This window comes from Erythrolamprus reginae, chromosome 3 (assembly GCF_031021105.1).
Source record: "Erythrolamprus reginae isolate rEryReg1 chromosome 3, rEryReg1.hap1, whole genome shotgun sequence".
NCBI lineage: Eukaryota > Metazoa > Chordata > Lepidosauria > Squamata > Dipsadidae > Erythrolamprus > Erythrolamprus reginae.
Genome location: NC_091952.1, coordinates 67,636,809 through 67,780,987, shown reverse-complemented (window position 1 = coordinate 67,780,987; position 144,179 = coordinate 67,636,809). Strand labels below are relative to the sequence as shown.

Here is a 144,179-nt window from a genome sequence, read left to right as displayed (position 1 = left end):
CCCAGTGCCCTTACATGCAAAAGTAAGAATATAGTAGAGGCCTTTACAGGAGCAGCTCTGGCACAGCTGGTTAAGACACCAACTAGAGGGGAGAATATTCTAGATTTAGTTTTTACGAATGGGAATTGGGTTTCAGATGTCAAGGTGGGAGAGAATTTAGGTTGCAGTGACCATCTATGTTTGTGGTTTGATGTAAAAACTCATTGTGAGCAATCCTATAATGCATCCAAAGTATTGGATTTCAGAAAAACAAATTTTAATGCAATGGGGGAATATTTAGATAATGAATTAAAGGGGAGGGATAAAATGGCAGGAGCGAGCACCCAGTGGACTGTATTAAAAAAGGCCATCTTAAAAGCCACTGGACTGTATGTAAGACAAATAACTAAAGGTAAAAGGAAGAAGAAACCGCTATGGTTTAGCAATGATGTAAGGGCTATAGTCAATGAAAAAAAGGCTGCCTATAGGAGGTATAAAGAGTCTGGAAGTATAGCTGATAGGGAGGTGTATAAAATGAGACAGAAGGAGGCGAAACAGATAATATATGCTGCTAAAGCCTCAAAAGAGGAAGAAATTGCCAAATCTGTAAAGAAGGGGGATAAAACCTTCTTCAGATATATTAATGATAAGAAGAAGAAAAACTGCGGCATCACGAAGCTTAGTACCGGGAATAATACATGCATTAATGGGAATAAGGAGATTGCTGACCATTTTAATAGCTACTTCTGTTCAGTTTTCTCAAAAGACACCTTACAAAATAATACTATAGAGGGATATAGCATTGCTTCCAGCTGTACGGATTCAGCTCCAGTGATCCTAGAAGCCGATGTCTTAGAAGAACTTGAACGATTAAAGATAAATAAGGCAATGGGTCCAGATGGCATCCACCCCAGAGTTCTTAAAGAACTCAGATCTGTCATTACTACCCCCCTGACTGATTTGTTTAACTAATCCTTGTTAACAGGAGAAGTTCCTGAGGATTGGAGAATGGCCAGTGTTGTGCCTATTCACAAGAAGGGCAGTAGAGAAGAAGCTGGTAACTACAGGCCAGTTAGCTTGACATCAGTTGTAGTTAAAATGATGGAGACTCTACTCAAAAAGAGGATAAATCAGCACCTAAAAAACAATAACTTATTGGACCCAAATCAGCATGGCTTTACTGAAGGCAAATCATGTCAGACTAATCTCATTGATTTCTTTGACTATGTCACAAAGGTGTTGGATGAAGGTGGTGCCATGGATATTGCCTACCTGGACTTCAGCAAAGCCTTTGATACGGTTCCACATAAAGAGCTGATAGATAAATTAGTGAAGATTGGACTTAATCCCTGGATAGTTCAATGGATTTGCAGCTGGCTGAAGCGTAGACATCAGAGAGTTATTGTTAATGGCGAGTATTCTGAGCAGAGTCAGGTTACAAGCGGTGTGCCACAAGGGTCTGTTCTGGGTCCTATTCTTTTTAATATATTTGTGAGTGACATAGGGGAAGGTTTGGTAGGGAAGGTTTGCCTATTTGCCGATGACTCTAAAGTGTGCAATAGGGTTAATATTCCTGGAGGCATCTGTAATATGGTAAATGATTTAGCTTTACTAGATAAATGGTCTAAGCAATGGAAACTGCAGTTTAATGTTTCCAAATGTAAAATAATGCACTTGGGGAAAAGGAATCCTCAATCTGAGTATTGTATTGGCAGTTCAGTGTTGGCAAATACTTCAAAAGAAAAGGATTTAGGGGTAGTGATTTCTGACAGTCTCAAAATGGGTGAACAGTGCAGTCAGGCGGTAGGGAAAGCAAGTAGGATGCTTGGCTGCATAGCTAGAGGTATAACAAGCAGGAAGAGGGAGATTATGATCCCACTATATAGAATGCTGGTGAGACCACATTTGGAATACTGTGTTCAGTTCTGGAGACCTCACCTACAAAAAGATATTGACAAAATTGAACGGGTCCAAAGACGGGCTACAAGAATGGTGGAAGGTCTTAAGCATAAAACGTATCAGGAAAGACTTAATGAACTCAATCTGTATAGTCTGGAGGACAGAAGGAAAAGGGGGGACATGATCGAAACATTTAAATATATTAAAGGGTTAAATAAGGTCCAAGAGGGAAGTGTTTTTAATAGGAAAGTGAACACAAGAACAAGGGGACACAATCTGAAGTTAGTTGGGGGAAAGATCAAAAGCAACATGAGAAAATATTATTTTACTGAAAGAGTAGTAGATCCTTGGAACAAACTTCCAGCAGACGTGGTAGATAAATCCACAGTAACTGAATTTAAACATGCCTGGGATAAACATATATCCATCCTAAGATAAAATACAGAAAATAGTATAAGGGCAGACTAGATGGACCATGAGGTCTTTTTCTGCCGTCAGACTTCTATGTTTCTATGTTTCTAAAAAGTCTAAAAAACAAGAAACCCCAATATATGAAAACATACAGTCATATCATACACAAAAAACTACATAGACAGGGGGAGATGTTTCAGTTCCCCCACACTTGACGACAGAGATGGGTTTTAAGGAGTTTACGAAAGGCAAGGAGGGTGGGGGCAGTTCTAATCTCTGGAGGGAGCTGATTCCAGAGGGTCGGAGCTGCCACAGAGAAGGCCCTTCCCCTGGGTCCCGCCAAATGACATTGTTTAGTTGACGGGACCCGGAGGAGACCAACTCTGTGGGACCTAACCGGTCGCTGGGATTCGTGCGGCAGAAGGCAGTCTCGTAGATGGGAAGCATCATTCTTCTTTTTAGCTTGTGTACACTTTCATCTTCAGGTATACGATTCAGGCATTTAGCAATTGTTATCTTATTATCATTCATTTCATTTCCTTTAATGCCAATGGATTCTGGAACTCCAATCAGACATGCCAAAATGATGATATATCTTCCTCTTTTTGAATAAATATGCTCTTTATCTGTGCTACTACTTAGATTTAGTAATTTTACTTTAGACTGATAACTTTGGTGGATAAATTATCTTCTCATTTTAAAGCTAAGAAAACTTAAAATCACTCCTTATCTTTAAACTGCACTGGGGTAACTTAGACAACTTACTATCGTTAAACCCAATAGTACTTAGACTTATATACCACTTCATAGTGTTCTTTAGTCCTCTCTAAGTGATTTATAGAGCCAGCATATTTCCCCAACAATCTGGGTCTTCATTTCAACAATCTTGGAAAGATGGATACCAATATCAAACATATTGTTTCCTGAGTCCCTAAAGTAAAGGGGAAGATATAAAATATAATAACAATAGAAATTTAATAAACCTTTATAGTATAAAATATGAAAATAAAAGGCACTGTAGAATAAATTTCTAGAGGCATTTAATGTATTAGAACAAATTGGTCTGGATAGATTATTTATAAATGTAGAGATAATGCCAGCCTTACGGCAGATGGATTTTGTCTTAAGACTGCTTTTAAAGGAAACAACAGCTCTTGTCTAGAAGTTAAAATGATTAATGATTTTAGACATAATTCTCAGTATATATTAAGACTCAGATAATGTAGTGCATTTTTCATAAGTGCCTCTTTTAAATATTTTAAAATACTGAGATATTGTCAAGAGTTGTTGGCAGGAATTTGGTTTCAGAGTCCACAGAACAGTCAAAAGATATTAAGCAGTAGCTCCCATTTTAGAAATATTCTTGGTTTCCAGAAATTTCAGCTATTTATATATGTCAATGTTCATTTTTTTTCTAATATGATTATATTAAATGCTTGGATTGAGTTTAAAGAAAATTTATCAGAGAAACTTTCTTTAAAAATGTCTTTTTCATTGCTAACTTTCCCTTGATGAGCAGTATATAAATGGAGAAATGCCCAACAAGTTCTAAAAACTTGTATTTTTGAATATACTTATAAATGTACACTATGTTTGCAAAATAGAGTTATAATCCCAACAAACTAATATTTGTTATAAGAATAAATCACATCATAATTTATAAGATTAATGTTTTATCTCACCTCAAGCATTCATATACATAAATGCTTTGTTGATGATTGAATTACACCTCGTACACAGACTTATCTATCTTGGCAATTGCCATGAGCCGGGGTGGCGCAGCAGGTAGAGTGCTGTACTGCAGGCCACTAAAGCTGACTGTAGATCTGTAGGTCAGCGGTTCAAATCTCATCACCAGCTCAAGGTTGACCCATTCTTCGGAGGTGGGTAAAATGAGGACCTGAATTGTAGGGGCAATATGCTGGCTCTGTTAAAAAGTGCTATTGCTAACATGTTGTAAGCTGCCCTGAATCTGAGGAGAAGGACGACATAAAAATTGAATGAATGAATGAATGAATGAATGAATGAATGAATAAATAAATAAATAAATATTTATTTTGCAGGCTATAACTTGTTTGCTGGAAATTATTGGAATCATACTCCAATATATCTTCAGAACTTCAGAATGAAGAAGACGATATAAAACAGTTAGTTAGGCATCCTGCAAAAACCATTATAATGTCTTGTGAAACATTATGTCTTCCTGCAAATGATGAGCTATCCAAATGGCATAATTTATGTCCTTTTTTCAATTATGGTACACAGCACATGTCCTCTGCCCCTCTACAAATGTCCATAGTAATATATGAAGAGATCTATAGACTGTTGTCAGGAAAATATTTTGGAAAGATGTGAGATTAGAAACAATATACTTGTGCAAAAGTTTATGTAACAATATCTTGGGCCAGTTCAAAAAAGTACAACTATATAGTCTGCACATGGGGAAGTACAGTGGTACCTCATCTTACGAACGCCTCTTCTAACGAACTTTTCAAGATACGAACCCAGTGTTTAAGATTTTTTTGCCTCTTCTTCTGAACTATTTTCACCTTACGAACCCAAGCAGCTGCTGCTGGGATGAAGAGGTTTCTTTTTTCCCCTTTTTTGAAGAAAGAAAAGGGAGGGGCAGCTTGGAGGAGTAAAGATTTTGCCTGCTTGCAAAAGCACTGAAACGGTGTCTTTTTAAGAAAGAAAAGGGAGGGGCAGCTTGGAGGAGTAAAGATTTTGCATGCTTGCAAAGGCACTGAAACTGTGTCTTTTGAAGAAAGAAAAGGGAGGGGCGCCCCCTTGCCTTCCTTCCTTCCCACTCACCCTTTAGCCTAGCCTTGCTTCTTCCACCCGCCCCCTTTAGCTGCTCCTCCCTGCCCTCTGTTCGCTTCCCTTCTAATGTTTGGGATTTTCCTGAAGGATTTGCATGCATTATTTGCTTTTACATTGATTCCTATGGGAAACATTTTTTCACCTTACGAACTTTTCACCTTACGAACCTCCTCCTGGAACCAATTATGTTCGTATGATGAGGTACCACTGTATTTCATAAAAAAATTCCCTTTTTACTATAATACAGCCAAATCTTTAGATGGAAGAAGTTTACTGGGAAAAGGGAAAAACTATGTTTTCTTGCTCCAGCACTATTCTTTTTAAGCCTTAACACGGCAATATTGTTTTTAGAGGGTTGGAAACCAGTCTATTATTTTTAAAAAGCAATTATTTATATTACATTTCTCTATCTCAAAATATATCATACTTTGTGTTCATTGAATGTGCATCCCCCTCAATCATTTTGAACATCTTGAACTTCATCTTGCAATATGATTGGGGGTGGTGTGGTAGATATCATTTCTGAAACTCTGCAACAGTAAATGACTGCTCTGTCTGCATACAAGACAAAAGGAATATTTTTCCAGTCGCTTGAGGCTGATACACTCTGCCATCACTTCCAAAGATCTTCACTACTTTGAAGAAGGAAATTGTGTCCATGGGATTTTTTGTTTGTTTTTTAATGTATTTTCTACTTTAATAGCACTGAGTGTTATCATATAATCAAAGATCTAGTTCACAGTCCTCTGTAGTATTAGACTTTTCAAGAATTTAGATGAAAAGGAAGTAAATAACAAACTGGTACAATTTATGAATGTCTGTATCTGGGGAATTAGCTGAACAAAATTTGTTTTTTAGTGGGAAACCAAAATAAGCAGTCCTGTGTTTATTATGAAAAGCTTAGAAAGAACTTTCTTAAACAAATACTGCCCTGTGATGATTTTATTCATTTTTCTGCCCAGCAAAACTAATTCCTAGACAGCATTGCAATGTTTAAGTTTCCCGATATATTCAAAGCACTGCCTCTTAAAGTCAAGGCACACTTCAAAAATGATTCCAAAAAAGTGCATTAGCTTTAATGACTGGATTCTCTATACCAATGTGATTTCTTTTCACTGTTACTACCCTATCATAGTCAAATGCTCTGCTGAGATGTGATATTCACTGAGTTTGCCAGAATGACCTGCAAATGAATTCTACTGTATTGCATGATGGAAAGAAAAAATTTGCGGCATTGGAATGCATTTGGCAATATTTTAACAATTGTTATAATTCTTAGAAAAAGTGAAAAATTGCCAGGCAAATCCAAATTCAGGAATATGTGTTGTTCTAATGTTTTCCCTTTGTTTAGAAAAAATGAAAATGTGTTTATTGTGAATAATGTACTCAGTCAATGGCCAGTTTGAAACAACACTGCACACTAATCAATTGGCATTTTCAGTGTTCAGCTATTGCGCCAGATGCAGAATAAGAACACGGACACCAAGAACTGGGTTTAAATGGGTCACTTTATTAAAGTTAAATGAACTTTAACTGATTTTCAATCAAATAACCAGAACCTGCAGAGGCCACTAGAAAATTTGGGGTGGAAATAATTCACGAATAACCTTCCTGGGGAATCATGGGCGTAGATCCTTGCTGAACAAGGATCTAAACCTTCACCTAGTTCCTGGCCACGCCCTTAAAGCATGTGGGAGGAGCTCACCATCCAATCCTCTTCAGGTTACTGGATTAGGTGAATCCCAAGGGCACCCCGTCTCCAATCACCCAGGTTATGCGGGCCTATAGCTCCTGGCGAGAGGCAGCCCACCATCTTTCAAAAGACGCCCTAAAGGAGAACACGCAGTTGTTACTGCTACTGCTTCTTCGGCGGCCAGGGACAAAAGGAAGAATGCCTCAGGCGCAGCCCTATTTATAGGGCTTGCCTAGGCATGCCCCTGACTGCAAAATGCTGCATGCAGAGGTGCACAGCTGGCAACGGTGATCTCGCGATACCCCGCAAGATCGCCAAGGCTCCAGTGGGTGAAAGCGCCACGGCCGTGTTCTTCCTGGCCCCAGCACAATTTTGGCCAGCCATTAAATTTGGCCAACCGTGCATGTAGTTAAATACTGATAAAGCACAAGCAATGATTAGCAGAAAGTTTTCTCTGCAAATTGCACATACACAGGTATAAGAAAGCCAAATATTCTGATTGTGACCATATGATAGCAGGATGTTGTGACATCATAATTGTGTGCCAAGCAACCAGATTGCAATCATGTGGCTATGATGATCCGGTGATAGTACTGGTCATAATACCAGTTGTTCACCACCAGTATAAGTTTAAACAATCACTGAAAAGATGGTCATTAAGCAAGAACTAATTGTATTAATCTCTCTTATCTTGTAATTTCACAATTTACATTCTACTCTATGAGCATGTGGTGACATGTAAGATATTGGCTGTGTTTATACAATGAGCAAAATTTTTAGGTATCAAAGCATACATTCGGCAAAGTATTTCAAAGAGCTAACAGGTGCTCACCCACTTCTTTATAAATGGATGAATACTCCCAGGGTTAAATACAGAGACACTAACATCATATTGTTCCATGGATAACAAATTTGAAAAATGTCATCTGTCAACAACTCTCAGCTAACTCCCCAGCTTGTTTTCTGCCATTCTTTGTCTGCTTCTGACCACAGTTTTTTTCTCCTAATGTATCAGTGGTGGTTCTCCATGGATCATTTTTAAAGGTTGTTGAGCCTAGTTCTCCCCACCTCCTAGTCTTCAGGCAAAAAAAATCACTTGACATCTTTAAAGTGCTCACTAATAAGAAAATGTTGGGATTTTTTTTAAAAATCATTTAAATAAGACCTCATTTAATTAATTGATTAATTAATTAATTAAATACATATAACACAATAAAATCTTCGATGGAGAATTTAATATATTTATTTGATTTCCCATTTACCATATTTTTCGGAGTATAAGACACACCTTTTTTCTCCCTAAAAGGGGCTGATAATTTGGGTGTGTCTTATACTCTGAATGTAGCTTCTCCCCCCCCCAGCTCCTAACAATCTTTCCAGCTCTTATCTTGCAGGCTCTTTCATTGTTTCTCTCTGTGAAGAATGTTTTCCAAGCCCTAAATCTTTGCAGGTTTTGTTTCATTGCTCTAACTTGCTCCAAATATTTCTTTCCAGGCCTAACCAGGTGCTAACAATGTTCCCTGCTCTTACCAGCTTGCAAGCTCTTTCATTGTTACTCTCTGCCAAAAAATTTTTTCCAAGGCCTAAGTCTTCACAAGATTTCCCCCCCCCCCATTGCTCTAACTTGCTCCGAATAAGTTTCTTTCCAGCCCTAACCAGGTGCTAACTATGTTCCCAGCTCTTACCGGCTTGCTAGCTCTTTCATTGTTTGTTTGTTTGTTTCTTTCTTTCTTTCTTTCTTTCTTTCTGATTTGATTTGATTTGATTTGATTTGATTTGATTTGATTTGATTTGATTTGATTTGATTTGATTTGATTTGATTTGATTTGATTTGATTTGATTTGATTTGATTTGATTTGATTTGATTTGATTTGATTTGATTTGATTTGATTTGATTTGATTTGATTTGATTTGATTTGATTTGATTTGATTTGATTTGATTTGATTTGATTTGATTTGATCTGTATGCCGCCCCTCTCCGTAGACTTGGGGCGTTACTATCTGCAAAGAATGTTTCACAAGCCCTAAGTCTTTGCAGGGGGTTTTTCATTGCTCTACTTGTTCCAAATGTTTCTTTCTAGCCCTAACTAGGTGCTAACTATGTTCCCAGCTCTTACCGGCTTGCTAGCTCTTTCATTGTTTGTTTGTTTGTTTGTTTGTTTGTTTGTTTGTTTGTTTCTTTCTTTCTTTCTTTCTGATTTGATTTGATTTGATTTGATTTGATTTGATTTGATTTGATTTGATTTGATTTGATTTGATTTGATTTGATTTGATTTGATTTGATTTGATTTGATTTGATTTGTATGCCGCCCCTCTCCGTAGACTTGGGGCGTTACTATCTGCAAAGAATGTTTCACAAGCCCTAAGTCTTTGCAGGGGGTTTTTCATTGCTCTACTTGTTCCAAATGTTTCTTTCTAGCCCTAACTAGGTGCTAATGATTTTCCCAGCTCTTACTGACTTGCAAGTTCTTTCATTGTTACTCTCTGTGAATAAAGTTTTTTTAAAGCCCTAATCAGGGGATAAAATAATGTGCTGAAGCTAACCAGATTAAGGACGCTGTCCAGATGAATACCTGGTAAGCAGATTCTTTTCCCTATTTTCCTCCCCCAAAACTAAGGTGCATCTTATACTCCAGTGCGTCTTATAGTCCGAAAAAATATGGTATGTGGATAAGAGGATTTTTACTGCAGGACCTGAGGTAATTTGGGAAAAAGTAGAAAAGAAAATTCTGAGGCCAGAACTAAAGGGTTGAAAAGTGGAAGTTGTATCTGTGTCTTCATACTAACAGGCAATAATTTCAATCCAGAATGTAATTTGCTCTTCCTTCCACAATTCTTTTGGTGCTTCTGATATTTCTTTAGAATGATGTCCTAATCTAGTGCTGCACTTTTAAGATTACAATACAAAGTCACAGGTTGAAACATTTTTGTTTGTTTATGGGCAGTTGAGTGAAGATTTGAGGAGTATTGTATCCTTTGGGGGAACAGCAGAAATACTTGGGGACTTTGAAGCCACGTAAAAATAGGGATTTTTAATCATGTTAAAAGAGTTTCCTGTGCTACTCAGAGCTATTTGCCACAGGATGCTTGAATAGAGAGGAGATTTCCTACTACGGCTTGACTTCCTGGCTCCAATCCTTCCCCGCAGGGAGGCGGAACCAATTAAGATGTTCCGCCCCAGACGCCTGATGGACCCAGAGGGCTTTCAGACGGCGCTTGGGGTTATTCCAGAGGCACTCATCCACAATTCGGCGGAGTCTCTTGCGGAGGCCTGGAATACGGCTGCTGCGGAGGCTCTTGACCGGATTGCGCCTTTGCGACCTCTCCGCGGCGCTAGACCCCGTAGAGCCCCATGGTTCAACGAGGAGCTCCGGGAGTTGAAACGCCAAAAGAGACGTCTAGAGAAGCGATGGAGGAAGAGTAGATCTGAATCCGATCGAACACTTGTAAGAGCTTTTATTAAGACTTACAAAGTGGCGCTCAAGGCGGCAAGATGCGCGTACCATGCTGCCTTGATTGCATCAGCGGAATCCCGCCCGGCCGCTCTGTTTAGGGTGACCCGCTCCCTTCTTAACCAGGGGGGAGTTGGGGAGCCCTTGCAGAGTAGTGCCGAGGATTTTAACACGTTTTTCGCTGATAAAGTCGCTCAGATCAGGGCCAACCTCGACTCCAATTGTAAGACAGAGTCGACTGACAATGAGTCAGTCGAGGTGACTGGGGCACGTACTTGTCCAACTGTCTGGGAAGAGTTTGATCTGGTGACACCTGATGAAGTGGACAAGGCCATTGGAGCTGTGAGTTCCGCCACCTGTTTACTGGATCCGTGTCCCTCCTGGTTGGTTTCGGCCGGCAGGGAGGTGACACGGAGCTGGGCCCAGGAGATTACCAACGCTTCCTTGGGGAGGGGAGTTTTTCCATCACTCTATAAAGAAGCGCTCGTGCGCCCCCTCCTCAAGAAGCCCTCCCTGGACCCAGCCGTACTTAATAACTATCGTCCAGTCTCCAACCTTCCCTTTATGGGGAAGGTTGTTGAGAAGGTGGTGGCACTCCAGCTCCAGCGGTCCTTGGAAGAAGCCGATTATCTAGGTCCCCAACAGTCGGGTTTCAGGCCCGGTTACAGCATGGAAACCGCTTTGGTCGTGTTGATGGATGATCTCTGGCGGGCCCGGGACAGGGGTTTATCCTCTGTCCTGGTGCTCCTTGACCTCTCAGCAGCTTTCGATACCATCGACCATGGTATCCTTCTGCACCGGCTGGAGGGGTTGGGGGTGGGAGGCACTGTTCTCCAGTGGTTCTCCTCCTACCTCTCTGGCCGGTCGCAGTCGGTGTTAGTGGGGGGTCAGAGGTCGGTTCCTAGGTTTCTCCCTTGTGGGGTGCCTCAGGGGTCGGTCCTCTCCCCCCTGCTATTCAACATCTACATGAAACCGCTGGGCGAGATCATCCAAGGACATGGGGTGAGGTATCATCAATATGCGGATGATACCCAGCTTTACATCTCCACCCCATGCCCAGTCAACGAAGTGGTGGAAGTGATGTGCCGGTGCCTGGAGGCTGTTGGGGCCTGGATGGGTGTCAACAGACTCAAGCTCAACCCGGATAAGACGGAGTGGCTGTGGGTTTTGCCTCCCAAGGACAATCCCATCTGTCCGTCCATTACCCTGGGGGAGGAATTATTGACCCCCTCAGAGAGGGTCCGCAACTTGGGCGTCCTCCTCGATCCACAGCTCACACTAGAAAACCATCTCTCAGCGAGGGGGGCGTTTGCCCAGGTTCGCCTGGTGCACCAGTTGCGGCCCTATCTGGACCGGGACTCATTGCTCACAGTCACTCATGCCCTCATCACCTCAAGGTTCGACTACTGTAATGCTCTCTACATGGGGCTACCTTTGAAAAGTGTTCGGAAACTTCAGATCGTGCAGAATGCAGCTGCGAGAGCAGTCATGGGCTTACCCAGGTATGCCCATGTTTCACCATCACTCCGCAGTCTGCATTGGCTGCCGATCAGTTTCCGGTCACAATTCAAAGTGTTGGTTATGACCTTTAAAACCCTTCATGGCATCGGACCAGAATATCTCTGAGACCGCCTTCTGCCGCACAAATCCCAGCGACCGATTAGGTCCCACAGAGTTGGTCTCCTCCGGGTCCCGTCAACTAAACAATGTCGGTTGGCAGGCCCCAGGGGGAGAGCCTTCTCTGTGGCGGCACTGACTCTCTGGAACCAACTCCCCCCGGAGATCAGAACTGCCCCTACTCTTCCTGCCTTCCGTAAACTTCTCAAAACCCACCTTTGCCGTCAGGCATGGGGAAACTAAACATCTCCCCCTGGGCCCGCTGAATTTATACATGGTATGCTTGTGTGTGTGTATGTTAGTATAGGTTTTTTTTTAAACTTTTAATATTTTAATTAATTGGATTATGTATTGGATTGTTTTTCACTTGTTGTGAGCCGCCCCGAGTCTTCGGAGAGGGGCGGCATACAAATCCAAATAATAAATAATAATAAATAAATAATAATAAGATCATCATAAAGGCACTTTCTTGCCTATTCCAATTACTTTGGATTGTACTTCATGTTGCTTTGCTAGGTAAACGATACATCAACACCATGAAAATAAGTTCACAATTTTTATGAATTTATTTATTTATTTATTAGACTTGTATGCCGCCCCTTTCCGTAGACTCGGGGCGGCTCACAACAACAATAGAAAACAGTTTATAACAAATCTAATAATTTAACGATTAAAAAAGAAAACATTAAAATCCCCGTTATTAAAGCAGACATACACACAAACAAACATACCATACGTAAATTGTATAGGCCTGGGGGAGATGTCTCAATTCCCCCATGCCTGACAGCAAAGGTGGGTTTTAAGGAGTTTACGAAGGCAGGGAGGGTGGGGGCAGTTCTAATCTCCGGGGGGAGCTGGTTCCAGAGAGTCGGGGCCGCCATAGAGAAGGCTCTTCCCCTGGGGCCCGCCAAACGACATTGTTTAGTCGACGGGGCCTGGAGAAGGCCAACTCTGTGGGACCTAATCGGTCGCTGGGATTCGTGCGGCAGAAGGCAGGTCCCAGAGGTATTCTGGTCCGATGCCATGAAAGGCTTTATAGGTCATAACCAACACTTTGAATTGTGACCGGAAATTGATCGGCAACCAATGCAGACTGCGGAGTGTTGGTGTAACATGGGCATACCTAGGGCAGCCCATGATTGCTCTCGCAGCTGCATTCTGCACAATCTGAAGTTTCCGAACACTTTTCAAAGGTAGCCCCATGTAGAGAGCATTACAATAGTCGAATCTCGAGGTGATGAGGGCATAAGTGACTGTGAGCAGTGAGTCCTGGTCTAGGTAGGGCCGCAACTCGTGCACCAGGCGAACCTGGGCAAACATCCTCTCACCACAGCTGAAAGATGGTTGTCTAATGTGAGCTGTGGATCGAGGAGGATGCCCAAGTTCAATTATGTTCAAGTAGATTCTCGTTGTCTAAAAACAAAAGCAGGAAGTTCAATGAATGTATTCTCATTCTGCATAGGCTCTGAGTTGATCCATGTTTTGCCTCATTTTGAGATTAGCTTTGGCTTGCTTTATATTATTTCATTGGTTTTAAATTGCTGAGTCAACTTATTTCTGATTCTGTTTTGATTCATTGAAACTGCAGCACCTAGTGGTTTTTACTGAAATCTGATGAAGTTTTCTGTTTTAACAGAAACTCTGTCAGGACGTTTTAGGGGAAACATTTAACTCTTACTCTTAAGCCAGCATTCTCTGTCACTTTCATAGAATTTCTGCTTATTGTTCCTGATACTTGCCTCTGCTTGTAGGCATTCCACCTCCCTCAATTCAAAGGCTGTAGCAACATGCAACCATCAGGATAGGTTTAGAAAGCTTAGAACTATGTTGCCTTAAACACGATCTAAGCATAGCCCATAAAATCATATGCTACAACGTTATTCCTATCAACGACTACTTCAACCAACCACAACAACCAGGGCCACCGATAGACCGGTATTACTGGGAGTGGCGTCCCGGGCCCGGGGAAATTGAATAATGGGGGGGGGGAGGCGCTTTTCCTGCTGAGCCCAGTCCTCTCCCGGTGGCTTTCGGCTCCTCCCGCCGAGGAGCTGCAAGGCTGGCCTCGGAGCCCCGCGTGGCCAGCGTTCCCTCGTGCCCGGCGGGCTCCCCTTTCCTAAACCCCCGCCAACCCCCTCCTTCCCTTCCCGCCCTGCCCTCCTTCCCCGAGGCGTCCCTTGCCCATCATCCCCTGCCGGGCAATGGGGCAGCGGGACTGCTAGATGGGCAGCTCTTCCGGCGAGGGTGAGCAAGGCGCGCCCTTCTCAGCTCTCAACCTCCGCCCGCGCAGAAAGCATCCTTCCTCGCATCCAGCGCCGGCCATGGGGTCTTCCGCCGCCTTCCGCAAGGCCCCCCGAGGAGCCGCGTGGGTCTCCAGCCTTCTCCTGGTGAGTCACCACGGCAAGGATGCGGGCGAGGGAGAAAGGGAAGAACCCGGTGCCTTGGGCGCTTCCCTCTTGTGGTAGAGGGGTAGGTGGTTTGTGGGGAGCGGGGGAGGGAATGAGCCGGCATAGTCAAAATCACAATTTCTTTCGTTTCTTTTTCTTTCTTTCTCTATTTCTCTCTTGCTCTTTCATTCTTTTTTCTTTATCTTGCTTTCTTTCTTTCTCTTGCTTTCTCTCCTTCCTTCCCTCTTTCCATTTCTTTCATTCCCCCTCTCTTTTTATTTCTCTTTCATTCTCTTTCTTTCCTCTTTCTTTCTTTCTTTCGTTTCTTTTTCTTTCTTTCTCCCTTTCTCTCTTTCTCTTTCATTCTTTTTTCTTTCTCTTTCTTTCTTTCTTCCTCTCCTTCCTTCCCTCCTTCCATTTCTTTCATTCCCCCTTTCTCTTTTTATTTCTCTTTCATTCTCTTTCTTTCTTTCTCTTTCTTGCTCTTTTTCTTTATCTCTTTTACCTTCCCTTCCTCTATTTCTTCTTTTCTTTCTCCTTCCTACCTTCTTCCCTCCCTCCCTCCCTTCAGTCCTTCCTCTCTATTATTCTCCCCTTTCATAAGTTTCCTTCCTTCCTTCCTCTGTTCCTGTCCCTTCCTCCTTTCTTTCTTTCTTTCTTTCTTTCTTTCTTTCTCCCTTTCTTTCCTTCCTTTCCTCCCTCCATTTCTTGCTTTCCTTCTCCTTCCTCCCTTCTTTCCTCCCTCACTCCCTTCTTTCACTCCTTCCTCTCTTACTCTCCCCTTTCACACCTTTCCTTGCTTCCTTTGCACCCTTCCTCTGTTCCTGTCCCTTCCCTCTTTCCTTCCTTCCTTCCCACCCTCCGTTCATTCATTCACCCATTCCTCTCTTGATCGCCCCTTTTGCCATTCCTTCCTTCCTTCCTTCCTTCATAGCTTGCCCTCGCCTTTCTTCCCTTCCTTCCAGATGGGAGTGCCCCCTCAAGACACCCGCCTGACTGCTGGTACCCTGCTTTTTCTCTCCCCTCATCCTTTCCAGCTCCTCTCCTTCCCCGCTGGCTGGGGAATTCTGGGAGTTAAAGTCCAGATATCTTCAGGTTGCCAAGGTTGGGAAACACTGGCCTATGGGACCGCCTCGCTTGGCGTGAAGCGGGAAATGATCCCCGGGGGATGGAGTGGCTTGGCGACTTAAAATAGTTTTAAAATGGCGGGGGGTGGCCTGGACACTTAGGCTGTATGGGGCCCCAAAATTCCTGATGGTGGCCCTGACAACAACACACGAGCACATAACAGATACAAACTTAATGTAAACCACTCCAAACTTGACTGCAGGAAATACGATTTTAGTAACTAGTAGTTGATGCATGGAACTCACTACCTGACTCTGTAGTATCATCACCTAACCCCCAAAGCTTTACCCTTAAATTATCCACTGCTGCAGACCGTCTTGGTCCCTCCAGTGCCACTTTTTTGCTTTTTTTTTCTTCAGGGATTTTGCACCGGTGAGGTTTGCTCGCATTTGGGCACTTTTGGCATTGGGGGGGGGGGCTCTGCTGCAGAGAGGGAGAGAGAGAAAGGGAGTGAGTAAGAGAGAGAGAGAGAGAGAGAGAAATAAAGCAAGAAAGAGAGGGAGAGAGAGAGAGAGAGAGAGGGAGAGATAGAAAGGGAGTGAGTGAGAAATAAAGCAAGAAAGAGAGGGAGAGAGAGAGTGGGAGAGTGCCGCTTTTTTGCTTCTTCGCCGCCCCACGTGGAGGGCACTGGCCTCTGCCCTCAGCCTGGAAGCCCTGCAAGAGCGGCTGGAGGTGCTGAAGGCGCTGCAGGGACAGTACCTCCAGGGCAGTAAGCAAGCCATCAGGACCCACCCCCCCCACGCACTAACTTGTTGACGGCCACACTGTCTCGGATCGCAGGGAGGGGAGTTGCAGGGTAGGGAAAAAAAGAAGAGATAAAAAAGAGAGGAAGGAAGAGAGAAGAAAAGGAGAGAGAGGGAGAGAAAAAAGAAGTGAGAGGGGAAGGGAATGTGAGAGAGAGAAAGAGAAAAATGAGAAAATGATGGAGAGAAAGAACGAGGGAGAGGGAAATGAAACAAATGAGAGAGAAGGGAAAAAAGGAAGAGGGAAGAGGAAAGTGGAAAGGAGGAAAGGAGGGAGGGAGGGAAGAAAGGAGAAATGGAGGGAAAAGGAAGGAAGGAAAGAAGAAAGGAAGAAGAAATGGAGGGAACAAGGAAGGAAGGAAGAATGAAATGAATGGAGGGGCGGAGGAAGGAAGGACTTTTGGGGGGGGGGGTGTAAATTTTTTTTAATTTTTCTCTCAACATACATTCAAACAATACAATGTACCATCTAATTTTCCCTGAATAAAATGCGGTATTTTGTCAGTAACTAACATCAATCATCAAAAAAGTTGCAAAAGTTTTTTTTCTAATGTTGTCATCCAGGTACATACTTTTCTTTTAATTAAATTCCCTCCTTAATGTTCCTTCAAAAAGTACAATACCAATTATATTTCTAACTTATTAACCATTATGCCAAAGTGCTTCCTTCTTTCTTTATATATTTTTCTATAAACATTTTTATACATTTTTCTATAAACCAAGAAAACCTTGTATAGCCAATCAGATGTTAACAAAAAGAAAATTAAAAACAAAACATAAACATATATGAATTTCAGACTTCTTCCCCCTCTCAAAATAGTACATTCCCGTTTTGTTTTTTACTTTAAAATAAGGTATGTGCAGTGTGCATAAGGATTTGTTCATAGTTTTTTTTTATAGTCCGGCCCTCCAACAGTCTGAGGGACAGTGAACTGGCCCCCTGTGTAAAAAGTTTGGGGTCTCCTGCTGTGGAGGAAGAGGAATGAATCAATTTTCCCAATATTACACAATCAGTAATAATAATCTCTCAGTTTTGGGGGTGTGGAGGGACCATTTGTAATGTGGTCCTAAGAGTTAAGCTTTAGTCAAATCATGAGACATAGCAGGAATCTGGAGTTATTTCATTTTTTAAAAAACAAAAGGGAATTTTGAGAGTCCTAACTCCTAATTCATTTTTCACACACACCCAAATACACTTACCTAGCTAAGGGACATATAGAGATTTGTATAATTTTCCAGATGGCTCTGATAATAGGCTTTCTTAGACTATCTGAAACCACATATTCATTGAGAAGGAAAGCCTACCTCCCATCTTTCTTCTTTAGGGAACATCTAATTGATAAAGTTGACAATTGCCTCAGGTGTCAAAACAAATGTAATCAGAACAGATGCAATTTTTCATAGGATATATTAACTAATAATTCATACTGATTTCTTTTACTTGCAACTACTGTTATGAGATCTGTGTGAAATAGTTGGTCTGAATATGACAAATCTGTTATGCCATTTGCAAAATTAGGCAGATTCTAACTGCCCATTGATAATCTACCACCAATCGCAATATATTATTCTGCTGTCTTTTATTTTAATTTTTTAACTATTATTGTTTTAATGCTTTTATTTGTAATGTTAATCTGTGACCATAATAAAAGCTGATTGATTGAATTATACAACATTATTTTTTTTAAAAGACTGAAAATCACAAATATTCAAAAGAAAGGACAACGGCTCCAAATATTTAATTTCAAAAAGTCAAGTTGAGCATTTTCCAAAACCATATTAAAAAGCATGTAAGTGTGTAAAACAACAACAAATAAAAAATTGTTCAGATTTACTTCAAAATATGTTTCAACATTTGGTGGAATTGTAATTGGAAGAATGAATAACTCACAATATTATGGGAATAGGATTATGTGGTTACATATATTTTCAAATCTGAAAGCTCCCAGCAGACTTTTATTTGGCTGTTGTTGTTGTTGTTTTTATTTTATTATTAGAGTTGAAAGGGACCTTACAGGTCTTCAAGTTCAACCCCCTGCTTGAGCAGGAAATCCTACAGCACCCTAGCCAAATGGCAGTCCAATCTCCTCTTGAAAATGTCCAAAGTTGGGGAGTTCACAACCTCAGCTGGCAGGCCGTTCCACTGGTTGATCGCTCTCACTGTCAGGAAATTCTTCCTTATCTCCAGATTGAATCTTTCCTTCGTCAGCTTCCAACCGTTGAATAGCTTTACCTGCTGCTGAGTTTCAGAGCTGCTCATTTTTAAGTAAGATGTATAGAATGAAAATATAAAATTATTCAATGAAAATATAAAATATACAGTATAACCATTAAGAATATTTTGCCTGAAGGGAATAATTTTGCAGACTTGCTTGCTTAGATATCATACTAACTTATTTTGCCATTATAAAACAGGATATTCATTATAACTGGTATGTGAAGTTCCCACATCTGGCACTAAAATAACTTGTCACTGATGTTTATGCAAATCTCTTTAATTGTCAGAAGATAGTTTAGCAGGAGGAATATGGCAAGCATTCATATTCATGGGTGTGTTTGTATGAATATGCTTTGAAATGATAGATCAATGTCTAAATCTCTTCCTTTAGGCTATGACTATTTTTAAAAAGAATGCAACATATTTTTGTGATTTCATTCCCTTTTTTGTTTTTTGTTTTTTTCATACAACATGTAAGGTAAAAACCAGTATAGTCAAGATGGCTCTATCCAGGCTAGAAATAAAGGGCAAACAAATAGATATGTGAGATCTATAGCTGACATATGTTTACAGCCAACTGGACATTGGTTCTGGCTACTGATCTGACTGATACTCTCATAAGAAAAGCCATGCTGAATCGGCCAAAGCCCATCGAGTCCAGTATTCTGTGTCACACAGTGACCCACCAATTGTACATGGGGATCTTGAGCAGAAAGAGAAGGCAAAACTCTCCCTTTCCCTTGACCTCCAACAAATGGTACCCAAGAGAATCCTGCCTGCCTCAACCAATATAGAGGCGGCCCTTGGACATCCATTTCAATAACCACTGATACACCTGGAATCCATGAATCTGTCTAATCCTGCCTTGAAGCTATCCAGGATGACAGCTGTCAAGTCCTCTTCAGGAAGTGAATTCCATAAACCAATGATCCTCTGGGTGAAGAAATATTTCCCTTTATTTGTCCTCACTTTCTTACCTATGAGCTTTAGGGAGTGCCCCCTCGTCCTATTATTGTGTGATAGAGAAAAGAATTTTTCTCTATCCGCCTTTTCTATCCCATGCATGATTTTATACACTTCAATCAAGTCAACTCTTAAATGTCGTCTTTCAAGGCTGAAGAGACCAAGGTATTGCAACTTGGTTTCATAAGGGAGCTGCTCTTGTCCAATATAGAAGGAGAAGGAAGTGGCACCTTTAGATGCCAAAACAGAGGAACCTAAGGCCAAGGTAGAAGAAACCTAAAAGGCACAAAACCTGATACTTTTCAGCAACTAGAGATTTACCTGGTGAGAGACCATGGGACAGCTGCTCTACCAAGAAGAGTTACATTTATTGTTTCCTTATTGGATGCTTGTTTGTTTCTGTATCTTTTGCCCTAACCCTCCCTATTGATGAGAGCACCAGAGATTCTGCTAGGAAATAGAAAAAACGGCAAAGGCAACTACAGAGGGGGGCCCCAAAGGGAAAATATCTAAAGCCCCACTGTCTTATTTTTCTCTTGCTGAGCGTGAAATGTAGTTCAGATCATTCTCCAGGATACATTGCATTAGTCGTGTTTTCTTCTATGCGCATTGCCACAAGACTTAAATAAACGAAAAGCACCTCACTTCTGTTCATATACAACTAAGCCAGCATTTCTCTCTATGATTATAATTGTCCACTTGAGCTTTGGAGGAAGGACACAGCTATGATAGACATGCCCAGTGAAGGACCACCAAAATTTTTACTACCGCACAGTGGGCGTGGCTTATGCAGGATGCCCTGCATTTTCTTTCAACATCTTTCAGTGCAAATTAGGTGCTCTGGGGTGGAGCACCATTTTCACTACCCCACTGTGTTCCCCTCCGTCCGGGCAGTAGCCCACCCTGGATATGCCCAAACTCACAACAGGAAAAAATGTGTGGCACACATTTTAATTTTGCAATGGAAAACAATGAAGTTTCAATTCATCTGTTGGGCTAATGCTGCTAGGAAAGAATTATTGTCACCAGGAAATCTTTATAGAGATGACATAGGCTAAGCAATCAAAAGAGTGAACTGTTAAGGGAGAAACCATTCCGTCCATTTACAACAAGGAAGGCATTCATTCCAGGAGATTTGTTATGGAGTGAATGGCTGACTATGAAGTATGCTATACATGATTATTATTCACACATAATAATTGGGGGGGGGGGGAATCAAATAGCACAACAAACAGCACCTGCTCCACAGAGGGTGAATATCATTGAGCGATTATCAATAAAGCAATGTAGTTAATGACACACAGAATGCAACATTTCTTCATGCTGAAAAAATTGAAGTATGACTAGTGAGCAGGATACATTTGCACAAATGTTATTTTACAAATCATGGGCAGTTTTTCCAATTATTGTGACATGTTAGATCCTGTAATATTCATCCTACATGGGCTTTTGGAACCTGAACCCTAAATGATCTGACTATAACCATTGCTATCAAAATTGCAACGAAAGTTGGCCATGGGCATTGGGAACAGCCTGACTCTGAGAATATCTCAGGGAAGCTTTTCCTGTTGCTGATCATCCATCACAAGATTCTATTTATTTATTTATTTATTTATTCTATTTTTATGCCGCCCTTCTCCTTAGACTCAGGGCGGCTTACAGCATGTTAGCAATAGCACTTTTTTAACAGAGCTAGGCTATCGCCCCCACAATCTGGGTCCTCATTTTACTCACCTCGGAAGCATGGATGGCTGAGTCAACCTTGAGCCGGTGATGAGATTTGAACCGCTATTCCTGTTATGTTGTTTTTGGAAGCCAAGTATAAAGCAAATTTCATAGTTAGATGATAAGATGATCACTTCTGCCAGAACGGAACAGAATTATAGAAGAGTTCAAATCCTATGTGTGAACAAAAGTCCATATATTTGGATAGGAATATTGGACATTATATTCAATATTGTCTCAATATTGGTGTTGTGATTCAGTCTGAGGCTCCTCAGGGACCGGCTGGATCTCTGCCGGATCCATGCCCAGAGGAGGAGGACAGTGAACAGGAGGGGGAGGACCAGGCAGACGGGGGAGAGGAACGTCAGGAAGAGGAGGGAGAGCAGCCTGAGACCCCCGGGGGGGGGGCTCTCCCCAGCTAGTAGCCTGGATTCATTGGATGAAGACGCACAGGCTATAATAGACATGACGCAGCGACATGCAGCTCAAAGACGGGGCCAATTAGAAAGGTATTTCCATCCCTGAATTGGCAACAGCTGGGTTTGGGTGTGGTTCTCCTCAGCAGGGTTGAAAAGGCAGGCCCGCCCTTACAGTCTTGTGGAGAGTTATCAACTAGGAGTCCTGTGACCTTGCTTCGATTCTCGGCGTCTCTGATCTTGGCTAGTGGCCTAGAAGTCTGGAAGACTTGGGGGAGGCGTGGGTTTTATTATCTCCAGCGTTGTTTTTGCCAGCAAGAATCCTGTTTTATTGCCTGGCCTTCGTGAAACCTCTGTGAAGCTTCATAGTGTTCCTGTCTGTAAGAACAGTTTTTGTTACCTGTGTTTGCTTTGAATTATATAAACTGCCTTTGCTTTTTACCAGTGTGTCTGGCTACTCTTTTTGGTTGGTGTTGGCGTCTGGGGGGACCCAGACAGAACAATTGGGAATGAACATTGATCCAATTCTTTTAAGATCATTATTAGAAGGAAACCAAATTGGGAAATTCACAGTATTTTCATTCACATTTTAGAAGTAATTGTTTTAAATTATTGTACCAGTCAGTTGTAATGAATTTTGAACTGGGATGAGCAACATACTTGACTGATGCGAAGCTTTTCTGAAACCATAAATGATAGAATTTCAAGCTGAGACTTTTGCTTTAACAGTTCAGAAAAGAAATCTAACATCTTTGGAGTGCTGAAGCTTGAATGTGCATCCGTTTCTAATTCTTCTGAGAGACATGGCTTGACTTCTCAATAAGGAAAATGATGTAAGCAAATAATTTGCTGACTATTTAGACATCAAAAAAAGAGGAAACCTATTAACTAAGGATGAATGGCATTTTTTACATTCATAGCTTTGCAGGTCAACTTGTTGAGAATTTCAGTCTGACACAGTCAATTAGTCACAGTACCGTAAGTACAAAAGAATTCTTTATGGTTTTATATAATAGTATTTTGTATTTGGTGTGTGTGAGAGAGATAGAAAGAGTGTGTAGAAGAGGCTGTGATTGTATAAAGTTTAAGCAGAGGGGGTAATCCTATCTCTAGTCAATAATGGGATGTAAAATTAATTCTAATGAAGCTCTGAAGGGAAATAGATATTAGGATGAGTTGAGAAATGGAGTAGTTTGAAGGATTTATGTATGAATCTGAAAGATCCCAAACTGTCCCACTTCTCCATAGGGGAAGATTTAGGATTGTTCTCCACTATACCTTTAAGTTATTCCTGTTCCATCTTGATGATTATCTGGATTCCAAACTAGTTTAAGAAAATTGTCTGGTTTCGGACATGTCAGTAATTGTTTCCCAGATGTTTAGCCTAGATTGCCAGCACCAGATATTGCAAAATATAACTTTTCATCCACCCATCTCCTGGACAATTTCTAGGCTGCTGTCCTAATGTTCCACATCAGAAAAACAATTACTTTTCTTACTGTAAGCAGATGTGTGTATGCATATGCTAGCATACACACACACATATCCTCTCACATATACATACACATATCAGCATATATACACACATACATACATACACACACACACGCATATATACATACATACAGGGGCAGGCAGGACAGGGTGGAACACAGTTCCACCGGCGGAAATGAAGATGTGTGCGCAGCTCCAGTTGATCAGGGGCAGTCACTATCTGGATTACCAATCTCAGCTTGGCTCCCCTTTTTTTCCTCTGCTGCTGCTGCTGTGTATGCGCTCCTTGCTTTTTTCCTCTTTCCTCCTTCCTGGCCTTGGACGAGCTTCCCTCTCTCCTGCTCGGCTCCCTTCCAGCCTCACACAGCCACCTCCCGCCTGAGGTGCAAGCAGAAGGCGTGGATGGAAGCAGCGCTGGCAGCATTTATGATTCTGGCAGCACCCGTTTGCCTAACTACCCAGCCTGAGGCAGGGGGGCAACCCAGGAAGGAGAGCGTGGGAAATGCAAAGCAAATTGTCACCCCAGCGAGCGACACTGGTAAGGTTGTAAGTCGAGGACTTAACAGTTCACTTGAACGATGATGATCGTTCATGCCACTCCCACTGGGTCACAGAGCTGGCAAGCCACTCCTACCCATTCACATGACTATTAAGCCACACCCACAAAATAAGCCACACCCACAGTGTAGCAGTAAAAATTTTGGCTGCCCATTACTGCATGCATACATGCTTGCATACATACATAGAAACATAGAAGTCTGACGGCAGAAAAAGACCTCATGGTCCATCTAGTCTGCCCTTATACATACATACATGCAAACATACATACATACATATATACATGCATACACACACATGGATACATACATATACCTGTACATATAATCATCTTTAAAATCTCCTTCCCTGATTGCTGCTGCAGTAACACTCAGACTACTTTGTCTCTGGTTTTATGTTGCATGTTTCCCTGAAAACTACAGGATCAGTTTGCTGAAATCCAGCATAATTTTTTAAATCATTATTTCTCTTTCCACTTCACTACTTTCCAATTTTTAATGTTCACTGTTGCTGTATTTTATTGCTATTACTTGAATTGGAACATTTATCATAGCTCCCAAATAACTTTACTTGCAGTGCTTATTTGTTTGAGCCATCGGAGTGCTTATAAAAAGAAAAAAAAATTGAAGCTCTAGCATTTCATCACTATATTAATAAACTGTTTTTATGGGTTTTTTAAAAAAAATAAGCACAAGAGACTTGCAGTTGGAAAAAAACCTCGTGGTTACGAAAATATATTGTTCTAATAGGTCCAAACCTATGAACATGAGGCACATGGAGTAATGAGTATATTACTTAGAGATTAATAGTAGTTGCAAGCAGAGTTTATGGAGCCAAACCTAGGAAAACACAAGGAAGTACTGTTCATTAATGGAGCAGCAACCACTGATCTGGGCAAGAACATCTTGGACATCAACACCCTTGAAAACGTCCAAAAATATTTCACCAGAAGAGCCCTTCACTCCTCCACTTGAAACAGAATACCCTACGAAAATAGACTAACAATCCTGGGTCTAGAAAGCTTAGAACTACGACGCCTAAAACACGATTTAAGTATTGCCCGAAAGATCATATGCTGCAACGTCCTACCTGTCAATGACTACTTCAGCTTCAACCGCAACAACACAAGAGCACGCAACAGGTTCAAACTTAATATTAACCGCTACAAACTTGACTGTAAAAAATATGACTTTAACAATCGAGTTGTTGAAGTATGGAACTCATTATCAGGCTCAGTAGTGTCAACCCCTAACCCCCAACATTTCTCCCTTAGACTATCCACAATTGACCTCTCCAGGTTCCTAAGAGGTCAGTAAGGGGCGTACATAAGTGCTCTAGTGTGCCTTTCGTCCCCTGTCCAATGGTCTTTCCTTTATCCCATATATCATATATATTTTCTTCCTTTCATATATCTTCTCCTCTATTTTATATTTTTCTTTATATATATTATCTCATGTCTATTTTCCTCTATATGTATTGTGTATTGGACAAAATAAACAAATAAATAAAAATAAATAAATATTCCTGCCGCTGCATCCAATAGCCAATCAAAGCACAGAGATTTACTCCAAAGAAAGTAAAGTATGTTAGGCAAACTATATTACAATACTTTAGTTACTAGAATCTCACTTGAGCGGCAGAGTATGGAGTCACAGTCTTAGTGCGCTTAGGATAGGTAAAGTATGGTAAAATATGGTCAGTTTCTGCCCTCCAGGATTATTTATTTATTTATTTATTCATTCATTCATTCATTCATTCATTTATTTATTTATATTGCCCCCTATTCACCCATGGCAACTCAAGACGGCTTGCAGACTATAAAAACACATTTAAAACAATAAAAACTAACAAAAAGAATCGAATAAATTAATATAGTACAATATAACAAAATCACCCCACACTTTCCACCCCCTGTCCCAGCCACAGTACATCACATGAGCCATTTAATGGGCACTTTCAGCACTTGCGGAAGAGTATTAGACTTGAGGCCATTCTAATCTCTGGGGGAATGATGTTCCAGAGAGAGGGAGTTACCACAGAGAAGGTCCTTCTTCTGGGTCCCAACACATGTATCTCCTTCAGGGATGGGACCCACAACATTCTCTGCCTCCCTGCTCTGATGGGTTGGGTGGATGCAGGGGTGGGCTGCTAGCTGGTATGCTAAATTGGGCTCACTGCTGCGGCTCGTGAGTGCTGGCAGGGCCAGCACAATTTTGCTTCTGCACCTGTGTAGGTAGCAAAATCGCTCATGGAGCCACAGGTGCGCCCATTTTTCAGCATGCGTGCAAGCAAAAATACTCGTTGAAACACGGGTGCACCTGTGGCCCCATGCACAATTTTTCTACCTCCACAGGTGCAGAAGCAAAATCACGCTGACCCCGCTAGCACTCACGAGCCACGATGGCGAGCCCAATTTAGTGTTCTGGCTAGCAGCCCACCCCTGGGTAGTTGTGACAGGCAAGAGACGGTCCCTCAGAAAACAGCACAATCTGGCAGTGTACATATACCTATGATTAATTCTGCTCTTAAAGGGAGAGGAAAAAACACTCTAATAACCCTAGAAAGAGCATCAAACTTTGTTCTTCCCCAAGTTCTATCCTATCAGCATGAAATTAAAGGATCTCTCTAAAATCAATGAATAATAGGGTGTCCCATTTGCACGTTTATGAATTTTGAATATACTGTATGAATCTTACGACATATTCATCTGCAATACTGTCAGATCTATTTATTTATTTATTTATTTATTTATTTTATTTATTGTTAGAGTTGAAAGGGACCATGAAGGCCATCAAGTTCAACCCCCTGCCCAAGCAGGAACCCTATAGCACACCAGTCAAGTGGCAGTTCAATCTTCTCATAAAAATGTCCAGAGTGTTGGAGTTCACAATGTCCGCTGGTAGGTTGTTCCATTGGTTGATCGCTCTGACCGTCAGGAAGTTCCTCCTTATCTCCATGTTGAATCTCTCCTTGGTCAGCTTCCAGCCGTTGTTCCTCGTCCGGCCCTCTAGTGCCCTGGAGAATAAAGTGATCCCCTCCTCTCTGTGACATCCCCTCGTATACTTGTAGACAGCTATCATGTCCGCTCTGGCCCTCCTTTTCTCTAGGCTATCCATGCCCAGTTCCCTCAGTCTCTCTTATCCGTGGCATCTGCAAATCGTGCCCAAAGAAACTCAGCAAAGTTTCATATAAGATATTATTGCTATCAGAAGATGTGCCATTTATAGGGTTTTCACAAGAGGAAACCATTAACAGAATCTAATTTTAAAAATTGAGTTTAAAAATATTTGGCAGGTGATTTTTCCAGTATCAATAATTGCTTGTATGGGATATTAATATATAATCAGTGTTTTTCCAGAATGAATTTCTGTACTTTCAGTGAAGGAATTGTCCACTGCTGTCTGCTGGCTACATGCTTTCCAGAATGTTGTTTATGATTCACCTAGGAGGAATTGTACACATCAAAGCTTTTGGCTGAGTATCTTCCCTAAGAATTTTTATTCAGACCTGGAAAACTACAATATGACATAGGGAATCTGTTTCTTTTTGTGATTGTTTCCCCCCCCCCCCCTTGTGGATCTGTGCCTGAGTAGTTCTGGGAAACTAGCAACCTCATAGTACTTTAATTAGAAGATTTAATTTTTCCCTAGCAACTTGTTTTGATGTAAAATAACAAAGACATCAGAAGCTGTCAAATCAAGCAATTCTGTGGGAAAAACCTGCTTAAAATGTCTGAGTAAGACTATTATTATAAAACTCAGCTTCGCAAAGAAGCAAATAAATATGGCAGAATGCCATGTTTTTAAGGCAGCAGCAGACGAAACATTGTGGTGGGTTGCTCCCGGTTCAGCCCAGTTCTGTGAACTGGTAGCGGTGGGAGGCTCCGCCCACCCGCCTGGGAAGTTTCTGTGCAGGCGCAGAAGCTTCTGCACATGCACGCATGAAACAGTGTCAATGGGTTTTAGAACCCACTAATAATTCCTTATTCATTCATTTTCAAAGACACCTCCAAAGAAAATAGAGGTCAGCTCCAGTTGACTGCCTTTCTAGTCCGCTATCTGAAGCAGCTGCTTCATTCTATTTAATGTTAAGGTTGAATCTTGTTCCATTTTCAGAGTTCCTCAATGGACACTATAACTTAGCATGATTTGAACTGCTGGCATCGTCCCAACACTGCAACAACAAAGCTGTCTGGAGGAGCTGCTAAACCATCCTTTCAGTCCAACAAGGCATGCTTTTATTGGACGTAGTTCTTTCCCTTCGGAATGAACGTTTCTATCAGCAAAGCATATGAGCCAATAGATTGGCAGAATCCAATATAAACATATCACAATTGTTCGTTAAAAAATCCACAACAGCCTACATCCAAACTAAGGAAAAGAAATCTTAAAGTGGCTGGAAAGCAGAGCACTCAAAAAGAAAGAGATGGATATGTGAAGACTGGAAAGAGATTATGAAGAAATTGAACAGATTTCATATGACATTTGAGGGGGCATTTTTCACTCTATTTTATAAGAGAATAACAGAGTTGGAAGGGACTTTGGAGGTCTTCTAATCCAACCCCCCCTGCTCAGGTAAGAAACCCTATGTCAGTGGTGGTGAACCTATGGCACGTGTACCACAGGTGACACGCAGAACCATATCTGCTGGCACTCAAGCTGTTGCCCTAGCCTAGTGCGCACCGACCAGTTGATTTTCAGCTTGTTTGTAGGTTCTGGGAGGGCATTTTTGGCCTCCAAAGGGCCTCTGGGATAGCGAAGGAGGCTGTTTTTGCCCTCCCTAGGCTCCAAGAAAACCTCTGGAGCCTTGGGAGAGCAAAAAAAGGAGCCTACCAGGCCCACCAGAAGTTGGGAAATATGGGAGTGGGGGCTGTCCATGCATGCTCAGGGAGGCAGAGGGCATTGAATTACGGGTGTGGGCAGTCGAGCGCATGCAATAGCGCATGCACACATGCCTTTGGTATCCAAGGGGGAAAAAGTTTGCCATCACTGTCTTATACTATTTTAGACAAATGATTGTTCATTTGTCTTTCTTTTCAAGAAAGTTCAGTCCATCACTCATCAGTTCTATCATCTCTGAATCTTTTGTATTCATGTCCCTTTCAGCTTTCTCCACCAAGCCTGCAAATTTCAAACCATCCTTCTTTTCCTTCACGTCTGCCACATCTGTTACCCTTCTCTTCCTGTTTCTCTAATTGCAATTGTATGGACATAACACCAAACAAGAGAGTAGCTCTCCTTATTTCTTCTCCCCCCCCCCCATGCTTTAGGGGTGCTGTCCTGCTTTTCATTTTTAAAAGGATAGTATTATCAATGCTTTATTAGTGGATAAATACAATACAATTTTATAGTACATGCACAGTGCTCTAGGCATTGGAATATTTTTTTTGGTTGTTGGAGAGGATATGGTGCCATTGATAGCTGGTTTCTGATATAGAATAACAAACAACTATTCCTGCCCATTTCTTCCAAATGAAATCCCTTAAATGGAAGCTACATTAGATTTGAACGTTATTTAAATATATAAAAAGTATTTCAAAGCAGAACCATTACTTTAGAGTGTTCGCCATTCATCAACTGGTTTTTTTAAAAAAGATTCATTTTTCTGTTTCTGTTCTATAGTCTGATTTGCATGCTTGACAGAAAACTGCATCTGATTTGGAGGGAGGAAGATCAAGCATATTGAGGCTCAAGAAAATCATCAGAGAATTGGTAAATATTGCAACAAACATGCAGTAACTTGGAATTGAAATTCCTGCCAAAGCTATGGGCATTAGAAAGACATTTTAAACCTTTCTGCTTATAGGAAAGGCATTAGAATAGAATAGAATAGAATAGAATAGAATAGAATAGAATTTTTATTGGCCAAGTGTGATTGGACACACAAGGAATTTGTCTTGGTGCATATGCTCTCAGTGTACATAAAAGAAAATATAGATTTGTCAAGAATCATGAGGCACAACACTTAATGATTGTCATAGGGGTCAAAGAAGCAATGAAGAAACAATCAATATTAATAAAAATCTTAGGATATAAACAAAAAGTTACACTCATACAGTTCTGAGTGGGAGGAAATGGGTGATAGGAATGATGAGGAAAAAGCTAGTAGAAATAGAAGTGCAGACTTAGTAAAGTTTGACAGTGTTGAGGGAATTATTAGTAAAGTTTGACAGTGTTGAGGGAATTATTTGTTTAGTAGAGTGTTTGGGGAAAAACCTGTTCTTGTGTGTAGTTGTCTTGGTGTGCAGTGCTCTGTAGCGATGTTTTGAGGGTAGGAGTTGAAACAGTTTAGGTCCAGGATGCAAGGGATCAGTAAATATTTTCACAACCCTCTTTTTGACTCATGCAGTATACAGATCCTCAATGGAAGGCAGGTTGGCAGCAATTGGTTTTTCCACAGTTTGTGAACAGAACTTGTGAATAGAACATTACTCATGAGGTGAGTAATGAGAACTTGTGAGAGAAGCTTCTTAAAAAGTGAAGCATTTTCTTTATTAATTTTGGTTATGCTTTCTGTCAGTTATATTGTCTAGAAACTTGTTCCACTTCTGAATTTCCAGATGTAATTTGCTAGTGTCACAGAAAGAATGTGCCCCAAAGGTTTTTGCTTTTTTTCAAAAGGCAACTTGTTTTTCCTTTGAAGATGTTTTGCGTCTCATCTAAGAAGCTACACGTCTTCAAGAAAAAAAGCAAATATGAAAAAGTACCTTTGGGACAACCATGACCTGGATGACTGAGAATCTCCACAAACATCACAAAAAGAGTTTCAGTTCTCTTTCTAAAAGAAGGCCTTCAGAGGGACCATGACGTGTTTTAAGATTTAATCTTCAGAACACTATGTTTAGGAGTCCTGAATTGTCTGTGAATGTAATTCCTTACATTGACCAAATGTAAAAAAAACCCCAAAAACTGAAACTTTGTGTTAGGAAAAATAATTTATTCTTGACATGAAACTCTCTTCTACAGCACATGCCATCCAGAGGAATCTCACAGAAGACCTTATCAGAAAACATAACTCAAGGCAGTTGGATGTGCCAGGTGTTTTCACTATGTAACCACTGGTCCCAGTGAAGAGCTACCAAAATTTTTACTAACATACATAAGCGGGATGTGGAATGGTTAGGGGGTGCCAGCAAGGATCATTTCACTAGGACTAGGACAATTGGATTACATCCCTCTGGTCACTGGGGAAGGCGGTATAGGACAGAAAAAATGGGCTAATTGCAACTGCGTGATCTCTTTTGGAGCACCTTTTGGAAGGTGAAGGACTGCTCCTCTCTGGAATCCCAAATGCCAAGCCGGTCATGGTGAAGGAGGGGGGATGCCCTTGGGGCTCACCCATGCAAGCCTAGAGGTGATATGCCAGGTGGAGCCTTCACACATGCCTTGGGTGTGGCTAAGAGCAAGGAAGGTCAAGGCCAAGGCCATGTTCATGGCCAAGTTCACGGCCAGAGTCCAGGTCAAGGTCAATGCTTATTCCTTTGCTCAACAGGGGACTTCACCCATAGTTACCCAAGTATGTTGAACTTAATTTCTGCCCCATTTATTTCACCACTATAGGTCCTGAATTAATAAATAAAGTGATCCATTAAAGTGGCCCAGCTCTGTGGTCCGTATAATTACTTTGTCATCCATCGGAATGGCTTAATCATTGCAGTCTTTTCCATTAGGCCCTTTTAAGGGTGGGATAGTTCTTGAGTCTTTAAGTTTGGTGTTTACAAAGTTATAGAAGGCACGGGTGGAATTTGTGTAGAGAAGATTTTCCTCTTGTTTGCAGTGGTAATTGGTGCATTCTGCTTTTATCTGGTGGCATAAGGTTTTGTAGGGGCTTTTAAAGTTAGTTACATAGCCAGTTTTCCTTTTTTCACCAAAGATTTTTTTAAATTGTAGCTTCCTTATTGTTATGGGTAATTTGTTTTGTCTGGTTTGGGAGGTTACAAATGGTACGTATAGTTTAATGAATATTTTGACTGTGCAAAAAAAGTGTTATAATGGTTTTCAGTAGTATTACAGTCGTTGAACAGAATGTGTCAATCAAGAGATGAGAGGTCAGCAGCTGTGAGATCATAGTTGGCTTTTTTAAAATTATAATTTGGGATTCCATTGTTATGATTCTCTTTGTAAAGATGTAAATTGAGACAAAAGTCAATTATGCTTTGGTCACTGTTGGAAAAGGTTTTGTTCTTTTGTTTGTAGATCATAAATTGAGTTTAAACTGTTGCAGAAGCTGAGATCAAGGCGGTTGTTAAGTCTGGGGTTCTTTGTTACTAATTGATCCAGTCCCAGAGTAGTAATTGCATTGTACAGGGTTGCATGTGTGAGTTCAGATGTTCATTCATTTAGAGTCCAATTAATAAGAGGTAAATTGAGGCCATCAAAAAAGGTAAGAGGGTATAGACAGGAGACTTCCTGCATTAGTAGTGAAGTTAGCTTTTTTGCATGAATGTGGTCATAGTCAGGGGCTTTGTAACATACTAAGAAGCAAAATGTAGTATTTAATGACAATTCGCAGATGATGGTTTCAGAAAGAGTAAGCTCCTTTTATAGGTTGAGAATTTTGAAAGATTAGAAACAGAAACCTGCTATTACTAAGTCACAGAAATCTGGAGTCAATTCTGTGCAGGACCTGTAAGTGCCTTTTACTTATGTCTTCTTCAAAAGTTCTTCCTTCTATCAGGAGACCCCTTACTTCTTTTTCTCAACTTCTTTTTATTTTCTACTTCTATTTTACTGCAGGCCCACCCAGTATCTAGTCCCCAATGCCAGCCGATTCACGTTTTTTGGTTAATATTCTCCACTAGGTCACAGACCTGTTTATGAACTTAACTCTGAACAGTCTGAAAATCATATGGTAACTACTATTTATTGTTTTAGCCTATTATTAGCCTGTTATCTTGATGTCTAACAGATATCATTCACAATTATGCCACATAAGAATATTTGAGTATTGATACCTTATGAAGAACCTGTGACCATGTCATATACCATTTAAAGTTGAGCCACTGATATAGTAGTAATCTATTCTTTGACATTTCTCAGTGTTTCCCATCCAAATTCCACTTGTTTTCACAGCTGTCTGCTTACACTCCCAGCCAACTTTTATAGCTAATGTTGGTTAGCAGATTCCCAACCGCATACTATTTTTACTGTTTATTTCATCATTTTCTTGAAGTTTCTCATATATAAAGTTCACAGAATTTCCATTTTTCCATACATAAGTATATTGAATTAAGAGGGATCAAATAGCATGCAATTCTCAGCATGAAAGTGCCTGTACAACTATATTGATGCACAGTTGAAATGTATCCCAAAATTTCATAGTTTTCTTATTTCCCATGGACTTATTAGTGGCACTTATTTGACAGAGGTCACAGCATACAGATGGAATTCTTGTCATATCTGTTGTTATATTTTGAATCCAAAGTAGAATCAGTAAAAGGATATTTATTTTTCATTTCAGCTGTTCATGATATTCATTTCTGTATAGTTCAATTGGCACTGTTGTCACACTATTAATTTTGTAGCTTTTCATTAATGTAATGTATGAATGAAATCATTCATTCATTTTATATTTTTATTTTGCACATTAAGAAAGCTAGATTAATAGACCATAATTAACCCATCATATCTACGATCAAGAGAATTTTTGAATCAGTCTCATGTTACATAGAAACATAGAAGACTGACGGCAGAAAAAGACCTCATGGTCCATCTAGTCTGCCCTTATACTATTTTTTGTATTTTATTTTAGGATGGATGGATGTTTATCCCAGGCATGTTTATATTCAGTTACTGTGGATTTACCAACTATGTCTGGTGGAAGTTTGTTCCAAGCACCTACTATTCTTTCAGTAAAATAATATTTTCTCACTTTGCTTCTGATCTTTCCCCCAACTAACCTCAGATTATTCCCCCTTGTTATTTTATCTCAGGGCTGCTAATAACATGCAATAGTGTGGAGTCAAAGATTCTCCCAGATGTGCTCTAAAATGGATTGACATTTCAGACATTTCAAGACCTTGCTCTTGAGTCTGGAGGCAGAAGAGATGGCCAATCTGCTAAGGAATGTGAAGAACTAAAATTAGGCTCCCATAAGCACCAGCTCTGAACCTTAGATGGTCACTTCTATTCGCTATCCTGCCTTCTCTGCTCAATGTGTTCCAGGTCTTTTTAAAAGTCTTCATTTTTTGAACAGATGATGATGCTTTGAGAATATCCTACTGTACACCGAAGCAGAAATTTGTTATGTCTTATAGTTCACCTCTAGCCCTCCTTAAAGTAAGTTACGCCCTGGGAGCTATCCACAGTGCTGCAACCACCAGCCTTCTTGGCTTGTGGATGCCAGTTACACACAGAATATAACCAGAGGTGGATGACCATATCTTTGTGTGCATGTGGTATACATTCAAACAGTATACCACATTCAAAGAAACACACATTCAAAGTTTTTCTTCCTGCAAATAGAAATAGTACAGTTAAGATGGCTGGGTAAAGCCTTGGTCCCTGAAGTGCTCCTTTACCATGTCCAGATTCCTTTTATTTCAATATTTATCTACGGCACTTATAATTCTTAAACACATGTTGAGGGGGGGGGAAATACTGCTGAGTGAATTTGCAAGGGACTAAAGGTGTTCTTCAAAAACACTTCAGATGATTCCACTGTGCTTGATTCGTAATGCTTCCCAGACTAAATCCAAATAACTTTATAATTATTTTAATCAATTTTGGGGCCTTAAATCAAATCTCGTATTTGGTCAGTGTGTATTTTATAGTGATAATATTAATCTGTAAAGATCTTTATGGCTTGGCACTAAGAACCTTCAAAACCTGATATGTCTAATACAATTTGACCCATGTACTGTATGTCTAGCCATTTTGATCCTAGCAGCTGGAAGCAGGACAAAGTATGGTGTTGCTGCTTTTACACAGCAACTGAAATGGGTTCCTGCTAGAACTTAAGTTACCTCTTATTGAAGCTGCTCTCTGAAAGTAATTAAACACAGACCTGTTTTAGAGGATGTTTAATTATCTTCAAATTGACAATGGATGCTTTAGAACAGAAGTTTATGCATGCCTATAAAACTGCCAAGAGTCCTATGGGAGCCCAATGGAAACTGCAGTTTAATGTTTCCAAATGTAAAATAATGCACTTGGGGAAAAGGAATCCTCAATCTGAGTATTGTATTGGCAGTTGTGTGTTAGCAAAAACTTCAGAAGAGAAGGATTTAGGGGTAGTGATTTCTGACAGTTTCAAAATGGGTGAGCAGTGTGGTCGGGCAGTAGGAAAAGCAAGTAGGATGCTTGGCTGCATAGCTACAGGTATAACAAGCAGGAAGAGGGAGATTGTGATATAGAGCGCTGGTGAGACCACATTTGGAATACTGTGTTCAATTCTGGAGACCTCACCTACAAAAAGATATTGACAAAATTGAACGGATCCAAAGATGGGCTACAAGAATGGTGGAAGGACTTAAGCATAAAACGTATCGGGAAAGACTTAATGAACTCAATCTGTATAGTCTGGAGGACAGAAGGAAAAGGGGGGACATGATCGAAACATTTAAATATGTCAAAGGATAGAATAGAATAGAATTGAGTTGAATTTTTAATTGGCCAATTGGGACTGGACACACAAGGAATTTGTCTTTAGTGCATATGCTCTCCTCAGTGTATATAAAAGGAAAAAATAAAAAATACATTAATCAAGAATCAAGCAGGATGAAGACTTTGGGTCTGTACTAGGACTCTCTCCCATGCCACCACCCTTTCATCCCATAAATACTGTAACTAATTTTTACTCTTAGATCTTTTTGAAATTTTGCAAGCGAATTATATTTGCAAGTTTCTATTTTAACCATTAAAAAATCTTTATGGTTTTTAAAACATACCTATTGCACTGTCCAAAACCTCCGTGCTTGTTTACTAACCTGCAGGCTTCTTCTTCTCATAAACATGTATTATACTTTTAAATATGACCCAATTAGAGGTCAAACAAGGAAAAGGGTTACAGATGTTGGCAGGCTTCAGTGAGAAGTTTCAGATTTTTGAATCAGATCCTGCTATGAATCAAATTAATCAGCCTCTGACTTGGTTGATTAAAATACGCATGTTTTTCTAAATTGCAAATTGGAATCTGAACTCTTATGATAACTACAAACCCTGGATGTAAGACCTTCTGCACTTCACTTTTGAAACTAGCTGTCTGGTCTGTTTGAAGTTTGCAGAATAAAGTATTAGATTTAGTTTTCTAAAATAATATCACTATTAATATGCTTATCAAGGCCTACAATAGCTCAACATCTTTTGTTTAAAGTAAAAAATAGATATAGCAAAGTAAATGATCTTCAAATGTTCATTCAGTGCAGTGTTCATTATAAATATTAAGAAATTGTGATTGGTATCAGATACTGGCTAAATATTTTCCAAGAAATTGTTTATCGGGTAAAGAAAAGGAAACTGATAATTTAATTAAGTAAACATCAGTGTATTTGATGTACTACTTTGCATTAACCAACTGCATATTTAATTAATTAAAATAAATACTAATGTATCTCATTGGTAGTGATGTTTTGACAGCACTTTGTAAAGACAAATATCTACCATATACTTATGGGACCTATAGATACATATATTCAGTCTACTACAATTTGAATGCAAATCATCAGTTCTTTTAAGAAAGAAATTAGATAAAAATAATAATTAAACATACTTTTATTCTTATTTATTTATTTGTTTGTTTGTTTGTTTATTTATTGGATTTGCATGCCGCCCCTCTCCAGAGACTCGGGGTGGCTAACAGCAACAATAAAGCAGTGTACAATAGTAGTCTGATGTTAGAAATAATTAAAAGCCCATTAATATAAAAAAACCAAGCATACATACATACATACCATGCATAGAATTGTAAAGGCCTAGGGGGAAGAGGGTCTCAATTCCCCCATGCCTGATGGCAGAGGTGGGTTTTAAGCAGCTTACGAAAGGCAAGGAGGGTGGGGGCAATTCTAATCTTTGGAGGGAGTTGGTTCCAGAGGGCCGGGGCCGCCACAGAGAAGGCTCTTCCCCTGGGTCCCGCCAAGTGACATTCTTTAGTTGACGGGACCCAGAGAAGATCCACTCTGTGGGACCTAACTGGTCGCTGGGATTCGTGCAGCAGAAGGCGGTCCCTGAGATAATCTGGCCCAGTGCCATGAAGGGCTTTATAGGTGATAACCAACACTTTGAATTGTGACCGGAAACCGATCGGCAACCAATGCAGACTGCGGAGTGTTGGTGTAACATGGGCATATTTGGGAAAGCCCATGATTGCTCTCGCAGCTGCATATGTCAAATGTTTCAATGTTTCATGAACCAGAAAAATAAAGAAGTGAATGCTGCCCCCAAAATGAAGGTCTCCAGCTAAAGTCTTGTAGTCTGTGCATTATAAAACAGGGGTTATGGGATTGTTGGAATCCAAAAGTTTACAGATTTCAAGGTGGGCTCCCTCCCCCACTCAGCAAAAGAGGCACCTCAGACGTGTGATAAGGCTCTTATTTTAGCCACAGCACCAGCAATTCTGAACATGCTTTGCATAGTTTGGCTTGTTACCACAAGACCTAATGAAGTATCTTTAAATCCTTGTGATAAAATTACCATTCAGAACTGTCAAAACACCTCTATTCGAGCACTGTGCATTTCTTTCATTTTTATTTTTCTTATTTTTTTTTAATGTACTCAGTTATCCCAAAAAAGCACACACGTACAGGGCAAGGAGTTCCTGCTCTTTCTTTCAGGTTGATAGCACACTGGCAAAATACAAGCCGTCCTTCAAACTTGCCAATATTTGCTTCTAATTGAAAGGCTGGTGATGTTCCACTTGAAAACCATCACGGATCCACTGTTCGACCCCCTGTAATTTGCATACTGAGCAAATAGAACAACAGATGATGCTGTTAATATGGCTCTGCACTACATCCTGCAACATCTTGAATCTCCAAAGCCCTACGCAAGGGTCCTCTTTGTAGACTTTAGTTCAGCATTCAAAACCATCATACTGGACATTCTTATAATTTAAGTAAATCAGCTAGCAGTACCTGAACACACTTGTAAGTGGATCACAAACTTCCTAACACAAAGGAAGCAGCAGGTGAAGCTATGCAAAATCACATCAGATTTGGATACCTGTACAATTAACACAACCCACCCACCCCAAAGTCTGTGAGCTCTCACCGCTTCTCTTCTCTCTCTATACCAATAACTGCACCTCAAACAATGCATCTGTTAAACTACCGAAGTTTGCATACGATACAACATGGATTGGTCTCATTTGAGACAATGATGAAACCGCATATAGGTGGGAATGCCTTCAGAAGTTGCCCTATTACTTCTTCTACTTTTAAAGGAAGCCCAAAGCTCTATGTTCTAGGAGGGATATCTTGGGGTAGGGTCAATATAGGTGAGATAGTATCTGCATTGCTGCTTTTGAAAGTGCTGGAGTTTTAGGTGTATAACACACAAAATGCAAAATAAAGTTCCAATCATCCAATTGTAGCCAATACCTTGACTTTCTTGACAGCACCTTATAACTATCTCTGCATCCAATGAAAATAGCATGAGAAGATAAAAAAAAACATTAGAATTCCTTCTTGCTTCCTGGAAATACTTTTTAAAGTTTCTAGACATTTTATTATGATGAGAAGAAAACTGAAGTTCTAAAGAATTATAAAAAATTAGAAATAAGCAATATAATGATGTCACAAAATATTCAATGTATAAAACTTCTTCATTCTGTATAGTTCTCCATTTACTTCCATGCATTGTACTTTCTACGCCCATCCCCAATCCCACCCAAGTGATTCTGAAATATCCTGCTACATACATTTTTGTTACATATCTTGTTGAAATTTCAGAAATGTTTTTACCAAATGTTATTTTATATTCTTCACACATACATCTTATTTCCATTTAAAAGTACCCATAATAATTTACAAACAGAAAAAAAATTGTCCAAAGTGAATTATAAATGAGTAATGACTGAATAATAAACTGGGTTATAAATAATAACTGATTCCTAAAACTAAACATCAACTTCTGTTAATAATAGTTTTCCATTAATATTTCATGTGGGGGAATGACCCCTGCAAAGAATTGCAACTATTTTCTTTTTGCTTTTGTGAGCAGCTATCTAAAATCCTGGAAGGAAATTGCAAAAGTTTGGGTACCATTTACTCTCAAATAATATAACAGAAGCTAGATTTCTAATATGGCCAATGACAGGTCCTCCACTTATTTGCCATTTGTATTTTACAAGTTTCAGAAATGTCTTTCTACACCCTGCAATTGAATAAATTACTCCTCACACTACAAATATGTGACCTCCAAAACTCTTCTAAGATGCATTTTCTGCTCAACTGGAAAATGTATCTGATGTGCCAAAATGTGGGTTATCTGTATTTACATGTATATATCATACTGAGATTCTAACCATTCAGACCTAGCAGATCCTTCCTATCCCTCCAAACCTGATTTGAGACATCTGTCTTTTTGGATGCCTGCACTTGTGCCCATGTGCTCTGCTGGCCTGCTGCCTCTCAGTGGCTTCTGCGATGACTGTTTGGAGGAATTTTTACATTCTACAAAAACAAACTTGTCCCAAGAGAGGGAGATGTGTTTATGACCATTTCTGGATGACTGCCACGGAGAAGACTTAGTCTAAGAAACTCCAAAAATACAGAGTATCAAATGTGTGTGTTTCTGTGTCAAAGCATTCATTTGTTTGTCATTTGCTATAGGAAAACAACAGAAGGGAAAGAATCATGCAAACTCTTGGGATTCAATTCATAGCAGGGTTCTTAAAGAGCTTCCTACCTTGTTGATTCAAGTATAACATATAAGCAGCTCAGTGATCTCCTCTGTATTAAAAATCCTCCATATTCCCCTGTGGCACATGACAACCAGGTGGGTTCCACTTATCTTACCTACCGGTTCACATCACGTCAGATGTATTGTGTTGTGTTGTGGAAATGACCATCTGCACATGCACAGGGAGTTCTTTGCAGGCTGCTTTCAAGGAATGGTGACCAGAGGACCAGTTCGGGGGTGTGGGCAGGCAGCCAGTGAATGGGGGCAAATTTCCACCACCAGTATGGGCAAATCAGCAGCAACCTACCACTGAACCAGGTGCATTTCTATAATGGTCTCTGTGAACATTGGTGAAAGTTAAGAGAATAGTTCAAAAGTTATCATAAAGCAAACTAGATTTTGGGGAATAGCATGAGTAGAAGTAACAACTCTTCAATTCAAAATCTTTATAGGACATATAGAGATTGCAGGTTTCTTTGTAGTAACATTGATGTAGTGCACAGCTGTCAAACTCACATCGTCACAGTAGTGTCACCTGACATATTGGGACTTTTACCTCCTTTGCTAAACCAGATGGGGCCAGCACTGACACGTCCAGCCCACAGGCCATGAGTTTTACACCCCTGATGTAGTAAATCTCAATCTCAAGATTTTATGAAGATTTTTTTTCCTGTCTTGCTCTCTCTACCACCCTCCCTCCCTCTCATTTGAGCTTAAATCCTGTATCAATTTAAGCACTTTGTGTGTTTGATGAAATGAGGTGCAGCCCATAAAAGCTAATACTTTTGTCAAAAAGAAGGTACTACCAGACTTCTTACTTTTTTCTGTAAGCAGACAACTTCCTTCTACAATATGCAACCCTAACCATAAGATAAATTAGAAATATGTTTGATGACTCACTTCTAAAACTCAAATCCTAGGGCTTCTTAGGATCCCTCCATAGTTGGATAACTGCATGCCTATTAAACAGACAACAAGTTGTCAAAATAGAGAGTCCCATATCTAATCCTGTTCCGGTTAAGAGCAGCGTACCTCAAGGCAGCATACTTGGACCAACACTCTTTATACTCTACACAAATGACCTTTGCAATGACGTTACAAGCAAGTTCGAGTCTTCGGAGAGGGGCGGCATAGAAATCTAATAAATTATTATTATTATTATTATTATTATTATTATTATTATTATTATTATTAACTGCTTTCTCTTCGCCAATGATGTAAAACTTTTTCAACACCACCGATAACACTGCTATTCTTCAAAAAGACCTTGACTTTGTGTCTGAATGGTCAAACATCTGGCAACTCCAAATCTCAACCAAAAAATGTTTTGTCCTACACATTGGCAAAAGAATCAGAACATCAAATACAAGATGAATAAACAAGACCTTACAGACAACCCTCACTCTGTAAATGACCTTGGAATACTCCTATAAAATGACCTAAGTGCCAAAGCCCATTGCAACATCACCAAAAAGGCTTCACGTGTTGTTAACCTAATACTATGTAGCTTCTGCTCCAGTAATCTTGCACTACCAACCAGAGCATACAAAACTTTCGCCAGACCAATCTTTTAATACAGCTCATCTGTTTGGAACCCCACAATACATTTTGGACATAAACACTTCAGAAAATGTCCAGGGATACTTTACCACTCCTCCATGTGCAACAGAATTCCCTCCGCAACTAGACTTACAATCCTAGGTTTAAAAAGTTTAGAACTACGTCGCCATAAACATGACCTAAGCATAGCCCATAAAATCATCTGCTACAATGTCCTTCCTGTCAACGATTACTTCAGCTTCAACCACAGCAACACACAAGCACACAACAGATACAAACTTAAAGTAAAGTCGCTCTAAACTAGACTGCAGGAAACATTACTTTAGTAACCGAGTAGTTCATGCATGGAATTCACTAGCAGACTTTGTAGTATCATCACCTAACCCCCAAAACGTTACCCTTAGACTATCCACTGTTGAGCTATCCTGATTCTAAGAGGTCAGAGTGCATAAGTGCACCAGCGTGCCTCCCATCCCCTGTCATAATATTTCTTTTTTTCCTTTTTTCCCTAGTATCATCTATATAAATATTATTATATCTTTGTATAGCACCAATATGTACTTGACAAAACAAACAAATAGAAAACAAAATGTATACTATGAGTAGGATATGTACTACAGCTTATCAACTCTGATGATCTTTCCTTTTCTTTTTTCCTCTCTCCACACATGCACATACATGCTTTAACTGAAGTTGAGGTTCATCTTTGGTTTCTGAATCTGTGCTGTTACAGTACAAAGAAAAAAAAGTTAAAGTAGTGGGAAGGATCAGATTCTTGAGTGGTGTCCAGCTGGAATTGGACAAAAATAGAAAGATTCTCATTGCAATTTTGCCATTGGAATGAAGGCCTTTTTTTCAATTTCTTCACTGAAGCGCTTGATATAAAGAAGGATGCAAAAGTAAACTACTGGGAAAGGGAGATTTTCTTGTTCCCAGAGATGAGGTTAAGACCAACGTTAAGTCGTTGGTATGGAACAGCACATAGCTCACTCTTGATAGAACAACCAAAACTTTGGAGGATAGATCAATTTGCCTTCAACAATATTTTATTCCGGTTGATCAAGTGAGTGCAGCTGGATTCCAACATTCAAAAATATTGCAAAGTATTGTGTGATCTTTCTCTAAGACTAGCTGATATCAGATAATTCACAAGCTATCTATATGCAAATATGTGTAAATATTATTCATGCACAGAATCAACAAATTATACTAGGTTTTTTTAACATCAAAATATTTTAGAATCTCTTACAACATACTCTTTGCTAGAGTTAGGGAAAAACTGGGAAAGAAAGTGGCAATCCCTTTCTGTCACTGGATTGAAAATACAGGAGATTAAACAATTATTTGTTTATTCAACGACCAAAATAATTTTCAGTTTGGTAGTTCTTTAAGAGGTATCAAATAATCAGAATGGGATTATAAATAAATAACACGGTAGCTGGATGAGATTCAGATTGGTAAATAGTGTGCCTCAAATATTCAGGAGAATGAATGCTAAAAACCCTTTCTCAGCTCTCTTCCTCCACAAAAGTGAAGAGTAGCTAAATTATATCCCAATCTGCTAGGATGGACAGAGATATTTTAGCAATAGCTTTTTCTTTATTTCCTAAAACTGTATATCACCAGTTCATCTCAGAATAGCCTAAATTCATCAGATTCCTTCCCTACCTTCAAATATAAAATAAGAATTAAAAATGGTGTGAGATAAATTTCCATTAGTAGCTCTTAACAATGTTTTTAAAGCATTTAACATTATTGATTGTGATCATAATTGATGACTAAATCCCTAATCTATTGATTGAAAACATTATTGTACTTTATAACACTCTTGAATCTGGCAGTATCTTCCATTTTTATATAAACCATGTTCAAATTATTGAGGGATCATCATGATGCACCTTATAAATTGGATCATGAATTCTAGAAATAAACAGATACTAATTCTAGAAATAAACAGACACTAAATAGAATAGAATTCTTTATTGGCCAAGTATGATTGGACACCCAAGAAATTTGTCTTTGGTGCATATGATATCAATGTACATTAAAAAAAGACAAGATACATTCATCAAGAATCATAAGGTAGAACACTTAATGATAGTCATAGGGTACAAATAAGCAATCAGGAAACAATCAATATAAATAATGATACAAGGAGCAAGTTACAATCATACAGTCATAAGTAGGAGAAGATAGGTGATAGGAATGATGAGAAGACTAATACTGTAGTAATAATAATGCACCCTTAGTGAAGAGTTTGACAGTGGTGAGAGAATTATTTGTTTAGTAGAGTGACGTCATTTGGGAAAAACTATTCTTGTGTCAAGTTGTATTGGTGTGCAGTGCTCTATAGCATCGTTTTGAAAGTAGGAGTTCAAGCAGTTTATGTCAAGGATGCAAGGGGTCAGTAAATGTTTTCATGGCCCTCTTTTTGACTGGTGCAGTATACAGATCCTCAATGGAAGACAGATTGGTAGTAATTGTTTTTTCTGAAGTTCTGGATTCTCCTCTGAAGTCTGTCTGTGTCAACCCTCTGAAGTCTGTGTCTGTGTCAACCCTTGTTGGGTTGCAGAACCAAATCAGACAGTTATAGAGGTGCAGATGACAGACTCAATAATTCCTCTGTAGAACTGTATCAGCAGTTACTTGGGCAGTTTGAGCTTCCTGAGTTGGCACAGAAAGAACATTCTTTGTTGCACCTTTTTGATGGCATTTTTGAATGAGACAAATTATTGTTATATAATTGCAAACTTCAGTAGTTTAACAGATGGACCATTTGAAATGCAGTCATTGGTATATGTGATGAGAGCACACAGCCTGGGGGGTGGGGGATGTGCTAATTGTACAGGTATCCAATGTGATTTTGCCTAGCTTCACCTGCTGTTTCTTTTCTGTTAGGAAGTTTGTGATCCACTTACAAGTTTGTTCAGGTACCACTAGCTGATTTAGTTTAATTAAAAGAATATCCAGTATGATGGTATTAAATGCTGAACTGAAGTCTACAAAGAGGACTCTTGCATAAGTCTTTGGAGATAGAAGATGTTGTAGGATGTAGTGCTGAGCCATATTAACAGCATCATCTGTCGATCTATTTGCTCAGTATGCAAATTGCAGGACATCTAACAGTGGATCCGTGATGGTTTTCAAGTGGGACATCACTAGCCTTTCAAAGGTTTTCATAACTACAACTGTTAGAACAATTGGTCTGTAGTCATTCATTCTTTGGCATTGGGGTGATTATAGAGCATTTGAAACAAGAAGGAAAATGGTACATCTCTCATGATTTATTGAAGATTCAAGTGAATCTGGGGGCCAATTGGTCAGCACAGACTTTTAAGCAAGAAGGAGTTATCTTGTCTGGGCCTGATGCTTTTCCTGGCTTTTGTCTGTGAAATAGATCTTGCCCTTTCTTTTCTGTGATCAGCAGAGATTGTGAACCCAATGGGATAGGGTCAGTTGTAGGAGGCTTGGCTGTTGATGGTGTGTCTGGGATAGAGATTGTGGCTGTACTTTCCTTTCAACCTGCAGTAGAACGCGTTCAGGTCATCTGCAGAAAGTAGATCATATTATCCTCTTGTGCAATAATATTATACTATCATCTATCTCATACTGTTTACACTGGGATGTTCAGTATGCAATCTATTCTGGTTTGCATCAGGAATGCACATTTTCCTCATGGTGTGTTTCTCAGAAATCTAAATAATTAAATTTTAGAACTTGTGTTTTGTAAGAAGTAACAAAGTAAATTTGATTTAAATAAAGAGGATAGTTGTCACTTCATTTATAACAGAAGCAAAAGCCTTACAAGTTCTTTACAGGAAGAATTGAAGTGAATTCATAATCTATGCAATTTATACCCTCTGAGATCTTTTCTTATTATAGCATCTATTGTAATTCTCAGGTTAACTGCCAGGCAGGATGGCTACTCATTTGACATTTTAAATGTAGAATCCAGGCTAAATTGTGGAACCATAACTGAAATGTAAATAATATTTATAAACTCTGGTGTGTAAAATAAGAAAGAAAAATAAATGACAGGTCTCTAATTGGGAAAGTAGGATAAATATTTACACACAAGATGTAAGTCAAACAATGAGAAAGTTGAATAATTCAAGAGGTGCCAGTACTAGATTCTCTGGTAATCTCTAGGTTTTAGATCACTGCAATGTGTTCGGATGAGTCTGCTTTCAATATTTTTTGGAATCTAGAACTACTACAATATGTACTTATGTAAGGTTTATTATCATCTGGTTATAATGATCAGGTTATTCTAGTTAAATATTAATTCTAATTATTTATGATTATAATTTTGAAAGTAATATTTTTACCTACAATTGAAGTATTTTTAGAAATAGTGCTATAAATAGATAGTGGCTATCAATGAGAACTGTGCTAAGTATATAAGAATCAATCACAGGGATCTGCTAACATTTATAAGAACAGGATTAGTTACAGCTGGCATGTGGTTAGTGACAAGTAGCATGAATCAAACTATTTGAGAACAAAACATGTAAGAAATCTCCTGCATCTGAGACAGAGTTTAAAAGATTATCAGAAGAAAAAGTTTCAATATGGCAAAGTATATGTGAAAAGTATAAAGAGGGAAAACTATTGCATGGCTTAAACTTGTGTACAGCCCTCAGACAGAAGGAGTCAGATGAAAGGAAAAGTCAGTGAAAAAGAGAGCACAGGAGTGAGATATTATTGATTCAGCAACATAAAAGGTGTCACTGATCAGATAATTCTCTAAATTAATTTTATGACACAAAAATCACAACCAATATTAACAAAGATAGAGAAAGACTTCAAAATATCTAAAATAAGTAAAAGATTTTATTGGATATGTACAGTATATAAATATATTATACATTATTCTATTCTATTTTGCTCAAAAAAATAAAGGGAACACTTAAACAACAGAATATAACTCCAAGTAAATCTAACTTCTGTGAAATCAAACTGTCCACTTAGGAAGCAACACTGATTGACAATCAATTTCATTTTGTTGTCAACCCATTCAACTTTGTACAGAACAAAGTGTTCAATGAGAATATTTCATTCATTCAGAGCTAGGATGTGTTATTTGAGTTATTATTATAAATATACAGTATTATAAACCCCAAAGAGTGAAGAATAGGACCTAATGAATGTCTTGTAAGGATGATATGGAAGATAACTTTCTGTGATTCTGTCCTACATCTATCTATCATCTATCATTTATCTTCTCTCTCTCTCTCTCTCTCTCTCTTTCTGTCTCTCTCTCTCCTATCATCTATCATTTGTGAGATTTGTTTGGTTTGTACAGTTCGTTAAAGTCATAAGTCCTCAAGTCAGACTTGAGACAGAGAACTTACTGTCTCTTATAAATGAGAATACATAAACTAAAGCAAACACAAAGAAACTAAATTAAAGTTTAATATAATGTGTGAACCTACTTGTTTATTTGCTGCTTTCCTTTGCTCCAGTTCATTACAGACAGTTCTGTCAACAAGGTCAGAACTCAGTTTAGTTTAGTGCCCTGAGTACATATACAGCAATCTATCCCTAGCTTTGGTTTTGCTCCCAAAAGGATCAAGAAGAAGTATGTGCTATTTATTCCAGTATTTTAAATAGATTAACTTCTGAAAATGAAAAAAGGACGTGGATGAATTCTTGCAAATTTTCATAAACATGGAATGGAATCCAAAAGCTTCAGCAACATGAAATATTTTGTCTCATGAATCAAATACTTCTGCTAATTTTCCAATTCCTTCCACAACTCAATTTGATATTTCTGGAGATTTCTCTAAAACACTAGAGTGAATATGGAGAAGGAAGTAGAAAGGGGAGGGGGGCTTAAAAATTGCTACACGTACAGGGTTGAGTTCTGTCCTACAGCAGCATAGCTAAGCCTGTAGGAATGAAGGAAAATGACTCCAATCTCCCCTTCTGGAAATCTTCCGATAGTTCATAACATCGGTCTGACTTACTTCCACTGTATAATTTCCAAGATTACCTCCCTTGAGTGTGAGAAATAGAGCTCGTAGAACCTGATGTTGCCTTAAAATGGTGACTAAAAAGTAAAAAGCAAATACAGTGGTACCTCTACTTATGAACTTTATTCGTTCCGTGACCAGGTTCTTAAGTAGAAAAGTTTGTAAGAAGCAATTTTTCCCATAGGAATCAATGTAAAAGCAAATAATGTGTGCGATTGGGGAAACCACAGAGAGGGTGGAGGCCCTGTTTCCTCCCAGGAGATTCCTACAGAGGCCCCATGGAGGCTACTCTCTGCCTTTTCCAACCCTGTTTCCTCCAAGGAGATTCCTACAGAGGCCCCATGGAGGCTTCTCCCCACCTTTTCCAGTTACAGTTTCGGAGGCTCGGGTTTGTAAGTTGAAAATGGTTCTTGAGAAGAGGCAAAAAAATCTTGAACACACGGTTCTTATCTAGAAAAGTTCATAAGTAGAGGCATTCTTAGGTAGAGGTACCACTGTATTTATTTCTAGGCTGTAATAACTTTGGACATATAGAAGTATTTGACTAAAGTTTCCACCATTAACACCTGTGGCTCTCAGTAGCTGTAGCATGTGCAGTGGCCACATCCCAGGCAACAGCTTCAACAGGCTGGCCAAACCACGTTGAGAGTGGCCGTAAGGTTATTGACTTTTGGTGCAATGGGGACTTGTCTGTCCTGAGCATATGAAGACAGATTCCGGCAGACTGAGAGGATGAAATCTACTAGATTAGGATAACAGTCATGAAGGCAGTCTCTACAAGCAATGTGGTACACTAAGAGTATGGCAAGACATGAAAGATGCCCTGGTCAACCATTGTGCCCAGCCCATCTCCAACTGTCTCAACTCTTGTTCTGCAAGGTGGAATCTGGGAAGAGAGTGGAGCAAGAGGGAATCTGGGAAGAGAGTGAGGTTGACTATGAGCACTTCTTGCTCATTTTAATCCAATTCATGAGCAAGTCTTGACATCCCTGGATGTCCATGTCCCCTTCGAATATGATGGATGAACATAATCAAATCTTAAATAATTCTGTTTTTATTTACTACATTACATTAGTCATTTGAATACTCACCAGAATAGAAACATAAGGTACAAACTGAATGAATGAATGAATTGAATTGAATTGAACAGCAGAAAGGCATAATGCAACAATTAACCTATTAAGTAATAGTGCCATAATTGGAAAATTCTTGCCTTGAGTAGGGCTATGTTTCTTTCTGAGCATGTTTAGTTGTCTAGCTGACTGTTTTTAAATGCATTCATTTACTCGTTTATTATTTCATTTTCTGCCCTATTATATCTTTGACAGCTAAAGGTAGTATTCAAAGCACCTCTATTCCACTGTTTCTCAGAGGTAAGTTAGGTTTGGCTCAAAATATTGATTGGTACAATGTCATGTTTTTCAATCAGTGGATCAATGGGAATTTGGAAAGTACAATATCTGTATGTATGAGGATAAAACAGAAGCATTGTCCAGGGCTGCAAGAATGGCATCTAGGAAACCAGAGTATGTTTCAATGCAGCAACAATACATAGAGCAGAAAAGGCTAAAACAAACAGTTCCACTAGAACCCAATTTTCAAGGTCCTTGTAGATCAGGGATCCCCAACCCTGAGCTAAAATTATTCTCTTCTATCAATAAACACTTTTTGGTTGGAGGGACTCAGAGATGGTTCCCAGTAGATGTCATGCTAAATTTTGATATGGTTTCTGTAAATAAGGAATGTAGAATTATAATGGCCGAGTATTTGATCCTTCATTTGATCCATCAAAAAAATACAAAGTTAAGGAATAAACAAATAAAAAACAGATTTGAAAAAAGAAAAGGCTCAGGAAAGAAAAAGAGTGAAAGTGTAAGAAAGAAAGAGGAAAAGAAGGAAAACCAAAAAGAATGACTTCCAAGTTTCTTTGGTACAGATATACCAAAAGTATAAATATATATATCAAACTCTTAATCTAAGATTAACATTTGTCTACATTATTTCCATAATCCCAATGTAGTCATCAAAACCCAGATTTTCTCAGAAAAAGTCCAGTAATGGTTCATATGGCTTTAATTACTATTTGTTAAGGAAATCATAACTGATTTATTTAATTGCACCAAACTGTAAATAAAACAGGAATGGAAAATACTAAACTTATCAACTTTGGCCACTTAAGGTTCATGGACTTTAATTTCCAGAATTCCCAATGCGGCATGAAGTTCGCCCATCTTAAACTTGCTAACGTTGAAAAACATTGATCTACAGATAGGGATTTTTTCATTCTTCTTTTACTGCTTTTTATGGACAATTATAATGAAAAACCCTCTCTTCCACCCCATTCTAGAACAACTGCAATTCCCTCACTAACCTGCACTCCCACTCTGTTGTCCTATGTGCAGGACAACAAAAGAGAACCATGTGACTACCAGTTTTAAAAAAGTTCAGTCAGACCTTCCAATTTCTTGGGGGGGCGGGAAAGATCTCACAAAGTTGGAAGGTTTGACAGAACTTTTTTAAAAAACTGGTAGTCACATGGTCTTCTTTTGTTGCCCTGGATGCCAGAGAATGGAGCTGGAAAGCGAGGGAATGTGATTGCTCTGAGATGGGATGGGAATGAGGAGTTTGCATTATGATGGTTCTGGGATGGGGTGGAAATGAGGAATTTGCATCATCAGATAATGCAAAATCCCCATCCCAGAGCAACTGTAATTCCCTCACTAACTTCTCCATTCTCCTGTGGAAGGGCAACAAAAGAAGATCATGTGACTACAGTTTTTAAAATGTTCAGTCAGATCTTCCAACTTCTCATGGGGGGGGGGGGAGAGATCTCGCAAAGTTGGAAGGTCTGACCGAACTTTTCTTAAACAGGTATTCACATGGTCTTCTTTTGTTGCCATGCATGCCTGAGAAAGCATTGGAAAGCAGGTTAGTGAGGGAATGGTGGTTGCTGCAGGAATTTTCAGGAAGCTGTCCAGGCCAAAAATGGGCCATGGTGGGGGACAGTCTTCCAGCTGATTGATGTGGCTATTCCATATGTTGCCTCCTTGCTGATCAGCGCTGCTCACAGTCATGGCCCTGCAGCCTGAATGGCAGCCCTGGTGGGAGGGACAGGGCAGGGTTGGGTGAGCCAGTGGTCGGATTAACTAGTTCAACTGAACCAGTTGTTATTTTTTGGCGTAGTTCAGTGAACTAGTTGATCCCACCACTGCGAGTAGCCATACCACCTGCCCAACCAATAGGGAAAGAGAATTCTCCCTATTTGTCTCTACTTAATTAGGTAGTTTTAACTGTATTTCTCTGAGATCTGGTCAGAGAAAAAGGAAATGTTTTATGTAAATTGGCTAAATTGACTAAGGGATTAAGAGTTTAATTTTGAACAAACAAATTGAACATTAGCAAAATAACATAATGGGAATTAAAAGCAACAATATTAACATTGGCATTCAGATTTGATTTGATTTTGGCAGCACTTCCAGTGATAATACTGTAATTTTCAAGCCATGAAATCAGGAAGACAATTTAGGTCCTGCCCAAGACTTTTTGTATCCTGAGGCTGAGCAATTTATAGTGAAATAATATCCTTCAAGCTCCACTTGATCTTAGTAACATCATCTTTTCTGCTGCCATATAAATTTATGGATTCTTCCTGGATGTCTTTTTACTTCCCATTCTGCCCTACAGACCTGGTATTTTCTGGTGATTTCCCATGCAAATAGCAAGCTGAATTTTATCCAAGCCTTCCTAATGACTCACTATGTCAACAACTACTTTTCATACATTAAAAAGAAAACTCACAAACGTACATGTTTCCCTCATGGTGAAAATTCAACAATAACAATAAACTATCATTATCTCTTTCACACACTCCAAATATTTCATTCTGCGTAATGATATCTGGTTTTACCCATGTAAAGAGACTGCATCCCATTTTATTTCTGTACTCTTTAAAAAAAAAAAAAAAAAAAATCCTTCCAGGATGTCCCAGTTCCTTATAGAATAACAAAAGAAATGTACCAAAAAAAGTTTTAAAAAATTAAGGAAACTACAGAAACAAACAAAAAAGCCCCATAGTTCCATATAAATCAGTCAAGCCTTTGTAAAAGAGCATTCAGCTTAAAAACAAAAATGACGTAAACATACATAACCTGTCCTTCGTAACTCAATTAAACTTTTAATTGAAACTACCTTGGTTAACCTTTAAAAATACTGCCCCAAATACCTAGTTATCCACAAAAAAGGATAGATGTAAACAGAATCCCTTACTGCTGGCATAACACAACTATATTATGTAAAGCATTTGCTGTGGATATCAAAGACCATTGAAAAGTTGTAACTAATACAATGTGTTTCAAAGTAATTTGCTTTCGTTGCAACACAGATGTCCCCATAAAAGAGATGAACTGTACTATGCCACGCTACCCATGGTTTTTAAGCACTGCGGTGCGTGTCCTGGAATAAACCCAACTTTCCCCAAATCAAATTTGTTTAAAAATTTCCTGAGTTCACATCAAACATTTTGGAAATGTTATTGCAGTTACGTGCCATTAACATACTCTGAGATTTCTTTTGTTCTTTTCATCTTTTACCATAATTAAGGTGTCTTGGCTATTCTACTTGTCTGGGCTCTTTTCCACAGCCTACTTCTCCAAATGTACTCTAAAATTAACCATAACTGTCCCCACTTCATTTGTTGTCTGGTCTTGCCTGCTTTTTAAATACTGCCTATTTAATATATTTTAACTGCAGAGGATTAAGATTTTTGTGATGGATGATCAAATAAATATTTAAAATGTTTATTTAAAGCATAATCAGCATTATTTATTAGACCTCTATGCTGCCCAATCCCGAATGACTCAGGGCACCTTACAACAATGATAAAAATACAATAAAATAGATACAAAAGATAAAAGAAGTAGAACATTTCTAAAACTAAAACGTTGTAAAATGAAAAACTCCATAAAGAATAAAAATAGTCACAGTCGTATACATGCGCACAATTTCACACACTAGTAGAAGTAACATAGAAGATACAGAGCCAAATAGCACAGTAAACATATGAAGAGATAAATATAGAGAAGCTGTCCTCTTCACCAAATTAAAATTACAACAATTAGAGGCAATTAACTAATAGAAACATAGAAGATTGGCGACAGAAAAAGACCTCATGGTCCATCTAGTCTGCCCTTATACTATTTCCTGTATTTTATCTTAGGATGAATATATGTTTATCCCAGGCATGTTTAAATTCAGTTACTGTGGATTTACCAACCATGCCTGCTGGAAGTTTGTTCCAAGGATCTACTACGCTTTCAGTGAAATAATATTTCCTCACATTGCTTCTGATTTTCCCCCCAACTAACCTCAAATTGTGCCCCCTTGTTCTTGTGTTCACTTACCTATTAAAACACTTCCCTCCTGAACCTTATTTAACACTTTAACATATTTAAATGTTTCAGTCATGTCCCCCGTTTTCCTTTCTGTCCTCCAAACTAACAGCACACAGTTTCTTCACCTTGATTCTATCATGCTTTGTGCATATATGCTAATTGGAAATCCTATTTGTTGCCACCCAACTATTTCTGGATGGCATCTGCTGCGTAAAGCTGTGGTAATGCTTCTTATTGGTCCTTCAGTTATTCCTAATTCAGTCCAGTCCACTATATACAGTATTTGACACACAATCCTTCTTGCAGTTTCCAATACTACCTGCACCATCTCCTGATGTCTCCTAGAAAAGCTTAATTCACACTGCATGACCAGGGATCTCAACAGGTCTCCTTGAGGAGGAAAAAGGTACAATCTTGAAACCCATTTTTCTTACTCACCAGCCTGAGTGGAAGGACACATAAATGGATCTATTAAGCCAAGTGACATGCATCCACCATCTTCAACATCCATTTTCTGTGTGCATTGTTGTTCCCAGAGCCTTAAAAAAAAGTTTTCTTTTAAAAAAAAAACATTTCTAATTCACATTTCTAAGCAAAAGTTCTTGAATCTAAGAATATTTATGTGTCAGAAAAGTCTGTGCTGAAAATTAAACAAGATTACTTTGAGGACAAAAAACATTTACCTAGGCGTTCTATCATAAACTGAAAATCTATAGCACTATATATGTTGCTAACCTAAAATTTCTAGCACCCCTTAAAAGGTAACCAATGGTGAAAGATGTTGGCAGTTGTAGTACAGTAGCATCAGGAGTATCAGATGTTCAGAACACAGTATCTATCTGTGTTCTGCTTTTTCTTCAGACCAAGTTCTGTTTTCCGTCAGTAGTTAAAGCAACACAATGCAAATCATTTATCATCTAACAATTTTATTATATTGTCATAACCTGCTGGCTAGCTCCAGATCCCAGCTTATTTCTTTTGTGGCATTTCATTTATTTATTTATTTATTATTTGTCACAGCTTCATTAACTTCTAGGAATTAAAATTAATGTGTGACTTAAACTAAGTGGATATCTAGCTATGCCTTTCTACAAGTAATCAGAAATATTTTAAGACCTTGGACTCTGGATAAATTAGCATATAAATTAGGTATTAATCCCTATAAAGACTTGTTCTATTAAGATTGCAACTTCTAAATTGGGGTTTGACATTTATGTTGCTTAAGGAATTGCTCGAGGACTATTTTATTGAAAAAATATCAGCAATATTGCTTTGGACACAGGTAATATTAACATAAGAACATAGAGTAGATACATTTATTAATTTATGGCTGATTAATTGGGGAAAATGCAAAGTATGTGTGTTTGTGTATGTGCGGGTTAATGCAGAGTTGTTTATTGGATCTTCTTCAGATTGCAGAAGGTACATCATCCTGAGAAATGATTTTATGTCTCCAGACAATCTTGTAAACATTGTTATCATAGACTCCATTTTAGTCGCTTGTTTAATGTAGAAATGAATACTTAAGGAGGAAAAAAAATGGGTCTTGTAAGCATTTTTTTTTTCACATCATGCCCTATGCAGGGAAAAACAGGATCTATCCTGTTAAGAATGATGACAAGCCCCATTTGCAAAACACCTAAAACTAACTCTTATGTTATTAATTAATATGAAATACCAATTAAACAAATAATTTTAATTATTAAAAACTAATAATGGAACATCAAGAGATTTCTCCAAAGTTTCAATCAGGAAATGCAGAGCCTGTCATGAAAGAACTGTGATGTTGCTCAGTTTGTCTATCAGATTTTAGTGGTGCCTTCTTGAAAGCTGGTGGAGGCTTCACAGGGTTTTCCAGCAGGGTTTGTCCATTCTGGTGATGTATCCCACTTACTTTATCTTGTCTCTGATAACCAGGGACTCTACCCAGTCTGAGACCTCCAGGTTGGTAAACATGGTCTTGCTTGAAATGTCTCCAGTGGCTTCATGTGTCTTTGGTGCAAAGTTCAGGACTTATTTCCATTGAGGAGAGAAGGATAACCATAGCTCTGAAGATTTTCTATTTTATGAAGATATGGATGTTGTATTGACCCAGCAGCACTCTAGTACTCAGCTGCCTCAGGACCTGGGTGGTCTTGCTGCTACACACGCCACCTTTTTTGTCCAAAGATTCCTCATTTCTCAAGAATTTGAAGTTGTCTAATTTGTCAGCTGGGTGTCATCAGTGAATTTTCATTCTATGGGCTTGGTACACAAAGTACTTTTGGCATGGGCTGGTAAAGTACTTTAGTCTCATTCAGGATAATAGCCAAGCTGACAAGCACAACAGCATCTGAGAATTGTTTCATTCACAACTGTCTCTGTGTGCCAGGAGTGAACAATCATCAGCAAAAAGGGTTTCTAGAATGATTGTATTGAAGTACAGTGGTACCTCTACTTAAGAACGCCTCTACTTAAGAACTTTTCTAGATAAGAACCGGGTGTTCAAGATTTTTTTGCCTCTTCTTAAGAACCATTTTCTACTTAAGAACCCGAGCCTGGAAAATTTTCCCAGGAAATTTGAGAGCAGCACAAAGGCCCGTCCAGTTTCCTGCCATTCCCCCTTTAATCCCAGACATCTCGGCTTTTCAGAGTCTTTCGGTGGTGTTTAAGGACGCTTTGGCAGTCCAGAGCGAACAAAGCATTTTCCTTTCTCTGGTCACTTGGAGAGGGAATAAAACTCTGCCAACACCCAGAGAAAAGAAATGCTCCCTTCGCTCTGGGCAGAGACTGTCCTCTTCCTCTTCTTCCTCGTCCTCCTCCCACCAAATTCCGAGCTTTTATTTATTTCCTAATGGGTTGCACGCATTATTTGCTTTTACATTGATGCCTTTTTGGAAAAATTGCTTCTACTTATAAACTTTTCTACTTAAGAACCTGGTCACGGAACTAATTAAGTTCTTAAGTAGAGGTACCGCTGTACTTTATCCATGCATTCAAGCTGAGAAGGTCAAAGAAAGAGCCACCCAGTTGATACCTGGTGTATATTCTCTCCTTTAGACCCTGCAGACTATGTAACAACAGACAAATGAAGAATATTGAAATGGCAATGCAGCTGGCATTTCATCATTGTAAGACACCTATCCTGCATTTCCAACATGCAGTGTAACTGCCTAAGATGATCGTCTTTAAAGGACAGCCCTTTCTCAACCTTCTTGAGGATTTTTTGCCATTAATTAAAATAACAATTTGATAACAAAATAGCTCTGTGCAGAGAATAAACAGACAGAACAACATCTGTCATGATTAGTCTGCCAGAAACTTGCATAATAGAATACTAATGAGATCAGCTGAACTGGTGAATGTTAAAGGAAAATATTAGAAAGACGCATTTAGGAATGTTACTCTGTAGTCTGCATAATTGCAACACAACTGAGAAATGTGGATTACTGATCCTTGCAAGTTATATAGCCTGTCTTCCTTCCTTCCTTCCTTCCTTCCTTCCTCCCTCCCTCCCTCCCTCCCTCCTCCCTCCCTCCTCCCTTCCTTCTTTCCTTCTATCCCTGGATTTTAACAGCCACCTGTTAAAGCACAGGCAATGCAACTTTCAGGTCTTTCATCTTTCTGCTGCTGATTTACGTCTGATTTCCAAATGTGGTTTATATTTGAAAGAATAATCAGTTCTGAGCTGCATCACTATAAGTGACAGTCAATAGCTAAATGGCAATCAGTGGTTGCTACCAAGGACCTATGTGGCTCCAGGCCTTTGTATGTTTTGAGAACTACAATTACTGTCTATCTAGGTCAATGAATACTTTGCTTGCTAATTGTTTTGAGGTCATTGCAATTAAACACAGTGAAAGCTGACCACTATTTCATTTCAAATATTATCAGATTTTTTTTCTATATATATTTATGATATATATCAATGGAAAATATATAACTCCAGTGCTATTTTCTGCTATGAAGGGAAACACATTGTCCTACTAAGGCACTGGATCCCTCCATTCAGAGTATTATTAAGCATGGCCTTGACTGGATTGTAACCTCTTATTTTAAAAAGTGATGCTTTGATTATGCCAGTTAAGTTGTGTGCATGTTGAATTTATGTGGCAGGAATTTTAATATTAGGCAGAATGAATAAAACAATATAACAATTAAGGAATTATTTCTGGATGTGACAGATTGACAAGATGCAGTGTTTTAAAATGGAGGATTGGGGTTAGAAAATGCAAAGATAAAAGACTAATACAGACTATGAAAACATTTTAAACTAAAGAAGAAAAAGTTTTTTTAAAAAGCGCAGAGAGAAAAAAGAGGGGGAGCTCTTTAAGTCTTCTTCTAGAAGGCCAGGAATATTGAGGCACTTTCTTTGCATTCTTTCTTTCTTTCTTTCTTTCTTTCTTATTTGCTTATTCATTCATTCATTCATTCATTCGAGTTGAAAGGGACCTTGCGGGTCATATCTCTAGCTGCAACAACTATATGAACAATTAAATCAAAAATTATACAAACATGAAAAAATATGGCAAGTCAATCCTAAAAAGCTTCCACATTCAAAAGTACTGTCTTGATTGCCTTACTGAAGACTACCAGCAAGGAGAAGGTATACTATAGCAGAGGACTCCAACCTTGTCAACTTTAAGACTTGTGGACTTGAATTCTCAGAATTCTGCAAATTGAGGTCCACAAATCTTAAAGTTGACAAGGTTGGAGACCTCTGTACTATTGCGCTGTAGAAGGGTCTATGTCCCCTTGACATTTCATATAGAAGGTAGTAAGCATGTACTCCTTATATGCTATCATAGCTGGGAAAATTCTACCTGGAGAAAATGGTCTAAGCATGTTTGATTGGACATGGAATCCTATTGGACACCACCCCCTAGTCCACTCAAGCTGTCAAAACATTTGCTAGCTAAAAATATATGCAGCATTCACATAAGGATTAGCAATTTATGAGCTTCTGGAAAGAGAGGCTTTTTCATCTTCTACACTAAAAACAGAAAAGGCTTGTAAAAGCATAAAGTCCAACATTATCATGTATGGAAGTTTATGTGGTGAAAAGTGTATTAGTCTCTGAGGTGATGAGAGCCAGTTTGACATAGAGGTTAAAGGCATTAGGTAGAAACTGAGAATACTTTGGGCCAATCACATTCTCTCAGGAAGAAGCTAATGGCAAACTTCTTTTTTTAAAAAAAATGTTTTATTGGTACATTTTTTCCTTAAAACATAAAAAAATTCATGTGTATCAGAACATGTGTTCATATAATTAGTTTTGAGTAAAACTACAACAATAACCATAATCATAAACCACTTTTGATAATATTGCCAAGATAACTGCATGATGATGGAGTTGTTCCTAGTTACTGATAGCACAGCCCACTCCAATTTTTCTACTAGGTTTTGTGGGAGATTATTATATGATCTGATGAAGAGCATTATATCTACCACATTCCTTGGTTAACTAATGATACTTTATCAAAAAAGGAAACCAGCTGGCTTGGCATGTCCTGACAAGTAATACTTTTCCCCTGCTTGATTACAAACCCAAATGCTTAATAATTCATTGCAAAGTTTTGCATAATAATTTTATAACTTTACAGTTGTGTATTGTTGGTGGAGAGAATATGCAAGTGACAGGAAAGTAGGTACAGGAATCAATAGAAATGAAGCTTAAATTCATAATTACTATGTATAACATTTTTATCGGCATGAATAAAGGAAATCCAACTTAGATCAATTTACTCTTTGGTAAGAGGATACATTCTGAACCCTAAATTATCTTTTGTAGTCTGGTTAACAATGATGGTCCATATCTCCAAATTCTGCCCTCTGCTGGATGGAATCAGAAATGTTTAATTATATTATGAATATTTGTGATTGGGAACTGAGGTATGTCTGCTCTATAGCAAGAGAGTTCACAATCTATTTTGTTTTAGTCAATATTTCTTTATATGCACTGTTTTATGTTGTGTGATAAAAATTGTTAAAAATCAATAAAAATATTTTTTTAAAGTCAATATTTCTTTATATACTCTTTTTTTCTGTTTTCAAATCTAATACCTATTTATTTATTTATTTATCTATTTATTTATTTATTTATTAGATTTGCATGCCACCCCTCTCCGTAGACTCGGGGCGGCTCACAGCAATAATAAACAATATATAACAAATCTAATAATTTAAGAGAAACGCTAAAAACCCCATTATTAAAAGCAAACATACACACAAACAAACCTATTTATTTATTTATTTATTTATTTATTTATTTGTCTATTTATTTATTTATTTATTTATTTATTAGATTTGTATGCCACCCCTCTCGGTAGACTCGGGGCGGCTCACAGCAATAATAAACAATATATAACAAATCTAATAATTTAAGAGAAACGCTAAAAACCCCATTATTAAAAGCAAACATACACACAAACATACCATACATAAACTGTATAGGCCCAGGGGAGATGTTTCAATTCCCCCATGCCTGATCTGTCTTTTCCCATTGCTTGGATTATGGATTATTTCCTCAGCATTTCAACATTATCCTATTTTCTATATAGTTGTCATAAAAGAAATTTGTAAAAGAAAATATTTTGGAGATGTAATCTATGAAAGGAGAGACAGCTTTTGGTATAGTTGACGTAACAATAGTAACTGTGGGCAACTTGGCCAGCCATGTAAATCTATTTAGTATATAAATCAAACTAAAAAAATAACCAAAAAATGTTCTATATTTTAGGCTCCATGCAAGAGTGACATTTGACATTGCAGAGAAGCCCAAGACACCAATGTTGTAAATCTACTTTATGACTGTCACCACTGGCAGGTCCTTATCTTCTAATAATTTTGTAGCCCTGGTATTATCAGAGACACGGGGGAGATTTTTAATTGCAGATATGTTAGCCTTCTGTCATCCTGGTGCTGCCAGGTGGAGCAAACAATAGTTCTGCTGGCCTAAGAATTCAGCGACCTGAAGACTATACATCTGCAGGGCATCCTCTTTGGGAAAATCTGCATGAGATCTAAAGAGCATCCAGTAGCCTCTATGGCCATGATGGCGGACCTATGGTACATGTGCCACAGGCGGCACGTGGAACCATATTGGAGGACATATGTTGACTGCAGCGCACATGCATGCACCGGGCAGATGATTTTTGGCCTTGGGGAAGGCCATTTCGTCCTCCAGAGGCTTCAGGGAGTGCAAAAGCCACCCAATGGGCAAACCGAAAGTTCAGAAAAAATGGATTTCCAGTTTTCACACACTGCTGTTTTTTGCACTCTGGAGACTTCAGGGAAGCTTCCTGCAGCACCGCAGTGCGAAAAACAGCACAACGGGCAAACCGGAACGGATGGGATGGGATGGTAAAGGGGTGTTCCCTTTATCAGTTTTGCTGATACTTATTACATGAAGGAACCGTAGCCTGTTTTGTTACTGGCATTGGATCACATAATTTGCTATTATGAGATACTAAATACACTGTGGCATTTGAACTGGGTTTTAAAGAGCGCACGTTGCAAGACTCAGATGGTGATTTTCCTCTGAGATCTCATCATGTCCTTTTTTTTTTACTTTCTCCCATTTCCCCTTTTCCTCCAAGTGTGTGTGTGTGTGTGGGCATACAGGCATATACATACATACTGTTCTGTCTGGGTGCCCCCAGACTTCAACACCAACTGGAAAAAGCAGCCAGACACGCTGGTAAAAGCAAAGGCACTTTATTGTTTGAAAAACAAACACAGAGAAAAACCTGTTCTTCCCAACAGGCAGGCTATGAGACTTCACAGCAGAGTCCTGATGGCCAGACAATACAGCAGACTTCTTGCTGGCACACACACCACTGTAGAGAATAAGCCCCCACGCCTTTTCCCCCAAGGTTTCAGCCTTCAAGGCCACAAGCCAGAATCAGAGACGCCAAAGATCACAGCCAGGTCCCAGGACTCCCAAAGATAATACTCCACAATACAGGAAGGGTGGGTCTGCCTTTTCAGCCTTTCTGGGGAGAACCACACCCAAACCCAGCTGTTACCTCTTTAGTGCTGAAAGTACCTGGCTAATTGTCCCCTTCGTTGTGCTGCTCTTCTCTGCCGGAGATCGGTTATTGCTTGTGCATTTTCATCTAAGGACTCCAGGCTGCTTGCTGGGGAGAGCTCCACCCCGTGGGATTCTGGCTGTTCTCCCTCTCCCTTGGCCTGATATTCCTCCTCCCCTTCTGCCTGGGCCTCCTCCTCCTCCTCCTGTTCCTCATCCTCCCCCTCTGAGCAGGGAGCCGGCAGAGGTTCAGCCATTCCCTGAGGAGCCTCAGACGGAATCACAACACATACATACATGTATTCATGCATTCATGCATTCATGCATTCATGCATACATACATACATACATACATACATACATACATACATACATACATACATACAGTGGTACCACTACTTAAGAATGCCTCTACTTAAGAACTTTTCTAGATAAGAACCAGGTGTACAAATAATTTTTGCCTCTTCTTAAGAACCATTTTCTACTTAAGAACCTGAGCCCAGAAAAATTTCCCAGGAAATTTGAGAGCGGCACGAAGGCCCGGCCAGTTTCCTGCCATTCCCCCTTTAATCTCGGCCATCTCGGGCTTTTCTGGGCTGCCAGAGGAGCCTTTCGGTGGCGCTTAAGGAGGCTTTGGCAGCCCAGAGCGAATGAAGCATTTTCCTTTCTCTGGGTGCATGGAGAGGGAATAAACCTCTGCCAGAGCCCAGAGAAAAGAAACACTCCCTTTGCTCTGGGCAGCAGAGGAGTCACCACAGCAAAGGAAAGGCGCCGGCTACAAAGCAAGTGAGCGAGAGGAGAGCCCTTCAGCATGGGAAGGAAGAAGCAACAGGTAGCAGCAGCAGCAGCAGCCAGTGTATGAGAGACAGTGTATAGGAGGCAGCCTGGCGCAGGTTGTATTGGAGGCGTGTTTTCCTCTTTGCAGCCTCAGAGTCCCCCCTTTTTTTAAGCCTTAAAGTTTTGGATTTTTTTTATTCCCCTCACCTTACCTTCTTCCTTCAGTAGCGACTCTCCTCCTCCTCTTCTTCCTCCTCCTCCTCCCATCTAAATTCTGAGCTTTTATTTCTTTCCTAATGGGTTTGCAGGCATTATTTGCTTTTACATTGATTCCTATGGGAAAAAATTGCTTCTACTTAAGAACCAGACCAGAACCTGGTCACAGAACGAATTACGTTTTTAAGTAGAGGTACAACTGTGTTCAGGTTAATGTATATGGAGATTCTCAGTCATCCAGGTCATGGTTGAGGACACCTCACATTAATGTTTTGTGCATTTCCTGAAGTCAACTATTAGCCCACAGCTTTGCTCTTTTGGATGCCAGAAGCCTTTCTCGCAATATACTAGTGAACGTTGTTTTGATTTGAACAACACACTAAGCTACAAAAGTAGCAAATCACATCCAGGGTTCTGTGCAGTGTCTAAACATGTCTATACTCTTTTGACCTCAAGACTGTAAGATTGTTACCCATCTGGAAATCGGAAATCTGGACCACATCGAAATTCCATTCAGTTGGAATTCGGTTCAAATCGTAGGAGCTTCCCAAAGCGTTTTTCGCCCTCGATTTGATTCAGTCGGTTTGCCGAGTCATTTCTTCCCATTTTAAGTCTCTCCTGCCGAGTCTTTTCTTTTCGCCTAATCGCCACTTTTGTCGCTGGTGGGTTTTTTTTTAACCAACCGAATTCCCCGCTACTTCGAAACTCCTCGATCCCGGCGTCCTTCGACGGGACTCCCGGCGACGGTTATTAAAGCCTGGCGCTTCATAAACCGGATCGTTCTGCGTTTCGTGAGGCGAAACGCTTCGAATCCTTAACCCTTGAATCAGAGGCGACCGTGAGGGGAGACGAAACTTCGGACTCTCCTCACGAGGCGCGCTTGAACTGCTCTCCAACACATCGGGCCGATGCCAAAGACCCGCCCGCTGGCCGGCTGGGGATGGCAGGGGGCGGGGGGTTCTCCTGGGGTCCAGCCTCCTCCCTCGTTCAGAAATTGAAGGCTCCGGAGCCGCGGCTCACATTTCCACTAATCCTCCTCAGGAGACAGGATTTGAGCGCGTGCCTCCGGGAGCGAAAAAAAACAAAAAACAAAAAACGGGAGCCCCGCCGAGCGGGCGGGAATTGCTACGGGCGGCCTCGGTTTTAAAGCCTTTTTTCCTCAGGAGTTCAGAACGAAACTTCCCCCGTTGGGGGCGGTGAGGGGGCGCTTTCCGTCGGACGCCCGGGCCATTCCGCGCAGCTCCCCCCCAACCCCGGACGCGCGCGTTGTTTTTTTTTAATGGCGCTAGGACCCAGGCAGAACGGAGCGAGTTCCGAATGAGGCGGCGGTGGCGGCGGCCGCGCGAAAGTGAATGGCCGGGGCGCGTCGGGAAAGTGGCCGCGTTAGGAAATCCGGCGGGCTGGGCAACGGCGCGTCCGGCAGCAGCAGCAGCAGCCCCTGAGGGGTCTCTCTCCACCTGCCCGCAGCCGCAGCGCTGAGGTAAGTGAGCCCGCTAGCGGCTTTGGGAGGGAGGAAAGTCCGGGGACCAGGGATTTCTTTCCTAGGGCTGGGACGTGGGGGACCTTCCCGGTCGCCAGCCAACTGTGAACCTGCCACTTCAAGCGGGCAGTTCCGTCGGCTGCGGCCACCCAACGTTTTGATGGAAACATCTTGGCCCTGCCAAAGCAAAGTCCTCCTTCTGTGGCATCTCCAGAAAGGTATTTCTGGACCTGGACTCGGATAAGCATCTCTGTCCTTTCAGAGGCTTTACTTTGTTTTCAATGGGAGCAAGTTCTCTCCCACCCACCCTCAGTACCGCCGCCTCCCTCAGTGCTTTCTACTTTTTTTCATCGCCAGACAGAGACACCAGTCGGATTGCATTGCTGCATTCAGGTTCTCCCACCTCCCCCCAAAAAACCCTCCTTGCTTGCCTGCCTAGCAAAAAGGATGGAAAGTGAGGGCGCTGCTCGCTGTTTCTCGTTTGACGATCAAGCTGTATTTTTAGAAGACGGACGCCAGACGGGGAGGAAAGAGGTGCGATCCGTTGGAGAGAAGTTCCTCTGGTTTTGTTAGCCTGTCGGAAGTTTATGGGGTGTTGTTTATTTCTCTCTCCTCCCAAAGGATGTATAAAAATGAAGGACAAGAACAGCCACTGGAACAGAGGAAATCCACCATATTAAGGTCTGTAGGAGATCACTGGGAGCTGAGCATGGCTATTGACAATAACGGGGATCCACTGAAATTAGGCCAGATGGATGGATGAAAAAGGCTACAGGATGGAGTAGAAGTGAAACGTTTCTGGTTGCCCTTTCAGGGTAAATTTTGATGCTGAAAGTGGCTTAGAAGTTTCACAAATTACTACGCTGCGAGTGGGGGGAGGTTAATCATAAGCATTATAGCTATTTCCTTATAGCTATTGTATATAGCTATTTGATCATTATCAGTGTGTGATTATCAGCATTTTTGTCAATTAGTGAACAAATTAATACAAAGCACCCATATACACCTAATCCTGTGAATAAGACAAGATTACAAATTTTGCTATCATTTTAAAACCATCCAATTTAAACCAATAAGAAAAGCAGTATAAATTATTGCTGTTCCTGGCTGTGGCTCATTCCATGGCATCTGAAGATCCCACTCTGCTTTATTTTTTACTGCAACTTGTGGCTTACATTGACTAAATCACAGTCATGTCAGTAGCTATTCTCATTTCCTATTATTCCCTATGGATATTTTGGATATATATATATATTTAATGTTTCCAGTGGACATCCTGTTTCCTTGTCCGGTCTGAAATTTGCACAGATTATTTATTTATTTGTTTGTTTGTTTGTTTGTTTGTTTGTTTGTTTGTTATTTGGATTTGTATGCCGCCCCTCTCCGAAGATAGTTGTATGCTTGCTTGCCAGCTTGGTTTTTCCAAACTCACTGCTTGGAAAGTTGAAAATTACACTTGAACTCCTGATTGTTAAAATGCACTAGGATTGCTTTTCCTTGTGAGAACTTCACTTCTGTGGATAACTTAAAGTTGCCTTGTTATTAATATGTTTTTAGTGTAGGCATAACTAACTAATATACATTACAAAAAACTTATATTCCTTTATGACACTTTCTTACATAGTTTAAATGAATATGAGACTCATGTCATTAGGGTCCATAGAACCCTAAGAGAAAGAGTTTACAAGTCTTATCTCATTCTAATGATGATAATGAGCAAAAGGCAAGTTATTTGGATCTAGACTTAATGTTAGATGTCTAAACTTTTGCTAAAAGATCTGGGGAACATCTGTAAACATTGTTGAGCAATACAGTCCTTTTCAAAGGACTATAATAGTTTTTCAAAACTTGAGAAATGCAGAGAACTTGCCCTAAAGGGACAGCACAAATGTTGGCGCTTCTACTCTTATATGTTATTATATGACTACAAGTAGCAACTGTAACTTGAAAAAAGTCATTAATTTTGTTTGCTTTATTCTCTTAGACAGCGTGCCTTCTGTATGAGTAGAAAATGCATGATTACATTGCTGCTGAAATTAAATTCATATGTGGATCTGAATGCATATTAGTACTATTGTTTAGATTTCACGTGAAATTGGGTATATTTGAGGATTGTCTTCTGAGTCTAATATACACTTTAGGACTCCTAGAAAAGAAGTGCATTTGTTACAACTAAATCATTTAATTTTGTTGCCTTGTGGCCATATTGTAATCACTAAACATTTTTGCTTAGCAATCAAAAGCTACCATGAATAGAAAGAATGAAAAACAGCCTTGATCATATAATGTTAGCCCAGTCTTGGCAAATATAACCCTCCCATATCATGTTTTCTTTTTTTAAAAAAACATGAAAATAATGTCCTTGTCTACTTTGCTGTTAAAGCAATGGTGACCTCTACTGGAAATCTCCACCTAACCCAGTATATGTCCTCTGTAGTAAGCTGATGAGTATTTCTGAAACAATTCATACCTAACAACTTCTATTTAAAGCAGATATTAAACAAATCAATCAAATTCTAAATTCCATTGAAATTAATGCATTTATGTCTACCAAAATGTACATTGAATCATGCTGCTAAAAAATTGAAACAAGCCAAAACTAGATTACCTCTGTAAATATGTTTTTGGGTTATGTATTGATTTGTTGCTCAGATTATATATAAGATTTAATTTTCAATTACATCTTCTATCAGTAACCCTTCTGATTCTTCATAGTAAAGGACTAACTGTAATAATAAAACAAAGTACAGTATCAGGGGGGGAACTCTTTCCATGTGAATATCTAAATTTTAGAGAAAAATATTTTATTTTTATTATGCATTAAAAATTGAAATTTATGTTCTAGAATTAATTCACTGGTAGAAGCAGAGGGAATACCTACACTTTAGGTATAAAGAAGACTAAAGAAGTAGATATGCAGTGGAGTTCAGGAAATTAAAAGAAAATGAGAATTTCCCCCCCAAAACACCATACGACTGTCCATTAATGTTGCTTGCTTCCTAAATTTATCTGTATTTTGGTTTTAATTTCCTGAACAAGTAAAACTTAATTAAAAGTAGACAACATATATATGATGGTTGATGGAAACAAGAAATAGCCAAGTAGTATGAATTTTAGCAATAGTAGTAAACTAGACTTTAGAGATAAACTTTGTTGATCCAATTAGATTTTATCTACCAAGGAAAGAGCTTGGTTCATAATAGAGTGTTACATCTGCTAAAAAACTACTGTTCTTAGAGCATGAGTGAGCTGTTTGTTAATAGAAAATAACCAAATTGTGCTGTGATACTTAATATTAGCTTAAGAAAAATACTCTTAAAATTTGTTTAAATTATAGCTTTTACAATGCATAAATGTTCTTTCAAAACTAATTGGGAGAAAAATGGGGGGATGTAAAAGGAAGTCTGCCATTTCAGTCAGTTTCAATGCAGTGACTTTTGAGTTGGATCTGCCACTAGTTCATCTGTCTGATATTATATTTCTGGCATTTATTGTCTGTATAACCAGGTGTCTTTCTGGCCCCCTGACAGTGGCATATGTGGCATTCAGTTAGAACCAAAGGCAGCATCATTTCCTCTCTAAAACTGTGGCGGAATGCTTTAGTCTGTCACTTCCAAAAGAATGGTTAAACCTGATTGTTAAAATTCTAAAATCTGACATCCCTCCTTCTTAACGCATATATTCTGTGTGGCATGATCAGTATGTACTATGGTTGTGTTCCTTATCTTTAAAGATCTTTTAAATAAAGACGGGGAATTTTATTTATTTATTTTATTTATTAGATTTGTATGCCGCCCCTCTCCGCAGAATTTTAGTTGCTTTTATCTTTAATGCAAAGATATCCAGTGTGCACTTCCCAATCTGATATACGGACAAGGAAGCAGATATGCCTTGCTATTTTGTTTTGAAGTTCGTGGTGCAGTTTGCCATTGAAAAACTGTATATGATGATCAATGTATCACATTTATTTTGTAGTCAAATCCCAGTAATTCAACATAATCTTCCTACAGGTATTAATGAATAGAACAGAACAGAACAGAATTCTTTATTGGCCAAGTGTGATTGGACACACAAGGAATTTGTCTTTGGTGCATATACAGGGATGGGCTACTGCCCAGACTAGGGGGGGGGGGCGCAGTGGGGTAGTGAAAATGGAGCTCCATCCCAAAGCACCCAATGTGCACTGAAAAATGTTGAAAGAAAATGCAGGGCATCCTGTATAAACCATGCCCACAGTGTGGTAGTAAAAATTTTGGTAGCCCTTCACTGTGCATATACTTTCAGTGTACATAAAAGATAAAATACATTTGTCAAGAAACATGAGGTACAACACTTAATGAATGGTATCAAGCTGCAGAATTAGGTATCCCTGGCATTTTACCTTCTACAATTTATCTTGGAAATTTTCATTTTTTTCATTCTTTTTCCTTACATTCAGAATGCTGAGTGGCAATGCAACAGAATTGAAATGATCACCAATTTGCCAGATTTAATCCCTTGGGAGTCACAAATCCAGATGTTGGAGACATTATGTTATGTTAGCAATAGTTCAAAAAGTACTGCCTTATGATACAGCCAGTTAAAGGTAACAGACACAAGAGTTTTAATATTGAATAGATTGACCACTTTGAATGCATCATTCTTATAGCCCCAAATCAGAAAATTCAGTTGATTTTTTAAAAAAGTATACAACTTTCTGAATATAGTCTAGTACTTATATATTTTTCATTTTATTAGTATAAAGTTTTTTTCTGATTTTAAAAATATGATGAATTTAGCACAATGCAATAGCTAATTCATTTCTCACTGAATGATTTGCAGCTGTACTTGGTATATTTTAGCATTAACCACATAGAAATTAATTTCCTTTTCTCCAGAGAGTGAAACATAGGATAGAGACTGTGTATTATGCTTAATTGTGACCAGAGATGCATTAGACAGAAATACAATTTACAACTTTTGTGTCTGTAAATGAATAAAAGCGTAAACAATCTGGAATTATTTTAGTTGAATTAGACAACATTAACAAGTGAAAGCTAAATATATATTTCTTTCTAACTGAAATGCAATGTGAACTATCTAAACATTAGTTTGAGAAATGTTTTAATTTTATAGTATATGTAACATAGTTGTCAACATGTTTACTGAGACAAGACACTTGTCGCATGACTTTTTGGATTGCTTCTTTAAAATAGCATTAAGCATACACTTTAACCAAATAATTAGCTTCTGTTGTGTAAAATGTGTTTTGGTTGTGGAATTAACATTTTTTCCCAAAATAAAATTATAAAACAATTCAAGACAAGTAGCAATTTAATTACTAGAGACGTTTTGACGTTTCCTTTCTTTATTGATGTTGGGTCTTTTTTTGTTTTTAAATATTCTCTATGCAAAAATATGCAAAAGAAAAATATAGAAGAAAAAAAATCACAAAACTATATTTGCCAAGTGTACTTTAAAAAGCCTGCCCTTGCATAAATGACAGTAGCGCAGACCAATTTCTCAATAGTTCTCAAATCAAGATTGCCAGGAATAAAAGTCTTAACTGAATACAGAAAACAGAATAGATTCATTAGATTCTTAGATGTCTTACAAAGACTTATCAATCAAACCTTATACATTTTTGAGTAGATTATAAAAGCAAATACCTTCCAATTTCATTAACTTTCTGTTTCTTAACAGCTATTAATTACACTAGAGTTCAAAAATATTGCACACATCTAAAAAAAACCAGGGACAAAATTAATATGTAAAATAACATTTTGTCCCAAATGTTGTCACATTAAAATCAATAACTTATTCAGTTTCATTTGGAGCATCAAAGTCCTAAAAGTTGGGTGAAGTATAGATTTTAACTCTATGAAAATGTGATATAACTTCTAAAAAGTTATACACTGACATTAGGCATTAGATACTCTTGCTCTTTATTCCAATTCTCTACTCTCCAACATTTAATTTAGTGTATTTAACAATAATATATGATATGTATTTAAATATATTATTTTATAACAGATGTATTCAGTTCTATATTTCTGGTATTAGATGGAATTCTGAAGCATTCAGAGCTATCAACTGATGTCTAGATATTTATAGATATACTTTAACAGAAGATATTGCCTCTCTACACTTTCTAGCAAAATAATACTTGTGCTTAGGATGATTTACACTAAAGATCCAAAGCTCAAACAGAAGAGGTTTCTGAGGGGTGCCAGCTTATACTTCTGTAAAGAAGCTGTGTCTTTCCATAGCTAATGTTGTAGCCATTCCAATGGCTACAATCCCAGGAAAATTCATATTGAAATTAAGAAGATGCTGCTCTATCTTCTTACATTGCAACTTCTCAGATAACAAAAATGGCCATCTAATTATTTTATTTGATTTATGATATGTACTTTCAAATCTGTGAGTACATTTAAAACACCACTACCTTTTCAGTAATACTGATGTAGCCTTACTGATTCCAGTTGAGTTTCATCTAGTTTAAAAACATAAAAGTCATACAGTACACTCCATGTAAAAATAATGCAAATTGCTCTACAATTTTAAACTACTTCTGAGAGCCTTAATCTCTTGCATTAGACAGTAAGGTTTGAAAGTGCTGATAGGTAGGTAGGTTAACCATGCACATATTTTGTAACTCTACAAAATCCTCCAAAAGATTAACTGAATTGCTCTTTTCAAGTTTGAATTCTTCCTTCATGTCAATTTTGTTTAGCATTTCATGTGCATGGTTAACCTACCTACCTACCTACCTACATATCAGAACTCTCAAACCTTACTGTCTAATGTGCATGGTTAACCTACCTACCTACCTACCTACATATCAGAACTCTCAAACCTTACTGTCTAATGCAAGAGATTAAGGCTCTAAGGAGTAGTTTAAATTGTAGAGCAATTTGCATTATTTTTACATGTAGTGTAGTGTATGACTTATGTTTTTAAATTAGATGAATCTCAACTGGAATCAGTATGGCCATGTCAGTATTACTGAAAAGGTGGCTGTATTTTAAATTTACTCACGGATTTGAAAGGACACTTAGTTCAGTTTCCATTCCTGAAAAGTATCATCCAGTTCCTGTTTGAATAGATCCGCAGATAAAAGGTACTGTTGCACCTCTGACTACCCAGCTCTTTTGTGAACTGCATGTGTTATTAAGACATTTCCTTGAAAGTTTAATTTAAATCTGTCTTCTTTTAAGTTAAGTGGATTTGATTGATTGGCAGAGAAGTCTTTGTTTTCCTTTAGGGAAAAAACTGCTTTCATGCCTTGTTTTAATCTTCTGTTCTAAGCTTGTGCAGTTCCCTGCTGTTGTCTATAGACCTTATTTTCTGACTACTGTCAGTTTTTGTTACTCTTCTGTGAACTCATTCACTACATTTACAGTTTTCTCAATCTTTGTTGGGCTGTGATATCCATCAAGGCCAAATGTTGGTCTATATGTTTCTTAAACTCTCTTATTCAGATATAAAATTATGTCTGTGATATTCCTTGAATGCACTTTTATGAGATTTATTATGATATGGATTTTAAAATGGAGTTCAAAATGGAGTTCAAAATGGAGTTAAAATATGAAATTATTTAAAAGCACTTTCATTCTAAGGGACATTATAACAACAGTTATGAAAAGTCCAGGCTTCTTGAAAGTTTAGTTCAACATATATGGAGGTCAACAAATTGAATGAGGGCATCTGACATCTTTTAAACTTAATTTAAATTGTTTATGTTAAAATTCTTATGACATGAAAACAAACTTTGTACCAGGATGGGTTCTAACTTATCTCATTAGTGGTTCATTTCCTCACGCACATGCGCATGCGCAGTGCCAAAAACTCAGGAGGAAAAAATAGGAGGAAAGCCAAAAACAAGATGATGGTGCACAGTGCTGAATATTGGTCTTCTGTGCATGTGCAATAGCAAAACCAGGAAAAATAGCAAAAAACCCACAGATGGTTGCATCCACGAACTGGCACCGACAGAACTGTTGCGAACCAGGAGAAACTCATTTCTGCTTTGTAGGCAATAAAAATTGTAAACTACCATAATTTAAATAATGTATCAAGGTATCAATTATCACATCAATCAAGAAGAAAACCTTCTGTGAACAAATTCCACATGTACCTTCTACAACTTTGTAAACAACAAACTTAAAGACTCAAGATCCATCCCACCCCTCAAAGGACCAAAGAATATAATGATGAAGATGTTAAAGCCAATGTCTTTAACACATTCTTTGCCCAATATTTCCTAGTTTCACTCCACACAATTGCAACAATCTAACATGAATCGATTTTACAGAAGATAATGTAGAAAAAGCATTACACAACCTAAAACATCTCTATCCATTGAACCTGATGGTCTGTGTGCATGTTTCTTCAAAAAGCTCTCTATAACCACAGTGGGACCACTAAGCATAATTTTTGAAAAATCCTTCAGGACTAGCACCCTACCCAACTTATGGTCACTAGCCACAGTCATCCCTATCTTCAGAAAAGGAGATCCAAGTAACATTGAAAATAACAGACCAATCTCTTTATGTTGCGTCACCTGCAAAGTCATGGAATCAATCTTAAATCAATCCAGCACCCTTTACCTAGAAACCTACTCTCTAACAAACAATTTGGTTTCAGAAAAAAATTATCCACTAACCTGCAACTCCTACATTGCAAAAACATATGATATTCACAACTCAATCAAGGTAAATCAATAGTTGCAATTTATATAGGCTTTTGTAAAGCCTTTGATTCAGTAGTACACGACAAACTACAAAAATTAAAATCTAATGGCATCTCTGATTGCCTTCATGACTGGATAACTGTGTTCTTGTCAAACAGACAACAAATGGTTAAAATAGGGATTACCCTATCAAATCATGCTCCTGTCAACAGTGGTGTCCCCCAAGGCAGCATTCTAGGACCAAATGGCCTTAGTAATCATATTATAAGTAACTGCGTTCTCTTTGCTGATGATGCTAAACTATTCAACACTACCGACAATACTTCTACCCTTCAAAAAGATCTAGACCATGTATCACAATGGTATGATAACTGGCAACTTCAAATCTCAACCAATAAATGCTCTGTCTTACACATTGGCAAAAAGAATCAGAACACAAGATACAAACTTGGAGGACAAAACCTTGTAGACGACCTTCACCTGTTAAGGAGCTTGTAGTACTCATATCTAATGACCTAAGTGCTAAAGCCCATTGTAACAACATTGCCAAAAAGGCACTAAAGGGTTGTTGACCTAATCTTGCATAGCTTCTTCTCTGGCAATATTAAACTGCTAACCAGAGCATACAAAGCATTTGCCAGACTAATTCTCGAATACAGCTCACCCATCTGGAACCCACACTGCATATCAGACATTAATAGAATTGAAAGAGTCCAGAAATATTTCACAAGATGAGTCCTCCACTCCTCTGCTCACAACAGAATACCTTATTCCACCAGACTTGAAATTTTGGGCTTAGAAAACATAGCTACGCCGAACTGATCTAAATGTAGTTTATAAAATCATCTACCACAATGTCCTACTGGTCAATGGATATGTCAACTTCAACCACAACAACACACATGCACAAAATAGATTCAAACTCAATGTAAACAGTGGAAGTGATGTGCCGGTGTCTGGAGGCTGTCAGGGTCTGAATGGGTGCCAACAGGCTCAGACTCAATCCAGACAAGATGGAGTGGCTGTGGGTACTGCCTCCCAAGGACATATCCATCTGTCCGTCCATCACCCTGGAAGAGGAAATTATTGACTCCCTCAGAGAGAGTTCACAACTTGGGCATCTTCCTCGATCCACAGCTAACTTTAGAACACCATCTTTCAGCTGTGGCGAGGGGGGCGTTTGCCCGGGTTCACCTGGAGCACCAGTTGCGGCCCTATTTGGACAGGGAGTCTTTGCTCATGGTCACTCATGCCCTTATCACCTCGAGGTTCGACTACTGCAATGCTTTCTACATGGGGCTACATTTGAAGAGTGTTTGGAAACTTCAACTTGTCCAAAATGCAGCCGCTCGAGCAGTCTTGGGACTTCCAAGAAATGCCCACATCTCAACATTACTCCGCGGACTGCAGTGGCTACCAATCAGTTTCCAGGCACAATTCAATATGACCTATAAAGCCCTACATGGCACAGGATTAGATTATCTCTGAGAACGCCTTCTGCCGCATGAATCCGAGCGACCAGTGAGGTCCCACAGAGTTGGCCTACTTAGGGTCCCGTCGACCAAACAATGTTGGTTGGTGGGACCTAGGGGTAGAGCCCCGGCCCTCTGGTATCAACTCCCCACAGAGATTCCCACTGCCTCCTCCCTCCTTGCCTTCCGAAAGAGCTTAAAAGCTCATCTTTGCCACCAGGCTTGGGACTTTTAGAACTTCCCCTGACCACTGAATGCCTTAAGTATGATTGCTGAATGTTTGGTTAATAAGTTATTTTTTTTGGTTAATCTTCTCTTTTAATTGTTTTTAAATTGCAATATTAATTGGATCATATTATTGTTCTGTTTTATATATGCTGTGAGCCACTCCGAGTCCTCGGAAGGGACGGCATACAAATACAAATAAACAAACAAACGAACAAACAAACAAACAAACAAACAAACAAACAATATCCTCGGATTCCTCTGTTTCTGTTTTTCCATCTTTATGTGTCGGTATTCATTTTAACAAACTTCTTTATGAAGATAGAAATATTTGCATCCCAGGACACATTCTTTCTTCTCTGTCCAAAGATTCTGACTTTATGATATTACTGGATTTATAGGAAGAGGAGCCCTTTGGCAAGTGGCCATGTCAAATTCCACATGATTACTCTTTCCAGATTATTCAACCAAACCTGGAAAGGATGATATGCATTGTAAGAATATAATGTATTCTTATTAAATTGCTAGAACAGTGGACAATCACAGCCCACATTCTGTTTACTGACTTGCTTTATGTGATATCCAAGTTTCCAAACTATAGTTGTGTTAACATGAACTCCAAGGAGTATATTTTAAAATAGCAAATTATCTACATAATTGCTTAGTAATGTTTTCACTATTCAATGTTCTTAAAGGTGAATGTTTTAAAATGTCTGTAGGTGCCTTGAAAGGTAAAATATGTATTCCATAATTATTTACCTTGCCTAAAACTTGTTTCATTACTATAATGTATTCAAAGTTTGTGTAATGCAATTAAGACAGAATTTTGTCTTTAACATATCTAAACCATCCTGTTCCATTGAAATTGAGTTCATATAGTTCAGGAGTAATTTTTTGGAAGCCAAACTTAATAATCTATCCTGTGATCAAACATTGCTGCATGCTATTGTTGAACGTTGTATGCTGTATGCTATTTAAAAAAATAGACAAAGAAAAGTAATTATGCAATGTGTGTTGCACAATTACTTTTCATAATTAATCTTTGCTTTCAAAATGGTGTAAATTATTTAGATCAGTAATGCTGTATAAATAGTAAATGTATTTACTGGTAGAATTTATTTTATTATAAATATGAGATGTAGTTTAAAAAATAATTGAACAATCAAACAAATGACATAAATGATTCCTTAATATTTTGACAGAATGATAGAAAATACCATAATGGTGTTATGTGTTATCACCATCGCAGCTTGGTGTTTGGAAGTCCTATTAAAATTCCCTGCTGAGAAATCCCAAACTAGTGCTGGGAAACTGTAGTTCTCACTACAGTGAAATAAGATTAGATTAAACCCTAGCAAATCAGAGCTGCACTTTGGCTTCTGTAATTCCTACGGTAAGAGTCACTATTCTGCTAAAGAATGTGGCTTGTGGGTTTCAGATCACCTGGTCTCTTAGCTCCTGCCAGCAACAGAAGGAAGCAAGGCTAGGAAGACTTCATCCAGGTTTAGTTGGTGTGCTATTTGGACCAGAATTTCTTAGCAATGTAATCTTACACCTTCATCACAACTAGATTGAATTACTGTAGGCCATGTTGAGGACTGGGTTGGAAATGAATTGAAAGCTGCAGCTCATATGGAATGTGGCAGCCAGTTTAATGAGAGTTTCTGATCATCTTCTAACTAATCCTAATCCTTGAGACACTCTAGTTATCACTGTGCCACTAGGCCTGCTGAAAAGTTTTGGCTATTATCCTAAAAGCTCTGTGAAGCACAGTCCTCAGAGAGGGGCAGCATACAAATCCAATTAATAAATAATAAATAAATAAATAAATATCAGGCAATATTTTCTCAAGAAAAAAATTACCCATCCAGCCCAGCGATCTAGGTCTGTCATATGTACCCTGCTTTGTGGGGTTCAAAGGGCACAGAGCCACCAACAAATCTCCTTTGTCATGTCTTCAAGCCTTTGTAATACTCTCAACTGTAGATTATGGTAGTCCAACCATGCTTGTGTATAATAATAAAGATAAAAAACAATTTTGCTAGAATACTCTTTCAGGCCTTAGTAGTTCTTAGGAGCCTTGGGCATTGTTGGGAAGGGTGGATGTTATAGCTTGTGGTAAAGATTATCCATCTTACTCACAGAGTCCACAACCCTTCAGGGCTGAAGTGGGCCATACGTATTGAAAATAAATAAATATGTAAACAATAGTGAAGAAAACAGGCTTATTCTCTTAGTACTGAGGTTGATTTGTGACTACTGCGTAGTTTTGTTGTAAGATTGTCAATCATGTATTTAAGTGCTTGCAAACTTTTAAGTGAACTGGTATCCATCCAGTGATTAGTCCTTTGTGATTTGTCAGTAAAGACTCAAAGTTCATTTCTTGTAACCTCAAGTTGTCGCAGTTCTTTCTCCCCTCTTCCTTAAAAAAATACCTGCCTTACAAAATCCACTAACTTTACTTCCCTGATGCTTGTTTTTGTTTCAAATTTTAAAAGTACAACACCTTTTTACTTCTAAAAGACATTATTTGCATAATAATGAATTTGTCAAAAGCAAAATAATAATGCGCTAGCAGTAGATGCCACTGAAGTCAATAGTATTAAGCACAGAATTGGGAATTGGATCAACTATAGTTTTGCTGGTGGTTAGTTATCAGAGAACGCACTGACTTCCAGCTGAACACGTTCAGGCAAAGATACAGGAATTCACCCAACAGCAGATATAATGATTTATTTGGCTGTGCTTTGGGGGATTTTCCTCTGTCTTATTTAAACGTGACAACTGTTAAAAATGAATATGTCTTTCTTTCTTACCAAACATTTTCTATAACATTGAAGTGCAATAAGCCTGACTACAACTTGCAGCCTAGCAATGGGTCATTTATTTTGTTTTTGCTTCTATGACAGGTTACAATTTGGAGCTATTATTTTTTAAAGTTTATTTGTTTTCACAAAGAGATGTGATTACTTGGAAAACTGATTAAAAAATTAGACTCTGACAGTTTTGTAACACTGTATAATGAGTGGTGAATTACTGCGATTACATTTTCATACTGCAAGAAATGCATTTATTTTTCTTGGGGGTTTTTGAGTATTATAAACTGTGTTGCAGCTGTTTCTCATTTAGTTTACCTTTATGGATCTCATTATATTTTTCATCTTATATTTATATTATATTATAATAATAATTTAATAATTAATATTTTATTAGATTTGTATGCTGCCTCTCTCCGAGGACTCAAGGCGGCTCACAACAATAAAAGTAATACAGTACAATACAAATCCAATATTTAAAAAAACTAAATTAAGACCCATCATTACTAAAAACAATCAGTACTACACAATCACAACATTCTCAAATGCTACAAGTCAAGGGGGGTGGATTAATCCCCCCATGCCTGGCAACATAAATGGATCTTCAACATCTTGCAGAAGGCGAAGGTGGGAGCAATTTGAATCTCTGGCGGAAGTTGGTTCCAGAGGGCCGGGGCCACCCCAGAGAAGGCTCTTTCTCTTGGTCCCACCAGACGACATTGTTTAGTCGATGGGACTGGGAGAAGGCCAACTCTATGGGACCTAATCAGCCGCTGGGATTCGTGCGGTAGAAGGCGGTTCAGTAGGTATTCTGGTCCTAATATTATATGATTAGCAGATTCTATAATAATAATTACCTAATTATCTACTGCAAATTGTCTCCTGCGGTAATATACTTCACTTGTGATAGACTATCTAATTTCTTTGTTTTAGGTATTTAACTATGCCATTTTCTAGTTTTTACGACTGACGATACTAATCAAAAGGGAAACTATATTGCGGAGGATTTGATTATTATATATGCAACAAGATTTCTAGAACCAGCTCCTCCCTGAAGTCCGTACTGCCTTCCCCCTACTGGCCTTCCGGATGCCTTAAAGACCTGGTTCTGCCAGCAGGCCTGGGGCCATTGAGCAACTGATACATCTTTTAGATCAGACCACAAAAGATATGAATGTTTTTGAGAAAGGGGTTTTAATTGTTTCTTTAACTGTTTTTTAATTGTCTTTGGTGTAAGCCATCTAGAGTCCTTCAGGAGTTGGGCGGCATATAAATAAAATAAAATTAAAAAATAAAATAAAATAAAATAAAATAAAATAAAATAAAATAAAATAAAATAAAATAAAATAAAATAAAATAATAAAATAAAATAAAATAAAATAAAATAATAAAATAAAAAATAAAATTCCAGGGTAGAAGCTGAGATCACAATAAGAGATAAGACACCTTATGTAGTTATAATTTAAGTAATTTTACACAAATGAATACAGGTCAGAATTATTTTTTCCAGATACTAGCAATGTTACTCATTAATTCATCCATTGATTTAATTTGATTCATATATCTCTCAACTCATATACATGAACTTAGAACAGCTTACAATAAAATAAATGGAAACAAATAAAATAGATAACATAAAATAAAAATGCATACCAGACAGAAACCGTAAAATAACTATCAACAAAACCAAGATGAGCAGTCTCACACTTCTGTGGCACTAGACTTGGTCACAAAACAAGTTTTAGGGCTTTACATAAGGCCGTGTGTGTGTGTGTGAGAAAGAGAGAGAGAGAAAGAGAGAGAGAGAGGGAGAGAGAACTGATCTAATCTCAGAGGGACTTATGTTTTAGAAGGCAGGTGCCATGGCAATAAAGGACCACCTCCTGAGTCCCGCCAGCTGACACATGTTGGCAACAATGCTTGGAGCACATAAGTAAACATTTTAATTATCATGCTTGCACTGTATTAGGGTTTAATTTATGAATTATGGCATCACTAGATAGAAATTAATGTGTCAAAAAATGAACAGCCTTGAAGATTTATCATGTTGCATCCAGATAAAAGCTACCTCGCAAAGCCAACTAAGTTGATTGCAGTAGCTGATAGAACATTTTTGGGTGGTGTTCTTTTCTTCGGAAGAAAATGTAAGAGTTGTTTTGGATGAACAAAACAATTAAGAATTATTTATGTAACATAGAAAACCATCTTTTTAAAATATGAGCAATTAATCTTAATGAAATAACTATTATTCAGTCCCCTGAATGCAGAAGTATCTCATATCAATTGAACAGGGCATAATACCCAGTTTAAAAAATAGCTCAGAACAAGTGATGGGCTCCTATGGGTACGGTCAGGTATGCAGAACCGGTAGAAAAATTTTGAATTTTTTTCTTTTTTTCCCTTCTGGGCTCTGGGTATGTTTTTCCTATCGCAGTAAATGAGGTTGAATGTGTATAATATTAGAAGAGCTGTGTGTGCCTGTGTGTACCTACACTTTATATAGTAGATAATGTATATTTTTGTGTACCTGTGTGTAATATGTATGTACACATATGGCATATATACATAGAATTAAATAGTATATTTTGGATATTCAGTAATAGTAAATAGATAAGGAAATTGTATCTCTTTGAGGTGAGGAGAGGCCAGGCACCTTAGCCCTAACCCAAACCCTTGACGTGAGTGATATCAAGTTGGCCATCTTTAAGCCAGTCACATGACCTTTAAGCACCCCTAGTCACATGATCATCAACCCACTCCCACCTGGTCATATGGCTGGCAAGCCACGTCCACAAAATAAGCCATGCCCGCAGTGTGGTAGTAAATTTTTTTGCAGCCTTTCACTGCTCAGAACTAACACTATTTTCATAAGAACTATTATAAATAATTGATATCTGCAACTATTATATTATTTTTTTGTGTTTTAGAAACGGAAATATTGCTACTCTGCCAAGCTAATTTACCCCAAGTAATTGTACTAACTTCATCTGAAGCAGTTAAAAAGTAAAGTTATATGTTCTAATCTCAAATATGGTAATAGTGATAGTTAGCATTTCTCATATAATACCAATAATTACCAACAAACATAAACTTTATTTGTGTTGAGATCTGGTTTGGTGTATGGGTTAAAGGCATCATCTAGAAACGCAGAACATAATTTTTGGTTCACTTTAGATAAAGCTAGTTGGGCCAGTCACTTTCAGACTCACTTTTCTAACTATTTAAATGGCAATCCTTTTCATCATCTCATTTGTCATGTAATATTTATTGTAAACTGCTGTAAGCTAAACTCCCTGTGCCTGTGGGGTGGTCGCATGCTAATACTCTGGATAGAAGCGTCTTGAAATATTTTTTTTTAGTTACTCAACTTTAGTTACTTGCTATAGTTGAAGACTTCTGAATAAAAGTAACTGTATTTAACTTTCAATATCTAAAGGCAAAGATATATTTGCCTTTTTACAAGGAGGGAATTTAGTGCTTTAGTAGTGCTTCTTATGATTTTGTCTGCAGACAAAATAACATTAAAGAACTACTCAGAAGTAATTCCATGTGTAGCTCTTAGTTCTTTGGCCCTGACTTTAATCGTGCCCAGCCAAAGCAACTATCTAAATAACTATTAGAGATATTCTTGGGAATTGCTAGGGAGGGTCCACCTTGGCCCTCTTCCTGACTACCAGATATTCCAAGTTCTCTTTACCCTCTTAGAACTCCACCCTCCACCACAATTAATCAAAATGTCAGGGAGTTCTGGAGGCCAGAAACAGCCATTGAGAAAGCTTCATTCTGTGTTTCTATAGTTTCCACTTATGCATTTTTTTTCTGGGTGTGCGGCTTCTCCGACTGTGTGTATTTTATATGCAATCTTTGATTGGAAAACTATATTGTGAAATTTGAAATATAAGGAAAACCAAAAGATTCAGTAATTGTGTTCCAATTTTCATGTTCATTCAGGAAATATAGTCTAGTTGATTGATATTAAAATGTAAACTATACAAATTATGTGGGATGTCTAATATTTGTGGTATAGTATAATGCAACGTTCACTGTTCAGTTCGCTATTTGTTTACATTTTAAAATAGTAAATTTTAAGAGCAGTTCTGCTTTTTAGTTTGAATGGCAGTTCTCGCACTGCTTCTTCCCCGGCAGCAGCAGTGGGCCAGGACTTCCATCACTCCCTGCTGGAGAAGCCGTCAGTGGGGGGGGGGGCAGCTGTCCCAGGGGCACATGAAGTGGTTGCAGTAAGAGGTGTGCCAGCCAGGAAGTGGTAATAGAAACACCTGTTTGGTGCAGGAGGGTTTCAAGCCCCAAAATAGAGCACAGAGTCCCCCATGCACAGGGGATACTTGCATGCATCCATGCACACATGGGGGCTGTGAGGGGTGCGCATAAGCAAGTGGGGTGCACATTGTATTATGGGTGCCAGAACACACGTGCGCTCTGTCCTGTGCGCACTCACACACTTTTGGCATGCAACAACAAAGTTTGCCATCACTGCCCTAGGTAATTGTTATCTCCTATCTTCAGGGTTGGAAAATGTGTATAGCTGCAAATAAGTGTTCTTTTGTTTCTCAATATAGTATACATTTTCCACACAAAAATGGTTTTCTGACTCTTGTAGAAAGTCCTACTTAGAATCAATTTATCTTAATAGTTTTAAGAGTGGAATGAATTTAAGGTTTTGTAATTCAGGTTATGAGTGATATTTCTTGTACAGTAACAACCAATAAATGGTGAAAGCCTGAAAAGAAAAAGAAAGTACAATCTTCTTCATCATTACTTAGCATAACTTACATCCCCTGCTTAGAGGAATTGGGTAATAAGTACAGTATTATTAATACCACTCTGAGAAGAGGGAAACTACTTCCTTGTTTAAAGAAGGCACCTTTGATCACTTTTTAAGAAGTCCTTTCTTGATCTTTCAGATATGGGCAACTGGGGGTCAATTTCATCCATGATTAGACAGGTAATCAAGACAAATATTTTAGACTGATTTCAAATGAGTTTTAGGGTAGGCTGTGAGGTTGAGGTTCCTTGGTCATTCTGATGGATGATCCTTGTTTTGATTATTATTGTTTTGGTTTTCCTAAATTTCAAGATTTTATGGACTACCTGGAAATTTTGGGAATTGAGAGTATTGCTCTGTTCCTATCATGAAACTTTCAGATAATCTCATTCAGAATCTGAGTAATGTGGTTCCTAAAAGTTCTATTTTGTCTTTGATATTTTTTTTACACACACACGAAACTGCTGGGTGTTAGCCCTGCAAGATAGCCAAGAAAAGAAGCATATCTAGGACTACCAACTCTTTGTTTATTTTAAGGTTACATTGTGAAATCTCGCAAGAGTGGAAGTAATTCTCTCTTGTTTTCCTTTTACTCAGAAGAAAATTAAGAAGGGCCCATTCAGAAACATTTCCCTGGCCATTTTCTCTTCCATGGGCTGAAACATCTCTTATATGCCAGTTGTCCAATATGTGACTCTCCCTCCTGTCTTACAATTGTTATATACAATTTTATTTTACTGTATTTTGTATTTTTTCACCCCATCCCTCTTATGCTGGTTTTTGATCATAATAAAGGTTTGATGTGATCTACTGGATGTGCAATACTATTTTAATGTATTTTATATATTTTATCATCTGAGGATTTTAATGATATGCTCTAAATATCAAATTAAAAAATAAAATATTCCTTCCCTCCCTTCCTATAGTTACATTATTGCATATTGCTAGAAAGAATGACATGTAATATTTCTCCATAATAATGATACATTGAATAAACTGAAATATCTTGCCAATCCTACCTACATTCCACAGAATCAAAATCACATTTAAGGCTCTCAGGTCCTACAATATTATTAACCTACAACAGACTTAGAAGTTATAGCAAATGATAAGTTATGTTGGAGTGATATTCATATTATCTGAAAGGACAAAATTCTGTCTCCTTGATCAATACTAATAAAAAATAAAAACAGTGTCAAGAAACAAAATATTAAAAATATGATTCCTATTTTTAGAAAAGCTGGAATTTCATTTGTGATGTAGCTGTACAGACAATGCAGTTAATCAGATTAGACACTGAAATGTTTTTCATCAGAAGCTGTTCATGCCTATCCTCTTTCACAAATTCCCTGAGGGAAATGAGATTGCTATCATAATTAAAACATTTATATGATTAGTATTGCTATTAACATACAGTCTACCAAATAGTTCTGATTCAATTTGATGCTTCTGATTATCACACCCTTCCCAAGGATCTGGGATAGTTAAGAGCTATAGTGAACAGAACATATAGTGAACAGAATTTAAGAATAGCATTGTAGTGAGCAGTGAGATAACTTAATTTCCATTAGTTTCAATGTGAGTTAAATTGTGCACTGCAATCCTGTACATGGTTTCTTAGAAGTGAATCCTGTTTTACGTGGGTGGAATTTATCTACAAATAAATAAATACATCATTGCATTATTAATGTTTAATTGAAGCACATTCACATTTCTGGAAATACATTCTGCAGATTCTTTATTTTTGTTGATAAATATGTCTTTGCTTTGTTTGAAGATTTAGATTAAGCAACATACTAGTCCAGTTAGTTCATGGTCCTCTAGGTCTTTCTAAAAGCAATCTCCTCTATTCCCTTCCTTGGGTTGCATTTGATTCATAATAGCCCACCAATTAAATCTGCTTAGTACATGGATGGAGGTCAATCAGAGTTCCATGAACATAGATTACAGTGAGAAGTTGGATAAAATCCTCAAAAGCAGTAATGGCAAGTCATTTCTACATTATTGTGTCCCACTACCATCACCATCTTCTGCTATATAATGTTACCAGAAGTCAAGTTAAACTAGAAGGATCTGTATTTTCATGGAATTGAATCCACACTCCATTTGTTATATCTGTGTAAAAGAAATATATGTTTACAAGTTAATCTATTGAGTTAATAAACAAAAATGCATTATATTAAAAAAGATTGTCTTGAAAAATCCATTAAGAAATGGGTCCACAAATGACTGCTAATTCTAATGAAAGTGTATTTACATTTTTGACAGTTGGGGAAACTGAGGGAAATTGAAAGTAACAGCTCTGACATCTTTAAGAATAGATGTAATTGATACACCAATTTAAGATGAATAAGAACAGTTAACCAACAGGTTGTTGTTGTGAGGAAAATAAAGGCAGGAGTATTAAAGATGTTACACACTTTTAGTTATACATTTAAAAGGTAGGACAACAACAACAACAACAACAACAACAACAATTGACTTACTCTTGTTTTAATGGGAAATACTGCCTTTTTATGGTTTTGGGGTTTTTTAGATTATAAATTTAAATTAAATTAAGTGGATTTAGGACTGTTCCATTATACGTTGTAAGCTGCCCCAAGTCCTCAGAGAGGGGCGACATAAAAGTCCAATAAATAAATAAATAAACAACAACAGCAATCCCAAACTGTGAATCAAATTGAAGATTAACCATAATAATAGGTAGTCCTCATTTAGAAACTACAATTGGTTTCAATTTCTGTTTTATCTAGAAGTGATAAACTTGTAAGTGTTCGGACACAAACCTGATATCTATTAGTAACTCTGTTTGTGCAAAGAAATTTTGATTTGCTTTGTAAAAGTGAGCTGCATCTTGAAGGCAACATAATTCTCTTCACTGAAAGGGAAGATATGTTCAATTGACCTTGGCAAAGCAATTTGGGCCAGTAACACAGGAGAAAGCTTTTTTCAACCTTCCCACAGAGCACTGGCTAACATTCTATGCTAAAAGTTCTGTTGAGAGATCCAAAAGACAGTCCAGCATGAGCAGCTTTGGTGTCCAGTCTGACATAGCCTATACTGTTTGATCAAGGCCTCCCTGATAGACCTCCAGCCCATGGGAAAATACCCCTCGCATGCTCCATCATCACCACACAGTGTGAAGTGAAACAACACAATCATTTTTGCTTTGGTAGAAAGGAAGCAGAGTTTCTCAAAACAGTTTTGAGGATGCTTCATTTGAATCTTTGCTGAAACAAACATTCCTTTGAAACGTTGCATGGTTCTATTATACAATCCAGTTCTATCAACAGATACAAATTCAGCTTCCTTTTAAGACCATCTGTTTAAAACTAAATGCCTACAGCATGCAAGGAATCATTCATTTAAAAAACACCATATACATGCAATTCTCTCTTTCTTTCTTTCTTTCTTTCTTTCTTTCTTTCTCTCTCTCTCTTTCTCTCTCCCTCCCTCCCTCCTTAAGGCATATTATCTATAATTACTTGGGATTGGGAATTTCCTTTGCTTAAAGAAATGTCAAGTATAGCATTTTGATTATTATCATTTGTACTGCATTTATTTTGCTTAAGTCAGAATTCTTAGCTATTCTAAAGCAGATAGTGGTAGGATTGTGTACCAAAGTCTGCAAAATGCATAAATGATTTTCACAGCAGCAAATATGTATTAGTAGAGATCTCAGGTAAATCTACCTCAATCTTTCTAAGGCGATTGGAATGAAATCCTTCAGTCTGATTGCTTTAGGAATTGTGACTTGGATGGCTGGATTATTCCTGTAAAGTTATATGATAGACAGCAGAGTAATGAATAAACATAGGGCATTCACGGTGGACATCTGGATTTTTCAATAGCATTCATAATTTAATAACCGTATCCTTCTTAAGTCTGCCAATTTCAAAAAAATATAAAGTAATGGAAGTTGGCACAAAAAAAATCAAAACTTCATCTTTATATAAGTGGGGTCTCAACTGGATGTGACTAGCAGGAAAGGAATATTATAGACATGTAGGATAGGTCAAAAATATTTCAACCCATCATCCTGCTGCTGAAGTGCTTCTCTCATTGTAGTGCAGCATCGGCATTTGAAGCACTGTGGAAAACTTTGGCTGGGCTCTTCAAGAGACAAGCGTTTGCAGGGGGCTGAGCAAACTCTCGTCTCTTGAGGAGCCTGGCCGAAGTGCTTCTATCAGTTGTAATGTGGCATTAGAAATCAGAGATTTACAACCCCACCACAGCCAGTCCCATATTCTAGAGTTGTAGTAGTCAGACACACAGGACTGGCCCCCTCCACCCAGATGCACTGTCCATTGTAGACATTAGCTCAGCCCCCTGCAAACTTGTCTCTTGAGAAGCACTCGCTGAAGCAGCATGAGAAACCTTGCCCGGGCTCCTTGACAGCTGAGAGTTTGTAGGGGGGCGATCTAGCAGGTGCTTTCTCTCGGGCCTCCTACCCAGAAGCCTTGCAAAAGGAGAGATATAGGCCCCAAAGCCTACATCTCCAGGCAGTCATTTTTGCTGGGGGCAGTGAGTTCTTGGTCTTACCTTCCTGTGGATCACACTATTATACTCAAGGTGAGGTCTGTGCTCAACCTTAAGAGTGGGGGCTAGCATGTGGGTGGGGTAATGTTGGTTGGTATAGTCTTGTGTTCTACATGTGGACTGGATTAATTGCTCTTGGCCATATCTGACCCAGGGGCCAAGATTTCTCCACAGACCACCAAAAATGTTTTGCAGACCACCAGTGGTCTGTGGAGCACTGGTTGGTGACCTGTGGATTAGATTATCAATATCAGAAAGGTAAGCTGAAAATTTCTACAAAAAAATGTGTGGGGTATCAAACGATTTATGGAAGAAATTCCACTTCTGCGCAGCTTTAAAGTTGTATCAGTTTTTCATTTCAGAGGATCTTCTACAAAGTTGAGAAGTTAGATATAAATTGACATTGCATACCACTTAATTGCTTATTACCCAACTTTGCTTCCAACAATCCATTAAAATTATTTTGATTTGCTTTGTATGTTGAACTCATACAATAAATCTTGTTTGTTTTTTCAAATAATATATTCCAAATGATTGTGCAACATTAATAATGAGATAAATATGCTTTTACATACATTTTCCAGAAAACCTACATCTTTGATCAATGGCTACTAATATTAATGACTCATAAAGTATACCTTAAGTAATAATTCCTGGGGAGAAAAACAGTGATAGAGATGACCTTACTGTCTCAGATTGTGACCTTTCCAAATTCACTATTTATACTATTACTGTCACTTTATGATTGTTCCGCCTGATTTTACAGGTTCTTTCTTATCTTTATTAATGCTGTGGGATTGCTGTTCCACTCCATGGATTTTGGCATAGGTAGCCTTATAAGAGTCTTTCTTAATGAATTAAACATTCAATCTAGTCAATATGTTATAAAAATATAGATATTTGGAGGATGGATATAATTTTGCTTATTTTGTCTATTGGACAAAATAATTAAGTAAGGTATGTTATGTCATTAAACTGGGAACAATATGTAGATGTACAAACTAAATTTTGATCCAGGGGATTTGAAAGTAAAATTGGTTTGGTCTTTCTGTTAATCTAAGAATAAATGAGTAGCAATCTCACAAAAGAATGGTGACCTCCCCCCCCCCCCCAAATAGTTATTCATGGCTTAATCTGGCTGAATTACATATAGAAAAGATTATTATGGTATGATCTACAAAGGACTTCCTTTAAAGAGTATCTGAACACTCCAATTGGTTCAAAAAGTAGCAGCCCAATTATTAACAGATGTACACCATCGCCATATGGAATACATTACACCAGTTTTCTTACATCTTCACAGGTTGCCTAATATTATTTAAAGCCTGGAACAGTCTAAAAACAATAACTGAAAGTCTACCTCTATATTCATTTCACATTGAGACCAACATCATGGCTATGCTGCTTTTGCCATGAAAAATGCAGGAGGGAGAGACATAAATTGAGGGTTTTCTAAAGGCATCATGGAATTTTCTATTGGGGCAAGAAAAAATATATGCTTATTGAAACTTTAGTGTAAAAATGATTGCTTTACTAATATGTATGCACTCAAGAACCATAGTAAACTAGATACCAATATACCTAGGGGTGGGCAGCAGGCAGGACAGGGTGGAACGCAGTTCCACCAGTGGAAATGAAGCTGTGTGCCCAGCTCCAGCTGACCATCCCCCATCCCATACTCATCCTCAGAAAGCAGCAGGGAGACCAGCACTGGCAGGTGTTGCATGGGGGCCATTTCCTCCCCCCTATTTTCTCAACAGCTGATTAGCACCCTTTCGCCTAGCCACCCAGCCTAAGGCAGGGGGCAACCCAAGAAGGGTTGCATGGGAAACACGAAGCAAATTGTCACTCTAGAGAGCGACACTGATGAGGTTGTAAGTTGAGGATTTAACTGTTCACTTGCACGATGAGGATCGGTCAAGCCACTCCCACCTGGTCACATAGCCAGCAAGCCACTCCTACCCAGTCACATGACCATCAAGCCACACCCACAAAATAAGCCACATCCACAGTGTAGCAGTAAAACGTTTGGCTGCCCATTACTGAATATACCTGAAAATTCTGCAATAATCCAGTGGATGGATTATTCTTTTTAGATACAACATATTTGCCATTATAGGCTTGAGCAGGTGAGTTCCTTTAATACCTTGATCTCTTGTCTTGATAAAAGGTGCTCACCTTTTATCAAGACAAGAGATCAAGGTGTTAAAGGTACTCACCTGCTCACCTGCTATTTCCTTGACAACTGTTTAAGGCAGTGATGGTGAACCTATGGCAGGGGTGCCACAGGTGGCACGTGGAGCCATATCTGCTGGAACACGAGCCATTACCCTAGCTCAGCTCCGACGTGCATGTGTGTGCCAGCTAGCTGATTTTTGGCTCACACAGAGGCTCTGGGAGGGCGTTTTTGGCTTCCAGAGAGCCTCTGGGGGGGAGTGTGTTTTTACCCTCCCCTGGCTCCAGGGAAGCCTTTGGAGCCTGGGGAGGGCGAAACACGAGCCTACTGGGCCCACCAGAAGTTGGGAAATTCACAATTTGGAAGATGTCAGGATTAGAGAAGGCTGCCCTAGATCAACAAAATTTGAATCCCATTATCTATATTGGGATATTAAAGTTCAAATTTCAAAAAATATGAGTCTGAACAGTAGTAGGATGGCAAGGAATTGGGTTTGAAAATTATATGAGCCGGGATGGCACAGCAGGTAGAGTGCTGTACTGCAAGCCACTGAAGCTGACTGTAGATCTGTAGGTCAGCAGTTCAAATCTCATCACCGGCTCAAGGTTGACTCAGCCTTCCATCCTTCCGAGGTGGGTAAAATGAGGACCCGGATTGTGGGGGCAATATGCTGGCTGTGTTAAAAAGTGCTATTGCTAAAATGTTGTAAGCCGCCCTGAGTCTAAGGAGAAGGGCGGCATAAAAATCAAATACATAAATGGGTGAGTGAATGAATTAATGAATGAGTGAGTGAGAAGGGCGGCATAAAAATCAAATACATAAATGAGTGAGTGAATGAATTAATGAATAAATGAATGAGTGAGGGAGGGAGGGAGGGAGGGAGTGAATGAATGAATGAATGAATGAAATAGTTATCAACATTCCATTAATTGAATCTGATGTTTTCATTGCCGCCTTTAAAAATAAGTATCAGAATAAATAATAGTAATAGTAACAACACTTAGACTTATATACATCTTCACAGTATTTTGCAGCAGTGGTGGGATTCAAAATTTTTTACTCCAGTTCTGTGGGCATGGCTTGGGAGTGGCGTGGCTTGGTGGTCGTGGCAGGGGAAGGATACTGTAAAATCTCCATTCCCTCCCCATTCTAAGGGGGGCAGATATTATTGCTGATGACAACAGGATTATTGAGAAAAACAATGTGGCACTCTTTGTCACTATGTGCTTGATCAGTTTGATGACCTCATCGAACAGTGAAATGTGCTCAGAAAATGGAAATATTGGAACATCTCATTATCCTCACCAAAAACGTACATATAGGTCAGGAAGCCATAGCATGATAGAACATAGTGAAGCACACTTTCTTCGTGTTCATAAAGGAGCATGTTGGCTTATTTATACAAGCTAATCTCCCAGCAACAAGGTGGATGGACTCAGTTACAATGGCAATGAGTGCATAGCATTCACTACTAGTGGAAGACTTAAAGGACCTAGATCATAAATATGCTCGCAGAAATTTGATGGATCATAATCAGTCAGAGAGGGAGGGAGAGAAAGAAGGATCTGTAATTCCATATTTTAAAATATGATATTATGCTGGGCTTGGAATAATTGAGATTTAGTTCTATTTTATTCTCCTTGTCCATGCAGCACTTGCTATAATGTTGTATACTGTATAAGGTGTAAAGTTGGTGCTAATAAAAAATACAATCTTGCTGCTAATAAAAAATACAAACAAAATCTTTTTGGATAACTTTCTGAATAGCATCGGATGTTATTCTGCCATTTGGAAAACTTTTGTTTTATCTGCTGACTCTCACACCTTAGGCCATAAATTTTTTGGGGTAGCTCTGAAGAAAAAGATATCTACAAAGTATTTTGAGGGACAGTACCAAAGGAAACCCCTGTCTCCTCAATTTGCTAAATTCCATTTTTCTTGTTGACTCTTACCAGTTTCTTTTCCAGGCCTCATTAATATATTCCATGGGCAATAAAATGACCTGTTTTGTGAGGTCTGTAGCAGCTGCTTTCCCTCCAGCATTGGCAAACAAACAATGAGAACACCCAGTCATCTCTGTTCCCAGGTTCTGAGGAGGTCACGCCAGAATTCAATTCAAGCCTGTCTTTCTTTCTACCTCCTTGAATGGGAGCCATGAACCAAGCAACAGTGGGTGGCCTGTGCTGCGTTTGATACCTTCATAGGATTCCAGCCTAGAACTAAAGGTATTTCTGATTGAATAGGATTCCTCTCGGTTTTTTATTCGGCCTCAGCTAACACAGCTGGAAAGCTTTGTGAATAAACTAACTCTGCTGAAGAAACATTCTCATGGGCTATATTATCTCTCCACATTAGAGGAATTATTATTTGTATAATGCCGTCTTTCTGCACGTGTTTCCTACTGTTCTGCCCATTAGGTGTATTTGAATGGTTGATAATCTGATCTGTCAATTCACATATTTGTTCTATCATGTTTTTGCATCATACTTCAAAATTATTCTTTAAAAATTCCAGATGTAACTTGTCTCAACACACATATATTTCATACCCAATTTCCTGTTGATGTGTGCAACTTTCTCCAATATATACATTTTCCTTTGCAAAATTCCTCAGATTAATAGATTTGTTAATAAATCCCATAATGAGAAAAATATATACAATATTAGACAGTCATGAAGCCATCAGGAAATTCCATTTGCAGTTTCATCAAGCAAGAAATATTTAATATGTGATTTATTCATGATACACACATAAAATATCAGGAGGTAAAATTATGTGATTAGGTACAATATATTTACTGGAGTGGAGTATATACATTTTTGTATGTAATCCTTGAATGCAGTAGTTTATTCATAGATTTGCACTATCTAAAAAATTATTACATCCAATTTTGTATTGTAATCCAAAAAAAGTGCAGATTAGGTTAATTTTCCAGAATCTCGGCCATAAAAAGAAGTAATAGCATTCACTAATAATTTGGGTGCATTATAGAAAAATTACAAACAAGGAAAATAAGAAATTTAACTCCCCCCAAGCAGAACCTAACTCTGCTGAAGAACAGAAACATACATTACTGTATATGATAGAATTACTGTAGCAGTTTGCATTTGTGTGTGTGTGTGTGTGTGTGTTTGCATGTATATTCCAGCAAATTTAGATTTAGATTTCAAATATGGAAGATGATTACATCCTCAAAATGTGTAAATGTTCTGAATTTCAAGTACCCATACCTACCTTTCTTATCTGAATAGAGCAATGGATGTTGATGCCCAGCATATTAAATTAATGAGATTTTTTTTATTTTTATGGTAATTGAATCAAACCTACAAATGATGTAGGAATTTAAATGAGCAGCAAAAGCAATATAAATAGAAAATTGTCATTCAAATATGTTTTGACTTGTAATTTTTGAAAAGCTAGTTGTTTTGATTAAAGGCATGCTGCAGTAGTGTTCATATGGATTATAGCATTGTTTGCAAATTGATGTGATCACATAACATGCAACTTTAAACCTAAGTGCCATAGCTTATCTCTTTGTATTTGACTGTAGAATTTCTGGAATTTAAGCATGAAGAGTGGTGTCGATGGTATTTTTGTTGTTGTTTTGATTAACTTCATTTAGAGGAAAAACATGAAATGTATCCCTTTCGACAACTGACTTCAGGTTATTACAAAAGAATATAACTAAAACCAACTTAATGAATCTTTCATCATATATTGCTACTTCTAGCTTATTTGTAAGTAACAGGATTAAAACCAAATCAAAAATTATATGAGCATTGTTCGCACACAGTAAATGTTGAATCTGTTCGTCTCTTTGAAACCTACATTGAACTTAATGTAAAGTACCCCAAGTTCCCACTAGATTTTTAAAATTAATTTTTTCCAAGATTTTGAGTTGTAATATGAGGCAACAAAGAGAGAATTCATGTGGTAGAAACAGCAAGTCCCTAAGGTCTCATATGGATAACAGACCTCTCTCATTTAGGAACAAGAAAGAATCTCCTGAACATGAAGAGAGAGCAAGTACTATGCATTTGCTATAAAGAAAAGATATTGTCAGAGGGCTACGTTCTGGGATTTTCCTCCAAGGTGCCCAAGACCATAGTTTAATAGTAGAATTGTGAGATGAGAGAGATCACCTTGTTTATAAACTAATGCTGGGCTTTGAAGTAAAGATTAATACACAGCGATCTATTTACCTTTAACAGTTTCTTGGTTACTGATTTGCTCTGAAACATCCAAATTTGCCATTAATATTTTTCTCCCTGTACAAATGGCAGTATGTAGGAAAAGAAAGGTTTTTTTTCTCTAACCATTGTGATCCTAAGTTTCCCTCCCCTCCCCCCCTTTTTTAGAAGCACAAAAAATGCAACTGCACATTTCTCACACAATGTCTATTTGGGATGGGGATTGTCTTTAGTTGAGGAGCAGCTTAACCAGCAAAACTGAGCTATATAAATCCCACAGCTGTAGCAGGTTGAGAAGATTTTTCTGTGCTTCTCTTTCTGCCGTAAAAGTAAAAATAGAACTGGTACTATCAAAAGTAGAACTGGTACTGCCAAAAAGTTCACCTGTCATTTCTGTCAATTAATTTGGTGAGTCAGTGACATACAGCATTCAGTATTGCTGAAAGCAGCAGGTATATTTTGGCAAATATTCAATTGACAATGTTGTATCATTATTACAGATGACAAGAATCTTGGAATGTTGTCTGAATATCATGTACATATTACAGCTGCATGATAAAACTGTAAAACTATTGCTACAAATTTCATTGGAAATTACTGTGAACTTCATATCATAAATTGCAATTTCCCAGGAATGATATATTTATATAGAACTTTTTTTTGAAGTAATTGTAAACCGATAATTAAATACAACTGACTTTCCATGTTTCATGTCAATGAGACTTTATTAACCAAATAGCAGAATAAAGGAGTTGGATGGAGCCTTGGAGGTCTTTTAGTTCAACACCCAGCTCTTTTGTGCTCAAATATGTCAAGATCCTTCGGGATCTTGAGCCTATCTTCTAAAAAGTGTTGGCTATTCCCCCCAGCTTAGTGTCATCTGCAAATCTGATTCGTTCCCTTTCTATCCCCACATTTAACCTTGCTATTGTATTCGCATTTACTATACACTTGTACTGTTTTAGGTGTAACAAAATGTAACAATCAGCATATAGCAAAAAGAAAAAAAAACCACACTCATAGTAAGAACCCCTCCAATGAGATAAAGTCAAATAATCACAAGTTTGAGATTCACATGACGAATAATCTACAGGTCTCAAATTTCATTTCATTTTATTGACTTGAGCAGAACAGCAAGGTTAAATCATTTATGAAGATACCGAAGAGTAATGGACCTAAGACAGAGCTTTGAGGTGGCTGTGGAACAACTCACCATGGCAACTCAACATTTATTGTCTCATTCAGTTACTTTTATTATTGGCTTATTCATGCTTTTGTCAGAATTATTGTGGCTGTGGGTACTGCCTCCGAAGGACACGTCCATCTGTCCGTCCAACACTCTTGGGGAGGGAACTATTGACCCCATCAGAGAGGGTTCACAACTTGGGCGTCCTCCTCAATCCATAGCTAACTTTAGAAAACCATATTTCGGCTGTGGCGGGGGGCGGGGCGTTTGCCCGGGTTTGCCTGGTGCACCACTTGCGGCCCTATTTGGACTGGGAGTCTTTGCTCACGGTCACTCATGCCCTTATCACCTCGACGTTCGACTACTGCAATGCTCTCTACATGGGGCTACCTTTGAAGTGTGTTCGGAAACTTCAACTCGTCCAGAATGCAGCTGCGCGAGCAGTCTTGGGCCTTCCAAGAAATGCCCACATCTTGCCATCACTCCGCGGACTGCATTGGGTATCGATAAGTTTCTGGGCACAATTCATTTTGTTATTGAAACAGGGTTTGGAAAATAAATGCCACAAAGAAAAAAGAATAGTTCCTTTATATTCTTAACTCATTATATGTTTCTCCATCCTTTATGCAATGCAATCATTTTACAATAACTATTAGGCTTTTCAAATGGCCTTTAGAAATTAATTCAGTTTGTCTTTAATGTGAATCCCTAAGCATGGCTTTTTCATCCACCATATCACTATTAAGAATTTTGTGGCAAATTCTGATATAATTTATTATATAATTATAATGATATAATTATTCTGATATAAGCCTAAAATTTACTCACCTTACAAAGGATACCTATATCATTTTGTGCTTATATATCCTTACTTCTTTGGGCATCTTTTTCTTTTTAATTGTTCTCTTGTTACGCAAAAGACATGAAGGCCACAGCTTCTTATAAACTTTGTTAACTTGGTGATCCAGGAGATTTGTGATTGTAATTTTATTTGCTCTAGTAGTCATAACTTGGGGAGTGTATCAGTCTCCATTTCATTAGTACCACTAGTTTGCACCACTAGATATATGCTCTAATTTTGGATAGTGCATGAATTGTAAAAATTCCCAATTGCAATATCTAACTGCTGCAGCAGATGTTCTTTCATTTACACCCAAAATTCATCTCAAATGCTGGCACTGTGTTTGTTCTGGGACTGTGGTTGAGTATAGACCCCGAACATCTGCTCCATACAAGAACCTAGGGGTAACCTTAGCTTTACAAACTTTAATTAATGGGGCTAGGGACCCTGGGTAACTATGGTTCTTTAGTTTAAGCAGTAAGTTCAAACAGGCTTTTGCTCTAAAAATACTCTGTTGATGATGGAAAGCCCAAAATTTGGTCTTGGAAAAATATACAAAGGTGTTAACTTGTTCAATTGGTTCACCATCTGGCAATTGGCAACCATCTAATTTTCACCTATGTCTCTGATGGTGTTTTCCAAACACCATTATTTTTTATTTTGATTTACTAATGATTAGGTAGTTATCCTGGTAAAAAGAGCTAAATCTTCTTAATAGCCTACATAATCTTACTTGTGAATACGATCATAAAATCATATCATCAGTATAAATCAAGCTGTTACAGTAAGTATTTAGGGTCATTGGCATGTTACTATGGGATCTTTTATTAACCCTGGCAGGTCATTTATATATAAACTAAATATTAATGGGACCAGGATATACCCTTTCTCCTTTATTTGTGTGAATCCTGTTAGCACCCTCACACAGTTACTTGTATAAAGAGCTTTAATCAAAGCCAGGAGTCTAAGTTCTATTTTAAAAGATGTTAGTTTACTCCATAATATTTCTAAATTTACCATATCAAATGCTTTTGTAAGGTCTATAAAAGCAGCAAACAGGGGTCTCCTCTTATATGCATATTTGGCAATTAGATTATTCAAAACAATTCAATAACAGATCGGCTTTGTCTAAAACCTGCTTGTTCTTTTGTGAGGATATTGTTTTCCTCTACCCAGATTTCAATTCTGTTCAAAAGATATCTAGCATATATTTTTGCTGCAATGTCAACCAGGCTAATTACTAAAATCCTTTTTATTTCCTGTTTTACATATGGAAACAACTACAGTGGTACCTCGAGATACGAGTTTAATTCGTTCCGGACCTGCGCTCTTAAGTCGAGCAGCTCTTATCTCGAACGACTTTTCCCCATAGGAATTAATGTAAATAATTTTAATTGGTTCCAGCCCTCAAAAAACTCACAAAGTTAGTCTAAATTATGCAAAAAGACATTGCAAGAATAAATGTAACTTTACTTATTAATAAGATGATAAGCTGAGAGCTTTCCTTCCCTTCCTCTTTTTACCCAAAACAATCAACATGGCAAACTTTTATTTTTATTCATTAAACTGTAGTTATTTATTCAACTTCACTGCCACCCAATCCTGTAGAGGGAGGAAAGAAGGGAGGAAGGAAAAGGAAAGCAAGAAATGGAGGGAGGAAAGGAAGGAAGGAAGGAAAGGAAGAAAGGAAGGAAGAAAGAAAGGAAGAAAGAAAGGGTGAAGGGACAGGAACAGAGGAAGGAAGCAAGGAAACTTATGAAAGGGGAGAGTAACTTCACTGCCACCCAATCCTGTAGAGGGAGGAAAGAAGGGAGGAAGGAAAAGGAAAGCAAGAAATAGAGGAAGGGAAGGTAAAAGAGAGAAAGAAAAAGAGCAAGAAAGAAAGCAAGCAAGAGAGAAAGAAAGAAAATGAAAGAGAAATAAAAATAGAGAGGGAGAATGAAACAAATGGAAGGAGGGAAGGAAGGAGAGAAAGAAAGAGAAAGAAAGAAAGCAAGAGAAAGAAAGAAAGAAAGAAAGAGAAAGAAAGAAAGAAAGAGAAAGAAAAAAGAATGAAAGAGCAAGAGAGCAAGAGAGAAAAAGAAAGAGAGAGAGAAAGAAAGAAAGAAAGAAAGAAAGAAAGGCAACTTCAAAGAAAGGCTCACTGAGCATCTCTCACTCTCTCTCTCTTTCTATCCCTCTCTCTTTCTCTCCCCCCTCTCCCCCCCTTTCCCTCTCTCTTTCTCTCTCTCCCTCTCTCTTTCTCTCCCCCCTCTCCCCCCTTTCCCTCTCCCCCCCCAGGCCGGCAGCGATGTTTTAAAACAGCCGCGCCGTTTGCGAGCTAACTCCTGAGGTGCGGAAGTTCGCCTTTGGCGTTTGGGCCACTCGGAATGTGAAATTCAAAACAGCGTTTGGATCCCCCCACCCCCAGCAGAAGCCAAGGACCCCCAGAGTGGGGCGGCAGGGAAGGCGACCGCCTCTCCACTCACCAAGTGCCGGGATACGAGCCGAGAAGAGCCGGGCTGGCTTACTTTCCTTCCTTCCCGCGCTGATGCAGAGCCACTCAAACAAAGCGTCACGCCCCCCTGACGCTTTTGGCGGCAAAAGAGCCCAGCGTCGCTTCGGAAGCCGCCGAAAGCATCAGAGGGGCGCAACGCTTTGTTCGAGTGGCTCTGCATCAGCGCGGGAAGGAAGGAAAGTAAGCCAGCCCGGCTCTTCTCGGCTCGTATTGCGGAGAGGGGCGGCATACAAATCCAAGTAATAAATAAAATAAAATAAAAAAATGTGTCTCCTCTCCCAGCTCTTATCTCGAGTAGCTCTTAAGTCGAGCAGCTCTTATGTCGGGGTTCCACTGTATTGCCGTCTTCCATCGATCAGATATATGCAGATATTATTTATGTGTGTAAAAAGACCTGCCAATACTGGACCCCAATGGGAAATTTCTTGAATAATTCTGTTGGTAAAAAATCCTCACCTGGGGCTTTATTGTTCTTTAAGTTTTTAATGATAGATTGTACCTCCTTCTCTGGTGGCCAAGACTGGTGGCCAAGGGGGCGGGGTTCTAGAGTTTACTAGATCATTGCTTAAAGACAGTTTCTCTACTAGTTCCATGTAAGTAAACAAACACTGATAATAATTCTCCCAGTCCTCAGCAGAGATTGCTATGTCAAATGCAAATCTCCGTTCCTTCAGGACACCTGCTACACAATGCCAAAATACTGTATTACTGAGTTATAACTTCTCAAGTTCTGACCAGTTTGAAATGGCAAACCTTTTTTTCTTTAATGTTATTAATTTTTTTATATTTCCTTTGTGTGTGCAACATCTCAGCTTGTATAAGAGTAATAGGATTCCGCTGGGCAAGCCTCATCGCTGCCTTCAATTTCTTTTTCAGTCACTAGCATTCAGGATCAAATCAACGGGATCCACCCATTTGGACTCTTTTTGTAGCAGGTTTAGTTGTGAGATGTTTCTTCAGGATGTTACAGGGATTAGAGAATGTGGTGAAGGCTGACAGCTAGTAGTAAATGACTAGATTGTTCTAGCCCATTTAGTAGTATTCTATGTTTTAATGCAAACTAATATTGCCTTAGTATCAACCAAAATAAAAGATTAATTTGGGCCACTTCTATCTTTTTGGTGATCCATCTGTCAGCCATGCTATATGATCTTAAATCTGAGCGGCTTCGCAATCTCACACTTACAGGCTGATGGTTGCTATTGTTGCTAAAGTGTACTATGAGCTCCAAAAAGAGGTTGGCTTTATTTCTAGACATACAAAAGAAATTCAGGACATTGCTTGAATTGGTTGAATGGTATATATAAGGATTTCTTATCCTTATTTCCCAGAATTGGGAGATTACCCTTAAAAATTAAGGGGACTAGGAGCAGGCCAACAGCATTACTTTTGCAGTCTCTTGAGAGCCACTGAGGATGGTTATCAAAAAAATCCCCTGGACTCCCTTCTTCCAGGTGAATACAAAGAGGGACCCAACTCAAATATCTTAGTAATACAACTATGGACTGAGGGTACAATACAGATATATCTTTTAGGATAACTTCCAAGCCCATGCAGTATTCAGAGTTATAATATTTGAAAACAAAAGAACATCAATGGCACATGAAGAATTAGTGTACAAAAGTCTGGATCATGTGGTTTATCATACTTGGAAATCACATTTGTCCTGGAGGATTTGTACTTATCCTTGAAGCTCTGAAAAGTGATGGGAGTGGCTGGTTTATTGTAGGCATTTTCTCAAACCCTTTTGTGTGAAATTATGATTATTTGGTTTATCTCTGCAATAGGAGGATGTGAATTTAATTCTCTTACTTTCAGAGAATGATAAGGCCTTAAAGTGATAATTTTGAGAGTGAGTAGAAAATCATTCCCAGAAGTCTTAGGCAACTGATAGATATTGGTTTGTTTTTAGTTAATGCATTCCCACTTATCTAATGTTATGTTTGCACAATTTCATAAGAACATAAAATGAATTTAGTTAGAAGTAATAGCTTCTCTTACTACAACCTCAACTCCACCCTGATGATTCATGGAATTTGGCCAAGCTTCACAATTCTTAATTGCACAGCTTTTGTCTGTACTACAATAGTTCAATGATTACAAGCCTCAGTACATAGTCCAGTCCTACCTATCTACCTATCTACCTATCTACCTACCTATCTATCTATCTATTATTTAAGAAATTGTATATGGTCACCCAACTCATCTCATTGATTCTGGGTAGCTTACAAGAATAAAATATCAATGCTACTAAATGGGCAGTCACTGGATGAAATGGATTACCTAGATCCATTTCAATCTAACTTCAGACCTGGTTATAGCACAGAAATTGCTTTGGTGATGCTGCTGGATGATCTCTGGTGAGCCTGATATAGGGGTTATCCTGGTGCTACTTGACTTCTCAGCGGCCTTCAACACCATTGACCATGGTATCCTTCTTTGACAAGTAAGGAGGCACCGTATTACGGTGGTTCTCCTCCTATCTCTCTGGCCAGTCACAGTTGCTGTTGGCAGGAGAACAGAGATCGAACCCTAGACCTCTCGTTTGGTATCACCGCTGGGTGATACCATCTGATGACACGGGGTGAGGCACCAGCAATATGATACCCAGTTGTATATCTCCACCCCCTGTCAGTTCAGGGAAGCATTGGATAGGATGTGCCTAGAGGCTGTGCGGGTCTGGTTGGGAGGACACAGGCTCAGATTCAACCCTGACAAGTTGTGGGTTTTGCTCCTAAAATTATTCATCTTTGGTTCAGGGGGGAGGAGTTATTCCCCTCAGAATAGGTTTGCAATTTGGGTGACCCCCTGCGAAGACTTGGTTCTTCCGGCAGGTCTGGGGTTGTTGATCTCACCACTATATCATTATAAGATCCAGCCAGAAAAGAATGATGTATATGTTTCTTAATTGTTTTTAATAGATGTTTTTGATGGTTTCAATATGTACAATATTTTTATCTTTGTTGTGAACCGCCAAGAGTCCTCCGGGAGTTGGGTGGCATATAAGATAGATAGATAGATAGATAGATAGATAGATAGATAGATAGATAGATAAGAGAGAGAGAGAGAGAGAGAGAGAGAGAGAGAGAGAGAGAGAGAGAGAGAGAGAGAGAGAGAGAGATACAGTAAATACAATAATCCCTACCATCTTGGCGACAACAGTTTAATTGGATGGTTATTAACTCAATATTCCTAAGGAGAATTGCCAGCTCTTATATATTAAAACACCCAATTTTATATTATGATAGTGTCATTATCTTTTAGTATATAATTATCACTACCACCCTTAGATTTGTTCTTCTAGAAACCTAAAATATTATTTACATGAATTAAGAGTGGAAGTGTAATCACATCTGATTATTCCTCCACAGATGGCTAATTATTTGGACTGTACTTGCCTAGAAAATCATTAGAGAAAAGAGTTTTGAAACTCATTTAAGATAATTCCTAAAACAGCCCAACTTTTTCAGGCTTTTGTGCAATCTGGGGGTGGAAAGCCTACTGCCGCTTTAAAGAGTTGACTGGCTGGCTGACTGAATGGATGTCTAGGGTAGTGTTTTTCAACCAGTGTGCCGTGGCACATTAGTGTGCCGCGAGACATGGTCAGGTGTGCCACGAAGCTCAGCAAGAGAAAGAGAAAGAAAGCAAGAGAGAGAGAGAGAAAGAAAGAGAGAGAGAAAGCAAGAGAGAGAGAGAGAGAAAGCAAGAAAGAGAGAAAGAAAGCAAGAAAGAGAGAGAGAGAAAGCAAGAGAGATAGAGAAAGAAAGCAAGAGAGAAAGAGAGAGAGAAAGAAAGCAAGAGAGAGAGAAAGAAAGCAAGAGATAGAGAAAGAGAGGCAGGGAAAGAGGGAGAGATAGAAAGAGAGCAAAAAAGAGAGGAAGGAAGAGAGAAAGAAAGAGGGATGGACAGAGAGGGGAAGGAAGGAAGAAAGAGAAAGAGGGAGAGAAATAGAGCGAAAGGGAGGAAGAGAGAGAAATAAAAAATTTTTGTCCAAACTTTTTTTAGCCCCCCCATGTGCCCCTGATTTTGTATATGTAAAAAATGTGCCGCAGCTCAAAAAAGGTTGAAAATCACTGGTCTAGGGTACCCAATTGCAAAATATCTCTGGATGCCTTCATGGGTTAAAATATTATATAAAAAATAACTATTGGCCAAAGGACAACAAATTACCTTACTGCATCACTGCCAAATTAAAGAGGCCTGCCTACCCAAATTTGTAACCCAAAGGCTGAGGGAGAGGAAACTTTTATGATGATTGGTAGAAGACAAGACAAAGTGCAGGCTGAATGAATTTCCTGAGGTTGCTGCTCAAAGTGACACATTAAATATAACTTTAAAGCATCATTTTTCAAGGTCTTTTTAGAAACTTTCAAAGGTAGGTGTGCTTTGTTCAGTTTATGTCCAAAATATTTTGGGATGGTTTTACATGTGTGCATGTAACATGAGAAAATATTATTTTACTGAAAGAGTAGTAGATCCTTGGAACAAACTTCCAGCAGATGTGGTTGGTAAATCCACAGTAACTGAATTTAAACATGCCTGGGATAAACATAGATCCATCCTAAGATAAAATACAAAAAATAGTATAAGGGCAGACTAGATGGACCATGAGGTCTTTTTCTGCCGTCAGTCTTCTATGTTTCTATGTTTCTATGTGCCTAGTCTTACTGATTATGCAAGCAACTTTAAAATGAAGAATAATGTAAATAATCATTTTACCTCCTTATCATATAAAGTGGATTAAAATGTTTTATTAAGAATGTTGATGTTGTTTTCATCCTACAATATGATCTATGTACATGTGCATTCCATTTATGTTTATATCATATGACCTAGCAATGAAATTTGCAATCTGGGATAATTCCAGCTATTCCTTTAGGTTTGATTCTAATAGATCTCATTGAAGACTTCTACCTTTTGATAAACTGCATTTTAACATAAATTCATGTTGATTTAAATGAATTGTGTTTATTATTATTATTATTATTATTATTATTATTATTATTATTTATTAAATTTGTATGCCGCCCCTCTCCGTAGACTCAGGGCGGCTCACAACACAATAAAACAATTCATAACAAATCTAATAATTTACAATTTCAAATATTTAAAAAAAACCATTATTAAGCAGACATACACACAAACATGCCATACATAAATTGTATAGGCCCAGGGGAGATGTCTCAATTCCCCCATGCCTGACGACAAAGGTGGGTTTTGAGGAGTTTACGAAAGGCAAGGAGGGTAGGGGCAGTTCTAATCTCTGGGGGGAGCTGGTTCCAGAGAGTTGGGGCCACCATAGAGAAGGGTCTTCCCCTGGGGCCCGCCAACCGACATTGTTTAGTTGACGGGACCCGGAGAAGGCTCACTCTGTGGGACCTAATCGGCCGTTGGGATTCATGCAGCAGAATGCGGTCTCAGAGATATTCTGGTCCGATGCCATGAAGACCTTTATAGGTCATAACCAACACTTTGAATTGTGACCAGAAATTGATCGGCAACCAATGCAGACTTATCTTACTTCTATTTCAAAGGATGGCCACAGTTCCAGTTAATTTAACTAGGAATGCAATTGACTGAGACTGAATTTCTATATCCGCTCATTTTAGGATTAAGTTTAACTGATCCGAGTAGGTATCTGTAAACTACAGAATCAGAGATGTTTTTTGAAATGTAATAGGAGATGTATGTAAGAAGCAGATCACAAAGGCTACCCAAGTAGTCAAAAACAGAACTTAATCCTCAGGATACCTGAGTCTTCTCTCATTTCAGATACGTTTGAACAACTGATCAGTATCTTATATATAAAATTGAACAAATAGTTGGAAGTATTTTTAAAACATTTTTATTACTATATTGGTCCAACCCATTTGAATATGATGATGATATTCACAGAATAAATGTACTTTGTGGAGTCCACGATAGTACAAAGGTTTTTCCTTTGCTAGCTCTGTATTTTCTTTTTAAACAGTATGGATTTGTTAAGAGTATTTGGCTCTATTCCAGTCTTTTAAAATATACTCTGTTTCAACATTGTTATAAGTATACATTATTGTTTGAATGTCATACACAACTCTTCCACCATTTATTTAAAAAAAAAACCAGAGTTCATAGGCAACCTCGATTTTCACATTGCTAAATTTAGAACTGTTTGTTCAGAGTTCATTTTTGTCTTCAGTATCTAATTTGGATTAAATTATCTCATATGTCAACAGAACTCAGCAGCGGCTATGTCACCCTGTTAGCACTTAGAATTGTCCAAGCAACAATACAGAACTCTGCAACCAATTCTTCGGAGAATGATAAGGCCTTAAACGGATGGGCTGATGTCAACTGTTTTTGGTATTTAAAAACGTATAGAATTTTTCAATTAATTTATGTGGCTATTATTTACATGTTCAACTTTTAGTCATAAATTAATTTGTAAATGAATCCATGCCAGTTATCAAGTTGAAAGGCGTTATTAATAGCAACTCTGTTTGCTTCTGCCTTGCAAATTCTCATGGGAGAGATCATCAGGGTCAACATTTTGCTCACCTTTTGATGTTGCTCACAACATCCAGTGTTGTAATAGTCTCTTCAAGGGTGTTTCCCTTTGCTGTTCTTTTATCTCTCCAGACAAACCTGTCTCCCAATGCCACCAAAATCCTATCAATGCTTGCATTATAAATTTTAATCTGATTTTTAGAAATACAGTGATACCTCGTCTTACAAACGCCTCGTCATACAAACTTTTCGAGATACAAACCCGGGGTTTAAGATTTTTTTGCCTCTTCTTACAAACTATTTTCACCTTACAAACACACCGCCGCCTCTGGGATGCCCCGCCTCTAGACTTCCGTTGCCAGCGAAGCACACGTTTTTGTGCTGCTGGGATTCCCCTGAGGCTCCCCTCTATGGGAAACTCCACCTCTGGACTTCTGTGTTTTTGTGATGCTGCAGGGGAATCCCAGCAGCGCAAAAACAGGTGCTTTGCTGGCAATGGAAGTCCGGAGGTGGGGTTTCCCATGGAGAGGAGTCTCAGGGGAATCCCAGCAGCGCAAAAATGGGCGCTTCGGCTGGCAAAAGGGGTGAATTTTGGGCTTGCATGCATTAATCACTTTTCCATTGATTCCTATGGAAAACATTGTTTTATCTTACAAACTTTTCACCTTAAGAACCTTGTCCCGGAACCAATTAAGTTTGTAAGACAAGGTATCACTGTAGTTTATATTATCTTCCAATGGCCATAATCTATTGTTACTCTAGATTGGCCTGGGTGCTAAAATTGAATACATAAATAACTTCATACCTCAATTAACCACACCTAGCTTCCTATGAAACAGAAAACGCATCTGCCCTTGCTCTCTATAGTTGTGCTCTTACACAACTATTCCTATGTAGTAACAGTTAATTCTCTTGCATGCTCCCGGGAGAGTCCAAGAATGGTTAACTCATCTGTTGTGCTTTGAGACCGAACTGTCAAACCTATGGCCACCGCCCCATCTCCTTCCTATCTGGTCTCAGCTTAGAAGAGACATGTCAAACTGCATTCTTGGACTGAAGATCTCAGGAACAGATCATAGAGTTAAATTTACAGAAAGCTGCTGAGCCCAGGCAAGTGTGATGGCTAATCCGGTTTTTGGCACAGCTGCCACCACTGGTTTTTTTCCTTGTGGCTGCTTCCTGAAGAGCAGAATCCCTGGCTAGGTTTGCCTAGGCCAGTGATGGCGAACCTTTTTTACCCTGAGTGTCGAAAGTGCATGCACACGCGCAACCCTGCATGCATGAGTGCCCACACCTATAATTCAATGCCCAGGGAGGCGAAAACAGCTTCCCTCACTCTCCGGAGGCACTCTGGAGGCCAGAAATGCCTGTTTCCCAACTTCTGGTGGGCCCAGTAGGCTCATGTTTCGCCCTCCCCAGGCTCCAAATGCTAAATAAAAACACTCCAAATAAAAACACCCTTCCCCCCCCCACACCCCTCCCAAGGCTCTCTGGAAGCCAAAAATGCCCTCCAAGAACCTCTGTGCAAGCCAAAAATCAATTGGCCGGCACACATATGCACATTGGAGCTGTATGGTTGTTTGTTTGTTTGTTTAGTTTGGAGCAGTTAATATTAAGTTTAAATCTGTTGTGAGCTCTTGTGTTGTTTGTGGTTGAAGCTGAAGTAGTCGCCGACAGGCAGGACGTTGCAGCATATGATCTTGTGGGCAATACTTAGATCTTGTATAAGGCGTCTTAGTTCTAAACTTTCTAGGCCCAAGATTGAAAGTCTAGTCTCATAAGATATTCTATTTCGAGTGGAGGAGTGAAGAGCTCTTCTGGTGAAGTATCTTTGGACATTTTCAAGGGTGTTAATGTCTGAGATGCGATATGGGTTCCAAACAGATGAGCTGTATTTGAGGATGGGTCTGGCAAAAGTTTTGTAAACTCTGGAAAGTAGTGTGAGATTGCCAGAGCAGAAGCTACGTAGGATTAGGTTTACAACTCTTGAAGCCTTCTTGGCTATATTGTTGCAGTGGGCTTTGGCACTTAAATCTTTTGCTATTAGTATACCAAGGTCTTTAACCGAGTGGGGATTATCTATGATAATTTGATTATTCAGTTCGTATTTGGAGTTCAGATTCTTCTTCCCAATGTGTAGGACAGAGCATTTGCTAGTTGAGATTTGGAGTTGCCATGTGTTGGACCACTCAGAAACAGAGTTCAGGTCTTTTTGGAGAGTAGTTGTGTTATCAGTGGTGTTGAAGAGTTTTATATCGTCGGCAAAGAGGACACAGTTGCTTGTGATGTAATCGCAAAGGTCATTGATGTAGAGAATGGAGAGCGTTGGTCCCAGTACACTACCTTGGGGAACACCGCTTTTAACTGGGACGGGGGTGGATATGGTGCTTCCTATTTTGACCACTTGTCTGTTTGACAGGAATACTGTAATCCAGCTATGGAGGGATCCTGAGATGCCAGAGGATTTGAGTTTTAGGAGTAGTTTGTCGTGGACCACTGAATCAAAGGCTAGTGCAATGGCTCACGTGCCAGCAGATATGGCTCCACGTGCCACCTGTGGTACATGTGCCATAGGTTTGCCATCACTGGCCTAGGCATACTTGGAGGAAGCTTGCATCGCTGCCCTTGTCTCTTGCATCAGAGCTGCCTGCTGGTGTGGAGTCAATGCCTGATCCCAGATAGGCACACTCCTTCATATCTCAATTAACCACACCTAGCTTCCTATGAAACAGAAAATGCATTTGCCCTTGCTCTCTGTAGTTCTGCTCTTACAAAACTGTCCCTATGCACAAACAGTTAATTTTAGAATTCTCGGGCAGATAAATGAAGAGGTCTGATTATATCTGATCATATCTGAATATCTGGATACAACCATGGTTGAGCAGCCAAACTATACACCAAAAACAACCCCCCTCCATAAACCCCTCTGCGAAATATACAGTGTTTTAAAAATTTGTATGAAAAAGAAAAGTTAACCTGAGAAGACAGGAAATATAATCTCAATGAAAAGGAGAGAGAGACAGAAAAAAGCATAATACATGCAGTGCTGTTTAAAAAGCAAAAGGGGTAAAATAGCCAATTCTCCTGAGTGCTGCGGAGAGCTGCTCTTCTCCCTTTTGCTACTTGTTTATATTTCCTTATGATCTCAGACAAATGATCACAGATAATTAGGTGTTATTTATTTATTTATTATTAGAGTTGAAAGGGACTGTCAGGTCATCAAGTCCAACCCCCTGCCCCAGCAGGAAATCCTATAGCACCCCAGCCAAATGGCAATCCAATCTCCTCTTGAAAATGTCCAGAGTTGGGGAGTTCACAACCTCCACAGGCAGGCCGTTCCACTGGTTGATCGCTCTGACCATCAGGAAGTTCTTCTTTATTTCCAGGTTGAATCTCTCCTTGGTCAGCTTCCAGCCATTGTTCCTCATCCGGCCCTCTGGTGCCCTTGAAAATAGAGTGACCCCCTCCTCTCTGTGGCAACCCCTCAAATACCTGTATACTGCTATCATGTCTCCTCTGGCCCTCCTTTTCTCTAGGCTATCCATGCCCAGTTTCCGCAATCTCTCTTCATAAGTCTTGGTTTCTAGTTCCTTAATCATTCTGATTGCTCTTTTCTGCACCTTCTCCAGAGTTTCAATGTCTCTTTTGAAGTGTGGTGACCAGAACTGAATACAAGACTCCAGTTCTCCAGATGTGGTCTGGCCAGGGTGTAGTAGAGTGGTATTAATACCTCCCTGGTATTCCCCTGTTAATGTATCTTAGGATTGTGTTGGCTTTTTTAGCCACTGCAGCACATTGCTGGCTCATGTTTAGTTGATTATCCACCAAGACTCCGAGTTCTCTTTCACAGTCACTACTGCTAAGTGGGGTTTCTCCCGGGCTGTATGTCTAGGTTTTTTTTTTTTACCTAGGTGAAGGACTTTGCTCTTCTTGATGTTGAACAACATTTTGTTGGCATGGGCCCGCAGTGATAATCTATCTATGTCTTTCTGTATTTTGAGCTATCCTCTAGGGTGTTGGCTATTCCCACCAGCTTGGTGTCATCTGTAAATTCGATTAGTTACCCTTCTATTCCTTCATCTAGGTCATTGATGAAAATGTTGAAGAGCACAGGGCCCAGGACAGATCCTTGTGGTACCCAACTGCCTATCTTCTTCCATGTGGATTTGGAGCCGTTGAATACGACTCGTTGGGTGCGGCTGGTCAGCCAACTGTTTATCCATCTGCATGTGTTGTAATCTACCCTGTATTTTTCTAATTTGTGGATTAGGAGATTGTGGTCAACTTTATCAAAAGCTTTGCTGAAGTCCATGTATATGAGGTCTACTACGTTGCGTTGGTCTACTGATTTGATTATGGTGTTGAAGAATAATATGAGATTGGTTTGGCATGATTTGTTTCTGACAAACCCATGTTGGCTGTTGGATATTATCTTGTTTGTTTCTAGCTAGTGGGAAAGCTGGTTTTTTAATTATTTTCTCCAGTATTTTTCCAGGTATAGAAGTCAGACTAATAGGCTTGTAGTTGCCTGGATCGGTCTTTTTACCTTTTTAGTGGATGGGGACTACGTCAGCTCATTTCCAGTCTTCTGGTAGGTCTCCAGTGATCCAGGATTTTTGGTAGATGAGAAGTGGTTCTGCTATGGTGTCTGCCAGTTCTTTTAGGACTCTGGGGTGAAATTCGTCTGGTCCTGGTGATTTGTACTCATTGAGTTCCCACAAGTAGTCCCTTATTGTGTTTTTATCTGTGTTGAGTTCGTTTCTGGGGCTGCTTATTGCAAATAAACAGCTGTTATAAACAGCTGTTTATTGCAAATAAACAGGCTGTTATAATAAGAACTGCCAAGGTACAGTGGTTAGAATGTTGTATTGCAGGCTAATTCCACTGACTGCCAGCAGTTTGATTCTCACTGGCTCAAGGTTGACTTAGCTTTTCCTTCCTTTCAAGATTGGTAAAATGAGGACCCAGATTATTGGGGGCAATATTCTGATTCTGTAAACTACTTAGAGGGGTCTGTAAAGCATTGTGAAGTGGTATATAAACTTTTGCTATTGCCATAATCTCACATGAATATGTAACATGTCATAATGGAAATGTGTTGAAATAATCCGCAGAAATGTAGGTTGTTACAAGTGCTTTGATTAGTCATATTGACTAAATTTGCCATCAAAGATCTCAAGGAACAGATAAGCAGGTGGTGTCAGTTTCTGGCCCATGACAGTTTTACCTAAGGCTAATTCACAGACTGATTTATTCCCATTGATGTGCAATATTACTTGGGGTGTTATTAGGTTCCAGTAAAGTTTGCATTGTTGGGATTTCCCTAGTGATCTACCATCCAAGCATTTTTCTATTTATTTTTTTCAAATTCAATTTTTTTCTTTTTTTTTTCAAAACAGTCAAAATCACATTGTATTGCTACTTAGTTGAATTTAACCTTTTATCTTCCTTCCAATGTAAAATAGAACTTTAGAATAAGGACTGTGAATTATTAGAGCTATGGTTGACTCTATCATTTATTTATTTATTTTTATTTATTTATTTTGTCAAGTACATATTGGTAGTATACAAAGATATAACAATGTTTATATACATGATACTAGAAAGAGAGAAACATTAGGACAGGGGACAGAAGGCACGCTGGTGCACTTATGCATGCCCCTTACTGACCTCTTAGGAATTGGGAGAGGTCAACTGTGGATAGTCTAAGGGTAAAGTTTTAGGGATACTACAGAGTCAGGTAGTGAGCTCCATAACCTTTTCTTCTATCCTGATCTCCACTTCTTTCTAGACCTCCTGATTTAGTTTTAAGGGACAAGAGAATAATTTGGCTCTAGTGGACAATTATAGTTCAGTATCTGATCTTTGAAAAATACAACAGCAAAATAGATACAAATTCTACCAGTTAAATAATTGTTCTGAGATATTAGCATATATCTGTTATCAGCTTCTGAGAGATATGAAAGAAATTTAGCTGAGTAAATATCTGTTTATATATGTCAGCATCTTTGATCGGTGTATTTTACAAAGCTGTTATTAATCTTTTAAAATTCATTACTAATAATGTTAGTCTTAGTTCTTTCAGCAAAAACAAGTAATCAGCGTTTTGCCAACACTCAACCAAGAAAATTGTAAGAAGATGCTTTGACATTCATTTAATAATCCAGGTTGTTAAATAAACATTATCAATGGATTTGTTATTGTGTTATTGGCTGCAGTTCCTAGAATAAAATATCTGTAATCTATTTAATGTAGTAAGACTTCTTTTTTATCCAAACACTAGCTGAAGATAGCACTAATTGTAGAATTCACAGTATGTTCAATTTATTTATAGGAAAATGCATTTAATATCTCCTCTATGTCAAATTTAATTCCTAATGGCTGCATAGCTTCATCTACATAGTGTTCATGGAGAAACAATAACAATTACAAAAAAAAACCCCTCCAAGTGATTTTCCATACCCATTTTCTGGCATATTTTTAACTTTCTAATTCAAAGTATATACAGTGTTCCCTCGATTTTCGCGGGTTCGAACTTCGTGAAAAGTCTATACCACGGTTTTAAAAAAAAAATTAATTTAAAAATACTTCGCGGGTTTTTTCCCTATACCACGGTTTTTCCCGCCCAATGATGTCATGTGTCATCACCAAACTTTCGTCTGCCTTTAATAAATATTTTTTTAATAAACTTTAATAAATAAACATGGTGAGTAATAATCTAAATGGTTGCTAAGGGAATGGGAAATTGTAATTTAGGGGTTTAAAGTGTTAAGGGAAGGCTTGTGATACTGTTCATAGCCAGAAATAGTGTATTTACTTCCGCATCTCTACTTTGCGGAAATTCAACTTTCGCGGGCGGTCTTGGAATGCATCCCACGCGAAAAGCGAGGGAACACTGTACTGCACACATATATATACCCAACAATCCTGATATTTCTCAATGTTTTTCCATTAAGGACAAATTCAGATCTGGCATGCTTACCTTTTCCAGATCAGTCAGCATTGGCTAGTTATTTATCATTTCATAATCTCAAAACGCATTTTGCGGGTTTAGAAAAATGAAAATTATCTTGAATGTTTGCATGTTTTATTTTTTAAAATGATTTAAAATATTTATAAGAGACAGGATTGTGACATGATTCATTAACTTAGAAGTAGTCTGATAGTTCTATGACAGAAGTGTAATTTGAATTAGGGTTTGTTTGTTGTGTCTCAACTATTACACTTTCTGTTTTTTGAACTTCAGTGATCCATGAAGACAAAGATGTTCTGAATTTAATAAACAGAGACCTACAAAGTTGCATAACTAATCATAAAGACTTAGTATGCAAGTAAGGGCAAACAAAATCTCCCTTTTGGAATGGCAAACAGTTGTTGAGTTCAATGGAATGGAACGTGTGACGGATTTCAGAAAAGGTGGAATCTTCCTTCCCTTTATTTTATATTTTTCTTTATTGAAAGTAACACATCACATGTAAGCTGAGATAGTGAAAGTTCCCCATGGAAAAGGATTCTCTTCAGGTAAAGAATATGAATTATCTTCCCAGGCCCCATTATATAACTACAGAGTATTCCAAATTGCACTACTGAAATTCAGCCAAACTATTTTGACTGATTTTGCAAGGTTAGGTAAGACTGAAGCTGGTAAGGTAAAAATCAGGATAAGACAATGAGTAAAATGGACAAATGAAGTTTGGCAATTACCGTATTTTCCAGATTATAAGACGCACCTTTTTCCTCCCTAAAAGAGGCTGAAAATTTGGGTGTGTCTTATACTCTGAATGTAGCTTTTTTGGAAGCTTTTTTTCAGGGCTCACTAAGTGCTAACGATGTTCCCAGCTCTTTCCTTGCAGGCTCTTTCATTGTTACTCTTTTCGAATAAGGTTTTCCAAGCCCTAAGTCTTTGCAGGTTTTTTTTATTGCTCTACTTGCTCCGAATGTTTCTTTCCAGCCCTAATGAGATGCTAACAATAATCCCAGCTCTTATCAGCTTGCAAGCTCTTTCATTGTTACTCTCTCTGAATAAGGTTTTTCTAAAACCCTAATCAGGGGATAAAACAGTGTGCTGAAGCTGAGCAGACTAAGGATGCTAGCCAGATGAATATCTGGTAGGCAGATTTTTTCCCCCTATTTTCCTCCCAAAAACTAAGCTGCGTCTTATATTCTGGAAAAAATATGGTATAAATTGCCTATAAATAGGCTGCTTGTTTGAAAATACTTACTGGAATTGTGTTTTTGCTTAATCCTTTCAGTAAACATTTACCTAGCTTGTTTAATACTGGTAAAGCTTATGATGTAAGCAAGTTGCTGAATGCAAATGACTAAATGAAATGCCAAGAAGTATTGCTGTACCTTCATGGCATCGGACCAGAATATCTCCGAGACCGCCTTCTGCCGCACGAATCCCAGCGACCGATTAGGTCCCACAGAGTGGGCCTTCTCCGGATCCCGTCAACTAAACAATGTCGGTTGGCGGGCCCCAGGGGAAGAGCCTTCTCTGTGGCGGCCCCGACACTCTCTGGAACCAGCTGCCCCCAGAGATTAGAACTGCCCCTACCCTCCTCGCCTTTCGCAAACTCCTTAAAACCCACCTTTGTCGTCAGGCATGGGGGAACTGAGAAATCTCCCCCGGGCCTATACAATTTATGTATGATATGCTTGTGTGTATGTCTGTTTAATAATGGTTTTTTTTAATATTTTATATTGTAAATTATTAGATTTGTTATAAACTGTTTTTATTGTGTTGTGAGCCGCCCCGAGTCTACGGAAAGGGGCGGCATACAAATCTAATAAATAAATAAATAAATAAATAAACCTGGTATGAAACCAGAAAGCTTGATTCATCCATGTGGTCTTTTCTACAGCCACCACTCCAAACAGTTTTAGTCCAAAATTACAAATTTGCAGTCTCTGACTCCCAAAAGCTTACTCATTCCTATGATTGTTAAACAGAAGCCAGAGAGAATTGATAACATTTAAAAATGTATTGATGCTCTTACAATCTGCTTTGCTATTTGTTTCCAATTCCAATTCCAACTGATGCCACCTAGTCCTATTATGGACGATGTCTTCAACAGAGCAAAAGTTTCATGAGTGTCCTTATGTAAAACTTACGTTTCAACATCATACAACCCAATAATATGCCTTTAATTACTCATTGCACACAATTAAGTTTTAAATGTATTGTGCCTGTTCTTCATGTTTTATATTAGGAGCCATGACAAACCAATGAACACACCTACTTTACAAAGCAGGAGAACAAGGAGAATAAGAACTTGAAAAGAAAACTCTAGTATTAGATTACAAGAAAAAATATAGGTCAATTACAATGAAACAAAGTGAAAATTATAACCAACTAATACAGCACATTCTCCCTCTATTATAGGACCAATGGAAATATTTTCGACTTAATGTTTGCCTTACATTTAGTACTTTTTCAATACACATAGCACATAACCAACTATCAAAAATATATTTGAAACAGATTGTATTTATATGAGTGACTTAAAATGTTGACTGATTTTCCTAGCTAGAAACAAAGAAAAATACATTAGAGTGACATTACATTAGAGCAGGGTGTCAAATGCACGTAATCACGGCGTGTCACATGACATATCATAACTTTTCTATCTTTGTTAATTGGCTATGGGTGTGGCCAGTGTATGACACATCCAGCCTATGGGCCGCAAGTTTGACAGCCCTGCACTAGAGCATTTTTAAAACTGAGCATTTTTAAAAGCAACCTCCAATGTTTTTAATTGTTTTCTTCTTGTTCTACTCTGATACCATTTTTAAAAATGTTTTCACCTGGTTATTTTAGCCAATGAGGAAGCTGTATAATGAACATGAATGCATTATGTGAACCCATTTAAATGTATATCCAGCTGTACGATGAACTAATGTTTGTCACACTGTAATATCTTCAATTTCACACAATTGTATAGGGGGGAAATCTGTGGTAATCACAATAATGGTGAATTAGGGACTAGCACCTGTGAATCCATTAGTCTGCTGTCAGATAGTTGAAGGAAGCTTAGAAGAAAATATATCACATTCAAAAACTGTTATATTACTGTCCATGTGATTATATTATATCTCACACTACTTACCAGAGCTTACAAAACTTTTGCCAGACCCATCCTCGAATACAGCTCATCTGTTTGGAACCCATATCGCATCTCAGACATTAACACCCTTGAAAATGTTCAAAGATACTTCACCAGAAGAGCCCTTCACTCCTCCACTCGAAATAGAATACCCTATGAGACTAGACTTTCAATCCTGGCCCTAGAAAGCTTAGAACTAAGACACCTTAAACAAGATCTAAGTATTGCCCACAAGATCATATGCTGCAACGTCCTGCCTGTCAGCGACTACTTCAGCTTCAACCACAACAACACAAGAGCACACAACAGATTTAAACTTAATATTAACCACTCCAAACTTGACTGTAAAAAATATGACTTCAGTAACCAAGTTGTCGAAGCGTGGAACTCATTACCGGACTCCATAGTGTCATCCCCAAACCCCCAACACTTTACCCTTAGATTATCTACGGTTGACCTATCTAGATTCCTAAGAGGTCAGTAAGGGGCGAGTACAAGTGCACTAGAGTGCCTTCCGTCCCCTGTCCTATTGCTCTCCTATATCTCCTATACCTTTCTTCTATTCCTATATCTCTTCTTCTATTCTTTCATTGATATGTTCTATTACTATATCTTCTTTTCTATTCTTTCTTAGATATATTTTACTATGAGTATCTCCTCTATAACCTTCATCATGTATTTTACTATGTGTGTATATAGTATAAAACCCTCATTGTGTATTGGACTAACTAACTAACTAACTAACTAACTAACTAACTAACTAACTAACTAAATAAATAAATAAATAAATAAATAAATAAATAAATAAATAAATAAATAAATAAATATTTAACTATCAAGAAGTCTTGCTTTGTAATTAATCCATAATTAAGATAGCTTTTTCTGCAGCAATACTGAAGTGACAGGATTTGGGGCTGAGCCAAAGGGCTGTCCCACATGAGAGCTCAAACTTTGCAATTCCCCATTGCCAGATGTTTTCAAAAGCTGCCTGTGCTCAGTTGTGGTCTATTTAAAGCTCAGTTGTGGTGTATCTAAAACTATCACTTTTGACAATGTTGTTAATCTGTGGAGCTTGTGGGTAGTCTGTTTATCCATTTGCACTATCTCTTACTTCACCTCACCTCCCAGCTCCTGACCCGAACAGTTTTTTTCTAAAGGGAGAAGCAGTTTGGTGCCTTCTTGCTTTCCCTTCACAGAACCTCTCTGGATTCCCCCCCCCCTTTTTTATTTTACATAAGGTCCTATATCTTTTTAATATAAAGTAAGGATGTTGCTTACTTTATATTTTAAGTTTTTGTTTTTGTTTGGTTTCCTTTCTGTATGGAATGAAATAAGGGGATTTTTATTGCTCTAAGTGGCCCATGGGCTGGATGAGTTATACACATCCTGGCTCCGCAAAGGCAAAAAAAAAGATCACAAATTAACGTCACATGACGTGATCCAAGAAAACTTGGAGAAAGGCAGTGGTTATGTGAAATCCTTGATTCTTGGTCTCAATATTTTGAAGAGATTAGAACAGCCCCCACCCTCCTTGTCTTTCGCAAATTACTCAAGACCCACCTTTGTCACCAGGCATGGGGGAGTTAGGATATTCCTTCCCCTAGGCCATTACAAATTATGCATGGTATGTTTGTGTGTATGTTTGGTTTTTATAATAAGGGTTTTTAGTTGTTTTATTAAATTGGATTGTTACATGTTGTTTTTTATCATTGTTGTTAGCCGCCCCGAGTCTGCAGAGAGGGGCGGCATACAAATCCAATAAATAATAAAATAATAATAATAATAATAATAATAATAATAATAATAATAATATAGCAGAAATCAATAGCATATTGTCTTCAAACTGCTTTTGAGTAAAATAGTGATGTTTTTTTTAAAGTGTTTTTATTTATTTTATTTATTTTTATTTATTTATTTTATTTGACAAACATGCACAGGATAGTAGTTTGTATAAACATAACATAACATAAGTAAAAAGTGATGATAAGTGAGGACAATAGAACAGTAGGACAGGGAAGGTAGGCACAATGGTATACTTATGCACACCCCTTACAGCAAGGTTCGACAAACCCAGGCGCCTGGTCGCCAGTGGCGCCTAGAAAATGTTGTCTGGCGCCTAGAAGGGCGCTGCGGTGCCTCTGACCTCTCCGCTCCTGCCCGATGCCGCGGTTTCTGGCGCTCTCCTGCTGGGTCCCAAAGAAGGCAGGCAGGAAGGAGACCTCCATTCTTCGCGCCTTTTTCCCGCCTTCCTTCTTTGGGGCCCAGCAGGAGAGCGCCAGAAACCGCGGCATCGAGCAGGAACCGGGAGGTCGGAGGCACCGGCACGGCAGCGCCCGCCCAGCTGAAGGTTCCCTGTCGTCATCGGCAAGTGTCCTTTGGTTGCCCGGCGGGAGGGCACTGGCGGTGGGAGCGGGGGGGGGGCCGCGGCTGCAGTGGCACAGGCAGTCGCGGGGAGATGGCGGGGGGAGGGGGGGCGGCTAAAGCGGCCCCGGGCACCGTTCCCTGTACGCTTTTCCAGGGGCGCGCAGGGAGCCGCGGCCACCCGCCCGCCTACCGGATTTCCCTCCGCGCGGCTGGGGAGGTGGATTCGCCGCCCCCGCCAGCCCGATCTCCCTCCAGTGGCTGGTGACGTAGTTCTACCGCCCTCGCCAGCCTGATCTCCCTCCGTGGGGGGGGTGGGGGGCGACGAACCGACGATCGGGGGCTGTCCGTCCGTGTTGGGTGGTGCAGGGCAGGCACAGGCAGCCCCAGGGGAGAACAAGGGAGGGAGAGAAAGGAAAGAGAGAGTAAGGGAGGGAGAGAAAATTGAATGAAGGAGGGAGAGAAAGAAAGAGTAAGAAGCAGAAAGGATAGAGAAAAAGGAAGAGAAAGGGAGGGGGAGAAAGGAAAGAGGGAGGAAGGGGGGGAGAGAAAATTGAATGAAGGAGGGAGAGAAAGAAAGAGTAAGAAGCAGAAAGGATAGAGAAAAAGGAAGAGAAAGGGAGGGGGAGAAAGGAAAGAGGGAGGAAGGGGGGGAGAGAAAATTGAATGAAGGAGGGAGAGAAAGAAAGAGTAAGAAGTAGAAAGGATAGAGAAAAAGGAAGAGAAAGGGAGGGGGAGAAAGGAAAGAGGGAGGAAGGGGGAGAGAAAGAAGATATGAAGGAGGGAGAAAAAGAAAGAGAGATAGGAAGGAAAGAGGGAGAGAAAGGAATGAGAGAGAAAGGGAGGGAGAGAAAGGGAATGAAAGAGGGAGAAGGGGTGAGAGATAGAAAGGATAGACAGAAAGGGAGAGAAAGGAAAGAGAGAAAGGGAGGGAGAGGAAGGAAAGAGATGAGAGAGGAAGGAGGAGACAGAGGGGGTGAAAGCGATGTCAGGTGGAGACTCGGCAAAAAACCAAGTTTGCTTAAAAAAAATTCTGGCTCCTAAATTTTTTGGCTGGCTCCTAGATTCTGAACAACTTTGTCGACCCCTGCCTTACAGACCTTTTAGAAACAGGGAGAGGTCGACTGTAGACAATCTACGATTTTCTGTGAAAATTTCCCAGATGTTTTTTTCTCTTACATTTTGCCCACCTGCCACACTGAAGAAAGCAGCCCTATCTGAATATATTCACCTCCATTCTTAATTAAAGGTTGCCATATTCTCTCACCCAAACAAACTTTAGAAATTGTGGAGGATACAAAATGGCATCGTAAGATTGGTGAGAATTTTCTTTTTTAATTTAAGAAATTCTGTGGAGGGATTCCACAGTTTCTGTACCTAGAAAGAGAATGGAAGATTTCAATAGGACAGGCTTGCACAGCTCTATTACAAATTATAGGCTTTCCACAGTAAAAGTGAATCCCCAAAAGTATAAACCAAATCTGGATTGTAAAATAAGATTTGTATTTATTAGATTTGTATATCAAGAGTATCAAATTACTGATTCTTCGAGTGTGGTGGAAATCCAGAATAATCATAATATGAAATTAAATCCAGACTTCCACCTGAACTTTTTTTAATTCACCAGAATTCTGTTTCATCTGGTTGTTCTAGAGGTTTATTTCTCTTTATTAAGAAATTAAGAAATATTTTTCTTCCCTAAAGATAATGACTAAATACTGGGCATTGGTTATTTAACTGAAAGAAAATCATTGCTGTAAGGGTGGGGGTCGAATCCAATTTCTGCATGGAATTGTTTGAATTCATGGTTTTTTTAGACTTAAATATCTAAATTGCATGGGGCTAGTGGTGAGGGATAGAGTATTTGGTTTCCTTCATTCTATAGGTGTGGGGCGAGGGAAGAAACCAGCACTTAATCTTAAGGATTCTTTTACTCAAATAAACCACATCTCTTAGGGTACATAGGATCTGTGGCGCTCTTGTTAACCCAAGCCAGTCCCCTGACAAGAGTTGTTCTTTGTTCAAGATGTAATGGTCAAATGGAACCAGAAAAACGAAACCTTAGAAGATTGTGAGGCTTTTTAAGGTAACTTATATGTATATCAAGCAAATTTGGGATAGAAGGTTTTCATCTCTCCTGCTGAACTTTGCTACTGAGTTAGTGAAACTCTTGATGATCTAAAACCACTCTTATGCCCAAATCCCAGCAAACAGCACAGATATATACACCGTTTGCTGTGTATTTCTATGTACATGTGCCCAACCCATAGAAATAGCAAAGAATTGAAGAAATGTACATTTTAGCAGTATATTAATGCCAGAAATTTTTGTTAAATGTAGTCACACTAACTCCTCCCGATTATTTAAATAGATCTACTCCAAACATTACTAAGTCAGGGTTTAACTCAGCTGCCTTATCTTAATACTAAAACAGGACACTCTTACATTTCAGATTATACTTTTACAGATCTTTAAAATTGATGTGGCTTTCTGGAAGTATTCTCTGCTATTTAAAAGAAGATACAAAAGCACTGGGCCCTCTTCAGAGCAAGCATTTATTTTAAAAAGCTTCTTCATTTTGTTAAGTTGTCTAGAACAATAATAAAGCAGTCTTTAAAAAATAAGTCTAATAATTTGAATGTTCTGTAGACATTTATAGTTATCGACTTACCTCTTTGCATCCAGATTTAGCAGTCCAACATTGCCACCAACTTTCAGTTCTTGCCTGTGGCCTGCCTGTGCTGAATCAGCTGTGGATCAGGAGGCTGATAATGAGTTGTTTGTGCTAACCAAGCTCTGCGCTGTTTGCTGCAAGGAGGTAAATTGCTGAGAGGCAGAGACCAAAGGGGGGGGTGGCTGGGTAAGGCTACATTCGGTGTTTAAGACACACCCAGGTTTTCACCCTCTTTTGAGGAGATAAAAGGGTGTGTCTTATACTCCCCAAAATACTGTATATACTGCCTCAAGTCAAGTTGATCCTAATAGTAGATGGAATCAAGCAATAGTCATAGTTGACAGAGGCCTGGGGAAGGGCAGGAGTGAGATATGGAAAATTTAAGGATGCTATTTACTTCCCTTTGCATCAGACCATCAGTGCCCATCTTCTGTTCACAGAATAATGAAAGGCATGGTTGCCTGGGTATAAAATGTCTCAGGCTAAAGACAGTTTTTACCAAAAAATAAAAAATAAAAACAACAATCCTGTACCAGAGTCACTATGAATTCCAATCTTAAATAATTTCATGAAGTCAATTATAGTACAACATATCACAATTGAATAACTTAGAGCAGTGATGGCGAATCTTTTTTCCCTCGGGTGCACATGAGCAAGTGCCCACACCCATAATTCAATGCCTGGGGAGGATGAAAACAGCTTCCTCCACCCCATCCCCCTGGAGGCTCTCTGGAAGCCAAAAACGCCCTCCCAAAGCCTCTGTGTGAGCCAAAAATCAGCTGGCCGGCACACACAAGCATGTAGGAGCTGAGCTTAGGCAACAGCTTGCATGCCAGCAGATATGGCACCCGTGCCATAGTTCGTCATCACTGGCTTAGAGTAAGCTACAGTAAATGGTAACTACAAGAAAACAGACTCAAAAACTAGAAATCTATTGAATAAAATAGATATGGTACCATTTTTGAAAAACGTATGATGAAAAGATAATCTTTATGTCATGTTTAATAAAGGGCAGGCTCTTTCTTTAATAATTATGCCTATTTAAAAATTAATTTATTTTGAAAAGCACAAAAAGGAAAGGGGATACAGATTTGACACGAGCAAGCCTTCGGTTACCTTCATGTTAGCTTTATGTTAGCAATCCAACAATATCACTATACAATCAACCAATCAGAATAGAGATGGAAGGGACCTTAGAATCCAAAGCCCTGCTCAAGCAGGAAGCCCTATACCAGTGATGGCAAACATTTTATTCCTCGGGTGCCGAAAGAGCGTGTGTGTGTACTATCGTGCATGCATGAGCATCCAAACCCATAATTCAATGCCCGAGAAGGGCAAAAACAGCTTCCCCCACCCCCTGGAGGCCCTCTGGAGGCCAGAATTGGACTGTTTCCCAACTTCTGGTGGGCCTCACTAGGCTCGTGTTTCGCCCTCCTCAGGCTCCCAAGACTTCCCTGGATCCAGGGGAAGGTAAAAACGCCCTTCCCCATTCACCCGGAAGTTCTTTGAAAGCCAAAAACACCCTCCCAGAACCTCTATGCAAGCCAAATATCAGCTGGCCGGCACACACATTCACGCTGGAGCTGAGCTAGGGCAATGGCTTGCATGCCAGCAGATAAGGCTCCCGGTGCCACCTGTGGCACCTATGCCATAGGTTCACCATCATTGCCCTATACCATTTCAGATAAATAATTGTCCACTCCCATCTTAAAAACCTCCAATGATGAAGCACCCAAAACTTCTGATGACATTTTAAGTGTCAGAGATTTTTTTTTAGGGTAAACATTTGTTTTAAATAGATACAACCACTGCAAAGCATCAGATGCAACCTATGAATGACATATAATCTTACTAATGTTTTGTAGAAGCTAATGATATTTGACTTGTTATGTTAGCATCTGATTGACTACTGCTAAGTAGTTTTTCAATAAAAATTGCATAGGTTTACAGAATATTTTGAAGATTTGAAATCTTGATATGTATCCAGACAAGGTTCTAGAGAGCTAGTATACTGCTTAGAATATGTGAAAAAATGTTTTAATCAGTTCACCAATAAATAACTGAGGCCTTTTACCAGAACATGTGAGTTTAATCAGACATGCCAACAGGGCAGGTACAGGCTTAAGAAATTACACAAGAGAACACAGACTTATATACAGGACGCCTTCTGAGGCAACTACCAATCACATACAAAGGAGGGTTCCCGCTTTAACAGTAACTATGCCTATGCGGCCAATCAGGACCCTGGAGAGGGATACGCGAGCTCGAATCTGACAGCCGGCTTATTGCTATGCAGACACAGCACTCCTGCCCCTTCGGCTGACACAAACATAATCTTTTAAATACCCAGGTCTGCGACAGATTCTCTCGGAGCGCCGGGGCTCTGTGGGATGTTCAGATCTCTCAATCTCGGCCGGATGGATTGGACTGGGAGCCTGGCCCACTTCTTCTTCCCTGTGACACGCTGAGGGAAAGTTTCCTGAAGATCCTGCAGCTGTGGGTGGGTCCTGAAGACACACCCCCTGGAACTCATTGGCTTCCCGATCTTCCTGCCGATCCTCCCTATTAATTCTAATCTGATCCAGGTGTCTTTTCCAAATTCGTCCGTCTCTTAGTTCTACCTCGAACGAACGAGGCCCCAGTTCCCTGCAAACTATACCTTTCTCCCAATTCTTATGTCCTGAAAAGGCACGGGCAAATACCGCGTCTCCTACAGACACCTCACGTCTGGCAGCTTCTGGCCACTGTACTGTTCCCGCATACCCTGGGTGCAACCTGTCAAGTATGATTCGCAATTTGCGACCCATTAAAAGCTCTGCTGGTGTCTTCCCCGTGGTTACACATGGGGTGGTATGTTGAGCCATGAGCACATCAGCCAATCTAGCCTTCCAAGAGTTCTGGGGCAGCCGTTTGAGGGACTCTTTAATTGATCTAACTGCCCGTTCCGCCTGGCCATTACTGGCCGGATGCCAAGGCGAGGTCAAGGCATGTCTAATGCCAGCTGTGGCCAAAAAGGATTCAAAGAGGACTGATGTGAACTGCGGGCCGTTATCCGAGACCAGTAGATCCGGGAACCCATGCGTGGCAAATAGGGTCATTAAGGATTCTATGATGGCCTGTGACTGAGTGGACTGCATCTGGGCCACCTCTACCCACTTGGAGTATGCATCCACGGTGATTAAAAATGTTTGCCCCATGAAGGGACCGGCCAAATCTATGTGCAAACGTGTCCAGGGGCTAGCTGGTGGTTCCCATGTTAAAGGTTCCGCTCGTGGGGGTAAAGACCTGCTCTCCTGGCATACAGCACAGTTAGCCACACATTGCTCCACTTCCTTATCTAATGCTGGCCACCACACGTAATCCCTGGCCAGACCCTTCATTCTAACTATTCCAGGGTGCCCCTTGTGCAGCAGGGACAACACCTGGTTCCTCAGCTTGCCAGGTATAACCACTCTGCCCCCCCTTAATAGAACTCCTTTCTCTACGGAGAACTCCGTGCGACAGCGGAAAAACGGAATGAACTGGTCAGCTGGGGAAGAGTGTGGCCACCCCCTCAAAACCCATTGCCTTACCTGGGCCAGAATGCGGTCTTTTCCTGTCTCCCTAGATACCTCGGGGGCAGCCAGTACAACTGGCCCGTCTGTCAAAGCAAAAACGGAGCTGGCCGGTGCAGGGTCTGTTACTTCTTCATGTACTGGGCACCTGCTGAGTGCGTCTGCATGTGCAATGTGACGACCCGGTTTGTACATTAACGTGTAAGTGTAATTGGCCATGAAGACAATCCAGCGTGTCATACGTGGAGACAAGACAGCTGGGCTCTGGCGGTTACCTGAGAGTAACCCTAGTAAGGGCTGGTGGTCCGTCACTAACTCGAACCTTCTGCCATACAAATACTCGTGGAAACGGCGAACTCCCGCCACTAGGGCCAATGCCTCCTTATCTATTTGGCCATAGTTTCTTTCTGCTGCGGCCAAAGTCCGGGAAAAAAACGCCAAAGGGGCTTCCGAGCCGTTTGGCAATCTGTGGCTGAGGACAGCACCCACTCCGTACCTGGAAGCGTCACAGGTGAGAACTAATGGCAGACTAGGGGAATACTGAGCCAGGACACTATTTGAGGTGAGTATCCCTTTGACCCCTCTGAAAGAAGCTTCCTCCCGCTCCCCCCAGTGCCAAACTGACCGCTTGTCCAGAAGCCTATGCAACGGCTCTGCCACCGAAGCCTTGTGCGGGATAAACACCGCATAAAAATTCAAGAGACCCAGGAAAGCCTGCAGCTCCTCCTTCGACTGGGGTCTGGGGGCATCCCAAATGGCCCTAGTCTTTTCAGGGGTGGGATGGATTCCCTTACCATCCACCCTGAATCCCAGGAAATCAACCTCTGGAACCCCAAAGACACATTTTTTTGATTTGAGCTTCAGTCCCGCTTCTTGGAATTTGAGCAATACCTGCTTAACCCTGCGAAGAAGTTCGTCCTCGGAACTCCCCGAGACCAGCACGTCGTCAAAGTAGGGCACCGTGCCTTCCAGCCCATACAGCAACCGTTCCATCAACCCCTGGAACAACCCCGGTGCAATAGAGACCCCGAATTGCAGCCTGTGGCACCTGAACACCCCCCTATGCGTTATGATCGCCTGGGCTTCTGCTGTCAAGGGGTCTACGGGGAGCTGTTGGTAAGCCTGGGATAAATCAAGCTTGGCAAAGATCTTACCATTACCCAGAGTGTGAAGTAACTGCTGCACCACTGGAAGCGGGTATGAGTGGTGAGCCAGGGCCTTATTTACAGTGCACTTATAATCCCCGCACAGTCTCAATCCCCCATCCCCTTTGAAAGCGATGACCAGTGGGGTCTCCCAGACAGCCTGGTCAACCGGCTCCAACACCCCTTGTGCAATCAGACGGTCCAATTCGGCATCAACTTTTGGCCGGAGGGGAATGGGCACCCTGCGGGGCTTCAGCCTTATAGCTGGCACTTTGGGATCAAGGCTAAAAGTAATCGGGGTTCCCGTGTAGCAACCCAGCTTGTCATCGAAAACGGAGGGGAATTCCTTAGTAAGCCCTTGAAATACTGATTCCCCCCTCACAGCGTTCACCCCCGCAACAGAAAAGCCCAAAGCCTTAAACCAGTCTAAACCCAGGAGGCTGGAGAATGGCCCGTCCACCACCATCAGAGGCAACCTGCCCATGAAAGATTTGAACATGACAGGGAATCTCCCTTCCCCCAACACCGGAATGGGCGCCCCTTGGTAGTCCCGCAGAGTCACAGTACATGGCTGCAACCGACTCCTGCTCAATCCGGGCATGCATTTCTTGATGGTGGCCCAGGAAACCAATGAATGCGCGGAGCCCGTGTCCACTTGCATGGAGCAATTCACGCCTCCCAAACGAACTGTCACGGAGATCTTGTCTGAAGAGCCTGAGGTTTTCCTCACGAACGTAGAAGCTGGGCGCGGGCAGCTAAAGATGGCATTGCAGTCATCCCTCTTAGTGGAAGAAAATCTCCTCTGCCAACGGGGATTGGAACCTTGGAACTCCCTCTGCTCTCTAGGGGCGGCTGGAGGGGACCTCCGGGAACGGCAGACTCTTGCAATGTGGCCCCTGGCCCCGCAACGCCGGCAAGCCGCTTCTCTAAACGAGCAATTTGACCTATAGTGGTTACCCCCGCAACCCCTGCAAGGGGACAGAGGGGCCCGGGGGCGGCTGGCAGGAGGCTCACGACCCCTGGAAGCACCCAGCCGGCATACCTCCTCCTCCTCAACTTCGCTGCCGCCCTCCTTTTCTGTAGCGGCTTTCGGGTTCTCTGGCACCGCTGGCACTTTAGCTGTGGCATTCACCGAGCTGTCCATGGCTGCCAGGGATAGCGTGGAAAGCTCAAAAGCACGAGCTTCAGCTAAAGCTGTCTGAAAGGTCAAATCCCGGGTGGCCAGCAAACGGCGTTTAAGGCGGCCATCCCGGACTCCGAACACTAGCCTGTCCAGCAAGTAATCATTTAAGTCTGTAAACTCGCAATATAATGCAGCCCGGCGGAGAGCGGCCACAAACTCATTAATGGATTCGCCCTCTGCCTGGTTTCTCTGATAAAAAACGTAGCGCCGGGCACACCGTGACGGGGCAGGGGCATAGTGGTCTTGGAGAGTTGATAGGAAAGTCTCCCAAGGCACATCATGGATAGAGACGGGAGCGAATAAAGCTCTGGCAGTCTCGAACATCTCGGGGCCGCAGAAACCGAGAAAATAAGATCTTTTGCGGTCCCCAGAAATCTCGGTATACCCATTTGAAATTAGAAAGCAGTCGAAGCGGGCAACGTAGGAATCCCAGGTCTCCCCTTGTGGGTTGAAAGGGGGAAAAGTAAGCTGTACAGACATTGTCACTTACTGCAGATACAGATGCTGGATGGAAATGCAGGGCTGAAATCTCGTCGCCAGTAAAATAACTGAGGCCTTTTACCAGAACATGTGAGTTTAATCAGACATGCCAACAGGGCAGGTACAGGCTTAAGAAATTACACAAGAGAACACAGACTTATATACAGGACGCCTTCTGAGGCAACTACCAATCACATACAAAGGAGGGTTCCCGCTTTAACAGTAACTATGCCTATGCGGCCAATCAGGACCCTGGAGAGGGATACGCGAGCTCGAATCTGACAGCCGGCTTATTGCTATGCAGACACAGCAACCAATAATGATGAATGTATTTTAAGCCTTATCAGTCACAAAGACACTGGGTCCCCTCATAATTTTAAAAAGGTTTTCTACTTTTCCCAGGAATGGGAATAGGTACTCTATTATAATGTTTACAATGTATACTATTATAAGTTATATTTAAAGTTTCTAAAATGTTCATATGGATATTAGAAGGGTTAAATGTTTATATTCTTTTGGATATTCATATTAGGTGTTTGTGCAGTGCAATAATCATTGGTCATAATTTATAATGTGAGTTTTATTTTTAATTGTATTGTTCTTGAATAGAGAGCTCTTCCCAGTGGTGGGCTATGAGCCAGAACACTAAATTGCACTCGCCGCCATGGCTCGTAAGTTCTTGCAGGGCCAGCGCGATTTTGCTGCTGCACCTATGGAGGCAGCAAAATCGCGCACAGAGCCGCAGGTGTGCCCGTGTTTTGGTGAGGGTTTTTTGCTTCCGCACATGCCAAAACACAGGCGCACCAGCAGCAAAATCGCACTGGCCCTGCAAGAACTTACGAACCGCGGCGGTGAGTGCAAGTTAGCGTTACTGCTTGTAGCTCAGCGCTGGCTCTTCCCTTCCACCTCCATTCTACTGAGAAAATGGCATTGTTTGGGCATCAATAGTATCCTACCTGAGAAGGCGCATATATTTCACTACTTAGTATTAGAAATGATTAAAATGAATGGGTTTCATATTGTTAAAATAGGAAAAGCAAAAAGAATGTAGATTTGGATTGACAACTGGCAAATAAAGTTTTCATTTCAGGATAATAATATAATAAAAATGCTGAAATACTCACAGAAACAGTTCTTAACTTCATTTGCTTGATAGAACTTTATTTATTGGATATATCATTGTTACAGTACATTGTTACAGTATCTAGAAAATATACCAAAAAAAGAATATTAAATATACTGCTGAATTGGGAATTTTTTTCCTTGTTAAAACAAATAGTGGGTTGAAATAGAAACTTCTGTTTTCTTAGGATTGCAGACATTGAAAGTCCTATTCAATTGTTTTTGGCATGTGCCGATGCTAGTAGCTTTGTGTTTAACAATGCTTAAAGTAGTAGGTTTTGTGGCAAAAATGTTGTTTTAATAGGATAGTCCTGCACAAATGTAATCCAGTATATTTTGCATTTTGTGGGAAGATGAGAACACTTGAATTTTGGCACATGTGTTGAACCAAAAAAAAAAAGAATAATAAAGGCTGTACTCCAGAACATAGATTACAGTATAATGAAATATATTGTTAAGGGATTGGGATTGGCTAGGAATCCTTTCGGGATCTCTTCCAACTCTATAATTCCTGATGATAAAATTTACATTTGAACAGGGTTCAATAGAACTAGTAGGACTGTTGGAATCCTTTCAAAGGCCCATGCAAAATGGCCAGATATCTTTTGTTATGGAGATTGTTCTCAATAATTGAACTCTTCTGGAACAGACCAAGACATTTGGGAATCATGGCTTAGCTTCCCTCCCTCCCTCCTCCCAGTTATGGAATGTGTTAATGCAGAGATCAAACCAAAGAAAGAACAAAACATGCAGTCTTCGTTTTCTGAAGCTAGTGTTAAGTAGAGAATGGGAATTAAGAGATTTAGAAACATTTTGGAGCATTTGGTGGTGTTTGTTGGGGTGTTAAAATATGAACCATCATCAAACTGTGTGTTTAAATATGTTCAAATGGTACAAATTCCTAATTTCAGGAACCTAAATCTAAAGAAAATAAATATTGTTACTAGAAGCTTACAGACAAGAAAATAGATCAGATGATTAGTTTGATTTTCTGATGATTGGGATTTTTTTTCCCAGTGATTAAAATAGGACATAAGAAAATGCATATCCGCATCTGTATATTGTTCATGATTGTTGTTAGACGCCCTGAGTTTTCGGAGAGGGGCGGCATATAAATCCAATAAAACTTGAAACTTGAAACTTGAAACTTTCACAGGGAAGGGAATTATCTACATCACCTTTTTTTTCCTCAAGTGCCAAAATAGCATGTGCACACACTATTACACATGCGTGAGTGCCCATACCCATAATTCAATCCCTAAGGAGGGCAAAAACAGCTTTCCCTGCCCCCTGGAACCCCTGGAAGCTGGAAACGGCCTGTTTTCCAACTCTGGTGGGCCCAGTAGGCTCGTGTCTTGCCCTCTTCAGGCTCCAAAGGTTTCCCTGGACCCAAGGGAGGGTAGAAACCTGCTCCCCCATCCCCTGGAGCCTCTGTGCAAGCCAAAGATCAGCTGACCAGCACACACATGCATGTTGGAGCTGAGCTAGGCCAACGACTCCTGTGTCAGTAGATATGGCTCTACATGCCGCCTGTGGCATCCGTTCCATAGGTTCGCCATCACTGGTCTACATGTTCATTATATGGACTCTTAAAATAGAGCATTCAGGAGTTATCCCTTTAAACTTTGGAAGCTCTTGTCTTAAATTCTTGAACTATTTCAAAGATAATTTCATTGATATAACAATATAAGTATTGTTAAAGTCAATATTGTTACTTCAGCACAGCATCCACTGCAAGCAACTTATTTGGCTGCATAATAAACTCAAGCCAATATCATTTTCATATCTGACTGTAATAAAGAGTTTGATAATGAAGCAAACTCTGATGCTCCCTGATCAATAACCTGACCCTGAGCACCCATATATTTCCAGTGCAGGATTCCAAGCCGTGGCAAAGAAGGAAAAACAATACACCAGTGCATAAACATCAGTTATTTATGAAGTGGACCATATTTGAGATAATAATATTGTAAACACAATATGATTCATTGTCTCAGCTTTGGAGACTTTATTCAAAAATATTCTGCTCTATCTACAATTTAAAGAAACATCATTTCGAGGGAATGAACTCCACTAGAAGCTATTGTCCTGTCCTAATGGAGCAGGGTACTAGATTAAATAACATGACGAATTGGACCTGCACACTGGCTTGTGAGGTGAGGCTTTCACTTCAGCAAGAGCATCCCTATTGCTGAGATTGAAAAAAACTATGAGGATTGATAAGGAAAGCCTATTTCAGTGGACTCAAGAAGTCCAACTAGATGAAACGGGCACAAAGAATCTTATGGGAAAATAGAGGGAGAAGGGGGGGGGGGAACCCAATGATGGAAAATAAGAAGATATGGGATAGATAGAAAAGTGAAATACGTATAAGGAATTAAAAGAGGGGAAAGGATCATGGAAAAATGAATCAGCTAATAAGGTTCCCTTCTGCTGCAAAAGATTTGCAGTTCGGTTTTCAATAATATTGTTGTTAGAGGGCCCAGAAGATAGTGGAAAATACCTTGAGCCAGTGTTCCCTCTAAATTTTTTTTTGGGGGGGGGGGGCGGAAAAGTATAGTGTCTGAGCGGCAGTCCCTTTGGGACTGGGCGGCACAGAAATAATAAATAAATAAATAAATAAATAAATAAATAAATAAATAAATAAATAAATAAATAAATAAACAAACAAACAAACAAACAAACAAACAAACAAACAAACAAATTAAAAACCCACCCTGTTTTGCCTCAGAGAATTTCAAAATAAAATACTGTACTGTGTGTCTATAACAGTGAGCTCATAATAGGGCAACTCTATCAATATCAAAATGCCACTTAAATAGTTGAGCTAGTTTCAAACTAGATTTTGATTTTCTTTCTCTCTCCCTTACTCCCATTCTTTTTCTTTCTCTTTTCCTTCCTCTCTTTTTTCTATCTGTTTCTCTCTCTTCCTCTCTTCCTCTCTCTCTCCTTCCCTCTCACTCTTTCCCTCTCGGCTTCTGGGCAGGTTTGGAAAACTCTGAGTTGATGATGATTTTTAAGTGAGCGACTGCTCACTGCTCAGCTTAGAGGGAACTATGCCTTGAGCATCTAAGTTCAGAAACTATTTGGTGCACTGGTGCCAACTCCAGGCCTACAGCTAATTGCCATGTTAGCCATAGACTATAATAATAAGGTGATTCCCAAAGTGAACTTAAAAAGGCACAAGACAGAAGGAGCCCAAAAGGATCCTCTTCCTCTCTACTTACTGTCTTTTTACTTAATTCTTGTCTAAGGAGAACATCCAATTCATCCAATCTGTATTTATTTTAGGACATTTTTTGACATTAATGAGTACTCAGTGGACACAAATGTTTGGTTCCTTTTTGAACTGTAGGTATGTGTGTGTGTGGTTTCGTGTCCTACAGAAATATCTTTATGTTCATAACTTTAAATTACTTAAATATGTGTGGGACTGAATGATGCAGGCTACTTCTTGAAAACAGGTTGTAGAGACTGACCAATGTAACATTGTCATCTATAGGGCATGTGTTGATCCTTCTCCTTTTGCTCGTGGAGATGAGAGGCTATTTCGCAGCACCTAATAGATACTCCATACTTAGCAAATCTCTGTTCCTTCCCACAGTTTTTTGACAGAGGAGGTACTTATTTTTCCTCCCCTTAGAAAGGGCTTGCCTCCTCCCTTCCAGTCTTAGACATGAAAAGAGAACCTGAGGATATCCTCGACTGCTTCAGAGGTATCAATTGAGATCAGTGGTAAGAAGAAAGCTGAGCAATCCGGCAAATTTCTCTATTGCTCACCAAAGCTAGGCATTTTTTGTTAATTCCTGACGTAATCGAGGGATTAGCTGAAAAACAGCACAAAGTTTAAAATAGCCAGCTATGACTAACTACGGTACTTTCTCTCTTGTGAGAGAAGAGAGTGTAGTTTGATTATATATTTCAAAACTGCTGCATTTTAAGTTTGCTTGTTTCCAACACCAACTTCTTACTTTTGGAGAATTTTGATTAAAGTGATGATATGAGACCAGAAAGATTCTGGCTAAAGTTCTCACTTGATATGGGATTTAGCAGGTGACTTAAATTTAATCATTATCTCCATCCCATGCACCACCTTGAACTTTTTGAGAAATAGGGGATATGCATACCCAGTTTAATAAATTGTAACAAAATATTTGTTATTTGGATGTTTTCAAAATGTTTAATTCCTTTATATAGCAGATTCCATCAAAGATTTTCCCCAGAGTGTCCTGTAGCACGCTTTATAAACATTTTATATTTTTTGCTTGTGGCACAAATATTTCTTCAATATTGCCTCCTTTAATTAACCTTATCTTTAATTTGAAGGCATGCACATGATTTTTTATGCTTTAAAAAAACTTATTGGGAGTTTATAACTAATTTTAAAAACTGATTCTTGACATGTTGCTTGTTTTTTTTAAATAAGGTCCTGTGGATTCATTGAAAATTTTGAAAAAGCAAACAAAATGAGGTTATAATTTGTTGAAGAATTCTGAATTTACCTAAAATTCAAATTATTTTCTTTTTAAAATCGCTGTTACAGAACTGTAGAGCCATTAGTTTTACAGCAGGCTATGAAGTGCGTTATTCCCCCGAAATCCCACTCAGTTATTTGAGACTATGCTACTAGCAAAAGACTATGTTATGTTTTTTGTACATTGCCTTTAGCAGTATGAGAAGTTTTGTTCTGTTTTGTTTCTCATCTGTTTGTATTTAATCTTTGCTTAGCACATTATTTGAGTTACAAAGTGCTAAAGGTTCTTTTAAAAACACAGTATGATTTCCTCTAGATTTATCTACACAAAATAACCTTTTTTGTCTTTTGTCTTTTTTTGGCTGCTCAAAATACTTAATCATAACATTTCAATTATATTGATAGGTTTGTATACTGTGGATTCTATTTATATTGTTTAATTATAATTAGTGCAAAAGCCATTTGATTAACATATAGATATGTACATCATTAAATGATTTTAATAATTTGATTAATAGCTGCAGCCTCCAGCATACTCTGATTGAAAGAGTGAATTCTTCTGTTGAGTAAGAGGATTTTAGACATAGAAGAACATGATCTAAGGTTCTTAGTTTTCTATGGTACAATAAAGTTAAGCTTAATGTAGATTTCAATAGTCATTACGTATATTAGAAGTGTCGTATTGACAATATGGAACAGATATAATCCTAGCGTATAGTCAAAAATATCTTTATGGATTTTAGCAATAGAAGATTTTAAGAGTAAAAAACAATACATAAAGAAAAATAGCTTACCAAAAGCTGTTAGAACAGGAACATGGAAAGTATAAGATTAAATCAAAAGAGGAATTGGCTGCAGGAGGGTTCAATTTTCTATGGATTTCATATCCGCAATTAAGAAAAATATTTTTAAGGATATTTAAAATTGAGCAGCAGGAGACAAAATTTGAAGTTGAACTGTATACAAATGATGAACATATAATTGTACATTTTATTAAACTTTGAAATGGAAGAATAAGTGAAAGAGTATATGATAAAATGAGCTGAGAACTTCAGACAAAATATACTGATGAAATAGTGGGAAAATATGTGATTAGATTAAAATTTATATTGTGAGGTAAAAGAAGATTTTCATAAAATGATGTACCATTGGTATAAGAATCCAAAAAATTGTCTAGAATGTATGAAGATTTTCCAAATTTATGTTGGAGATATGGACAGCATTTTATCATGCCTGCTTGACTGGTAAAAACAAAAATCCAGAAATGTTGGGTTAAAATACATAGAGTAATTCAAAGGGTTTTTAAAAACAACATTCAATGAAAGCTCAACTTTTCTTGCTGAGATTAATGGACAGCTAATTAATTAAGAGCCAGATTGTAAATGTTTAGTGCTTCAAATCTTAAGAGAGAAATGATTGTAGAGGATGAAAGAATTAGCAATTACAAATTTAACCTGTTTGATTAAAGAACAATCAACAATTACTGTACCTTGATTAGTGACTGGAAACCCCTATGGACTTTTTTTTTTAAAAGGAGAAAAATGAACTTGTGATTTACAGGTTTGAATATTAAAAAGGATATCTTATGTAAAGAAGGAAATGATGGTGAAGGAAGGAAATTAGAACAATAGGGCACAATAAAAATGCAAGAAGACAAGAAGACTGGAAACCGTTTGTTTAAAATGTTTCTTTTTCTCTTCTTCCTTTTTCTTTTTATATTTTCTTTTGGATTTTTAGCATTGGCGAATGCATTACTACCAAACTATGGCACCAATCAATGACTGTGTTGAGAGAATGTTGATTGCATGAAATGACTTTTATGGTTTTGGGGTTTTTAGATCTTAAATTTAATTAATTGGATTAAGATGTTTCATATTGTTTTATTATATGTTGTAAGCTGCCCCGGGTCCTTGGAGAAGGGCGGCATAAAAGTTCAATTAATTAATTAATTGATTAATAATAAACTAATTATTATTTTTAATATCCGTAGTATTTTAATCCTGAAACTGATTTGGGTTATACTATGTAAAAATAATGATAAGCATAATGAATGAAATAAAAGATCTTAGATCTTTCTTAGGGATTAAGAACTTTTTTGAGGTTGATGCAAACTGCCATAATGTGGCAGACAACAAGATAACTTAAAACAACCAGGGTCACTGATATGCAGAGATAACTTGCTAATTATTATTTTAATGGTGGTGGAACCAGTTAATATTTGCACCTGCCACTCTGTATTTTCCCCATGTTAACACAGCAGAATCACTACTGTTTCAGCTATTGTAAAAACCTTCTTTGGCAAAGCTTGTGCTTTTGGTTGTCCCTAGATGGGCCTTGTGAATATTTATAAAATTAAACTTTCTGAGAAGCTAAGTATTTTCCAGATTCTGAACAAATTATCTAGCCTTCTCTTTAAAGCTCATACATTGTAAGTATTTTACAGAACCTAACCCTGCTTGAAAATATAAAGGTAAATGACTATGTTTTGCATTATTGCCTGGCTTTTTATTATTATTTTTAAATTTCTTGCTAATCTAATCCTAAAGAAAAGTTCTGATTTAAGCTTTTTAATGTCTTAAAATATACTTTAAAAATCTTCTTTAACTGTTGCTATGTTAACGTGACATCCCCTTCTTCCACCCTGTTAGAAATACATATAGCGTTTATTGACATACGTAATCGCTTTTTCCTTCTTAATTCAGAGCAATGAATCTCAAATGACTCTCTATAAACAAAACTGATGTAGATCTACTTCAGGGTGTGCCTATATTGTCTTTAAATTTTGTTGCACAAACTTTTTTCATTAGCATATCTGTTGACATCAAGAAACTCATTCAACATGTTCTGAATTGCTGCCATGGCCCCAGTGCTTCAAGTGAATCTGAGAAATTAAAGCTTCTGCTGCCTCTCTGAGCTGTAACCAGGGGTGGGCAGCAGGTGGAACGGGGTGGAATGCAGTTCCACCGGCAGAAATCTTTTTAAAAATTTTATTTATTTATTTATTTATTTATTTATTTATTTATTTATTTATTTATTTATTTATTTATTTATTTATTTATTTATTTATTTATTTTTAAAAAGCACATCTGCGCATATCCAGGGAGAGTGATTGATGAGCCAGCAGGTCCCTAATTAGCTGGCTCGCCAATCACTTCCCCGCCCATCTTGCTTCTCTATACACCGGTGCTGGCCTTAAGAGGAAGGGTTTGTTTTTCTAGCTTGCGGCTTGCGAGTTGCCTTCCTTACTTTTTTGCAGTCTCTTAAACTACTTTACAAATTCTTTGGTGGGCATGAGGAGGACCTGCTGCGCCGGTAAGGATTGATTTTCCAAATTTATCAGGGTTTATTTCTTTATTGTGCACGTGTGGTGAGGCATCGGCTAATGGAGGAGCCCAGCTTTTGAATCTGTGAATGTGTGCAGAATTACTTTTTAAATTTCTAGGAGGGCAGCATTTGGCATACAGACTCATGAATGAGGACTAAATACATCCAGGCAGCAGCAAAGGATGGAGCATTATTTTTCTCAACAGTATGCTTAGAAAAGCAAAGGGATAGAAGGGCAACCTCAGCAAAGGCACCTTATACTATTCTGCCCCCCCCCCCAGTAATCAGTCACATGACTTGCAAGTTGTCCCCCATCTGGTCACATGACCTTGGTCACATGGCCGGCAAGCCACTCCCACCCAGTCACATGGTATGTAAGCCATTCCTACCCAGTCATGTGATCTTTAAGCCATCCTCCGGTCACATGGCTAGCAAGTCATGCCCACAAAATAAGCCACGGCCACGGTGTGGCAGTAAAAATTTTGGCAGCCCTAGCCTGGTTGTAAAATATTTGGTTTAGAACTAATTTCCTTGCTCTGTTTGTCTCCAGCTTTTGTAGCGTAGTCAGAATGGTGAGGATGGATAGGGATATAGTATGTGGGGGCTGCATAAATCAAAATAAATATTAGACGGCAGCAGTGATGGGCTACCAAAGTTTTTACTGCCACACTGTGGGCGTGGCTTATGCATTATTTCTGGGATCACCTTCTGCCACACGAATCCCAGCGACCAATTAGGTCCCACAGAGTGGGCCTTCTCCGGGTCCTGTCAACTAAACAATGTCATTTGGCGGGACCCAGGGGAAGAGCCTTCTCTGTGGCAGCCCCGGCCCACTGGAACCAACTCCCCCCAGAGATTAGAATAGCCCCCACCCTTCTTGCCATTCGTAAGCTCCTTAAAACCCACCTCTGTCATCAGGCATGGGGGAACTGAGATATTCTTTCCCCCTAGGCTTCTACAATTTATATATGATATGTTTGTATGTATGATTGGTTTTTAAAATAAGGGTTTTTAGCTGTTTTAGTATTGGATTGTCGCATGTTGTTTTTACCACTGTTGTTAGCCGCCCCGAGTCTACAGAGAAGGGCGGCATACAAATCCAATAAATAAATTTTGTTTCAATATCTTTCAGTGCAAATTGGGTGTTCTGTGGTGGAGCTCCATTTTTTCTACCCCACTGCATTCCCCCCCCATCCGGGCAATAGCCCACCCTGATTATCTACTATATAAAGTGTATGTACACACACGCACACACAGGTCTTCTAAAACTATACACATTCAACCTCATTTACTGTGATAGGAAAAACATACTCAGAGCCCAGAAGGGGGAAAAAAGAAAGAAAAATCAAAATTTTGCTACCGGTACTGCGTACCTGACCATACCTGTAGGAGCCCACTACTGGATGGCAGTTACAAAATAAAATTCAAACTTGATTATATCTTCTGACTGGCTGTAGTTTTGCATGCTGAAGTGCTATACTCAAAATTTAGTTACATTATTTCTTGGAAATTTCCTTTCTTATGATTTTAGCAAATATTTTTCATAGAATCTGCAACAATAGCAACCACTCTGACTCATTAATGTGTATCCTAAGATTAAGAATATTGATTATCTATTACATCTACTAATAAAAGTATAAATTGATTGATTGATTGATTTGATTTGATTTCTATGCTGCCCAATCCCAAAGGACTCAGGGTGACTTATAACAATGTAAAAAAGAAGCAAATACAATTTTTAAAAATCAAATATAAATATCTAAAACTATAAACTCCAGTTTAAAAAACCCCCCACAACTCAACAGTCCAATCAACACACATGCATACCAGTCAACACAATTTGGCCATGACAGATGTCAAATTCATGGGCCCCAGGCCTGCCGGCAAAGCCAGGTCTTCACAGCCTTATGGAAGGCCAGTAGGGTGGGAGCAGTACAGACATTGGAGGAGAGTTGGTTCCATAGAGCCGTGGTTCCATAGAGCCCCTGATGCCCCACCAATTTGCACTGCTTAGTCGATGGGACCTGGAGGAGGCCAATCCTGTATGATCTTATTGGTCTCTGGGAGGGTTTTTTTATCTGTGGCTATGCCTCAAAGTATAAATTATCTAAGGAATTCTAACAAAAAAGAACTTTGACACAGATTATTGGCTTTAGCAAAGTATAACTGCAGGGAACAAGAGGATCTATAGTTTGTCAGAGAGCCCCAACAATAATGACTGGCCTTTGCCTTGAAGGATTTCAGAATGGATGCCAGAACTAAAGATAAACAACAAAGTCTGAATCATTCTCCCCTAAGAGGTTTAGGCTTTTGTCTACTCAGTGCAAGAGAATGGAAATCTGTGTTCAGAACTTTTACTCAAATTAGACTCTGGCCACAATTCAACATGAGATTAAATGTTCTTAAACCCCTTAAAGTCAATGAATCTAAGCAGATTTAACTGGGTGTTGGGTTGTCCCATATTTTATTGTACTTGTAGTTCTCTGGGGAAACTGACAATTTTATAACTAACATCAGGTCAGGACTTGCATGATAGCTTTTATTCCAGTAGCAAAAGTAGCATTTTATAACTTATTATCGAGACGTTTTTAAGAAATTGAAGTAAGTGCCGCTTATAAGAAATTATTCTTCTGCAATCTATTCAGGTACCTGTGTCTAATTTAGCAATATCTTTGTGCTGTGCTGGCCTTTCTGCCTCTTTTTGTGAATATGTGGCTCATGGCAATCTAGATGCAAGTACAGAATATATTTTTCCTTTTTACATGGTTTTTATTATAGGACTTCCAACTTGGTCCATAGAGATTAGAAACATAGAAACATAGAAGACTGACGGCAGACTAGATGGACCTCATGGTCCATCTAGTCTGCCCTTATACTATTTCCTGTATTTTATCTTACAATGGATATATGTTTATCCCAGGCATGTTTAAATTCAGTTACTGTGGATTGACCAACCACGTCTGCTGGAAGTTTGTTCCAAGGATCTACTACTCTTTCAGTGAAATAATATTTTCTCACATTGCTTTTGATCTTTCCCCAACTAACTTCAGATTGTGTCCCCTTGTTCTTGTGTTCACTTTCCTATTAAAAACACTTCCCTCTGAACCTTATTTAACCCTTTAACATATTTAAATGTTTCGATCATGTCCCCCCTTTTCCTTCTGTCCTCCAGACTATACAGATTGCGTTCATTAAGTCTTTCCTGATACATTTTATGCTTAAGACCTTCCACCATTCTTGTAGCCCGTCTTTGGACCTGTTCAATTTTGTCAATATCTTTTTGTAGGTTAGGTCTCCAGAACTGAACACAGTATTCCAAATGTGGTCTCACAGCGCTAGAGATTCTCTTCTCCCTTTTAATAAACCTAGAACACTGCTTGATATAAATTATATTCTAGTACAGTGGTGGCGAACCTATGGCACAGGTGCCACAGGTGGCACGCAGAGCCATATCTGAGGGCACGCGAGTCGTTGCCCTACATCAGCTTTAGCATTCATGTGTGCGCTAGTCAGCTGATTTTCACCCTTCTTTTCAGCCATTTTCACTCTCCCCAGGCTTCAGGAAAGACTCCCGAACCCTGAGGATGGTGAAAAACGGCCCAATGAGCCTACTGGAAATCTTGATGCTTCAGTGAGACCTGTACACATGCTTGGGGGAAAGTGCAGGAGAGGGCATTGCACTATAAGTGTGACATATAACATACTCTTTTGGCACCCAAGCCAAAAAAGGTTCACCATCACTGTTCTAGTATTTCAGGAATTAATAGTAACTCTATTTTTTTTGTTTATTTATATACCCATTTTACTGACTGATAAAGTGACTCAGGGCAGTGTATTGTTTCCTAGCATCCTCACGTTATTAAGCGGGCTTGCTGTGGCAGTGGGAAAGAAAAAGCAGCATCTGGTATCCACATGGCTGGGCCTCTCGTAAGATGGTGAAATGTCTTAGCTGCACATTTTCCCTGCAGTTTATCAGCATATCTCTCCACTCGTCTTGGAGTGGATGCTTTTCTATGTTTTCTTCGCTCACAGTAACACTCTTGCTTTGATCTCTCCTAGGTGCATAGCGTAATGTCCATGCTGTGCTACACTCTGATTATAGCATTTCTGATTGGCATATGGGCAGCACCAAAATCTGAAGATAATGCCCCTCTGGGCTCCCCTGCAACATCTGACCTTTCTGACACCAGCCGTGCTAAAACTCAGGAGAGTCTGAAAACATCTCGTAACACAGATCGGCGCCATCCCGCTCCTAAGAAGCCAGTGGATCAAGAAATTGGGTCGGCAGCAAACATCATTGTGGATCCCAAGCTTTTTCAGAAGAGGCGGTTCCAGTCGCCTCGTGTTATGTTCAGCACTCAGCCCCCACCATTGTCAAGGGATGAGCAAAGTGCGGAGTTCCTGGACAGTGCGGACTCTCTTAATAGGAATATCCGGGCCAAGCGGGAAGTTCACCCTGTGCATAACCGAGGGGAATATTCTGTGTGTGACAGTATCGGTGTCTGGGTTGCCAACAAAACCACAGCAATGGACGTCAAAGGCAAACCGGTGAATGTGGTGCTGGATGTCAATCTTAATAACAATGTCTACAAGCAGTACTTTTTTGAGACCAAGTGCAGAAATCCAAAACCGGTACCGAGTGGGTGCAGGGGCATCGATTCCAGGCATTGGAATTCTTATTGCACCACAACGCACACATTTGTCAAGGCATTAACCATGGAAGACAACCGGGCATCCTGGCGCTTCATTCGGATTGACACTGCCTGTGTGTGCGTAATCAGTAGGAAAACTGAGAACCTCTGACTGACCATCGATGGCTCCAGTACTCACTTTCTCCCCACCCCCTACCTCAGCCTGTAAATTATTTTAAATTATGAGGGCTCTATGATATATTTATAGTTTATACAATGAAATAAATGAATCATCATAATTTATTAAATCCTTTTGAAAACTGAAGTACATGATGTGAGCATTAATGGCATTTTTCCTGTTAAACGTTTTAGCTATTCTTTAATATGCTTGTCCCAGAAAAGTTTCTGAAAAGAATGTATGGCGGTTTTCAGTGTCCTGAACTCGATCTTTTTATTTAGTGTGCAGTTGTTCTGTTACTCTGCACTAGATCAAACTTCATAACATGCAAGTCCATTAGGAAAATTCTTCCTCTCCTGGGTCAGAATATTAATTGGTACTCCATATCTGAGGAGATGCATGTTTTCTTATTGTTTTCAGATACGCTGATTTCCTTCTGTTTATGCATTCTAAATATTAGAATTGCAGCTGACCTCTTGTTAAACATGTCTTCAGAGCAGTCCCATACACCAGTGTTTTTCAACCAGTGTGCCGTGGCACACTAGTGTGCCGTGAGACATGGTCAGGTGTGCCGCGAAGCTCAGAGAGAGACAGAAAACAAGATAGAGAAAGAAAGAGAGAGAGAGAGAAAGAAAGAGAGAGAGAGAAAGCAAGAAAGAAAACAAGAGAGAGAGAAAGAAAGAGAGAGAAAGAAAGAAAGAAAGCAAGAAAGAAAACAAGAGAGAGAAAAAGAAAGAAAGAAAGAGAGAGAGAGAGAAAACAAGAGGGAGAGAGAGAAAGAAAGCAAGAGAAAGAGAGAGAAAAAGAAAGAAAGAAAGCAAGAGAGAGTGAAAGAAAACAAGAGAGAGAGAGAAAGAAAGAGAGAGAGAAAGAAAGCAAGAGAGAGAAAGAGAACAAGAGAGAGAAAGAAAGCAAGAGAGAGAGAAAGAAGGAGAAAGAAAGAGAGAGGGGGAGGAATGGTGGGAGAGAGAAAGACATAGAGGGAGGGAGGGAGAAAGAGAGCAAAAAAGATAGGAAGGAAGGGAGAAAGAAAGAAAGAGGGATGGAGGGAGAGAAAAAAGAAGGGAGAGAAAAGAGGGAGGGAGAAATAGAGCGAAAGGAAGGAAGAGAGAGATTTTTTTTTGTCCAAACTCCCCCCCCCTCAATGTGCCCCAGGGTTTTGTAAATGTAAAAAATGTGCCATGGCTCAAAGAAGGTTGAAAATCACTGCCATACACATCTATTCATTTGTTATTCATTTACTTTTATCCCATTTGTATTGTTTACAAATAAGTAAAGCAGTGAAAACAGAGGTCGGCTGCTAAGGTGGAATGGTGACGTGTGCTCACCCCTGTGGCTCTGAGTGCTGGCAGAGTCCAGCACAATTCTGCTACTGCACCTGTGCAGGTAGCAGAATTGTGTGCGGAGACGCAGGTATGCCTGGGTTTCGGCACTTTTTTTGCTTCCGTATGCATTTTTTTTTTTTTGCTTCAGTGTGCTCTCCCCTGCAGCTCTGCATACTAGCAGAGTCCAGCGCAATTCTGCTACTGCACCTGTGCAGGTAGCAGAATCTTGCATGGAAGCAAAAAACTGTGTGCACCTATATCTGTGTGCACCTGTACTGTACGGAGAGGGGCGGCATACAAATCTAATAAATAATAAGAATAAAGAATAATTATCTCCACGTGTGATTCTGCTACCTACACAGGTGCAGTAGCAGAATTGCATTGGACTCCGCTAGCACTCAGCCATGGGGGTGAGCACACATCACTGTGCCACCCTAGCAGCCCACCTCTGAATGAACATATTGAACATATCTGTTCCCCACAGTAACAACCCTGTGGATTGGACTGGGGGGCAGTGAGTAGCCCAAGGTCACCTACATGGTTTTCATGGCTAAGGTGAGACTTGAACTCATGGTTTCTGCTTTGTAGCCTGATGCTTTTTTTTCCAAATTGTATACAAATTTATTTTTCCTTTTATAGGAAATATTTAAGCAAACATATTTTATAACATGTAGTTAAAAGCAATTACTGGCAAAACTAAAACCAGCCTCCCATTTAAATCGATAGAAAAAATGTGCCCTGGTTTTTTTCCTCCTCAAGATATAAAATCCAATTTCACACACTCATGTTTCAAAATAGGTTCCAATATTTTCAATACAATTTGCTCTCAAGTAAGCCTATGTACGATTATTGTCTCATATGTCAATGCTATTTACTTCAAATTTATTCATGCTCTGTTCTATTTAGCAGACTTTCTCCATGGTAAGTAATTGCAAGATTGCAGTTTTTAGTTGCAGCTGATTTGGTTAGGATTGGGATCAGTGCAAAACTCCATGGATTTGTCTAAACATTGATGATTTTTTTACCCAAATGTTATCTCTGTGATAGAATTTTAATCTAATCAAATCTGAATACAGTGTTCCCTCAATTTTCGCGGGTTCAAACTTCGCGGAAAGTCTATACCACGGTTTTTCAAAAATATTAATTAAAAAATACTTTGCGGGTTTTTTCCCTATACCACGGTTTTTCCCACCCGATGACGTCATATGTCATCGCCAAACTTTCATCTGCCTTTAATAAATATTTATTTTAATAAACTTTAATAAAGAAACATGGCCAGTAATAATCTGAATGGTTGCTAAGGGAATGGAAAATTGCAATTTAGGGGTTTAAAGTGTTAATGGAAGGCTTGTGATACTGTTCATAGCCAAAAATAGTGTATTTACTTCGGCATCTCTACTTCACGGAAATTCAACTTTCGCGGGCGGTCTCGGAACGCATCCCCCGTGAAAAATGAGGGACCACTGTATACACAAAATAAATAATAGAAGGTTCCTGAGAACACAGTCCTTCCAATAATATAAAAAAAGTACATTTTGGTTGATTTTTAGAAATAAAGACCATCCTGGTCCTTTGAAGTTAGTGGAAGTTATCTATGAAAGTTATCAATGAGAATGTTGCAAATGATATTCCCTCCCTCTCCTGCTCAGAATTGCAGCCGTTTTCACTCAGAGGATGAATGAACCTGAATACATAATTGATTGCCACCAGCAATTGGATGATTAAATGCAGAAAGAAACACAATGTGTGTGCACATGCAGGGTATTTCGAATTGGTTCATCGAAATGTGGTGTTGATTCACTAAAGCTAAAAATATGGACTGTCAAGAATTTTTAAACATAAATATAAATTCCCCAAAGTTTGTGCCATCCATACACGTTGCATTTCAACTGCCATCGTTCCCAATTAGTATTACATGCATACCTGCTGGGTGGAAATGATGGAAAGTGAAATCAACCAAATCTAGAGAGAGAGACACATTGGGAAACGCTTTTTCTAATACTGTTGATATATGCAGATGACTTCCTTTGGTTAACTGATATTGGGATTGGAAGTGAGTTTGCTTGCACAACTTTTCAAAATAGATTTTGCCAATTTTTTGAAGAAATATAACCCATAAGCAAACTTTCTTTTCTCAGTTTCTCTCCCACACTGGAGAAAGCTTTTTAATCTTAATGATTCATTGGAGTGAGACCTACAGTGTATGTGTTTCAGCTCATTCAGTCTGCATTAAAGAAATCTTAATTTCATTGTTTTCTTTGAAAAAGGAGCATCTGCTTTTAAGAAGCCAGTTCAAGATAAATACCGTGCAAATTTCAAGCTACAGAGTCTTTCAGAATAGTGAAATATTAAAGGGAAAAACAATTCAAAAAGATTAGAAAATTCTTAAAAAATTAAGGTCCAAGCTCAAATAATACCAAAGAGAAAAACAAATGGGAATCACCTGTGGAAACTGGATGTCTTAGAATAGAATAGAATAGAATAGAATAGAATTTTTATTGGCCAAGTGTGATTGGACACACAAGGAATTTGTCTTGGTGCATATGCTCTCAACGTACATAAAATAAAATATACATTTGTCAAGAATCATGTGGTACAACACTTAATGATTGTCATAGGGGTCAAATAAGCAATGAAGAAGCAATATTAATAAAAATCTTAGGATATACGCAACAAGTTACAGCCATACAGTCAACATGGGAGGAAATGGGTGATAGGAATGATGAAAAAACTAGTAGAATAGAAGTGCAGATTTAGTAGAAAGTCTGACAGTGTTGAGGGAATTATTTGTTTAGTAGAGTGATGGTCTTCAGAGTCTTCGGAGAGGGGCAGCATACAAATCTAATAAATTGAATTGAATTGAATTGAATAGTTGCATTAAAAAAGGTCTCTGATTAACTGAGAAACCAAAAGGACAAATTAAAAGGCATATAGCAAAAGCAGAATATCAGGAAACAGCCTGGATCTACAAGGAAGACAAAGGCTTAGAATGAATTGATTTTGTTATGAACAACAACCAAAAAATACCCCCATTATTTGGATGTGTGTGAAACATGAACAAAGTCATGAAATGGGTTGGTCTGCTGGCTGTTATTGGCAAGGTGGTGGTTTGCAACATGGGGAATGCTGAACTGTTTAATTCCTGATTTGCACCTGTCTTCACAAAAGGAAAAAATAGTTAATTGGTCACAGAAGAGAAATGCAAATCAAAATATGTAAGAAAACATATCTAGGTTTTTTAGGTGAATTCAAGTCTTTGGGACTACATGGGTGCTGAAGAAGCAGATGTTATCTGAGAACCACTGACTACAAACTGTGAACTCCTAAAATTGACCCAGGTGCTCTTGCCTCACAATCAGGAGGTTGTAAGTTTGATTCTAGGTAGAGGCAGATGCAAGAGTCTCTTCCTTGGGCAGGTGGTTGGACTAGATGACTGCAAGGTCCCTTCCAACTCTGTTAATCTGAGAAATACAGGCGAAGTTCAAGAAACATTGGCTAATTTTTATTAAAAGAGAGGAAATGGGATCTGGGACACTATAGATTTAACAGCTAGACTTAGATGAGAGGATAGAAGGGATGTTTATCAAATTTCAAATATTATAAAGGTGGGAGAATAGCTGACAATATTTAGGCTTAGAAGTCCAATGAATCTTGGTAATTTGAATATTGGGTCCTATCCCCACTATATATATTCAGTGAGGAGATATGTAAGATTATGAACTTTGGTAGGAAAAACCAATTTTCCAACTTAGATGATACCTGGCTCAGCAATAGTACTTATGAGGAGGTTTCTCAATAGCCAGGTACATTATAAATTAAACATGGACCAGCAGTAAATTACATCTGCCAGAGGAGCCAAAGGAATCTTGTGCTGCATCAACGGAGGTAAAGATCATGGGAAATAATAGTTCCACTCTATGCTAAGCTTGTTATACACCACTTTTTGTTTTCTGTTATGGTCAATATAACAGAAGAAGGATAGATAATGAATAATTTGAAATACAGTAATTCAGAGAAAAGTGAGGTGCTCAAAGGCTAAATTCAATGAAAAACAGTTAAAGGGACAGGAAATGTTTCATAAAAGAAAAGACGCCTAAAGGCAGAGGTGGGATTCAGCAGGTTCTGACCAGTTCTGGAGAACCAGTAGCAGAAATTTTGAGTAGTTTAGAGAACCAGTAAATCCTCCCTCTGACTGGCCCTGCACCCATACTATTCTCTGCCTCCCAGTTGACCAGGAAGAAGTGGAGATTTTGCAGTAACCTTCACCAGAGTGGGGAGGGAATGGAGATTTTACAGTATCCTTCCCCTGCCACACTCACCAAGCCATGCCCACCATGTTATGCCACGCCCACCAAGTCAAGCCCACAAAACCAGTAGTAAAAATATTGAATCCCATCACTGCTTAAAGAGAGAGAGGATAGTAGCTTTCCAATAATTTAAAAGGTGTTACATGCTGTTGATTTATTATATAGTACAGTGGTACCTCATCTTACAAACTTAATTCATTCTGTGATGAGGTTCGTAAGGTGAAAAGTTCATAAGATGAAACAATGTTTTCCATAGGAATCAATGTAAAAGCGAATAATGCGTGCAAGCCCAAAACTCACCCCTTTTGCCTTACGCCGCTGGGAATCCCCGTCTCCGGACTTATGTTGCCAGCCGAAGCACCCATTCTTGCACTGCTGGGATTCCCCTGAGGCTCCTCTCGCTGGGAAACCCCACTTCCAGACTTCTGTGTTTTTGTGATGCTGCGATTTCCCTGAGGCTCCCCTCACTGGGATTCAAAGCAGCACTGGCAAACATGAAGGGAATTCCAGCAAGGGGAGCCTCAGGGAAATTGCAGCATCACAAAAACACAGAAGTCTGGAGGTGGGATTTCCCAGTGAGGGGAGCTTCAGGGGAATCCCAGCAGCACAAAAACAGGCGCTTCGCTGGCAACGAAAGTCCAGAGGTGGGGTTTCCCAGCGAGGGGAGCCTTCGGCTGGCAACAGA

General features: G+C 39.2%; 1 protein-coding gene across 1 annotated transcript; it reads left to right on the top strand.

Moving 5' to 3' along the window:
* Positions 1-62,702: 62,702 nt before the first annotated feature.
* On the top strand, positions 62,703-137,950 carry NGF (nerve growth factor). The gene is made up of 2 exons (XM_070748934.1): positions 62,703-62,745; positions 137,113-137,950. The coding sequence occupies exon 2, from the start codon at positions 137,125-137,127 to the stop codon at positions 137,854-137,856; it is 732 nt and encodes a 243-aa protein (XP_070605035.1). The 5' UTR covers positions 62,703-62,745; positions 137,113-137,124; the 3' UTR covers positions 137,857-137,950.
* Positions 137,951-144,179: the final 6,229 nt, after the last annotated feature.

Excerpts from the sequence above, each read along its gene's own strand:
- NGF (XM_070748934.1), top strand. The coding sequence starts at position 137,125 with ATGTCCATGCTGTGCTACACTCTGATTATAGCATTTCTGATTGGCATA.